The 144,179-nt window shown below is 36.5% G+C and overlaps 1 protein-coding gene across 2 annotated transcripts; it reads left to right on the forward strand.

The window, feature by feature from the left end:
• Positions 1 to 56,242: 56,242 nt before the first annotated feature.
• PPP1R3A (protein phosphatase 1 regulatory subunit 3A) lies at positions 56,243 to 96,507 on the forward strand. 2 transcript variants are annotated; one of them, XM_088834540.1, is made up of 5 exons: positions 56,243 to 57,067; positions 75,415 to 75,513; positions 91,028 to 91,086; positions 91,181 to 91,305; positions 93,223 to 96,507. In XM_088834540.1, exons 1-5 carry the CDS (start codon positions 56,280 to 56,282, stop codon positions 95,599 to 95,601), a joined length of 3,450 nt encoding a protein of 1,149 aa, XP_088690666.1. In that variant the 5' UTR covers positions 56,243 to 56,279; the 3' UTR covers positions 95,602 to 96,507. The 2 variants fall into 2 exon arrangements, with proteins under 2 accessions (XP_088690666.1, XP_055276818.2); XM_055420843.2 differs by lacking the exon at positions 75,415 to 75,513 and having other exon boundaries at positions 56,244 to 57,067.
• The last annotated feature ends 47,672 nt before the right edge of the window (positions 96,508 to 144,179 follow it).

The following is a 144,179-nucleotide window of genomic DNA, read 5'->3' on the forward strand; positions in this document are numbered from 1 at the left end:
CTGAAGCCATCAGGCCCTGGTCTCCAGTGCCAGTCTAGCACTAGGTCTGGGACAAACACAAAGGTTAAAGGGGCACAGTCTTGGGCTGATTCTCAGCAGAACCTTGGATGCCTGCATGGGTTATGCAGAGGTTACCTGTGACCACACAGCCCTCACCTGCTCCAGTGTTCATCTCCTGATGTTCTCCAAAGCACACACTTAAGGGCAACAGAGCCTTATCAAACCCAACCCTCAAGGCTTCTCCTCCAAAACTGGGGAGTAGACCTTCCCCTTGAGAAAAACCATGACAGCCACAGAGCAAAGAGAAGGCCTCACCCAACATCCAGCTTAAAGGCTCTGGTCAACCCCCATACCAATCACACTCCCATCAAGGGGATAACCACCAGCATACTCTGAGGAAAGACACCGCAGGCATCCATACTAAAAATAGTCCTCACACCAAAAATACTAGACTCACACATCTAACCAGGGATGTCCCCACATAAAAACGGCACTTCAGGACCATAGCAGATAACTGAATATAAGTAGAGACAGAAATTTCTCTGTCTCTACTTAATATAGAGAAATTTAAGTAAAATGAAAAAGCAGAGGAAGCACTCCAAATTAAAAGAAGAGAAATTCCCTGAAAGAACAACCAGTAGACTGGACATCTCCAGTCTGCTACAGTCTGAGTTCAAAACAGAAGTAACAAAAATGCTAAAGGAAATAAGAAAGGTTATTGACAGAATTGCAGGTCACTGTAACAAGGAACTGGGATCTATAAAGAGGAACTAGTCGAAATTAGAAAACTCAATTGCTGAGATAAAAACTGATCTGAAAGCAATGAATGGCAGACCAAATAAGGCAGAAGAATGAATAAGAGATACGAAAGACAGAATAATGGAAATCACTCAATCAGAATAACAGACAGAAAGGCAAATAAATATGAAAGCAATATAGCAAAAAGAAAATTATAGACCAAAATCTTTAATGAATAAAGACGTAAAAATTCTCAAGAAAATATTAGCAAACTGAATCCAATAAGATAAAAAGGATTATATATGTGTGCATATATATTATACATATACATTATTTTTTAGACTGAAATATTATTCAGTCTAAAAACTAATGATATATTATTATTTGTAGCAATGTGGATGACCCAGAGAATATCATACTGAGTGAGGTAGGTCAGAAAGAGAAAGATAAATATTATATGATGTCACTTACATATGGATTATAAAAAATAACACAAATTAATATATACACAAAATAGAAACAGATTCACAAACACAGAAAACAAATTTATGGTTACCAAAGGGGAAAGCAGGGTGGGTGGGATAAATTGGGGGTATGGGATTAACAGAGACAAATTACTATACATGATATATATAAACAACAGAGATTTACTGTATAGCATAGGGAACTATATTCAATATCTTGTAATGATCTATAATGGAAAATAATCTGAAAATATATACACATAACTGAATCACTTTGCTGCACATTTGAAACTAACACAACATTGTAATCAATGATAGATCAATAAAAATAAATAAATAAAATTGCATGTGTCCCTTCTATTAAGCTGTGAAATAAAACATAACAAACATACTTATAAGTTCTCTGTATACTCTTCTCTGATCATACACACTGTGCCATCCATTCTCCTTTCTCTCCTTGTTACCAATATACTGAATTTCATGTTTATTTCTGTGCCTGTATTTAAATCACAACTAGATTGCATGAGTCCTCAAATCAAAATATATTATTTAGCTTTATTGATAACTGACATCAGGCTTCCTAGATGGCTCTAGTGGTAAAGAATCCTGACAATGCAGGAGACGCAAGTTCGATCTCTGGTCAGGAAGATCCCCTGGAGAAGTGAATGACAACCCACTCCAGTATTCTTGCCTGTAAAATCCCATGGACAGAGAAGCCTGGTGGGCTACAGTCTATGGGGTTGCAAGGAATCAGACACAACTGAGCTACTGAACACACATAACTGATGTCATACAGTATAAACTTTTTGTAACTTACTTTTTTCCCTTAATAGCTTGCTTGTTAGATTTATTCCTGTTGATACTTACAGCTGTAGTTTACTTCACTATTGTGCAATAGTTAAATATATGACATTTTATTCTTCTTTTCTCCATTGATAGACTTTTAGGGTTTCTAACTTTTTACTTTTACAAATAATACTATTTAAAACACTCTCATACATGTCTCCTTGGGTTCATCTGTATGAGTTTCTCTAAGTGCGTGCCTAGTAGTGGAATTTCTGGGTTCTGGGGATTATGTATCTTTAACTCCACCAGGTATTGTCAAATTTCTCCCCAAAGTTCTCATACCTACTTACATTTCTACTGATAGCTAAGTTCCCATTGTTCCACATCCTTACTGGCTTTTATTACTGTCACATTGTTTGCCAATCTGATGGGTAGGAAATGGTGTCTCATTGAGGTTCAATTTTGCATTTTCTTCAGACTGAGCTTTCTTTCATGTATCTAGTAGCTGTTTGAGTTTCTACTTATGTATGTTTTCTTATTTTTATAATATAACATACTTTGTTAAAATTAACAATAAAAGAATAAATGGAAATATAATAATGTTAACTTTCTCCACCACCCTCAGACTTTCTCCCCATCACCCCCAAATCCATAGCCATATCAAAACAGACCAATCCTGTCTTTGGCCTGGCTTTTATTTCAGCCTCCATGTGTGCATTCCCCTCTGCTTGACTGAGCCTCCACAAACTCTTTCGAAGTATCCTTTCCTGGTCCTTCTGTAGTACTCCTCTACTAATATATAAGGCACTTCGTGTCTGAGTGACTTATTTTTATGATTATTCCATCCCTGCCTTTTCTACTGCCCTGCAACTGGACCTTAAACTCCTGAAGATCAGGGGTCAAATACAACTAGTTTTTGCTTTCCCAGAGCTCATCATGTTGCTAGATATTAGTTAAATTTAACTTCATGGAAAGTTTACTAAGATCCTGGGGAAAAAAAGTGTGCCAACTCCACAGCTGCTCCTTGGTGGCCCAACAGCAAGTCTGCCTAGAGGCTATCTAGTGATGCTGCTGCTGTTGCTACTGAAAACTTAATGTTGAGCGGTTAGGCTATTCATAGAACTAAGATTGCTCTAGAGCAGTGGTTCTCAGTCTTGGATTCTCATGCAAATCACTTGGGGAGATTTAAACAATACTAATGCCTGGCTTCTACCTCCAGGGATTCACATTTAATTGGTCAAGCATACAGCCTTAGAACTGGTATGGTCAAAAGAGACCCAGGTGATTCTAATGTGACCCCAGTTCCTAAAATGCTATTGTTCTAAGGGCTACTAATAGAATTGGCTAAAGAAGGAGCTATTTTTAGCTTTAATAATAAGAAACCCTACACTGCAGGAGGGAAACATCTTAGAGTGGTTGCAGGTGTGAAATACTGCTCTTCTCCTAATGACTACCATTAGCCACTGCTACCCCAGGAAGGGGCTTCCCTTGTGGCTCAGCTGGTAAAGCAGCTGCCTGCAATGTGGGGGACCTGAGTTCGATCCCTGGGTTGGAAAGATCTCCTGGAGACGGAACAACTACCCACTCTAGTATTCTGGCCTGGAGAATTCCATGTACTGTATAGTCCATGGGCACCCGCAAATAGTTAGAACGGACTGAGCAACTTTCACTTTCATCGTAGGAAGGACTAAAGGAAGGTGCTGCCACTAGGTGGTCAGAAGATGCTCTTCACATAGTACCATCTCTTGAGGCTGCTATAAATACAAGACTAGGGAGACTTCAGTGCACCCAGGTTTGTTTTCCTTTCTGTTCTAGTGAACAACAGATAGCAATGAAGGAATACTAGAAATCAAATGATTTTTCTGGTGGCAATTTATTATGAAATTCAGAGACTGAAGGTTATTTGAAACAATAAAAAGACTGAATCATAACTCAACCTTCAACTTTTCAAAGTGGATGAGTTTGAAGAAATTTAAACACAATAAAGTGAAACATGAAATATCCTATCCTGTAATGTCTAGATTATGTTTTATTTACTCATTGACTTTATCTGTTTCTTTACCTAATAGATGCGTCAGGAAAGAGATGTGTTAAAGGATGAGTAAAGTGGTAGTCATACCATGTTCCCGTTGTATATCGCAGCGTAGTAAACTACTCCAAACATTTAATGCCTACAAATAGCAGCTTAGTATTCCCTTTCATGGTTCTGCATGTTGACTGAACTCACCTGGGTGGTTCTCACTGATGTCTCCTGGGTTTCAGTCTGTTGGATGCTGAGCTTAGCTGGAGTCTGAAGGTTGGATTGGGCTGGATATTCAGATGACTCAGGCACATGCTGTAGCTGCTGCTGCAGACCCTGTCAGCTCAGAGCTCAGCGAAGACTCAGTGGGAGTTGTTCACAGAAATGCCACGGATACGTGGCCCCTCCGCATGACTTGGTTTTCAGAACGTGGTGGCTGAGTTCCGAGACGGAATGTCCTTGGCGTGAGCATTCTAAAAGGCTGAGAATGGACGCTGCCAGTACTTTCTAGGTCTGGGCTCAGACTTCCCAGAATGTAACTTTTGCCTCATTATACTGGTCAAAGCAGTCATAGTGTCCACCAAGTTTCAAGAGTATAGAAGATAGCCTTATCTCCTTGATGGTGGAATGTCCAAGTCACATTCGAAGCAAGCAAGGGACCATCTTGGGAAACATAATCTATCACACCATAGCTCTATTTTTAAGTTTTTATTTCCGTTAATAATTTGACCAGTGGAATGTCCCAGAGCTATTGAAGAGTGCACTATAAATGGTGAAATCCTGTATGTCATTAAGACAGTATGTAAATTGTGATGTGATGAGTTGCCTTCATGTTGTTATGAAATCAGAAACAGTAACTTCAGAATTTTATCTTGAGATTAGTTTTGATAAGTGAAACTCAGATGTTTTATTTAATGGATTTAGAAATTATTTTGTCTTTTCAATAACATTATTAATAAAAGTTATGCTTATTATCAGCCTTTAAATGTTCAGGACAATATTTAGCACATTATGATGACTACATTGCTTTTTTTTATATGGGAAGGGAAAAATATGGAATGTTTGATGGAAAATTCAATTTACTACAAATATATTATTTTCAAAGATGAAACAGTGACTGTTAACTAGTTCATTCTTATATCTTTAGAATCATATACAGTGAAGTTATGGAATGGCTTCAAACATACATTTTTTGGATGAAACTTAATATGCATACACATATATTATTGGAGGTATGTCTTCTTGGTATGTAAGAACAAATTTGTTGGATTTATTAGACCAATACTTGCTCCGTGTAGTCAACTGACTAGTGCGCTGGTATTTTATAATTGATGGGAAGCTACAAAATTCCCACATAACTTTATGTTGTGATAAGACTGGAGTATGAAATGTATAATTGTTCAATGGGCATTCATACTTGCTACATTTTTTCTGTCAAAAGAAAAAAAAATAATGTAAATAAACTCAATGCTCTCTTTTCCCACACCATATCTATCTTTTTAATCCCTCTGACAAGCTGAGGACATTTTTGTCAGTATATGAAGAGATGGAAATAGCATCTTTGGCTATAAATGTGTCAAAATGATTGTGGTTTTAAAAATGGCAGTTTATGGGACAAGGGGTTATTCTCTAAAGTAGTATTTAGAGTAATCTGGGAATTGGGAGTAGATAGGTCAAGAAGTCTTTTGATATATTGTAAAAAGATAGTCATTAAAAAAAAAAAAGCAAGTTGATTTGTAAGGTCTAGAAAGTCACTGTGGGAACTGGAGGGCTCAATCATAAAAACAACAAAATGGGAAATACTTTGGCTTTCACATTATCATATTTCATTTCTTCCTCCAGCATAAACAGGTTTCAAACTTTAACGAAGCACTTTTGTTATCATACCTTGCATCGGGTACCCGCTTTTGGAATACCTAAAAGTGAAATGCCATACAGGTGCACAAATTCAAAGGTGTTATTGTTCCATCCTGTTTTCAGAAGAGAAGAGACAGAAACAAACTTACTGGTAACATATGACATCTGAATATCTACTACAAAAATTAATCCTATTAAAATCTTTGATAAAAAATTAATGAACTGGCAGAGATGAGCATACTCTAGTTAATTTATTTTTATTTTTATTTTTTTATAACTTGGATTTTATTAATGCTTTATTTGAAAAATTACTATGATAGAGTCTGAATGTATGTCAGCATTTTTCACTCCAGAGCCAGCTGTCCCTGTCCCTACCCTAAACCACCTCTTAAACTCCATCCCTGACCAACCCCCAGTTTAGCTAGACTGATGTTATAGCATCAGAAAGCACCCTTACAGAGACTGTTTAACCAGCTGCCACAACTGGAAAGCTTGAATCCATTTAACAAATCCTTTTTATTGAATAATACAGTTCTGCTTCTCTGACTTATACACCTCCCAAGCCTTGAGTTTACCTTTTCAATAGCTCAAACGCACTTCCTCCTCTCCATCCTTATTGCATAAACCCAGCACTTCGTGTTTGAGTTACTATCATCATTTGCTGATTTGCTTCTCTGCTCCTAACTACTCCTGGCTCCTCCCTCCAGTCCATCTTTCACCAGGCTGCCTCAGTGAGCTTTCTAAACAGCACACCATGCAGTTCCCTTAATGTCATTCAGTAGCTTCACTATGTCTTTATTTTTGCCAAAGACCCTAATCCTGGGAAAGATTAAGGCCAAGAGGAGAATGGGGCAGCAGAGGACGAGATGATTACATAGCATCACCGACTCCGTGAACATGAGCCTCAGCAAACTCCGGGAGGTAAAGTGAAGGGCAGGGAAGTCTGGCATGCCGCCATCCACGGGGCCGCAAAGAGTAGGGCACGACAGCAACTGAACAACAACGGGTTACAAAGTTCAAACCACGCAGAAACATTTCATGGAATATCAGGTTCACTTCCTCTCAGCTCCCTCAGTTCAGTTCCGTTGCTCAGTAGTGTCCGACTCCCTGCGACCCCAAGAACCGCAGCACGCCAGGGCCTCCCTGTCCATCAGTAACTCCCGGAATTCACCCAAACCCACACGCATCGAGCCGGTGATGCGACCCAGCCATCCCATCCTCCGTCGTCCCCGTCTCCTCCCATCCCCAATCCCTCCCAGCATCAGAGTCTTTTCCAATAAGTCAACTCTTCACATGAGGTGGCCAAAGTATTAGAGTTTCAGTTTTAGCATCAGTCCTTCCAATGAACACCCAGGACTGATCTCCTTTAGGATGGACTGATTGGATCTCCTTGCAGTCCAAGGGACTCTCAAGAGTTTTCTCCAGCACCACAGATAGCTCAGCTCCCTAGAAGCAACCAAATTCTAGAGAATTTTTAAAACACAATAGTGTATTTACTCTTGTATACCTTGATGTTTCTGCATATCTTGGAAATTGTCCATTTTTCTTGTAAATCCAATGCTTGCTCTAAGGAATTTAAAAAGGAAGGAATTCCCTGGTGGTCTGGTGGTTGTTAAGTACCTGCCTGCCAATGCAGAGGGCACAGGGTCTGTCCCCGGTCTAGGAAGATGACACATGCTGAGGGGCAACTAAGCCTGTGCATCAAAACGACTGGGCCCGCGCTCTAGGGCCCCTGCTCTACAACAGGAGAAGCTCACGCACTGCAACTAGAGAAAGACTGCACAGCAGTGAAGACCCAGCACAGCCATAAATATATACAGGAAAAGAAAAGGATATAGAGGGCACACAGAACCTCCAAGAGGTACACTGTCACAAGGTCAGCAGCCACTGACGACATCCTAACCACACCGGGGGTGGGGGGCCGTTGTGATAAAGTCAGCAGGGCTACTAGAACACTGACACTGCAGCCTACCCTGACAGTGGCACCTGGCCCCTCAAAACTCCAGGGCTGCCACTGCCCTCCCCAAAAAGCAAGATGTCACTACGCCTACCCTTACCAGATGGTTACTGGTCAGGACCTAACTGACTGCAAGCCTGATCCTTCACTGCACATGAGGCTGGGAAACGCTTTCATATTTGGAAGACGGAGCTCATAATCAATACGCTTCATTCCCTTTAATGAATGTGGAATGTTATACTATCATTTATGTACAAAACCCTTACTGAAGAATTGCCTCATTACTTTTGCAATTTGTTAAATACGAATTCATCTTTTTCCAAATACTCTATCATCTACCCTATCCAGTCCCCTTTCCTTCTTAAGATCCTTCTACTGCAGACCTGATCCTCATGCCCCAAGTTTTACTGTCTCCATGCTAAGCCTGCTGCACAGCTGGTCTCTTGGGGATTGACTTAGAATCAAAAGAAAGAAGCAAAACTATCTTTATTTTCAGGTAACATACTCCTAGAACTAACATCTACTGGAACTAAAAACAAGCTCAACAAAGTCACAATACCACAAGATTACAAAAACCAATTGCATTCTCTATACTAGCAATGAAAAATCCAAAAATGAAATTAATAAAGTAATTCTGTTCTAAAAATACAGGAAAATAAAGTACTTAGCAACCTGAACAAAAGAAGTGCAAGACATACACCATAAACTATAAAATATTACTGAGGAAATTTTTAAAAATCTAAATTGATGAAAAGACAGTCATAGATTGCAAGTCTCTGTAGTGTTAAGATATTAATTCTCTCCCAAACTGAACCATACATTTAATACAATCAATATTAAAATTTCAGTAGGCTTTTCTGAAAAAATTGACAACCAATCTAAAGTAGATATGGAAATAAAACCAAAATGATTTTTTAAATGACCAAAGCAGGAGGATTTTTCCTATTTTCATAATGTAACATACAACATTATAAAGCAATTATCCTCGTTAAAAAAAAAAAAAAGCTACAGTAATTAAAAGACATCCCTGGTGGTCCAGTAGTTAAGAATCTGCCTTCCAATACAGAGGACACAAGTTTGATGCCTGGTTGAGGAACTAGGATCCCACATGCCATCCTAAGCTCCCATGCAGCAACTTCTGAGAAGCAGCAACTACCCACACACCACAACTAGAGAGAAGCCCATAAGCTGCAACTAACACCTGATGCAGTCAAATAAATTTAAAAAGGTATAGCAATTTAGATGAAGTGGCACTACCATCAGTTCAGTTCAGTCGCTCAGTCGTGTCCAACTCCTTGCTACCCCATGAACCGCAACATGCCAGGCCTCCCTGTCCATCACCAGCTCCCAGAGTTTACCCACTCATGCCCATTGAGCCGGCGATGCCATCCAACCATCCCATCCTCTATTGTCCCCCTCTCCTCAGGCCCTCAATCCTTCCCGGCATCAGGGTCTTTTCCAATGAGTCAGCTCTTTGCATCAGGTGGCCAAAGTATTGGAGTTTCAGCTTCAGCATCAGTCCTTCCAATGAACACCCAGGATTGATCTCTTTTAGAATGGACTGGTTGGATCTCCTTGCAGTCCAAGGGACTCTCAAGAGTCTTCTCCAACACCACACTTCAAAAGCATCAATTCTTCAGTGCTCAGCTTTCTTCATAGTCCAACTCTCACATCCATACATGACCACTGGAAAAACCATAGCCTTGACTAGACAGACCTTTATGACAAAGTTATGTCTCTGCTTCTTAATATGCTGTCTAGGTTGGTCCTAACTTTCCTGCCAAGGAGTAAGTGTCTTTTAATTTCATGGCTGCAATCACCATCTGCAGTGATTCTGGAACCCAAAAAAATAAAGTCTGACACTGTTTCCCCATCTATTTGCCATGAAGTGATGGGACCAGATGCCACGATCTTCGTTTTCTGAATGTTGAGCTTTAAGCCAACTTTTTTACTCTCCTCTTTCACTTTCATCAAGAGGCTCTTTAGTTCTTCTTCACTTTCTGCCATAAGGGTGGTGTCATCTGCATATCTGAGGTTATTGATATTTCTCCCGGCAATCTTGATTTCCAGCTTGTGCTTCCTCCAGCCCAGTGTTTCTCATGATGTACTCTGCATAAAAGTTAAATAAGCAGGGTGACAATATACAGCCTTGATGTACTCCTTTTCCTATTTGGAACCAGTCTTCTGTTCCATGTCCAGTTCTAACTGTTGCTTCCTGACCTGCATACAGGTTTCTCAAGAGGCAGGTCAGGTGGTCTGGTATTTCCATCTCTTTCAAAATTTTCCAGTTTATTGTGATCCACACAGTCAAAGGCACTCACATCAGACATCCAAAATTGATTATAGACCTTCCTCAAGGTCTGAGACTCCCAGCCTCCTCTGGTTCCCTGAGATGTTTCCACACAGGCATTTCCCTGACAAAGCACGTATATGTATACTCCCATCTTGGTTGGTGTTTGCTTCTGGCCTATAATAACATAGATAACAGAGTGAGCGAGTCAGTCCGCAGGGTCAGAAGTCAGGAAGGCTGACTTTTGGACAGAAGGAGAAAACGCATGTGAGGCTTTAAGTAAGCGTCTATTTCCTGTGCTCTGCTCTGTCACGTCCCACTCTGCGACCCTTTGCGCTGTAACCCGCCAGGATCCTAGCTTCACGGGGTTTCCCAGGGGAAAGAATACTGGAGTGGGTTACCATTTCGTCCAGGAGTATATTTTCTGGCAAGGTTTTATTTTTTGCCTGAGGCGCTATTAGCCAGCATTAAGTATCCTCTGAAAGAAGAAACGACAGCTGCAAGAGCCGCAAGAAGTATGTATGAGAATCTTCAGTGAGCCACGCCAGGGAGCCCACACGAGACGCAGAGCACTCCGAATCAAAAACGCTTCAGCATCTCTAGTTAATTTAAAGTGGGCTAAATTGGTTAGAAGTACTTACCTTTCTAAATTTCTAAATTTGTGAGAAAGTATCAAGGTGAATTCTGTACCTCTTTCAAGAGTGTAGAGAGAGATAGTCCATGAAACATGAAGCAAAATTCTGGAACTGAAGTGATTTCTTCTGGCTAAACCTTAGTCACATGCATCAGTAGACAGTTTTTCCTTTTGGGTCTGTGAGAAAAGTATGAGGCTTTTATGTATTTGCATCTATAGGGAAAATGTCAAGGCTCATTTAAAAAGCAACTTCGTGCATTCATTTGTTCATTCATTCATTTATTTATTCATCTGTGTATTTCTGAGCACTTATTAATGGCAAGCTGTTTTCTAGGTGATTGAATACACCACTGAACAAAACAAACATGCAGGCCCTCATGGAGTTTATATCCTAGCAGGAATTGGAGGTAAGTGTTAATAACTCATTCTTTCAAAATGATAGGCTGGAAAAGAAAAACATGGCTTATGCGGATTAAGGTAAAGATATTTGCAGTAAAAACAAGAAAGTAAGCCTCTAACCAAATATTCAGTTATATGCTGAAAACTAAAAGTGCCTCATTCATCTGACATTCTCCTGCTATTCTACTCCATTTCTCAGTGGTGTTTGCTTCTGTAAATTTTATATGGCTTTGTAAATATGAATCATTTTTCATTGACTCTAAGAGGTCACCAGCTGGAAGAGGCTCCTTTCAAATAATAATATTTTAGCAAAAGTATATCAATAAAAAAGACACTACCAATAGTGACCAGATACTACCACTGATTGCAAGACACATTTCAGGGTAAAAACGAGCTTCTTAAGTTTCAATAAATGCTCTGTGTGTAACTTGAGTACCCTCAGGGTCTAACTTTGTTTTGTGTAGTATAGGGAGGTCCCATACCCTTGCTTTGGAGAAACTCCAAACTCTTTCTCCATATCGCATTGTTAAGTACCTCAAGCCATCTTGACCTCCCTGCTGTTAGTAATAATGTACTTAAAGCTTCCTGGCTACTTCCTGCCACAAGTAATGACTTTCCAACTATCTTTATAGGCTGGCAGCTGGGACCTACTAACTTTCTCTAGAAAGCTTTCTTTAATCTCCTTGGTTTTCTGAGTCTCAGTGCCCCAGCTCTTGCTCTGTTGTAATAAAAGCTATGACAAACCTAGGCAGCATGTTAAAAAGCAGAGGCATTACTTTGCCAACAAAGGTCCGTATAGTCAAAGCTATGGTTTTTCTGGTAGTTATGTTTGGATGTGAGACTTGGACAATAAAGAAAGATGAGTACCAAAGAATTGATGCTTTTGAACTGTGGTGTTGGAAAAGACTCTTGAGAGGCCCTTGGACTGCAAGGAGATTCAACCAGGCAATCCTAAAGGAAATCAGTCCTGAATATTCATTGGAAGGACTGATGCTGAAGATGAAACTCCAATACTTTGGCACCTGATATGAAGACCTGACTGATTGGAAAAGACCCTGATGTTGGGAAAGATTGAAGGCAGGAGGAGGAGGGGATGACAGAGGACGAGATGGTTGGATGGTATCACTGATTTGATGGACATGAGCTTGAGCAAGCTCTGGGAGTTGGTGATGGACAGGGAAGCTTGGGTGCTGCAGTCCATGGGGTTGCAAAGAGTTGGACATGACTGAGTGACAGAACTGAACTGAATTGAATATTGTTTAAGACCCTTCATTGACTCAAATTTAACATATCAGGGCCTAGGAGAAGTCCAAAGTTTTCACTACATGAATTTTTCAAATTTCCATATATAAGAGATTGTTTATATTTATTAAAAACAAATGGAATCAGGTTATATATTCTGTTCTAATTCACACACATGTGTAAATGTGTATATATGTGAATGCTTGTATATTTTGTAATTAATATTATAGGCAACTACATTATTCATTTTACTGGATTGTATAGTGTTCTACTATATGAATATATAAAACGCTAATAAATATTTATGTTGCTTCCATTTGTTATTATTACAATATTGCTACAATGAATATCTTTTATACACACTTTTGTAAAGATGTATATGTGTGTGTTCTTTGAACACTGATGTGAGTATTGGGCTTCCCAGATGGCTTGACTGCCAATGCAGGAGACATAAGAAAAACAGTTTTGATCCCTGGGTTGAGAAGATTCCCTGGAGGAAGGCATAGCAACTCACTCCAGTATTCTTGCCTAGAGAATCTGATGGATAGAGGAGCCTGGCAGGCTACAGTCCCTGGGGCCATAAAGAGTCGGACACGACTGAAGCAATTTAACAAGCACACATGTGAGTATCAGTGTTAAATAAATAAACAAATGTATTTGTTAAATAAATTTCTAGAGGAAGATCTCATGAATTAATTAATATTGGTATTTGAAATTTTGATGTGAAGTGAAAGTCAGCTCAGTCATGTCCGACTCTTTGCAATCCCATGGACTATACAGTAGTAGCCGTTCCCTTCTCTAGGGGATCTTCCCAACCCAGGAATCAAACCCAGGTCTCCTGCATTGCAGGCAGATTTTTTTACCAACTGAGCTATCAGGGAAGTCCAGTGATGAAAGTGAAAGTGGAAGTTGCTCAGTCATGTCCAACCATGCGACCCCATGGACTATAAAGTCCATGGAGTTCTCCAGGCTAGAATACTGGAGTGGGTAGCTTTTTCCCTTCTCCAGCAGATCTTCCCAACCCAGGAATCGAACCAGGGTCTCCTGCCTTGCAGGCGGCTTCTTCACCAACTGATCTATCATGGAAGCCCCAATTTACTGATTTTTGCTATATGGCCTGGATTTCCAGCTTCCAGATAAGAAGTTTCCCTGCACATTTAGAGTTGTGTAAAGACCCTCCTAGTGTACAGACACTCTAATATGTACTGAGCAAAGATATCAGTGGAGAGTGCTCTGTGAATGTGGATGGCCAAGCCTGTTTTACTCTGATTAAGTGAACCTGAAATGTACCAACAGATAACTTCCCAGCAAGAAGGGGCAAGCAGCCTGATTCATGTGACATGAAGCTGCTCAGTCATGTGCGACTCTGTGCCATCCCATGGACTGTAGCTTCCAGGCCTAAGTACCGGGGTGGGTTGCCATTTCCTTCTCCAGCTGATCTTCCCGACCCAGAGATCAAACCCAGGTCTCCCGCATTGCAGGCAGATGCTTTACCCTCTGAGCCACCAGGAATAAATTTTGATATTTTGGGCTAAACTGTCTCCCATATAACATTGATAGAAATTATAAAGTCCTAGGATAGAAATCATAGAGGAAACAAAGCCTCTGCTTTGAAATATTTGTCATGGACACTGTATAACATGAAGAAAATATTTAAATGTGCTTTTATTGGAGTAGTAGTATATTTATCAAAAATCATAGTGAATAGAATAATTTTGGTTAAGTGGCTTGGGACATCAAAAATTTTATTGGAATAGTTTCCTCTAAGTCTATGTCTTAAGACAAAAGAGATGTTACTGTCAATGGAAGTATTTGATAGATGCTCATAAAATCTAAATGGTGATTTGAGGCATGCCCATAACAACCATGAATAAAGATTCAGAAGCCATGTTTTAGCCATATTCCTACTAATTGAACCTATTTTTATTGTATTTGCTGTGACTGTATGTACTTATACGAAACTTACTATTAATTCGGTTTTTTTCCCCTATTCTCAAGTAACTCTCTAAACATGCAGATAATGGCAGAAAATCAGCTTGACACGGATCTCTGTGCTTTTGCATTACAGCAGACTCATCAAGTTGACTGCTGAATTATCTCATGATAAGATAATTTTCCTTCAAGTCTTAATACCACAGAGGTCACGTGCTCTGATGATATTCATGAGGGAACTGTCACTTTCAGGCTCCTAATATCAGTCACTCTCCTATCTATATTTGGTTTATGGATTCAGGAAAGTGTGATAGCAGTTATTAGCTGCTCTCAGAAAATCCTCTTGCAAGATAGATTTATTTCCTGATTAATGATGGAAATGATCCAGTATTAATTTCAGTTTTGGATATCAACAATTTTATGTTAACATCATTCTTGCTATGTTCACCTTTCAAATTACTATGATCATTCTAATGATTAAAAAACTATTATTCGATTTAGATTCACTCTGTAATTATCAATCGTAGTATTTCTGACATTTCTTACTAAATTTGGGTTCATGAGGTTGTACTCCAACCAACAAAAGTTTTTCCTCTAGAAGCTTTTTTTTTTTTTAAATATGCATATTCAGTTAAATTTAAAGCATAGAAAAACAGGGAAGTAGTATTAGTCATACATTCTATCCTGAGTATGATTTTTTGATAGTTTGGTGAATTTTTTTTATTGATTTTTATTCTTGAAATTAGGATACCTTCTGCAATCTTTTATTTGTAGTGATAGTTTTCTCAACATTTATCTTATAGGAACACCAAATTGCTTTTTCCATTATTCTATTTTTAAAGTTGTATTCTTAGACTGTTCAGCCTTTATATTCTGTGTTATTTACTATGATTAATGAGAGTTGCTTTTAATTGCAGCATAAGAAAACTACACTCAAAACCCCAAAGAATTTAATAATTACCTTAATACCTCTCCCTTTGGGGCATATTATGAAGTATATCAGTGAAGGCCGCAAACAATTTAAAACCTAGAAAGTATTATACAACACTTTTATATTCCCTTTTGTTTAGTGAATTCTGTAAGTGTGAATGACAAATCTTTGTGAATTTTTTTCAAGTATATACATATCTTCACCCACTGGATTTCATGCAGTTTATATCTATTGCCAGTGCTTTTTTTTTTAATACCACAGTATCTTCTCTAATAAAATATCTCTTATTTATTTGTTATTTTGTGAGGATGGATTCAAATTAAATATATGTGCCTCTTTTATTCCAAAAATCTGAAGACTGCATATAGTAAGATTACTTCTTATTGCTATCCATTGGTCATTTATACTTACCAGTATTTTAATGGGCTTCCCTGATAGCTCAGTTGGTAAAGAATCCACCTGCAATGCAGGACAGCCTGGTTCGATTCCAGGGTCAGGAATATCTGCTGGAGAAGGGATAGGCTACCCACTCTAGTATTCTTGGGCTTTTAATATTGAGTTATTTCTTTTGAATTTTCATATTCTGCTTTTAATTCATGAAGCGTATCATCTACAGTGAATCTTCACTATGGAAACATCTGGGTAAACTTTAATAGTTACTCTTCTTTACATATTGGACAGTCATTGAATTGAGATCTTGACGGTTAATCGACTTCCTTTGACACCAGTCTGAGTCCTGTGATTAGATGTCCTTAAAGAAGCAAGAAATGAGATAAGGAATTGCAATGGTGTTGAAATTTAGAAGCAGAAAATATATATTGGAAAGTTTGTTCCTAATGTTATGCACAACAACAAATGAGTGTGACATTAACAGTTATTCTTCGTTTTACTCAATGGGATCAGAATCACTGGTTCGTAACCCCTGAAATTGTCTCTGAATATTATTACCATGAGAAATCACTTTTTTTTAGCTTATTTATTTTAATTGGAGGCTAATTACTTTACAATATTGTATTGGTTTTGCCATACATTGACATGAATCCACCCCAGGTGTACATGTGTTCCCCATCTTGAACCCCCCTCCCACCTCCCTCCCCATCCCCTCCCCCTCATTCATCCCAGTTACACCAGCCCCGAGCATCCTGTATCATGCATCGAACCGGGACTGGCGATTCGTTTCACATATGATAGTATACATGTTTCAATGCCATTCTCCCAAATCATCCCACCCTCGCCCTCTCCCACAGAGTCCTAAAAACTGTTCTATACATCTGTGTCTAGAAACCTGTATGCAGGTTAGGAAGCAACAGTTAGCACTGGACATGGAACAACAGACTGGTTCCAAATAGGAAAAGGAGTACGTCAAGGCTGTATATTGTCACCCTGCTTATTTAACTTATATGCAGAGTACATCATGAGGAACGCTGGGCTGGAAGAAGCACAAGTTGGAATCAAGATTGCTGGGAGAAATATCAATAACCTCAGATATGCAGATGACACCACCCTTATGGCAGAGAGTGAAGAGGAACTCAAAAGCCTCTTGATGAAAGTGAAAGAGGAGAGTGAAAAGGTTGGCTTGAAGCTCAACACTGAGAAAAGTAAGATCATGACATCTGGTCCCATCACTTCATGGGAAATAGATGGAGAAACAGTGGAAACCATGTCAGACTTTATTCTTTTGGGCTCCAAAATCACTGCAGATGCTGATTGCAGCCATGAAATTAAAAGACGCTTACTCCTTGGAAGGAAAGTTATAACCAACCTAGACAGCATATTAAAAAGCAGAGACATTACTTTGACAACCAAGGTCCATCTAGTCAAGGCTATGGTTTTTTCCAGTGGTCATATATGGATGTGAGAGTTGGACTGTGAAGAAAGCTGATTGCCAAAGAATTGCTTTTGAACTGTGGTGTTGGAGAAGACTCTTGAGAGTGCCTTGGACTGCAAGGAGATCCAACCAGTCCATTCTAAAGGAGATCCGTCCTGGGTGTTCATTGGAAGGACTGATGCTAAAGCTGAAACTCCAATACTTTGGCCACCTCATGCGATGAGTTGACTCACTGGAAAAGACTCTGATGCTGGGAAGGATTGGGGACTGGAGGAGAAGGGGACGACAGAGAATGAGATGGCTGGATGGCATCACCAACTCGATGGACATGAGTTTGAGTGAACTCCGGGAGTTGGTGATGGACAGGGAGGCCTGGCATGCCATCAGCAGAGAAATCATTTTTTAAGATGAAAACTTGTCTTCATGATAGATCAAAATTTTATTAAAAAAAACTGTTATATTAAAAAGAAATTCCCATTCAAGAGACGTAAAGCCCCAACTTACATTCTGCTTTATTTGGATATACTTTTAATTTCTATATAGATTTAGAAAGAAAGTGAAAATAATAATTTAGATCACACTATAGAGGATAATTTAGGAAAAATACTTATTTAGTAAAGACACAATTTAATAGTCAGAGTTCTCTTTAGAGTTGATTGATTTCTAAAGTTCAGATCCAGAAGACATTACCCATCCTCTTACATTATACTCAGTTTATTGACTGAAAAGAATGGAATTGGAAATGATTGCAAAAGGTTCATAAACTTTAATAGATAACAAGCTACTTAGTGTAAGAGGCAACTCTGGGAATCAGTTTCCAGGTTCGCAGTCAAGTATTCTATTGTAAAATGCTACTTTGACTTCTTCTAACCCATCCCTCTCAAAAATCATCTAAGCTTGTTTAACACAGTCCCCAGAATATCGCTTTAATTGTGTTTTTTAGCCATTATCTGTTAGAAAATAAATTAACATTAAATTCCTCATCATGCAACGTATGCTCCATTTGTTCTTTTTAAAAAGCTTTAGAAATACTGACAAGGAGCATAAACCTGAAAGAGTGAAAGTGTTAGTCATTCAGTCATGTCTGACTCTTTGCAACCCAGTAAACTATAGCCCACCAGGCTGTTCATGGGATTCTCCAGGCAAGAATACTGGAATAGGTAGCCATTCCCTTCTCCAGGGGATCTTCCTGACCCAGGGATCGAACCTGGGTACATTGCAGGAAGATTCTTTACTATCTCAGCCACTAGGGAAGCCCAAGCATAAATATAAATATCTTATTTTCTTCCTTTAATCTAAGTGATATTCTAGTTTATGATACTAAACTTGCTTCACATTGCTTTTACTTTGTAAGATCTTGAAATCAATACAGAAATGTTATTTAATGATTTTTAGTGTAATTTATGTCACTCTTTACTTTTTTTGCCTTTGTAAAATATATGTAATATAGGTCATAACAGCCCTGTCTATAATTCTTAATAGTAACAAATGATATGTTATATATAATGTTTTATTTAATCTCTATTCTCTGGTTGACAAATTTCTCTTTTAATTCTGACATCTTTTATTGACAGCAATATGTCATAGATTTTTATCCTTTTCAAATATCATTTCTTCCCACCAAAATTTTCACTTTCTCCTGGCTTCATGCTTTTTTAAGAATGATATTCTATCTAGAAAACATTCCATCTACTTCATATATTCCTGGTACAAAACAGTAGGTTAATAAATTTTTTTTGAGAGAAAAAAAGAGAAAGGGACTGAGCATTTATTTAGTGTTACTGTATCAGACACCACTATGCTTTAATACCACCTTGTTACCAACTAGGCAGATTCCCAGTTAAAATAATTTGTACATGACAACAGTTAAGCAGCAGCAGCAGATCCAAGATTTTAACTCCAGTCTTTCTGACTCTAAAGCTATTTTCTACTTCATCCATTTCTTTGTAGAAGTATATAATCTACAAATCTTTTGCAGTGATTTCTTAATATTAAAATAAGTAAAAGAGATAGATATGGTAGTACTTATGAATGGTGATTCTACTTCTGCACCAAATCTTGCATATAACCTATTTTTATAATACCTCCCACTATTTTTCTATTTCAGGCATTATATCCCATTTAGATTTCCATAATAACCACTTAATTATTTTCCTTTCTCTCTGGTTCCCTTCTACACCTAAGCAAAGTTCCCAAAGCATATAGTTTACCTTGTCATTCTTCTGCTTTAAAACATTTCAAGGATTCTAATTATCTACAAGACAAACTTCAGTTTATGTTCTTAATCCACATGGTTTCACTGTGCTTATTCACACACCTGCACTGAACTATTTACATCTTTTGGTCATAATCATCACCCTTCCAAATTCATATTTAGATTTTTCCTCTCACTCCACCTGGGATAATTCCTTGTTTTGCTATCATTTATAGAAACAGTTTTCAGTTGAAAGTAAAATGCTGCTTATTCAATAATTACTGCTCAGGACCCCACCTGAAAGTAGTCTTTCTTGAGTCTGTTTCCATAGCACTTTGTAGCTCTGTAATAACTGAAGTTATTAAGGATGCTTAGACTCTGCAAGAAAGAGAATTTTATGTGACAACTTTTTTCATATATTTGAAGGCCCTCGAAGTGACTTAGCAGCAGCAGCAACTAGAAGAAGGGTAGGCTCACTCACGGTGGTCCTAAAAGGAAGAACAGGGACCAGTGTGAATATATTATGATGGAATAAATTGCAGCAACTTTCGTATCTACTTCAAGAAATATTGAATTCTTTCTTCAGAGAAAGCATTTCAATAAAATCTGGATGTTCCTTGATTGTGGATATTACAGGATTAATCACCATTATTTATCTTATAGCAGTTTGCGTTCATGATATTTTCCTTACAAGACCTGAGCTCTTTGAGAATAAGGACTTTTGTTTATAGCTGTGTCTCTCATTATGTTTATTGGTTTAGTTTTGTTACACCAAGAAAATATAAACACATGCCTTTAGTACCACATGGTATAAATATGAAATCATTTTATTAGGAGAAAAACCTTAAAGGAAAGAAATAGCAAAGTGTACCATTATCTAAATATCCATAGTCCCAAATAGAAGTGGGCTTAGATTCCCTTGGGTCCAGGCACCATGCAAAGTGCTCAGCTGAAGGGGCATTAGGGGTAGGATACATCCTGTGTGTGTGTTGTGTATGTGTGTGCGCATGTGCACACTCAGTCATGTCCAACTTTTTGCAACCCCTTGGATTGTAGTCCACCAGGCTCCTCTGTTCATGGGATATCCCAGACAAGAATACTGGAGCAGTTGCCATTTCCTCCTCCAGGGGATCTTCCCAACCCAGGGGTTGAAACTGCATCTCTTGCATTTCCTGAATTGGCAAGTGGATTCCTTAGCACTGCACCATCTCAAAAGCCCATATATGCATCTAGCCAAGCACTGTTTTCCTGCTGGAGGAACTGGCCTTCTTAGAAAGGAGGAGTTTCTGGATCTCAGACTCATATTAATCTATTCTTCTCTTGAGCTAAGACATACTGAGCTAATCTCTCACTAAATTATCCAGATTGAGGAATGAGTCACCCAGATCTGTTTCTTCTTATGCTTGCAATGCCTTTGCATGAAAACAAGTACTCCTTAAAAGCAGTACTAAAAGAGAAACAAGGTAAATAGATCTCTATCATGTTATATATTTATTTAGCACAGGAAAAGAGAGTAGAAAATGGAAATAAATCTTTGGACTTTTGTATTCACTTAGAAATTAATAATGTGTCCAGTAAGGAAGCGTGTCAATTCATCAATTGTAAGAAGCAGAAACCAGCAACTCTGGCTGACTGTGGGAAAGGTGAAGTGCTGCAAGAAGGGCACTGAAGGAGGAGCTGGATGACTGAGGGCCTGGGCTTGTGAGGTATAGAAACCAAGGCAGGAGCAGAAGAATAGAAACAGGAGAGCTAGGAAAGCTCTGAGGGCAAGAACTGGTTGATACTGATAATGCTACCACAGGGATGGAACTTGAAAACATGCTGCTAAGCGAATGAATCCATGCACAAAAAGCCACACATTATATAATTTAATTTATATGAAATACCCATCATATTTAAATCCACAAAGGCATAAAGCAGATCAGTGGTTGCCTGGGCCAAGGAGAAGGGAAAATGGGCTATTAAGTGAGTGCTTAATAGGCTTAGGGTTTCCTTTTAGTATGATGAATGTGTCTTGGAACAAGATTAAAGGTGACAGTTGTACAACACTGTGAATGTGCTAAATGCCAATGAGCTGTACACTTGAAAACACTTAATGATTAATTTTAGGTTGATCTTATAAAATTTTATCTCAAATAACAGAAAGAAACAGACTGGTTGGGACTACTGTGGGAGAAATGGAATTACAATTGTTTCTTTTATTTTTCTTCACTTACCCCAAATTACAACTTTTCATTTTGGCCAAATTTAGGCCATATGCCATCCTTCTTATTGAATACAGGTAATGAAAGAAAGTATCCTCCTCTAAAGCTTCTTAGCCAGAGTTATACCCCCAAATTTCATGGACCTGCAAGATTACAGAGACAATGGGGAAGATGTCATTTCCCCAAGTAATAACATGCTGTTAGGAAGTGATGGTGGGTATGGGTCATACACAAACTTGCCTAAAATATTCTTAGTATTGGCAAAAAAGTCAGTAATCAGGGATAGAATCATTTTTGTAAGGAAAACTGGTAAAGATGTTTTTAAAAAGGAAACAAGTGTCCTTACACATATTTATTACTGCTTTAAGAATTTAGCCTTTTCTTAAAATATATATGTAGCTACGTGGAATGCAAATGATTGCTCATAATACAAAAATAGCTAAGGTGGCACAGAGATAAAGAATCCGCCTGCCAATGCAGGAGATGCAAGAGACGCCGGTTTGATCTCTGGGTCGGAAAGATCCCCTGGAATAGGAAATGGCAACCCACTCCAACATTCTTGCCTGGAAAATTCCAAGGACTGAGAAACCTGGCAAGCTACTGTCGATGGGGTATCAAAGAGCTGGACATGATTGAGTGATCGAGCATATACACATGCATTTCCTTTGAATAGTTCCTAGAATGCATATTGTGCAGAATTCAGAGGATAAATAGAGCTGACAAACAGCCCGTTTGATATCCACTGGGATGTAATACATATTTTTCAAACGTTGTGGGAAAAGAGAAATCACAATTCTCCTCTTTTCATTAATCACAGTTCTCATTCTCAGGAGTCATTGTGGGATTATATTTGGTAAAACTTAGCAATTTAGATGAATCTTCTTGAGGTGTTTCAATAGGTCTGAGGTAGGATTACTGAGGAAAAATACACTAATAAACAGACACTTGATTTTTAGAACCCAAAGAGTATAAAGAATTCAGCTGCAGTCCGTGTCTGTTTCTGCTCTTGTATCCAATCTGAGCAGTGTGCAATGGTGCTTGCTCTCTGTAGTGACAGAAAGTTGCGCCAGATGAAGCCCTTAAATGTATACAAAACTGAGTATAATCAGACCAACATAACTGTTTTATGTATCAAGAAAAAAAGCTTGGTTAGTCAAGTGTCTTCTTTGTGATAGTATTTATTGAAATAGAAATTTACCTGAAACACAGACAACTGGCATTGTACCCTTTATACTATAATAATATATCAGACAAGTATTCATCCAAATAGGGACTTTACAATACAATGCTCTCTGGCATACAGATTGGAAAATGCAGACTTGGATATAGTTACAACAAGAGCAGAAAGACCACTGGATGTGGATTCCAAAGACCTGGGTTTGAGAGCTGAATGCTACTATCTTTGCAAACTAGGGCAGGTCACCTGAATTCTCTGTAACTTAGACTCCTGCCTCACAGTGATGTTGTACAGAATATTGTATGTGTCATTTGTTATGATATACTTTCTGTTTTGTTTTTTTTTTAATGGAATTTTCCTCAAGACACAACTCTATTTTCTCAAAACACTGCTCATGATTTTCACGTTGTTTGAGGAAATACAGAAGTCAGTTAGTGCTACAAGTTACCTGTTCTAAGAACAACTTTATTCCATAAATTACTCTCCTTCCACTGGCAAAATCACACATTTGCTTCTGTTGTGGAGGAGGTTAATCCAAGAACTAGTCAGTTTTGACTGTGGCTACTCCTTATTGCCGACCTTCACCTCTTAACTATCTCCTAAACTTAACGCTTCACTCACAATAAGGTTATTTAACACTGGTTCTTAGTTCTAACCTACTTATCTTCAGTAATACAATTCCTGACAATAAAAGGAAAAAGCAAGCTAGCATGAAATCTGGTAGGTAGCAAGGTACAACACTAGGTCAATAGTTTGGAACTTGTAATATTAAATATCAGATGGACAGGGGTTGACCTTCACTTATTCTTTGTCAGTCGGGGAAATGAGTTGGGGATTGACAGGTGAGTGGTACAGAGAGGGGGAGAATAGTAAAGGGGATGAGAGAGACTGGGTCAAACTTGAGGAAGGGGAGGATAAACAGAAGTGGTATCCAAGCAAACTGGATATACTTAGATTCTATTTTAGATTATGTCAGATAACACTTTTACCCCTGTAGCTACTGGAAACTGGCATTTAATTAGAGAATGACAAGCAAGAAATAGCCAGGTGATATGGAACCACTTAAGAATAAAGCCATCATTATTTCTCTTGCAGTTTGTACTTGCAAAAGTTTTACATCTTCCTTTCCTAAACTTTCACAATATTACTGTGATAAAAATGGACAAAAACTAACTATTCATTCTCCACTGTGGACTAAACAAAAGGAAATTTGCTTAAATTGTAGTCAAGTAAAAACATCTTGGCTAAAAAGTCCACATCTGTGCTAAAATATATATTTTTAAATGAATTTACCATTTTATTAAATAGTTATTGAATTTACCAGGCTTCTCTGGTTGTAGAGAATCTTGCTGCAATGCAGGAGACCCAAGTTCAATCCCTGGGTCAGGAAGATATTCTGGAGAAGGGAATGGCTACCCACTCCAGTGTTCTTGCCTGTAAAATCCCACAAACAGAGGAGCCTGGTGGGCTATAGTACATGGGGTCGCAAAAGTCCTGCACAACTGAGAGACTAACACTTTCACTTTTCATTGAATTTAGTAATTTTTATTTTTTTGCAACACATCAGTTTTAAGCCAGGATGATAACATTGGAAGGCCCAAGGATGAACATAGACATAGGAGGCAAAGGTAGCTTTCTACACTGTATGATTAACAATCACTTGCCCTTAACTTTTTTCCCAAAAGACTATCACATTTCCTGAAATTTTCTCATTATTGACTTTTGGAGATGAGCCACTGAGGACTCAACAGTGGAAAACTGTATCTGGAATACACTGCACTTAATTCTAGTCATCTGCACTTAGACATTATTTTTTAAAGAACAATTCTCAATCACCTAGAAAAATTCCAAGAGATTGGAACACAGGTATAGGTAAGTGAATCCAGAATCACTTGTCACAAAAGTCACAAAATTCCCTAGTGGTGGCTTGTGTGCATGAAAATCCCTAGAGAAGGTAGTCAGCCATTTGAGAGCACAAAGAACGTGTCCAGCAATTAAATTATCTACTCAGCAAATATGTACTGAGCCCATATAAATAATGTGGAAGACATTGTCCTTGGTGCTGGGGCTAAGGTAGTTAATAAAACGGATAAAAATCTTTGTCCTCATGGACTTTGAATTTTAATTGGAAAGGCAATCAAAAATGGTAAATGAACCAAATATACAGAGTGTTAATTACTGACATGGGATAAGGTGAAAAGGAAAGCCAAGAAAGGGGCCAAGAAGTCTGCATGTGTGTGCACATGTGCATGTGTGCACGCTTCCCAGAAAGCAACTTACAATTAATTTAGAGAAGGTTGTTTTATGGTGAAGATTAAAGGAAGCCAAAGAATGAGCCATCAGCTATCTGGGGAGAAGATGCTTCAAGTAGAGGAAATAGCAAAAGGCACTGGATAATCTCGTAAGTATAAAAAGAAAGGAATTCCAGAAGGAATGATGAAACACTGTAATCCCTTCCTTAATAATTTGGTTTAATGTCAGTCTTCCCTTGAACCTTCTCTTCACCTGGGGGCACATCACCTGATGAGTCAAGTGATGATGGCCTTGACTCATCATTCCCTTTGCCAGTGGGGCCATTGGTTCTTTGTGCAAAGCACTACTATCTATAGGCGCTCTTCTATACATTTCATCTCTTTGCAACCCACATTCTCATCTCCCTCTATTCATCACTTGACTACTCATTTCTCCATCTCCGGAACTTGATTCCTCTGTCAAGTTTTGTGACTTTACCACTCTATTATCAACTTCACAATGTCCAGGTTTCTTAATTTTCTGTCACAATCTTTCTTTGCCAGCCTTTGATCATCCCCATCACCCTTGCCTTACATTAGGTCTTTAACATATGGCAAGACACTTTCCTGAATAAATCCTACTACCATCGTCTCTCAACAGTGATCCCATCACCTCGGAACATGTACCACCACTGTTGGCTTTGGACACACAGCCAGTTGCTGCCTGACTATGGAGTGGACAGGCTCGGGACACTGGAATTGCTTCTTGTTGTCATTTGCTGCCCCCTCTGACACTTGGCCCTCCGGAGGCTGACCAATGTGCAGTTCTAGTGCAAATACCACTACCAGCTGCCACAGAACTCTGCCCAGCTTCTTAAAGTGAAGGAAATCCCATTTCCTTCCAGGAGGTTTATAGCTTTTTAGTCTCAGCTTTGTCAGCATTTCCAGTATGCCAGCTGATATTGGGAATGCAGAGTTAGGCTGGTTCTAGAATATGATGGGCTTCCAGTGGCTCAATAGTAAAGAATCCACGTGTAATGCAGAAGATGCGGGTTTGATCCCTGGGTCAAGAAGATCCCCTGGAAGAGGGTATGGCAACCCACTCCAGTTGCCTGGAGAATCCCATGGACTGAGGAGCCTGGAGGGCTATAGTCCATAGGGTCACAAAGAGTTAGACATGACTGAAGTGACTGAGCTCATACACTAGAATATGATACCTATCTGGGTACCATTCCACAAAGGAAGGTAATATTTCCTTTTGAAAATTTAAAATAGTTTCTCCTTAGGTAACGAGCTGTTTGCCTGCTTTATCAAGTGAAGTTACCCACAGGTACTCCATGGTGACTTGTCCTCTAAGGAAGGATCTAGATAGGAGGAATTGTTCAAGGATACAAAAGTCACTCTCTGGCAAGAAAGAATTAGCTGAATAAAACACTCTTCAGCTAAGAAAATAAGACAAACATCCTCCTAACCAAACCCTTCTGCCAACATATTGATTTCATCTCTCCCGTATTGAGCCTCACAGTAGTAAAAAGAATTGTCCTAAGTTTTCAAGGAATTAACAATGTAGTTGAGAAGACGAAGATCAATTTACCATAAGAGGAGGAACGCTTTCTTTGGAGTCTCTTCACCCAGAGTTCTCAATTATTTGTTGAGGCTATTGCTGCATAGAGTAAAAAAGAGAAGATAATGTATTAAGTTTCAGATTTGTAAAATGTATAAAAGGCCATTTAAGTTGAGACATCCAAATAAATAATAAAGATAAATAAGGCATAAGTGGGCTTTATGACCTGAAAAGGGGACTAAGGAATCATCAAAATAGTGATGAGGGAAAAAAAGAATAGTAGACTGCTATCCTAAAGGAAGTTGATGTTGCTGTTGTTCAATCACCCAGTTGTGTCCAACTCTTTGCGAACCCAAGGACTGCAGCATGCCTGGCATCTCTGTCCCTTACCATCTCCAGAATTTGCCCAGGTTCATGTTCATTGCATCAGTGATGCCATCCAGCCATCTCATCATCTGACACCTTCTCCTTTTGCCCTCGCTCTTTCCCAGCATCAGGGACTTTTCCAATGAGTCGTCTGTTCCCATCAGTTCAGTTCAGTTCAGTTGCTCAGTCGTGACCGACTCTTTGCAACCCCATGAATTACAGCACGCCAGGCGTCCCTGTCCATCACCAACTCCTGGAGTTCACTCAAACTCATGTCCATCGAGTCGGTGATGCCATCCAGCCCTCTCATTCTCTGTCGTCTTCTTCTCCTCCCACCCCCAATCCCTCCCAGCATCAGAGTCTTTTCCAGTGAGTCAACTCTTTGCATGAGGTGGCCAAAGTATTGCAGTTTCAGCTTTAGCATTGTTCCTTCCAATGAACACCCAGGATCGATCTCCTTTAGAATGGACTGGTTGGATCTCCTTGCAGTCCAAGGGACTCTCAAGAGTCTTCTCCAGCACCACATGACCAAAATACTGAAGCTGAAGCTTCAGCATCAGTCCTTCCAATGAATATTCAGGGTTGATCTCCCTTAAGATTGACTGGTTTAATCTCCTTGCTGTCCAAAGGGCTTTCCGGAGTCTTCTCCAGCACCACAGTTCAAAGTCATCAATTCTTTGGCATTCTGTCTTCTTTACCGTTCAGTTCTCACAACTGTATGGGACCACAGGGAAGACGACAGCCTTGACTATATGGACCTCTGTCGACAGAGTAATGTCTCTGCTTTTCAACACACTGTCTAGGTTTGTCATTACTTTCTTGCCAAGAAGCAATCGTCTTCTGATTTCATGGCTGCAGTCACCATTCCCAGTGATTTTGGAGCCCAAGAAGAGGAAATCTGTCACTACTTCCACCTTTGCCCTTTCTATTTGCCATTAGGTAATGGGGCCAGATGACATAATCTTAAGTTGTTTTCTTTTTTTTAATATATAGTTTTAAGCTGACCCTTCCACTCTCCTCCTTCACTCGCATCAAGAGGCTCTGTAGTTCCTCTTCACTTTCTGCCATTAGAGTTGTATCCTCCACATATCTGAGCTTGTTAATGTTTCTCCCACCTATCTTGATTCTGGCCTATCTTGACCCTTCATGGATCACTGCCTTGTCATGGTGAAGGGGCTTGTGTAACTCAATGAAGCTATGAGCCATGCCATAGGGCCACCCAAGACAGATGTGTCATAGTAGAGAGTTCTGACAAGACATGACCCACTGGAGGAGGCAAACCACCCCAGTAAACTTGCTGTGAGAACCTCATGACCTATGTAAAGGAAGTTAGGTCTCATTAAAGAGTATGCTGCTTGAGATTTCAATCAGGTTGTTTCTGTTCAGCCGCTCAGTCACGTCTGACTCTTTGCAACTCCATGGAGAGCAACACGCCAGGCCTCCCTGTCCATTACCAACTCCCGGAGTTTACTCAAACTCATATCCATTGATTCTGTAATGCCATTCAACCACCTCATCCTCTGTTGTCCCCTTCTCCTCCTGCCTTCAATCTTTCCCAGCATCAGGGTCTTTTCAAATGAGTCAGTTCTTCACATCAGGTGGCCGAAGTACTGGAGTTTCAGCTTCAGCGTCAGTCCTTCCAATGAATATTCAGGACTCATTTCTTTTAGGATGGACTGGTTGGATCTCCTTGCAGTCCAAGGGCCTCTCAAGAGTCTTCTCTAACACCACAGTTCAAAAGCATCAATTCTTTGGCAATCAGCTTTCTTCACAGTCCAACTCTCATACCCATACATGACTACTAGAAAAACCATAGCCTTGACTAGATGGACCTTTGCTAGCAAAGTAATACCCTTGCTTTTTAATATGCTGTCTAGGTTGTCATAACTTTTCTTCAAAGGAGTAAGCATATTTTAATTTCATGGCTGCAATCACCATCTGCAGTGATTTTGGAGCCCCCAAAATATAAAGTCTCTCACTGTTTCCACTGTTTCCCCATCTATTTCCCATGAAGTGATGGGACTGAATGCCATGATCTTATTTTTCTTAATGCTTAATTTAAGCCAACATTTTCACTCTCCTCTTTCATTTTCCTCAAGAGGCTCACTAGTTCTCCTTTGCTTTCTGACATAAGGGTGGTGTCATCTGCATATCTGAGGTTATTGATATTTCTCCCGCAATATTGATTCTGGCTTGTGCTTCATCCAGCCCAACATTTCTCATGATACACCCTGCATATAAGTTAAATAAGCAGGGTGACAATATACAGCCTTGACATACTCCTTTACATATTTGGAACCAGTCTGTTTTTCCATGTCCAATTCTAACTGTTGCTTCCTGACCTGGATACAGAATTCTCAAGAGGCAGGTCAGGTGGTCTAATATTCCCATCACTTTAAGAATTTTCCAGAGTTTGTTGTGGTCCACACAGTCAAAGGTTTTGGCATAGTCAACAAAGCAGAAGTAGATGTTTTTCTGGAACTCTCTTGCTTTTTCGATGATCCAATGAATATTGGCAATTTGATCTCTGGTTCCTCTGCCTTTTCTAAAACCACCTTGAACATGTGGAAGTTCATGGTTCATGTACTGTTGAAGCCTGGCTTGGAGAATTTTGAGTGTTACTTTACTAAAATGTGAGATGAGTACAATTGTGAGGTAATTTGAGCATTCTTTGGCATTGCCTTTCTTTGGGATTGGAATGAAAACTGACCTCTTCCAGTCCTGTGGCCACTGATGAGTTTTCCAAATTTGCTGACATATTGAGTGTGACACTTTCACAGCATCATCTTTTAGGATCTGAAATAGCTCAACTGGAATTCCATCACTTCGACTAGTTTTGTTCATAGTGATGCTTCCTAAGGCCCATTTGACTTCACATTCCAGGATGTCTGGCTCTAGGTTGCTGATCACAACATCGTGATTATCTGGGTCATGAAGATCTTTTTTGTATAGATTTTCTGTGTATTCTTGCCACTTCTTAATATCTTATGCTTCTGTTAGGTGCATACCACTTCTGTCCTTTATTGTGCCCATCTTCACATGAAATATTCCCTTGGTATCTCTAATTTTCTTGAAGAGATCTCTAGACTTTCCCATTCTATTGTTTTCTACTATTTCTCTGCACTGACCACTGAGGAAGGTTTTCTTATCTCTCTCTGCTATTCTTTGGAACTCTGCATTCAAATGGGTATATCTTTCCTTTTCTCCTTTGCCTTTTGTTTCTCTTCTATTCACAACTATTTGTAAGGCCTCCTCAGACAACCATTTTGACTTTTTGCATTTCTTTTTCTTGGGGATAGTCTTGATCACTGCCTCTTATACAATGTCATGAACCTCCATCCATAGTTCTTCAGGCACTCTGTCTATCAGATCTAATCTGATAGGTTTCAATAAGCAACGATTGTAATAAGTAATAATGATTCAATAAGTAACAATTCAATAAGTAATGACCTGAGAGGTTTCAATAAGTAATGATAAAATCTGTTTTTTATTTTCTATCAATGGAGTTATCTCATTTTAACTTCTCAAAAACCTTATGGGGTGGATATTATAATCCCTGTTTTTTTTACAGATGAGGCTCAGACCACATAACATAGGTTACTACCAGTAACGTAGGTTACTTTCCAAGATCATACCTAAGAATCTGGACTTCAGATCTGCACTGAAAAAGACTAATGACTTGATGACTTCTGAGATTTTATATATTGCTACATATTGTGAATTGCTTTGACTTTATGCTTGTGTGTAGGTATGTGCATATATATAGATGGATAGGTGTTTGGTTCTGCCTCTGATCCTTAAACTAATCTTGTCTCTAATCAGAGATGTATAAGATCCTGGACTCATAACCCAGAGCCTTAACCTTGTCTTCTATCTTTGACTCATTCAGATCTTATACCTAATATTAAGGACTGAGTTCTCATCTTGTGATCCTCATCCAGGACTTCTTGTCCCTTTTTATTTCCATCTTGGTTATGTGGGCAGTATTCCAGGTCTGCCTTTTGCATACTCTTCTGCTATGAAATTAAAGTACTCAAGTGTATGAACTTGAATCTTAAATGTGTGAATCTTCCAAGTATTCAAGTTTACACAAAGCTCAGTTTGATGAAGCCCTCTATTGTGTGAGAAAATAAATCTAAGAAACTTTTCTGACGGTAACATACCAGCTTTGGTGATTGATCGCATCAGTGGGGAGAAAGTATTATCTGCACTGTTACTCTCACTCTCTCTCTCGCTAGATAGATGGGATATTGAACACGAGCCTGCTCCATATTTCTGGCCTGAATTGTTGGATGAATGTTGATGCCTCCATTTGAGATACAGAAGGAATTAATAATAGAAGATGGGGCCAAGAAAAGGATTAAGAATGAAGCCAGTCTGATGACTAGCTGGCTGGTGGTGCCATCAACTAAAATAGAAAATCCAAGAGAGAAGAATGGGGAGACTATAGTAAATTATGAATGTAATTTTGGACATAATAAGTTTAATATGCCTTTGAGAATGAAGGTAAATATATAATTCTTGACTTTAGAAGAGGGTTAGTGTTAGAAAGAAAAATATGGGAGTTATCTGTATATAATTTTATGTATCTACAGTGGCTGTATCACTGAATTGCTTGAAAGTGGAGAGAACATATTAATTTCTAATAATACTTTAAACTATGTCTTAAATAAAAATGTGGTGGGTCCTCTGTATCTACAGAGGATGAAGAAATAGTTGATACATAGGGCCAAATATCCCTGGAGAAGAAAATGTCAACCCACTCCAGTACTCTTGCCTGGAAAATCCCATGGATGGAGGAGCCTGGTAGGCTACAGTCTATGAGATTGCAAGGAGTTGGACACAACTGAGAGACTTCACTTTAGGGCCAACTATGGTATGACACTTTATATATGAAATTCCAACATTTTCCGATTTTGGATATCCCCTTGTGAATATTGAGGGATAACTGTAATGGTAATACAGTAAGGGATAACTGTAAAGTGAGGATTTGTGCTTTCTTACACTTACGTAAAAGCCAAATAAAATTTTATAATTTTATAATATATTGATATTTTTATTGACTATAACTTACAGCTTATCTCCTGCATTGTGGCTTAGACGTTAAAGCATCTACCTCCAATGTGGGAGACCTGGGTTTGATCCCTGGGTTGGGAAGATCCCCTGGGGAAGGAAATGGCACCTCACTCCAGCACTCTTGCCTGGAGAATCCCATGGATGGAGGAGCCTGATAGGCTACAGTCCACGGGGTCGAAAAGAGTTGGACACGACTGAACGACTTCACTTACAGCCTAAATAAAAGCAGTGTACTTGATTTGCAAATGTAACATCAACACAAGACCCTTGGCTCGACCAGATTTTTGCCCTAAAGTTCCACTCATGTAAAATTTTGAATCCATCATTGTTTGTGTAACATATAAGTTTTTGGGATTCACTTTTATTAAGATATTCAAGACTTTGCTGGCTATACATTCAGTATGTTTTAAGAGGAATTCTACTTTTATTTACTCTTGAACAGTATATGAGATAATTCATGAGGACAGTAATTTCTCACTAAAATTATAGAGTGAATAGGAATAGAAGTTTAGCATTATATGTTTCTAAAACCCAATCTTGTGCCTACTATTTACAATAATAATTAAATTTATAGAATATCATCTATTTAAAAACACTTATAGATAACAATTTCAAATTTTATTAGTTGGTTTCTCAAAGACAATGTTTGTATTTAGTCATAATACTACATTACTCTATAAGCTAATTTTTCTACTTGCCTCATTTCCATTTATATCATATTACTTTGTATTCAATTAAAATAAATTTACATTAAAATTAGCATTATGGTTGAGAGAAAATTTTTATTCAACAAGTAGAGAATGATTTTTTTATTTACATATATTTTCAAAATTATATTTTGTGAACTTTTCTTACAATATTATGAAATTAAAATAATGATTATAAACTTACAAACTTAAAGGCACCTATTGGACAGATGATTAAAAGTCTCAGAAATTATTGTAAACAGTATTTTGATAATAAACATTTGTGCCAAAATATATCCTGAAGAAAGTGAAAGTATTAGTCACTCAGTTGTACCCAACTCTTTGTGACCCTATGGACTGTAGCCTGCCAAGCTCCTCTGTTCAGTTCTCCATGCAAGAATGCTGGAGGGAGTTGTCATTCCCTTCTCCAAAATATAGCCTATTCTAGCTATATTCTTCAATAAGCTTTCCTATACTTGGTCATAATCTTTTAGCAACTTTCTCATGAAAGGCAAGCATGGTGCCATCTGTGACTGTGAACTGCTAGATAGATGAGACATCAATAAAAGAATTAGTCCTGATTTTCTGTGAAATACTTGACTTTATATCATTTAGAAAATTATTTTTTAACATTATTCAGTGATTGAAACTCATTTCCTTCTAAAATGTGTGTGCTGCATTGCAAGTAAACATTTTTAATAATATGCTTGTATGTTACTTAATAGTAGGAAGTGTGTCTTTTCCATTTTTGGTAACACCAGCCTTCCCAGATGGCACCGTGGTAAAGAATCTGCCTGCCAAAGCAGGTGACAAAAGAGACGTGGGTTCAATCCTTGTGTTAGGAAGATCCCCTGGAGGAGGAAATGGCAACCCCCTCCAGTATTCTTGCCTGGAAGATCCCAGGAACAGGGGAGCCTGGCGGGCTACAGTCCATGGGATCACAAAAAGTCAGACATGACTGAGTGCACAGTGTGTGGCACAATCCTTAACATGTAATAGTTGCTTTATGTGTGTCAACTAATGGAGGAGGCTTCCCCCCACACACATTTATTGAGTAGCATCCGTAATTCTCAAAGTTTCTTGCTGCTGTTGCTGCTTATTCTCTGGTGATATAAAAATGTTCTCAGTTTAGTCAGGAATCAGGGCTATGCATTTTAAACTGAGCCACTCTTAAAAATATTTTAACAAATATTCCTTTCTTCCTTCTAGATTAAGTCAAAAGTTACTCGTTCTGGAAAACATTTTTAAACTGAAATCAATCATTCATATCTAACTACTCAGAGAGAGTATAATAGGGCCTATATGTTGAACATAATTTATGTAACTTATAGCCTTCCTGAGCTGTATTTCATTAAAGACATCCTCCTGCTTTGATTTGGTTAAGGTTTCTTCTAAAAAGAATGGAAAGGAAAAGTCTGAGATAATAATTAGTATTCAAGAGTAGACTCTGCAGCGAGGCCATAGTCTGGATTTCAGTGATTGAGAACTGAACTTTCTATATTTTATTATCTATTAGAATAGACTTAGGAACTTAGTCCATAGATTTTTACATAAGCATTCCAGACATAAAGAGGATGAGAAAAAAAGCCTGTCCCTTTCTAGTCCTGAGGAAATGTGTGAAGAAAAGAGAGATGTGGGAGAATATGATAAACAGATACATCCTTTCTGTGAGTAAAGCTACCAGGGGGAGCAGAATGAAGCCTTGAATGAGGCCATCATCATTTGGGACTCTGGGTGGAGGCAACAAGAGGAAATATTTTCCTGGACCAGGAGGCTAGTAAGACAGTGGTCCAGACACTTTTGCTACTTGCAAGGCGGTCCAATTTTAGCACACTGAGTTGCCCATCACTTCCCTAGACCTGGGAATGAGCCTTCCCAGCACTGCAGGACACAATGGCCATGAAATGGTGTCACATGGTCAGATATGTGGCTATGAAGGGACCCTGCTGACTGGAAGTTGGTACTTGCCAGCTGCCTCTACAAAGATTACATCATGACCATTGCAAGCTGCTGACCTTCAACACCCCCTGAAAGAAGTTCAGGGTGAAAATCAGCAATGAGGCACTCTGTGCTCTGGAAAAAAAAAAAAAAAAACTGGCAGAACAGGCCTTCAGATAGTTAGATCTTTTCAGAAAAAGGTTTTATGAGTTCAAATTCTTGCATCTTCTCATACCTAGAAAAACACTGATGTCATTAATGGTGAAATCTGCTTTGGCTATTTAAAAAAAAATTTTTTTTTTTTTTTTTTTTACAATTAAAAGTCAAAATTGAGTAGCTATGGTTCAGACATCCTGGGAAATAGCTATTTCCCAGCTATCCTGAAAAATGATATTGTGGGTGTGATTTCAGTTTAGACGCTGTGACCTAATGTAGAACTTAATGCTCCTGTAATGCATTTTTGCTTCTGTACTTTGCTTGCTGCTTGTAAAACCAAAGTTACTCCATTTTAAGATAAGGTTGTTCTTAAGTAAAGATTCCTAAAATTGTTTTTGAAAAAAAAAAAAAAAGATACAACCTGAAATTTTATTTTTTCCAGTTCACTCTTGCTCTTTCCTGTACATTATAGGCACCTGAGTAGCTAAACATCTGACTGACAATGTTTCAAGACTTGGCAGTGTGGTGTATTTCTGTGAGTGGATCACCTAGGCTTGTATGGAATGGGGCAGACAGCTTACTGTTTATAGCAGCAATATGAGCAAAAGTGAGGCTGAACCCACTAGGGGAGAAATCTACATATCATTGAGGCCAAAAAAAATGGTTCTCAGTTTTCTTATTCACCTCTCAGCACTGGAGGACCACAAGTCATCCAGAAGCTAGGCACCCAAGGAACACAACCAGAAGGCTGGAAGAGCCAGACTACTTCACCAAAGGAACTTTCTACCCCTGTCACCCTGACCCCATACCCAGATGCCCTGTTGGAGAGGAAACTGGGAGGCAGAACAAGAGTAAGAAATCTGAGAGACAGGATAGTTTCCTGCACTTTCTGAATATTACCCAACATATTATTTCAATTGGACTACTGGATTAAGTTTTACCAGAGGAGGGACCTCATAAAGAAGACCAGATCAGCTGTATAAAAAGTAAAGAAATTGAATGTTCTCTAGGAATTAAATTTTGTAACCCAGCTTCATATTTTTATTAGAAAAAAATGAAATTTATTCTCTCCAAATATTTAATTGTATATCTATTCATATCTTTTATAGCAAAAGACATATATATATATATATATATATATATATATATGTCTTTGTACTAATCTCCAGGGCTGCTCTACAGAGTACCACAAACTGGGTGGCTTCAGGAACAGAAATTTACTTTTGCATAGTTCTAGAGCCTAGAAGTCCAAGATCAACATGTTAGCAGAATTGGTTTCTGGTGAGACCTCTCTGGTTAATTCTCACTGCATTTTCAAATGAATTTTTCTTGGTGTATAGGCTCTTCTGGTGTCTCTTCCTCTACTTATAAGGACGCTAGTCATTTTGGGTGAAGGCCCCACCATTTTGGCCTCCTTTAAACTTAACTAGCTCCTTAAAGATCATATCTCCAATGCCAGGCAACCTGTGGTGTTGCAAAGAGTCAAAAATGACTTAGGGACCAAACAACAACATTGGAGATATGCAAACTCATGTCCATAGACGGTGTTGCTATCCAGCCATCTCATTCTCTGTCATCCCCTTCTCCTCCTGCCCCTAATCCCTCCTAGCATCAGGGTCTTTTAATGAGTCAACTCTTCTCATGAGGTGGCCAACGTATTGGAGTTTCAGCTTTAGCATCAGTCCTTCAAATGAACACCCAGGACGGATCTCCTTCAGGATGGACTGATTGGACCTCTTTGCAGTCAAAGGGACTCTCAAGAGTCTTCTCTAACACCACAGTTCAAAAGCATCAATTCTTTGGCATTCAGCTTTCTTCACAGTCCAACTCTCACATCCATATATGACCACTGGAGAAACCATAGCCTTGACTGGATGGACCTTGGTTGGCAAAGTAATGTCTCTGCTTTTTAATATGTTATCTAGGTTGGTCATAACTTTCCTTCCAAGGAGTAAGCGTCTTTTAATTTCATGGCTGCAGTCACCATCTGCAGTGATTTTGGAGCCCAAAGAAATAAGTCTGACACTGTTTCCACTGTTTCCCCATCTATTTCCCATGAAGTGGTGGGACCAGATGCCATGATCTTAGTTTTCTGAATGTTGAGCTTCAAGCCAACTTTTTCACTCTCTTTCACTTTCATCAAGAGGCTTTTGAGTTCCTCTTCACTTTCTGCCATAAGGGTGGTGTCATCTGCATATCTGAGGTTATTGATATTTCTCCCGGCAATCTTGAATCCAGCTTGTGCTTCTTACAGTCCAGCGTTTCTCATGATGTACTCTGCATATAAGTTAAATAAGCAGGGTGACAATATACAGCCTTGACGTACTCCTTTTCCTATTTGGAACCAGTCTGTTGTTCCATGTCCAGTTCTGACTCTTGCTTCCTGATCTGCATATAGGTTTCTCAAGAGGTCAGGGGCAGCAGCCGAGAGGAGCAACCCCATGTCCAAGAAGCGGTGGTTGCGTGGGCACAGGAGGGCCAAGAGGAGCTACTCCACGTTCAAGGTCAGGAGGGGCGGCCTTGAGGAGATACCCTTATTCAAGGTAAGGAGCAGCTGCTGCACCTTGCTGGAGGAGCCGTGAAGAGATACCCCACGTTCAAGGTAAGAGAAACCCAAGTATGTTTTGTGAGAGGGCATCAGAGGGCAGACACACTGAAACCATAATTACAGAAAACTAGGCAATCTGATCACATGGATCACAGCCCTGTCTAACTCAATGAAACAAAGCCGTGCTGTGTGGGGCCACCAAAGATGGACAGGTCATGGTGGAGAGGTCTGACAGAATGTGGTCCACTGGAGAAGGGAACGGCAAACCACTTCAGTATTCTTGCCTTGAGAACCCCATGAACAGTATGAAAAGGCAAAATGATAGGATACTGCAAGTGGAACTCCCCAGGTCGGTAGGTGCCCAATACGCTACTGGAGATCAGTGGAGAAATAACTCCAGAAAGAATGAAGGGATGGAGCCAAAGCAAAAACAATACCCAGTTGTGGATGTGACTGGTGATAGAAGCAAGGTCTGATGCTGTAAGAGCAATATTGTATAGGAACCTAGAATGTGAGGTCCATGAATCAAGGCAAATTGGAAGTGGTGAAACAGGAGATGGCAAGAGTGAACATCGACATTCTAGGAATCAGCGAACTAAAATACACTGGAATGGGTGAATTTAACTCAGATGACCATTATATCTACTACTATGGGCAGGAATCCCTTAGAAGAAATGGAGTAGCCATCATGGTCAACAAAAGAGTCCGAAATGCAGTACGTGGATGCAATCTCAAAAACGACAGAATGATCTCTGTTCGTTTCCAAGGCAAACCATTCAATATCACGGTGATCCAAGCCTATGCCCCAACCAGTAACACTGAAGAAGCAGAATTTGAACTGTTCTATGAAGACCTACAAGACCTTGTAGAACTATCATTCAAAAAAGATATCCTTTTCATTATAGGGGACAGGAAGGCAAAAGTAGGAAGTCAAGAAACACCTGGAGTAACAGGCAAATTTGGCCTTGGAGCATGGAATGAAGCAGGGCAAAAGCTAATAGAGTTTTGTCAAGAGAACGCACTGATCAGAGCAAATACCCTCTTCCAATAACACAAGAGAAGACTCTACACATGGACATCACCAGATGGTCAACACTGAAATCAGATTGATTATATTCTTTTCAGCCAGAGATGGAGAAGCTCTATACAGTCAGCAAAAACAAGACGGGGAGCTGACTGTGGCTCAGATCATGAACTCCTTATTGCCAAATTCAGACTTAAATGGAAGAAAGTAGGGAAAACCACTAGACCATTCAGATATGACCTAAATCAAATCCCTTATGATTATACAGTGGAAATGAGAAATAGATTTAAGGGACTAGATCTGATAGATAGAGTGCCTGATGAACCCTGGATGGAGGTTCGTGACATTGTACAGGAGACAGGGACCAAGATCATCTCCATGGAAAAGAAATGCAAAAAAGCAAAATGGCTGTCTGAGGAGGCCTTACAAATAGCTGTGAAAAGAAGAGAAGCGAAAAGCAAAGGAGAAAAGGAAAGACATTCCCACTTGAATGCAGAGTTCCAAAGAACAGCAAGGAGCAATAAGAAAGCCTTCCTCAGCAATCAATGCAAAGAAATAGAGGAAAACAACAGAATCGGAAAGACTAGAGTTCTCTTCAAGAAAATTAGAGATACCAAGGGAACATTTCATGCAAAGATGGGCTCCATAAAGGACAGAAATGGTATGGACCTGACAGAAGCAGAAGATATTAAGAAGAGGTGGCAAGAATACACAGAAGAACTGTACAAAAAAGACCTTCAGGACCAAGATAATCACTATGGTGTGATCACTCATCTACAGCCAGACATCCTGGAATGTGAAGTCAATTGGGCCTTAGAAAGCATCACCACAAACAAATATAGTGGAAGTGATAGAATTCCAGTTGAGCTATTTCAAATCCTGAAAGAGGATGCTGTGAAAGTGCTGCACTCAATATGCCACCAAATTTGGAAAATTCAGCAGTGGCTACAGGACTGGAAAAGGGCAGTTTTCATTCCAATCCTAAAGAAAGGCAATGCCAAAGAATGCTCAAACTACCGCACAATTGCACTCATCTCACACACTAGTAAAGTAATGCTCAAAATTCACCAAGCCAGACTTTAGCAATACGTGAACCATGAACTTCCAGATGTTCAAGCTGGTTTTAGAAAAGGCAGAGGAAACAGAGATCAAATTGCCAACATCTGCTGGATCATGGAGAAAGCAAGAGAGTTCCAGAAAAACATCTATTTATGCTTTATTGACTACACCAAAGCCTTTGACTGTGTGGATCACAATAAACTGTGAGCTACAGTTGACAGGATCACAAAGAGTCAGACATGACTGAGCTGACTTAGCACGCACGCTTGGGAGGCACACATTCTATTAATATATTAACTGAAGACAGGAACCTTATCATCATAGCCCTAATCCCTAGCATGGTTACTGACACATTTTAAGACACAAAGAACAGACTTTTGGACGTTGTGGAAGAAGGCGAGGGTGGGATTATTTGAGAAAATAGTATTGAAACATGTATATTACCATATGTGAAACAGACCTCCAGTCCAAGTTCGATGCATGAAAAAGGGCACTCAAAGCCAGTGCACTGGGACAACCCCGAGGCATGGGATGGGGAGGGTGGTGGGAGGAGGGTTCAGGATGGGGGACACATTTACATCCATGGCTGATTCATGTCAATGTATGGCAAAACCCACTATAATATTGTAAAGTAATTAGCCTCCAATTAAAATAAATAAATTTTTAAAAGTACTTAATGAATGAAAAATAAACACAAAAGAAAGTAATACATACAAAATGCAGTATAATATGGTGATTAAGGACACAGACTTTTGAGACTTTTCTTCCAGTTATATCTTTTATTCAAACCTAGTTTTTAAATCTGCAAAATAGGCATAATAATAATAATGCCTGTCTTGAATTGTTACAATATTAAATGAGCATGTCTGGTAAGTTATAAGTGCTCAATAAATGTTAGCTTTGACTGTTATCATTCGTGCTTCATTTGATCAGCCTATTTTTCATTTGAATGTCAGCCCAACTGACTTCATTTTTGTCTGAGAAGCAGGATCAGAGCACCCTAGGTTGTAATCAAGAGCTGCAGACATAGGAGCAGAGGGAGCATGTCATGGAGCCATCATTCTGGGCAGTTGTTCTCCAGGGATGGTTGCTGTCTGCTCTGGGCTATATTTTGGCTCTTGTGATGGGTAATATTCTTAGTGTTTTCAGGCAAAGTTAGGCTGAATTAATTTGAGAACTGACCCACTTACATATTTTTAAACTTTAGACTACAGCAGCTGAACAGCTAAGTTGGACAACTTACAAACTGTATTATGGCTTATATGGAGCAGGCCATTCTCAAAATAGGACCAAGAGGCTCAGAAGTCCAAGTGAGTGGTTCTTGACAGATTCAAGATATCAATTAAATCCTTAACCCTTAGTTGTCTGCTGGAAATCTAACATTTTAGAAGGGGAAGAAAAGAAAACATGCTATAGGCTGTTTGAGGAATAAAAAACAAAAACAAATCAAATCTAGATGTCATAGTGAAAGTCGATCAGTCATGTCTGACTCTTTGTGACCCCACGGACTATACAGTCCATCGAAGTCTCTAGGCCAGAATACTGGAGTGGGTAGCTTTTCCCTTCTCTAGGGGATCTTCCCAACCCAGGGATCAAAGCCAGGTCTCCTGCTTTGCAGGCGGATTCTTTACCAGCTGAGCCACAAAGGAAGCCCAGATTTCATAGAACCGTTATCAAATAAATAGAAGTTTAGGAAAGTTTCAATTACACTGAACTAGCTTGCCAAATTTTGATTTTAAAATTTGAATTAACTCAGTAAATGTGCAGGCTCTTCAAGTGTTCAGGGAATGGTATAAGACTGACAATGTGAAAATATCTCTATGTCTTCAAAGAGCTGAGACTTATACAGAAAGTTTATCCATTTTTCTTATATTACAAAACTCATAAGCATATAAACTTTGCATATATATTATCACAAAGAACTAGTATATAGAGAAGGAAATTTAAAGATATTAGAATTTTGTCTCATCAACCAAATTAAAGAATAAATTTACTTCATATGCTAGGATTTATTTATTGGCAAATGGTTTCTTCTTGTCAAAACTCTGTTAGGATTGATTTTCTAAGCCTATTAAAAATAATAGGAAAATCAATAATAATTTAGTGGACAACTTCTTTCTACTTCAACATCCTTCATATAAAATGAATGAGAACATTCCATTTGACCACTTATTGAAAGAGAAATAAAGTTCTAATCTATTGACATAGAATCAGTGTCTCCTGTTTTGCCTTGGCCTTGCTGTTTTATCTAAAGCAAGTAGATACTACCTTGTGAAAATATTTTGGTTTAAGTACATCCATTTTTAAATTAATCAGTCTTTCTAGTCAACTAAAGAGAGTCACAAAAGGGACACTTTAGTTCTGCCAACATTTTGCTTGTAGTAAATACTCTGGCCAAAAAATCCTGGAGTTTATCAGTAGCACCGGATTAATATCTCAATGTGGATCATATTTTGATAGTATGTTACTAGCAACAGTTGTACATAGTTCTTCTAATACAAGGCATCACCGATTCTAAGGAAATGAGTTTGAGTAAGCTCTGGGAATTGGTGATGGACAGGGAAGCTTGGCGTACTGCTGTCCATGGGGTCACAAAGAGTTGGACATGACTAAGAGATTGAACTGAACTGAATACAAGGAATTAAAACATTGCTTCAAGGATATGTTCATAGTTATTGAATTTATTAATAGTTATTATCTATATTATGTGAGAAATAGTTAAAAAATACTCACCAATAGACTAAAGTCATTAATTACTAATTATTTATGGAGCTGATTGCCTAAAAGCATTTTTCAATGACAAGACAAAAAAATCTATAATTAAAAAATGGAAGCATAAATGCCATTCAAATTTAAAATTACTGAAAAATTAATACAAACACTTCTGCAAGTGGAGGCTGTTTTCATTCTTAAAGGAGAAATCATGGGATAATAATTCACTTCTTTATTAAAATATCAGTATCCCGCATCTTTTATCTCCCTTGCAAAAATAACTTCGAAAACTAAAATCACATCAGTTCTCAACTTTGTGTTTTTAAAACTGTTAAAAAGAAAAGTGCTATATGACTTGTAAGCTTGATGAAAAATTTAATCTATACTAGCTGTAAAGTTGCACAAGATAGTTTTATAATTTTTTTAGGTAAATGAATTAAAGGTCCAAATGGCAGAAAGTTACCTAAGGACTCTAGAACATCAACGTTAAACTGTCCTCTGTCTTGAGCTCTGCCATGTTTTTAGTCCCCAACCTATTTTCAGTCCTGTTTTTGTTCTTAGGACATATTTCAAACTCTATATGAAGACCTTACAGGGAGTCCTGGCATGGAGCATGCCTTCCACATGCTGGGCAAATAGAACCCACTGTAATTATCTCTATTTTATAACAGATGAAACTGAGATGCAGAAAGGTTAAGCCATTTGTGAGAAACCACATATAAGTAAGGAAACCTTTAATCAAGAAGAGGTTAAAATGTCATGATTCCAAATCTGAAATAGATGGTCTGAAATGGCAGATTCTTAAGAGAGAATAATTAAAGGACTTGATGCCTCATTGTCTTTAACGATATTCCTTGCTGTTCCATCAAATTACTGAATAGATAAGAGGTAAGCAATAAGTTTCAAGCTGATCTTTTGTGTAGCCAGATAATTTAGACAAAAGCTCCTAGGGATGGTATGGAAAGTGTATTCACCTGCCTGGCTTCCAAACTCCTCAACTTTCAGTAGAGGGTGAGTGAGTGACACTTAGACACACAGAGTGGATTAAAATGACTCTGTATTTTGATTTCCTTTTTGGAATTTACAGTGTCAGGCCACAGGCCATGTACGCTGATTGTAGTAATTTGAGCCTTGGAAACAGAGATTGCTACGCCACCTCTGAATTTTAGATTGGGCAAATGAACTTTATTTATATGCTATTTTCACTTCACCTATGTTAAGAAGACTTAACCTATAACGCTACAATATAAGATGGTTAGACCTTATTCTTTGCATAGTGATTATAATTTCAGTTGTTTAAGGGTGGAAGAAAATATTACCTTGCAAGCAGGCTAGGACATTTTTATTCACACTTCTCTTCATGTCTGGGAAAGATCTGGATCAAAAACCTTGTAAACTTCCCACCCCCAATTTAAATTTTGATTAGTCTCCTGGGGAAAGGAAATAGGCTAGCCCTAAATTTAAAATTTTTACAACCAGGTGGAAGTAATGGCAGTATGTATTTACCACATCTCTTCTAACAATTCTAACTCTATAATCTCAGTTTTTAATGGATCATTTCCCTTATGCGTTTTTGAAAGGGAAAAGTTAAAGTGAAAGTCGCTCAGTAGTATCCAACTCTTTGCAACCCTACAGATTATACAGCCCATGGAATTCTCTAGGCCAGAATACTGGACTGGGTAGCCTTTCCCTTCTCTAGGGGATCTTCCCAACCCAGGGATAGAACCCAGGTCTCCCACATTGCAGGCGTATTCTTTACCAACTGAGCTATCAGGGAAGCCCCCTCTGCCTTTTTGTATTTAAAATTATACTTGAAAATGATCTAATGTTAGTATACTTGTCCATGGATTCATAACTGTTTTCTTTTGTACTTGACTGTTCTTTAAAGTTTCTTTTTTTTCTTTTGAGATGTCTATACAGTACATGATGCAAATTTATCCCTTAGGGCCTCTTACATAAGTAAGTATGGTAAATAGCTTCATATATATGAGACTGTCTATAATGACAGATTAATACCTTGTGTGCTCAGTCACTCAGTCATGTCTGACTCTTTGAGACCCCATGAACTGTAGCTGGCCAGGCTCCTCTGTCCATGTAATTTTCCAGGCAAGAATACTGGAGTAGGTTGCCATTTCCTTTTCCAGCGGGATTAATACTTTAACATATGTTTATTGTTGACTCTTTTTAAAGGTTTTTTTTAGAAAAACAAAAAGTACTCTCTTTCAGACTCCAGGCAGGCAGTGGAAAAATCACCTCCAAGTGGGGATAAGCAGAAAAATGACATATCACTGTTGTAGAAAACCTTTATCAACTGTGGAATCATCTTTGGATTTTTCTCATTGTCATGGAATATGATAATTATCCCAGTGTGGTTTACTTTGATTAAGAGGATAGATACCACTTCCGCTAAGGGGACTTGATTGATTCTCAGAGTTGCATTTTATAGAACATTCCTGTCTTATGTACAGATACAGTAAAAATGTCTAAAAAAGAAGGGTTCAGCTGTTACTGATCAGGAGGATACCTTCAGGAAGGGCACAGAGACCCATTTCAAGCAATTCTCTTAATTATTAAACAAGATCTACTTAGTAAATTTGAGGGGAAAGAGCACTGATTTGTGAGTCAGCCAACCAAGTGCTGGCTTTGCCTATGCCGCTAGCGTCCTCATAAAAGGAGGGGGGGAAATCCCTCTTTCCTATAGACCTGCTTCTTTTCACAATAAATTGAAGCAGAGGATCGAAATGTCTCTAGAATCCCTTCCAATTTAACTAGGTTCTAGTACACAAACATCTTCTGGGAAGGCTGTGTACTTAGAGCTGTGGGATACGTGATACCATATAAATGCTTTTCTAGCCCTTCAAGAGCTAGCTCTCACTCCATCATATGTGAAAATGATTGAGACAATTAAACTGAAATTTTGAGCCAATCCTATAATACTATGCAAGTAAAGGAAATGAGCTCATAATACTGTCTGATCTGAATCTAGTAACAACTATGATATTATCTTCATGGTCTGTTTCTTGGGCATGCAGATTTCCTGATAAGAGTGAAACACCATTCAACACAGCAATAAGCAATCCAGTGTACTTCAACTTGATGCATATTTCATGTAGGCGACTTACCTAAATAATGTGCTGAAAGCTATGGACTAAGATTTTAACAATTAGAAGGAAGTCACAGGCTGATAAACTTTTAAAGAATTAAAAGGATGAACTCTAATCACTCTAATCGTTTGTCCAAATTCACAATGGAGAAGTTAAGCTACATTTTCTGTAATAAATTTTGGTTCCCCTGAAGGCAAGGGAACATTCTTATTCACGCTTTCATAAGGTTAGACTATTGATGGGCTTCCCTGGTGGCTCAGATGGTAAAAAAAAATCTACCTGCAATGCGGGAGACCTGTGTTTGATCCCTGGGTTTGGAAGATCTCCTAGAGGAGGGCGTGGTAACCCACTCTAGTATTCTTGCCTGGAGAATCCCATGGACAGAGAAGAGTGGCTGGCAACAGTCCATGGAGTCACAAAGAGTCGGACATGACTGAGGGACTAAGCACAGAGTATCGATAAATATTTATTGAAGTGAATCTTATGAAATAGAAATTTTAGGAAGGTCAGTCAATAGTGCCTGTCCCAGCACATGCATGTAAACACACAATGAACAAATAGGCAAATTTCAATATACAAATTTAAGCACACTGCAATAAATTTCATGGGGCATAGAGTCAGAATCAGAAAATTAAAAAGGACCTTGGAGATCAACTAATTGTTTTATGATAGTGAAATTTTGTTTTAATGAGAGAATATAACTAGGAATCATTCTCATTCCATGGATGAGAAATAATTTATGTTTAACCTTTCTGAGGGAATTAATAAATGAAAATAAGTTTAAATTCCAGAAATGTAAAAAGGGTAGTATCAGATCCTTCCCATCCCCACCCCTTAACACTTTAGGGACGTAGGAACTTCTTGTGTTCTATTGGGCTATTTCAGTGTGGTTTGAGAGTATATGTAGGTGTGTGGTTTTCAGATGAACTGATAGCATTTGGGGCTGGGAAATAGGAAGACTGAGAGTTAACATCATTAATGAAACAAGATATGATAATTACAACTCTTCATCTTCTATAGTTTATAAGTACAAACTGAGCCTTATAAGTTACTGTCATTAAAGGAAAGTCACACAAACAGAAATAGAATAAAAGTGATCATATCTAATGAATACTGTACTTTAAAAATGTAATATTTTATACAAATTTAAAGCAACAAATTACCTTATTTTTATTTTCACAAAATTACACATCGAGGAAGAATTGATATATTTAAAAGACAGTAAAATTAACTTCCTTTTTTGTTATGATGCCATATTTATGGCACACTAATTCAAGCTGGAATCAAGATTGCCGGGAGAAATATCAATAACCTCAGATATGCAGATGACACCACCCTTATGGCAGAAAGTGAAGAGGAACTAAAAAACCTCTTGATGAAAGTGAAAGAGGAGAGTGAAAAAGTTGGCTTGAAGCTCAACACTCAGAAAAGTAAGCTCATGGCATCTGGTCCCATCACTTCATGGGAAATAGATGGGGAAACAGTGGAAACAGTGTCAGACTTTATTTTGGGGGGCTCCAAAATCACTGCAGATGCTGACTGCAGCCAGGAAATTAAAAGACGCTTACTCCTTGGAAGGAAAGTTATGACCAACCTAGACAGCATATTAAAAAGCAGAGACATTACTTTTCCAACCAAGGTCCGTCTAGTCAAGGCTATTGTTTTTCCCGTGGTCGTGTATGGATGTGAGAGTTGGACTGTGAAGAAAACTGAATGCCGAAGAATTGATGCTTTTGAACTGTGGTGCTGGAGAAGACTCTTGAGAGTCCCTTGGACTGCAAGGAGATCCAACCAGTCCATTCTAAAGGAGATCAATCCTGGGTGTTCATTGGAAGGACTGATGCTAAAGCTGAAACTCCAATACTTTGGCCACCTCATGTGACGAGTTGACTCACTGGAAAAGACTCTGATGCTGGGAGGGATTGAGGGCGGGAGGAGAAGGGGAAAACAGAGAATGAGATGGCTGGATGGCATCACCGACTCGATGGACGTGAGTTTGAGTGAACTCCGGGAGTTGGTGGTGGACAGGGAGGCCTGGCGTGCTGTGATTCACGGGGTCGCAAAGAGTCGGACACGACTGAGCGACTGAACTGAACTGAACTGAACTGATCTGTCCTTTTACTGAGTTGTGAAGGCTCTTTGTGTATTTTGCATATGAGTTCTTTATACGTTTATGCAAATATTTTCTCTCATTCTGTAGTTAGTCTTTGTATTTTCTTGAAAGTGTCTTTTGGAGCAAAAAAGTTTTTATGATGTCCAATTTATTTTTTGCATTTGTCATTTGTGCTTTTGGTGTCATGTCTAAGAAACTATCGTCTAATCCAAGCTCACTAAGATTTATGCCTATGCTTTTGTGCAAAAGTTTTCCAGTCTAAACTCTTAAAAGTGTAAGTCTTTGCTTAGTTTCTGAATTAATTTTTGTTTTTTGGGAGCCAGGGTCCAGCTTAATTCTTCTGCATATGGATATCCAGTTTGACCAAGATTAAATTTCACTTGATGGTTAAATATTGCAATATTTACCACATAGATAAGGATTAAGAATGCTCGTTACAGCCACTACTACTAAACATTGTATGAGATTTTTTTTTTGCTAGTGCAATAAATCAAGAAAGCAAAAGATAAAAAGATGAGAAACTAAGAAATAAACTCCCACTATTCACAGATAACATGATACTGTACACAAAAAGGACAAAATAACCTAAATAAATTACTACAATTAATAAGTGAATTTAGTAAGGTCACTAGTTACAAGGTCAGCTTATCAAAGTTGATTGCATTTCTATATATTAATAAAAGGAAAACTAGAAAATAAAAATAAAAAAATAGAAAATGAAACATTTAGAATGATAGTATGTACACTAGCACAGAAAATTAAATATAAACAAATGGATCTAGTAAAACATATGAAAAAACTCCTCATTGAAAACTACAAAGTATTATTGAGAGAAACTTTAAAAGAGCTATAACCATAGGCCATACAATGTTTGCAGACTGGAAAGCTCAGTATTGTAAAAATGCATTTCTCTTTAAAATCTATTCAAATAATCTATAGGCTCAATGCATGCCAAATAAAATCCTAGCAGAATTTGTTTTTTGTAGAAATTAACAAACTTATTCTGAAGTTTAAATGGGTTGCAAAGAGTTGGACACCATGGAGCAACTAAGCACATATAGAGAGAAAGAGCAATCTTTCCATCATTTATGCTGTACACATTGGATGTTTTTATGCACCAAAAATAAATCTTGATTATCCTACCTTATATTATATCCATCAATCAATGCCAGATAGATTGTAGATTTAAATGTGAAAGATAAATCATAAAGAATTTACCTGAAGGACTAACAAACGAATTTTATTTCTTAAATTCCATTCATTGAAAGACATCATTAAGAGTAACAGGACAGGTCACATAATGGGAGAAATAATATACATATAGACACGCATTGATAATACCATGGGCCTGCAAGAACTCAAAGTAACTCAGATCCTCATACATTGCTATTTGGAGTGTATATTTGTCCCACCACTTTGATGAACTGCTTGGTAGTAGTTATTAAAGACGAAAGTTTAGAATATACATATACTAGTTTAGAATATGTGTTCCTAAACTGTCTTTAGGGTCCATATATTAACAAACCAAAGGTCTTTCAACAGTAAAATGAATAGTAAGTTATGACCTTTTCATAAAATAGAAGAAGATACATCAAAGAGAATGGATGAATCTCACAAATATTATATTAAGCAAAAGAAACTAGACCAGAAACAAGAAAAACTAATCAGTGGTGATGGAAGTCAAGATAGTGGTTACCTTTAAATACAGCTTTTGAGAGTGGGTATGAGGATTTCTTGCTGGAGTTGGTAATCCATTTGTGAAGTAGTTCGTTAAATGGCTAAGATTACTTTGGGAAAAATTCAGTGAGCTGTACATTAATGATTTGTGAAATTTTAGTATAAATGTGATAGTTTAAAAGCTTTGCTTCAGTGGATACAAAAGACTTTAGTTAAGGCAGTAAGTTCTTATGAGGAATATCAAATGCTGCTTCTGAGACAACAATAAAAATAAAACACAAAAACTAATGTAAATTAAACTATATCACAAAATAATAGAGCTTTTATTAATTTTTTCGAGTGGAATGTATAGTTGAGACAAATACTGGCAGTGTTGTTGGCTTTGTTACAATATTAAACAATAGTAGGCATCCTACTCTGCATGATACATTCAGTTTGAGATTCTTTAAGTTGTTGAAGAAGCATTAGGCCTTTATCATCACCCAAAATTGTGCCAAACATTGCATAAAGTATATACCTGTCTTTGAAACTTTGAGAGAAACCCATCGTTAATGCTGAATTTTTGCTTATAGTAACTCAAATGACATAAGACATAAAAAGTAAGTCACATATATTACAATTGTACTCTGTAAGTAGATTGGAAAAAACTGTAGTACCTGCATGCTTATTTATGTAGGATCTCATGGTAAAATCTCAGAAACTCTTAATTTTCCAAAACTGAATTTTATATCCTTCCATGTCTTATATTGTTTCATTCTGTCTTAATTTATCTAATTCTGTAACAATAAGGAAGGACTAGTATGAAGTGGAGGAGAAGGCAAAAGTCTTCTAGTAGTCTGAACCTATGGTGATTCAATGCAAAGAAAATACATTTATGCCTCTAAAATAATGAAGTAGGAATTGAATCTGAAATGAATACAATTCTTTCTTATGTTTTCCCAACAGCATGCATTGGTCTTTACATTTTTTTTTACTATGGAAAATATTTAGCCTGAACAAAGAATAGAGTATTCTGCTTAACAAATTATTTTGGCAGATGGAGAATTGCCACATATTTCACATATGAATAATAATTTTTTAAAAATAATTTAAAAGTTACTTCAGGATTTTACATTATAAATATTGACTTTACTATATTGCAGAAGTACAGAATTAGCAATAAAAAGGATATTTGAGTTCCAGGAAGATGATGGCTTATGTCGAAGTCCTTCATTCTGGTTACCACTCATCCACACATCCACCCATCTATCCATGCATCTATCCATCCCTGCACACGCCCATTTTGTATAATATGGGATATATGGAAATACAATGGTACACAATAATTCTTCTTATGAAGAATTATTATTTCATGGAGAAAATCGCACAGTGACTATACTAGATGATTGGATTAAAAAAAATAGTGCAATATAATTGACATATAATATTGTCCCAGTTTGGGGCTTCCCAGGTGCCTCCATGGTAAAGAATTCACGTAAAAATGCAGGAGACTCAGGAGATGTGGTTTGATCCCTGGATTCGGAAGATCCCCTGGAGAAGGAAATGGTAAGCCCCTCCAATATTCTTGCCTGAGATATTCTATGTACAGAGGAGCCTGGCGGGCTGCAGTCCATGGGATCACAAATAGTTGAACCCAACGGAGTGACTGCATGCACCCTTAAGATTATTAGATAATTGTTCCAGTTTAAAGTGTACAACATGTTGAGTTCATAAATTTATATTTTGAGATATGATAACCACCAAAGTGTTAGCTAATGCTTCTATCATGTCACATAATTTGGTGGTGGTGAGTTAGTCGCTAAGTCGTGTCCAACTCTTGAGATCCCAAGGACTGTAGCCCACCAGGCTCCTCTGTCCATAGAATTTTCCAGGCAAGAATTCTGGAGTGGGTTGCCATTTCCTTCTCCAAGGGATCTTTCTGACCCAGGGATCAAACCCAGGTCTCCTGCACTGCAGAAGCTACCAACAGCTACCAGGGAAGATCCCGTCACATAATTTAGATGATGAAATTTCAAGTGATTTTTTCCTTGTGAATTTTAAAACCACCATAATTTTATGTTTGTATTTCTTCATAAGGTTTCCATTTATTAATTCATTTGATCCTTGTAACAACCTTGGAGGTAGGAACTATTAGTATTGCTATTGTACAGCTGCAGAAATAAAAGCACAGAAAGTTTAAGTAATTACCTAAAGCCCCTCAGCTAATAAATAGAAGCAGGATATAAGCATATACAGTGTCTCTAGACATTGTTCTCAAATCCCACAGTTGTATTATCTGTCAAATAGAGGTATGTAAATACTGCAATATTATCATCACCAAGAATAACAATATACACAATTTTTATTCTTTATGTAGACTTGTCACTAGGCTTCCCAGGTGGTGCTAGTGGTGAAGAACCCACCTGCCAATGCAGGAGACAAGAGACGCAGATTTGATTCCAGGGTCAGGAAGATCCCCTAGAGGAGGGCATGGATTAATCCTTAAAGTATGTTTGAAGTAGGACCCAACAGTCCTTTAAAATACTAAATATCTATATTAGCTCTAAATAGATTATATAATTCATTTTTATAACTGAGATCAGTAATTCCCAAATAGGAGTATAACAAAGTCTGAGGGAGAGAAATAAAACAGTGTAAGATATTATATTTACCAAAGGAGCATGGGTTAAAAAAGGTTGAGAGACTCTGTCACAAAGAAAAATTATTTGGATATCTTGGGAGATATTTCATCAAATGGAAAAAAGAAAGTTCACAAAAGTTAATTGATTAAAAAAGTAAACTAAATCTAGAACAAATGAATTTTAATGACTATCTTTCAAAGAATGATTAATTTGTTAATTATGCATTATAAAACTAAAAGTTGGTGTATGGATGGTATACTATGGAGAATACTGCACTGAAAGCAGAGACATCTGAGTTTAAGTCCCAGCACTGTTAGCAAATGTTGGGGTCCTTCATTGTTCTTGATTTCAGTTTTCTTATGGGAAAATGAAGGGATAACCCAGAAGACTATTAAGTGCCTTAGCGTTCTGCTTCTCTATAACTCACCTAAACTTTTGTCATTTTTTGTAAAAGTATTTTGTAGCCTCTGCATGAGAAAAAAAAAAGATGTAAAAATTGCAGGATGATAGCTACAACTCTAACTAGAACCTAAGTCCTTGACCCTAAGGCCAACAAACTAGTAGATTATGCATTATAACCATTCTGCAAACAAGAACCACTTGTGGGGCGCCAGCAAACTAGAAGCTATCATTCAGTAGATCTGACAGTGCACCTGAGCCTGCGTAGTTTGAGCCTCTCACTCAGTGATTTTTGCCATGTATCAATTGGCTTCCCTTGTGGCTCAGCTGGTAAAGAATCCGCCTGCAATGTAGGAGACCTGGGTTTGATCCCTGGGTTGGGAAGATCCCCTGGAGAAGGGAAATGCTACCCACTCCAGTATTCTGGCCTTGAGAATTCTATGGACTGTATAGTCCATGGGGTCGCAAAGAGTCAGACACGACTGAGTGACCTTTACTTTCACTCACTTTCACTTGTGAATAATCATTGTTCCAGATTCTATTTTGACAAAATGTTACTTGAGTTTAAGTTGCAGACAAAGACTTACGCTAACAAGGGAAACAAATACATTATAATTAATCTCAAAAAAGACTATTTCTTTTTTAGTCATCTGTGGAAAAGATCAATATTTCTTATGTGACTTGTACTGTATCAGAGCTTACAGATCTTAGATACTTGAACTTATTTTTTTGCTGTGATAATAGAAGATCAAGTAATAGAAACTCAGTTGGCATTGAGATGGAATATTCAGAAAATATATACACACACATATATGCTTAAACTTAGAGCATAAGCTCATAAAGATAAGTAACTACAAAGCTTTTAATCTCCATTGTCTTTTGTTTGCTCTTCCAAATTCATGCACTACTTTTTTCACCCTTTTCCATCCTGCTCTGTGCTCTGGGAGACTGACCTGAATGAACTGTAATAGTACCCATAGCCTTTGGCCAACGGGTAACCAGTAGGATACTGTACGAAAGGATGAGAGTGAATTCAGTGTGTTTTTGCCCATGGATCACTCCTGCTCATCTTCAGCTGACTGTATCCCTTGACTAAAGATCACTGATCCCCTTCAGCCTGGTGAATAGTTTATGACAATCTGTGCTTTAAAGTTTCGATACTTGGCCCCTTTCCTCATTCCTTGAAAAACTGTAGCAGTTCTGATGCAATTGGCCCCAGTGTACTGCACAAACTCCTGTAGATTTTCTGCATTTACACTTTTAAATAGATGCTTGTAAATAAGCCCTTCTGGAATTATCAAATTTTGTTCATGATGTCTATATTTCCTATTTACAGGGATCCTGACTCTGATGCTGGGAAGGATTGGGGGCGGGAGGAGAAGGGGACGACAGAGAATGAGATGGCTGGATGGCATCACCGACTCGATGGACATGAGTTTGAGTGAACTCCGGGAGTTGGTGATGGACAGGGAGGCCTGGCATGCTGTGATTCATGGGGTTGCAAAGAGTCGGACACGACTGAGCAACTGAACTGACTAAACTGAACTGACTGATTGAAACAGTCTTTTATGTTAAAGGTACCTTTGAAAATCTTTGGTTAGGACAAAAGAAGTAAGATGTATGGAAACTTGAACTGCAATTTGATTAAATAAATAAATAGTCATAACTGATAAAAACAATATACTTAAGTAATTGAGGAAAAATATAAAATTCATATTATTAAAATTGAGGTAGCAGTGAATATAAGAAAATGAGATGTTGGCCTGATATGGAAAAAAAGCAAGGAGATGTGAATTTTAATTGATACAAACACCAAGTCACAAGGCTGAAACTGATAAAGCTTTCTCCATGCCCCAGAGACACTTGATCTGTGCTACTACATTCATCTAGGGGCAGCTCATTACCAGAATAATATAGGCAAGCTGGAAGGATTCATAGAAGAGTAACAAAATGATAAAAAGTGCTGAAGGACTGACCTAAAGGAAGAGATTAAAAAGAGGAAATCACTCTGCTTTAGCTAAGCAGTGACTAAGGGGGGACATGTCAACCATCTATAATTATGCAAAGGTAATAAACTCCAAAAGATAGGCAGCGATTACTACACATCTAGGGTGTAGTGTTCTGTGGAAAGATAAATTAAGAAAAGGAGATTTTAACTCAAAAAACAGGACCATTTCCTAATGTAGAGCTATTTTATGTCTTCTAAAGCTAAGTGTTCTATAATGTAGCCTTTGAAAAAGACAAAAATGAAACAAATTACTTATTATTATATATGTAGATTCTTTACAAACTATCCTATCCACCTAACTAGCTGATCTAACTATTGGTGTATCTCAGAAATCAACCTTTCACAAATATATATAGCTATTTATTTAGCAATATATTAAATAAATATTTATTTAGTAAGCATCTCGTTTAATTGTTAACATTACATTTTAGCAATTAGAGAAACTCAGGGTAAGAAAATCTGAGCAATGTTCTAAAGGTTTCCCAGATAGTAAGTATCACAGCCAGAGTACAAACCCAGGGGTCTTTATCTCCATGTCTCTGCTTATCATCCCTGAATAGTTAAACTACTTCAGTACATTTTTATATCATTTCCACAACAATTCTCCATTCTTGAACAACCCATGTGGTCATCATCCATTCTAGCTATGTGATAAAGCCTAGTTTTCATTTCCTTATCCTGCGTGAGTATGAAGTCGCTAATATTTCAAACAGTACAGAGACCGTAAAGTGAAATGAATGAGTCCTTTTCACTTAAAACCTTCAACCTCTGTGGTTAGAGATAACTGCTACTAGTAGTTTCTTTTGTGTATTTCCAGGAATTTTCTATGTATGTATCTGAGCATACTTTCTTTTCTTCACTTAGAAGTTATTTTGGTTGTCTTTCCACATCAACACATAAATTGGTACTTTATCCTTTTTAACGACTGAAAAATATTCTCTTGAATGGGTGTAACATTATTTGTCAATTTCCCTGTTGATGGATATTTAGATAGCTTCTAAAATAATCAGTCCTATTATGAACATATATTTACATTCATCTTTGCAGACTTATCCCTTACTGATAGGGCAAATTTGTAGCTGGAGCATTTTCTAGGTCAAAGCACATGTATGTTTACATTTTTATAGGTATTTCCCAATTGTTATCTACAAAATAGATTTTACATTAGTATAAAAATATGAGGGTCTAAACAGGCTGCTCACACTCTAAAATTCAGCTGGTGTGCGGGGATGACCCAGAGGGAGGATAAGGGGAGGAGAGAGGTGGGAGGGGGGTTCAGGAAGGGGAACTCATGTACACCCGGGACAGATTCATGTCAATGTATGGCAAAACCAACCAATATAATATTGTAAAATAATTAGCCTCCAAAAAAAAGAAAAGAAAATATTATTTAATTGAAAAATAAATAAATAAATAAAATTCACATAGAACCCCAACATGTCATGGTATTAATTTCTGCTTTGTGAGCATACAATGGCATTTTGCCAAACATTTTATTCTACATAAATATTTTATTCCTGGACCAGGTTTATCATTGCCTACTTATATTTCAAGTCATTAACATATTACTTGTTTATATTTTTCTGTGACTTAATTAAAAGAAACTTGCTAATGTTTAAAATAACAGATTTGACTATTTGTCTTATACCTTGACTTACACTATTTCTTCCACCTGGAAAATCTACCTCATTCCAACCCTACATTTCTATGTCCTACCTACCCTTCATGATTTCTTTCAAATGATACCTTCTCCATCTAAATCTTGTTTCTTTCCTCAGAACTCCCAGCACCTTATTTAACCATTTAGAGTTCACATTATATATAAGTCCATGATCAATGGTGACTATCATTATTATTAAACACTGGATCTTTCCAGTTCTATAAATGTTCTTATTCTCTCCTGCCTTCCTTTTCCTTCTTCAGTGGATGGATTGAACTCAAACTACATATTTAGTATTGTGATACTATTTTTATTCTCTTTTAAAATAAATGGTTCAATTTTTAATTTTTAATATCAACAAGTTTAAGTAATATTTTTATTCTAAAGTTTCAGATTCTCAAACAGCAGAAAATGATTTAAGAGGTCTCTTTAGAACTCATAAACACACAATTTTAAAAATTAAGTTAAATCTGAAACATGCTGCTGAGAGTTAATGTGGATGCTATCATATTAAAGGCCTTTGGAGGCAAGCAAGCATAGTTGACACGCCATCAGACCTATTTATAGAGCTGACTCCTTTTTGCAGTGTCAACTGTAACCTTATACTTATTTTAAGCCTCAGTGTCTCAAATATCAGCCTCTACTAGTTGTACAGTTCTCCCTTATTTGATATCAGAGAGCCCAATGGAGCCTTCTGAAGAACCTAGTCAGATTAGCAAAGATAACTTTTTAGAAGTTCCTAGTTTATCTGATTCTCTTTCTGAAGATGAAGAAGTTAAGGCTACCTTCAGACCTGGATTCTCCCCACAACCTAGCAGACGAGGTTCTGATTCATCTGAAGACATTTACCTGGACTCTCCACCATCAGGTGCAAGAAGAGTTTCATTTGCTGACACCTTTGGATTCAATCTTGTGTCTGTTAAAGAATTTGATTCCTGGGAATTACCTAGTGGTTCAACTGATTTTGACTTAAGGAAGGACGTTTTCCACACAGAAGAATATGTTTTATCTCCACAATTTGGCTTGCCTTCTTCAAAAGAAAATCTTATGCAACAGCTTCAAGTACAGAAAGCGATACTGGAATCAACTGAGTATCCTCCTGGATCTACAAGTATGAAGGGCATTATTCGAGTTTTGAATATTTCTTTTGAGAAGTTAGTATATGTGAGAATGTCCTTAGATGACTGGCAGACATATTATGATATATTAGCAGAATATATTCCAAATTCATGTGATGGTGAAACTGACCAGTTCTCCTTTAAGATAACATTGGTTCCTCCTTACCAAAAAGATGGCAGTAAAGTTGAGTTTTGTATACGTTATGAAACTTCTGTTGGTACATTTTGGTCAAATAATAATGGCACAAATTATGTATTGATTTGTCAAAAGAAAGAACAAGAGCTGGAGCCTGAAAAACTACCGGAAGACGTTCCTAATAGACAAATAAAAGGCTGCTTAAAGGTAAAATCAAGGTGAGGATATATCTTACATCATTATTTTTCATAATTTTAATAAAGTGTTTAAAAGTCATTCTTTATGTCACTACTAAGAAATAGCCATGCTGTTTAAAAATATAGTCTTGTTATGTATAAAGCAATGGTGCTAGGCTTTAACAAGGCCAGTGATATTTGAATAATAGCACTGTGTCATCTATCCTCCAGATGTAAGGAAAATATGGGTATAATGTAACAGATAGCACAGGGAGTGTGATATGTATATTTCCTACCTAATGAACTATAAATTGCTTAAATTAAAGCCATGGAATCTAGATTCTTAACATGTAAAACTGTTTACTTTGCCATTTAAAGTATATTTATGTTTAGTATTTTAAGTACTTTTGCTGTACTTAAAGACATTTCTGATGAGCATAAAACTGTGTTTCAATATGCACCTGTTGCTCAGAAATTCATAGACTTCCCCTCAAACTTTTTAATGACATTTAGTTGTATAGGGATGTCTGGAGTGACACATATTTAGTTACATTTTAAGAGCTATGATGACTTTAGTGATAAGCTAAGAGAAGGTACTATATGAGTGGTATATGAATTATCTATAAAAATTTATAATTATAACCAAATGTAACATTATAGAACACAAAGTAGTATAATTTAGTAAAAGTAAATGGAGCAGAATAAAAAAAATGACCCAAGTAGAAATAAGGATATTAGCTTTATAGATTAGAGATTTGGGATATGACCCTTCATTAGTAACCTTGATCTCCTGTTAATTTTAAAAATAAAATAAAAAATAAATGGGTATTCAGTTCTCTCTATTGTATAGTTGGCTTATTTCCATGACAGTAGGCGAGTAGATAAAACATCCAGGAGGAGATGGATGTCTCCAGATCCTCAGAATGTCCCAAAGGAAAATCACATGGCTGTACCAGCCACAGGCAAAAGCTTGATTATTTTCTGGATGGTCCATCCTAACTGTCATTAGACCCAAAGATTCTAGTAACTGCACCAGAAGTAGTGTAATATGAGGAAAAGGGAACTGTATTAGGAATCAAGACATCCAGATTCTAAGTGGAATTAAATAAAAACACAAAGAATTACATTGGAAAATTTTTAATCTCTCATGCTCTAATGCCTTGATCTATCATATGATAATAAATAATAACCACTAAATGTGCTATTCTAATGCATTAATGAACTAAATATAATGTAAGTGAAGCAATTCAATCATATAAAATATTTGTTTTCATTATCCTTTAAAGTAATTTAAAGATTGGTTTACCTGACTTTGTGAGTTATGCTGTCTTTCTTAGTCCAAATAAACTTTCTTAGGTTTTAACTGATGCTATTGAGAAATAATAAAATCATAATCTGTGTGTTAAAATAATTTATGTTTATGAGATTACTCAGCAACATGTTAGCTATGTAGACAAAATATGTTCAACACTATTTAATAAACTAATTTGTATACATAAACATACACATATTAAATACTTTACAAATAAGATCATCATCAGTGAATAATGTACAGGCTGCAACTTGGTCTATATATTAGAGAAAAGCAAAATTAAAAAAAGGCACAGCTGTATTGTCAAAGATCTCATAAAAGAAGGAGTGTATAATTCTGGATTTTTCTGCAAGTTAGAAATGCAGTTTAAAATTATAAGCATTACAAGCTGAACTATGGTAAAGATAGAGGATTCCTTTGATAGACCAAGCTTGACTTGAAAATAAGAACAAAAATGGGTAACTGCTAGGCCTAATCTACCTCAGTCTTGATATTATTGAAACTTCTCCTAGTCTAAGATATGTATAACTGGATATATATCCATACCCACATTTATATTCTGAATAGTAATTGTTAGGTTCATAGCGGACACCATTCAAGTTTTAATATTGCTTTGGGGAAAAACTTGAGAAGAACTAAACCACAAAATGTTCTAAAGGCCTGTAAAGTTTCCTAATGAGTTATAAAAATGGAAAAAATCTCTCTCCTTCAAAACCACAAATACATTTTCTGCACTTCTATAACTTAAAAATGACCAACATAATTCAAACCACATTTTGAAAAAAAAAATGCATTTGCCTCTGGAGAAGGCCTTTTGTGCTAAGTTTCAGTCCAACATGAATTTTTACATCTGATTTATATACCACTCAAAATGGAGTGTATAAAGGAAATCCTGACAGATCCTTAGAACAGCATGTGCCATAATAGAATATTTATACAGCTTTTCCATGATATAATTTATATGCAATGGGGTTTCAAATATTCCTAAAACTCACACAAGAGAGCATTATCAAATTTCTAAATGAATATTGCAGTTGGATTTCACTGTGAAGAATTTGGTTAGGGAAAAATAGCACATCTTATTAGTGTTCCTTTACAAAATGTGTACCCGGCTAAAGCAAAAGTTCACTAACACTTATTTGATCAAAAAAGTTACAGTTTCTAAAATATCTTCCTCCCTTCAAAAGTTACAGAATTTTGTAATTTAATTTAGAGGTCACTTCTTTGAGAAGATAAATGCGGAAGTGAAATATGTGTGAATTTTTACTTCATATATGCAGGTAGATTAATAATAGTATGTAATATAAGTCAGAGTTAGACTGAAAATAAGTCTGTCGTAACATAGAGAGTAGCAACTAACGTGAATTCCTCTTGATTCCAAAGTTAACTTGCTATCAGGGTCTTAGAGCTTGTATCTTCTAAAAGCGTCAAGAATCTCTTCTAATAGGTACAGAATGAACCGTGGGAACACACTTAGTGAGGCAGGATTTCTGTTATGTCAGTCACCCTAGGCATAATGTTTTCTCTATGGAAGATTTTTCATGTCAGAGTTTGAGAACCTCCACATTGATGTGGTTGTCTGATTTTTTTGTTTTTGGTTTTTCTTTATTCTTAATAATCTATCCCCTTTGGATAGAAAGAAATATCTAGTGGGGGAGGAAAAGAGAATTTGTAACTCATAGGCATGTGACCGAGAGTGACCCAGAGGTATTTAATTGCACTGAAAGGCATGCATCATGAGATACTTGATAAGTGTCACCACATATGTAGTACTGGAGTATGTATTAGCAAACAAACCAAGCAGACTGCTGATCTACGTCCCATGTACATTATTTCAAAATAAGTGACCAAAAGAATTAAATAACATTGACATAAGTAATATTAGATATATTAGATAAATAGACTAAAAATAACACACAGAAGCAATATTCCTTCAAAGTTAAAATTTGGGTTTCAGAGATAAACATATCTGGGTTTGAGTCTAAGCTGCACCACATGCTAGCTGTGTGACCTTCTGCAAGTTAAACTCAATACCCCTTCAGTTAATTGTGAATAACAAAGGGACAGTCTTATAGAGATTGTTAGAGATTTCCATAAAATAATACATACAAAGTTTTGGCCTAGTGTATGGTACATAGTAAGTTATCAGAAAATAATAACTCCTGTAAAAAGCTAAGGCTAACTCTAGCTTTAGGTGGATCTGAAAAACCCTAGAGAGGCCCAAACTGTCCAAAAGTTTCTTTTTTCTTTCTTTTCAGAGTTTCTGAAATTTCCATTTTGGAGAGCAATTTTCTTTGTTTTTTTCAGGATTTTAATCAACAAGGGAAACCCACTGAATTGTCAGTTTTCTTGAGATGTGTGTTACCTGATATCTGGAACATCTTAAAGTTGGAAAAGATCTTAATGACTATTAAAATTTTCATGCTTAATAAATAAAAAATTAAGGACTAGATCAAAAGGGTTAAAAAAGGCTTGATTGTGGCATTGAACAGATATTATTTATCCAAGTTAATATTCATATTCATAATATTAATATACATATTTATAATATTCATAATACATATTTTCCCCAGTTAATATTCACTTAATAACTATGTGGCTACAGACATATTATTTTACTTCTCAAAGCCGCTATTTATTCATATGTAAAATAGGGGCAATGGTGCTTGTCTAGTCTTGTGATGATTAAGTTAACATTAAACGAGATTATATTTTTAAAACTTCTAGTAAAGTGTTGGGCACATATATAGCCATCAAAACTCAAATATAATTGCCATGATTATTATAAAATTGTGTTCAACTAATTTCTTGGTTCTTGGACTTGTGTTATTTCTTCTGACATCATAGTCTTCTTGTTAGGGTTTTAAAATTCATTCCATAAGTGTTTATTAAGGGCCTGTGTGTCAGGTACTGTGTTGTTAGGCACAAGGTTGGAAACATGACTCAATGAAGACCAGAGGCCCCAAGGAAACAGTCCTCACAGGGGCTGAGAGCAGAGGGGGTGAGGGGAGAGAACATTAAAGCCAATCTCAGACTCTTCAGGTAAACAAGGGAAGCCACAGATGAAAAATAAGAACCACTTACGTTACATTTTGAGTTTTCTCAAATCTGTGATCAATAACTGATCTTGAGTACTGGCCAGGGGACTGACCTTTTCCGCATATCCTTTCCCCTACCAACAGCTGCTAAATGTTCCCAACTGTTGGGTACACAGACTGACTTCATATGGTCTTGTATTTTATTAAGTGAAACCAATTTATTATTTTAAGTAATGAAATGGCATGATATAGGTGTTGGATGGTATTTATAACTTGGCCAGGTGAATGCAAATAAATTCCTGAAAGATTTCAATGCCAAAGGAAAGAAAAAGATCACTCTTCAGTTTCTGTACCAGAGGAATAATAGAAACAGGCACATTCAAGAATGGGAATGAGAGGTTTTTTAAAGTATGACTTGAAGATTACAGAGAGTTTATCTTTCAGGGTGGTAAATTGTTAAAATGAGGCCAAGGAAAACATTGGAAAATGGTGCCTAATATATGCTCACATTGCATGTTCCAGTCAGAGCTATAGCATTGTGAGACTTCCTTAATTTACACTTAAAGTATAATCTAGAGTCCTGGAAATAGTCCAAAGAAGTGTAAATAGCCCCATGAAATCTTTAGGACTTAATATATTCCATAACTAACCTGTTTTGAGTCCTAACTAATTGTGGAAGCCTGGTCTGTTTAAGGGAGGGACCTCTGGCAAGGCCACATGGAAACATAAAACACAGCTGCACAGGACTCGTCAAGAGGACTGTTTGGAAACTGCCAGCTGGTTGACAACAAGGAGCCAACTAGCTTAGAGTTTCCTTGGAGATCTACCAGGGCTTTGTGGCTTCCTGGTCTTGTGGGAAATCCATACTCCTATAAACCTTGACTTTCCCTAGAGTAGTTTTGAACCTTTTCTGAGAGAAGAAGAGGGTCTCATCACTCAAGAGTTTCTCTCAAGCCCTAGTTGAAGGGAATCACTATAGATGCCAGGCCTCAAATGGATCCTCTGGGATCTCTACGAGCCTAATTTCCCACCTGAAGCCCATCTGCAGCCTGTAAAAATGGAGCGGGGGCCAAGAACACGGGGCCAATAAAGCTCCAGGCGAAAGATGATTGCGAAGTGGGACACAAGTTTTTCACCTTCTTCCAGTTCTGCTGACTGTGACTCCTGTCCTTGTTCCAAGGTTTCACCCCAACAGGCCAACAGGAATAGTGTAAGGGCGAGTTACCTCAAGGGCAGACACCTGAAGTGGGCCTGACTGCCCACTACGTTGTCAGACTTAAAAGATTGTACAGATATAGGTATATGTGTGTTTATATGTGTATGCACACATTTACACAATACACACACACAAAAAACTCCTCTTCTTAAATGCAGACACCTCCAGGATGGAAGGGACTATACCTACCTTATACCAAATTAAAGCCAACTGCACAAATGGGCTTTTAGTTTGGATTGAGACAATGGAAATGGATAATTTTAGAGCAGAGAGCACTATGGGGTACAAGGCAGATTTGAGTACAGAGTTGTGGTAAGAGCTTCACAGAAGCAGGAGGACCCAGGGGGTCGGGAGTATGTGTGTATATTTGGGAGGGAAGGAGGATTCCAAAAACAATAAGGCATATTGGAAACAGTATAAGAGGTAAAGCAAGGCATATTTGGGCTTTCATTCTTACTAATTAGTAGCTGTATGAACTTGGATAAATTACACTTTGTATCCATTTTATTCAGATATAAAATAGGGATATAATTTCTACTTGGCAGAGTTGCTATGAGAAATTCATTAGCTAACATATATAAGCATCTATCCCAGTTGCTGACGCTTTGTAGATAGTCACAATGGCATTGGTGATAAATTCCATATTTTAAAATCTTGTAAATGGCTAGTCCTATGACCAAAATTAATGGAGAAATGTTTTTTCCCCTCAATATCATTCCTGCTACCTAGACCCAGGTTAGTACAAATCCATAGTTTTGTAGCTCAGTTGGTAAAGAATCTGCCTGCAATGCGGGAGACTCAGGTTCAGTCCCTGGGTGGGAAAGTTCCCCTGGAGAAGGAAATAGCTACCCACTCTAGTAATCTTGCCAGGAGAACCTCATCGACAGAAGAGCCTGGTGGGCTACAGTTCATGGGGTCACAAAGAGTCAGGCACGACAGAGTGACTAAGACACACAGTTTTAGAATTATGGATTTTTCAATAAGTTTTGGGGCACTAACTAGGGAAACTAATATTTGATAGCATTGCTACTATGGGGGAAAAATGATTCCCAAATTCCAGAAACTTCTGGGCTCCAAAAATTTTTGGAACATCAACCAGAAACTAGGTATTTTTTAAATGAACTACAACATGTTTTTTCCTTAAGGTAGTTCTTCTTAAGATGGTTCTTTTGGACTAAAAACTGAGTTGGCTATACACAGTTTCATCTTATCAACTCTGTATATATATATGAATAGAGAGTGAAATTTAATTTGATATAATTTTTTCCTCTAAGAAGATATATTATACACCTTTGAATTTTAATCATTCCTCTGCATTTAAAGCGTTTTCTGTATCCCACCACTGTATAAAAAGAAAAGGGTCCTCCTTTTATTCTGCTTCTCTAATAACTTTTCTTGGGTAACTGGCACAGTAGTATTATTATCTATCATATAAATAATACTTCAGTTTCCTGTTAGTATAGTGGTGAGTATCCCCACCTCTCATGCTGGAGACCAGGGTTCGATTCTCCAATGGGAAAGCACTGGAAACCTTTTGGGCTTCCCTGGTGTCTCAGACACTTAAAGACCTGCCTGCAATTGGGAGACTCAGGTTCAGTCCCTGGGTTGGGAAGATCCGGTGGAGAAGGAGATGGCAACCCACTCCAGTATTCTTCCCTGGAGAATTCCATGAATGGAGGGATCTGGAGGGTTATGGTTCATGGGGTCGCAGAGTCGGACACGACTGAGCAACTAACACTTTCACTCACACATAAATAATAACTGGTTTTGAAACCTGAATCAGAACATACTGCTGTTTAAAGATTTTATGACAAATAGAAATAAGTTGCCACGTTGGACTGTTACACAGCACTGTTTAGTAACAGAGACCAACTGTTCATTAGAAAAACCTGTCTTAGGAAATTTCATTGTTCCTTCCCCTTATAGTTACTCTGAAAACAGTCTCTCTGTGTTGCATATCAGTGCTAGCTATTTAAATTACAACTAGAAATGGGATTCAAACATCATAAGACAATGATTTGTCCTGTGTGCAGCTGTGGATTTGAATTTCATTCACCCCTTTTGAAATTTGCGAAGTAAAAAAGATCAAAATATCCCCAAGATTTAAATCTATAAAACATGCCAAACTGTAGATGCTTTTACTAATTATGTGAAACAGATTTTATAGCCCATTTAACACTGATGGTACTCTGCCTATTTTACAGAATTAAAGCATGATACAAAGCTAACCTATTGATGATTAAATTATAAGAAAAACCCCAAACTGGTTTTCACTTTTAAAAATTATTATAGATGTCTTCACACAATTACAAATTACATAGAACTGCTTGGGTAACTTTCAGCTTCATAAGCCATATAGGAAATAAAACAGTATTTTTTTCATTTTAATAATATCTCCTCCTGGTGATTAATCTTAAAATAATATATTGTTGCTACTTAAGTATCTTGAGTATTTTACCAATAGAAAAATCTCACCAAATTTTAAAATTATATTCAGGCACAAGCAGAAAAAAAAATATGATCCTCAGATATAATCTTGAGTATGTATATAAGACTATTGTGTTTTAGTATAAATGAAATTTTAATCATTTTTCCCAATGCACTTGATCTGAACAGTCTTCCTTAAATTGTACTGTAGAAGAGGTCATCTAATTCTATCCTTTGCTTTCAGGCAAAATTATTCTGAAAACTACCCAAACCAAATGCTTATAATATTCTCTTCTTAAACATCTCCTGGAGAGTTTGTATTGTTTAGTAAAGTATTCTATCAGGAAATTCTATATCTTTCATGTAGTCATTCCTGTTGTTCTATGTCTTTAATCTTGTCATTTTTAATGCTGATTCTCAATTGAAATAAATGTTTGAGTTCCTCTTTATACTTAAAGTTAGAATTACACTGTTTATGTGACTGATTTCTATTTGCTATGTCAAATAATCTCAATAAATTTAGATCTCCTCTCGAGTTCCTAATTATTAAACTAATAAGCTAGTTTGTAGCGTTTCAATGCAAAAGTCAGAGAAGAAAAAGATCATCACCAGGCAGTGAATGATAACACTATTATAAAGACTGTGTACTGCCAGAACCACTGTTATCAGGGGAAGCTGAATGGATTAGTAGGCTAGCTAAGAAGCACTCCCAATCCTAACATTTTTACCTTTGAGTCCTGATTATTGAACTCCTGTTGAAGTCAGAGAAGGAAATAGAATTTATTTTACTAAATTACAAAATTAAAAGTATTTCAGAGGATCATTCCATTTATTCCTCATTCCTACATATAAAGTCAGCTGTATTAGATTTGTTGAAGCTCTCTTAGACAAATAATGAATAATTTTGAATAATCGTTACTATTTTATAGAAATCTAATTTTTAATACAATTTTATTCAATAATATAATTTTATGAGTACATTGAAAAGAAAGCTTGAATAGATTTATAAAAGTCAAATGTAATATTAACCAACTGAAATTTAAGCTATTTTAAATTTCAATGATTAAATTTAAGTATCATTTTGTAGAAAGGTTAATACTGTGTCTACAAACAGAAGTCATTTGAATATATGTTAAAATTATTGATTCTGTGTCTATATGTGTTTACAATTTTTTCCCATATATGATTTTTAATTGAAGGATAATTGCTTTACAATGTTGTGTTGGTTTCTGCCATACATCAACATGAATCACCTATAGGTATACATATGTCCCCTCCATCTTGAACTTCCCTCTTACCTCCCGCCACGTTCTATCCCTCTAGGTTGTCACAGAGCTCCAGTTTGAGTTCCCTGAGTTATACAGCAAATTCCCACTGGCTATCTATTTATATATGGTGGTGTATATGTTTCCATGCTACTCTCTCCAAGAGTGTGTTACAATTTTAACTAAAAGATATTGTTTGAAGGAATTAATATGTACCGAGTATTGGCATAGTCAATCTAGTTGATAATGTATTTATTAAATTAAACATGTGTGTGCTAAGTCGTTTCAGACATGTCAGACTCTTTGTGATCCTATGGACTGTAACCCCTCAGGCTCCTCTGTCCATGGGATTCTCCAGGCAAGAATACTGGAGTGGATTGTCATGCCGTCCTCCAGGGGATCTTCCCAACCCAAGGATCGAATCTGCATCTCTTATGTCTCCTGCATTGGCAGGATTCTTTACCACTAGCACCACCTGAGTTTCAAAAATTCAAAACAAGTCAACATATACATAAAATGAATGAATAAAATAATCACTTCAGCATGAAATTCTTGAACTTCCTTCATATTTGTCTATACATTCAATATCTGTGCTGATCTTCTAACATGGGAGAAAGAATAAGCAATTTTGCCCACCTGCATTCAAGTCATCCTTGATGCATTGCTTTTTTGGTGGAAAGTACACATATATGTACATATGAGCTTTTCACTTTTCACAAAGATAGAATTTTCCAGTATTTTATACTGTTTGTATTAGTAATAATGCCTCATTCAAAGCTAACTTTGGCAAATCAAATTAAGTTTGAGACCATGGCAGTTATACAAATATTCAAGGCATTTATTTACAAATATCATAAAACTCATGCAGTTCAGAGCTACTCCTATGGCCGGTTTATTCATGCTAGGCAACTTGCTTTTGCCCTTTCATGGTTTTAACAAGCTTCCTTAAAACTACCCGCATTTCTGGCAGTATTTTCCCATAGAGTAGCTACTCCCATGATGCAAAATAAAACAACTCCTTAAATAAAAGGGTTGATGTTTGCCATGTTTGCATCTGATGCAATTTACAGGCAAAGAAATTAACATTCAGTGCAACTTTACTGTTTATCAGATAATCTTTAAGGAAGAGGACTTTTGTCATATACCCCTTTAAATGTTTAGTCACAGTGTTGTCAATACTACCTTTACAACAGTGGCATTTCCCTGCACTTTCAAAAGTTTCAGAAACCTTTATGTGTGTACCATCTTCCCGATTGGACTGCAAGGTCCTTGAGGTCAGTGATGATATATTAGTTTAAGCATTATTCCCCACTGTGACTAACAAAGGGTTTCATGTGGAAAAGCTCTAAGAAAAATATTGATTAAATATGATAACCATAAAGTCTGATAAAATCCTAAAGTATTCATTCTGAATAATTAAGGAATGAATTATGCTTATTATAACATTAATGATGAGTGGTTTTATTGGTTTCACAATCTTTAAAACTCAGGGGCCTTCTGGTCATCTCCATCTGGATACCCAGGTGGCAAATTAATTCCCTTATGTCCAAAATCAAAGTTACATTTCCCCTTCAATCCTAATCCTTATTCCTTTATTCTACATTTTGTTTAAAATCATAGACATCGTTCCAGTCATGCAAATAAGAATTGTCAACATAAGAAGTGATGAAGTGATTTCTTTTTTGACAACTCCTATTAATTCTGCACTCATATTCTATTCCATTGCCACAGAAGTAATGATTGTGCATTTGATTAAAAATAAACATTATTTTAAAAATAAAGAATAAAGTATACAAAAACCATATTTACATATTATAAAAACAACAGATAAGAGGGAAATCTATCTCGGAATATTTGCATATTTGTTGCCTAAATTGACTCAAAATTGAATTTAGAATTGAACATATCACCCATATTAACATCTTGTAGTCAGTCTAAATTTACTTTCAGGTACCAGGAAATCAAAGAAAGATCAAATTGAAAAATAAGTTAATATAGTCTACTACAGGATACTAAAGGATCATTCAGTCTTCCCTTCTTTCCTGTCTTCTAAAGAGCTGACTCATTTTCTTTGGGACACTTTGGACTGTAGTCTGCCTGAACTCTCAGTCCATGGGATTCTCCAGGCAAGAACGCTGGAGTGGGTTGCCATGCCCTCCTCTAAGGGATCTTCCCGACCCAGGGATCAAACCTGTCTCCTGTGCCTCCTGCAATGCAGGCAGATTCTTTACCCACCGAGTCATCAGGGAAGCCCACTGAGTCACTGCTGCTGCTGCTGCTAAGTCACTTCAGTCGTGTCCGACTCTGTGTGACCCCATAGACGGAAGCCCACCAGGCCCCCCCGTCCCTGGGATTCTCCAGGCAAGAACACTGGAGTGGGTTGCCATTTCCTTCTCCAATGCATGAAAGTGAAAAGGGAAAGTGAAGTCGCTCAGTCGTGTCCGACCCTTAGCGACCCCATGGACTGCAGCCTACCAGGCTCCTCCATCCATGGGATTTTCTAGGCAAGAGTACTGGAGTGGCGTGCCATTGCCTTTTCCGACTGAGTCACTACAATGTTACTATTCTGTAATGTCGCGTAATCTTAATATCCCAAATAAATATCCATCGGTCAACTTTTGGCTTCCTTCATACCATAGGGTTGCAAAAACTCAGACATGACTGAAGCAACTTAAAACACACACACACATGCCACAATCCAGACCAGTGGGAAAATAGAAAAATCCAACAGGTTGAGTAACAAAAGACCAAAAACAGATACTGTATGTCCACTGATCAGAACTGAGTCATTCATTCTTTCTTTTTGCCAGGACCATGGCCAATACTGATTATTCATGTTAGTTCTACTGCTGCTGCTTGCTGCACTCACTGATTCTGACACCTGTGGATTCCGATCTGGCTGTTGTTCTGTCTCCTTTTCTTTACCTGAATGACTTCCTTTGACTGGGCCTTTTGCCTCTACCAGATTCCTCCTGTGTACCTAAACCTAAACACCTAAACCATGTCCTCCCCGCCCTGAGACTGCAGATTCTTCGTGTTTGTTCATATGAAACCATAAAAACAAAAGCAATTAAAAAGAAATAATGCAGTGTATGTAAATGGTTAACTTTAAAACCTACATACAGGTAGAATAATGAATCTGCTACATTCTGTTGAGTACTTTAAAAAATTACCTTATATATTTTACACTTAAAGAAAAGTTATAGGAGTAATATGAAGATGTCCCATATTCTTGTAAACTATATAATAGTCCAGTTGCATTGATTCTTGTAGGTAAAAGCATTTATCATTGAAAACCAAAAGCAATGGTAACTTTCTGATGTGTATCTAATTACTGATTTTTGCACAATATAAAGTACATTAAAATTTTTTTATGAAAATAATAAGCTCGGATAGCATAGTAGTTATCACTGTATTATAATGCTTTCAATTTTTAATTATAGTATTTTTCTCTTTATGATATAAGAATTAGGAAACATATTTTTAGGAATTTAGCATAAATAATTACATATTTTATATGGAAAAATAATAATAAACCCCATGTATAATGATATATTAATGATCTCTGACATCACTATCCTCAACTGTCATCTCATAGTTTTCCTAAGAGTTTTACTATAATTTTCCTAATATTCTAAAGAGCTTTACTGTATTAAACCTGAAGTTTCCATCCAAAGTATAAATGTATTATTGAAGAAGGTAATGCATGGTATTTGTAAGTAGTTATATTTCATTTTCTCATAGGAAGTGTTTTACTGAAATGCTGAAAATTAAAGTTTTATTATTTACTTTGGTTGTCCAATTAACTTTCAGTATGCAAGTGTGGATGGGTTCCTACTGAAAATGACATTTGTGAGACTGAATTGAACAATTCTGGGGGATAGCTTAGTTATTGATTGAGCAGTCTGGAGGGGTATTCTTTCTTAGTACAACAGAATACACTTGTCTGTGACTAATTGTAACCTCTGAGGAAATTAATTTTTCAAAAACCCTCAAAATTATGTTGGTATGATTATAAGAGTCTTTTTTTCTCTGTTATTCTTCAATTTCTGGAAAATTTATTGACCACTTATGGTAATTTTGGACCAATTTACTTTCATTCTTTCACTTTTTATCTGAGCATCTATAACATTCATTAGAACTTGTCTACAAAACCAAGTGGGACTCTCATCTTATCCATGGACTGTAGCCCATCAACAGCTTTAAATTTATGATATTTTACTACTTTAACATGTTAGCTTATTCTTTTATTCAGAAATATCTAATTATATAAACTTAAGGAATGCATGTTTTAAATGTCTCTCTTATTATGTCTTAAGTGATATAAAATTATCTCCCACTAGATCAGTTTTATACATTGTAATCAATAAAGCCCGCTCCATTTACATAAGAAGAAATTTAGGCAACAAGGGATTTGTTTGATCAAGTTCAGGAAATACATAAGATGAAAAGTTGTTTGTGATTTAAATTTTGTGATTTAAGTTGTTTTGTGATTAAGGTCTCTAATCCCCTGTGCTCTGATAAGCCAATTAATCATAAAGAAATTATGGAGCCCTTGTTTTCTTCTAGTTAGCTTCTATTTTCAAGCATTAATTTGGTTCATAAACAGATAATATTTATGAACATGAGAAGTTAGCTATCAACACCGTATGTGTCAAATGGAATGACACAGACAGAGGAGATCATAGGAGATATGAACATAGGCATTAGAGAAATAATATACTGCAGGTTTCCCTGATTAGAAACAGTATCACAGAGGAATTGAACTTGATCTTGAAATGGGAAGACATGGGTAGGTAGAGAAGAGTTAGGAGACTGTTTATACAGATTAAAAAATACTTGTGGACACAGCAGCAAACAGATAACTAGGTGGTTTTGTTAGTCAATTTGATTGCCTGGAATGGAAAGAATTCTGAGTGTCAAACTTGAAGAACAAGGTTGAGAAAGAATTGCACAGTCTTGTTAGACCAAAGATTTTGAATTTAGTTCCTATGCTCAGGGACAAAGTATTGTTTTAGCTATATCAATTCAGAAAGTTCATGCAGAATAAATCAGAGAAAAGTGGAGAGAAAAGCATGAACTAGGTCACTGTCCATAAGAAGGGACATAGATTTTCTACATTCGTAACTGTTTATTACTGTTTTATATGTATGGAATGTTTAAAACATAGGTTTTATCCTTTCTGATTTTTAATATCAATAATTGAATTCTGCTATCAGTCATCTTTAATGTAAATAAACATATACATATTATGCTACTAATTATTAGATATTTCTACACTATTTCATGGCTGATTTATTTTACTATTCTGGTGATACTTAGGGGAAATTTACTGCTATAGTTGTTTTTTCACCCAACTTCTTCCTTCAAAATCTAACGTGTATGTTTTAATTTCGTGAAAAAGGTTAGTCCAGGTATTTCAGTCTTCATCCTCACGTGGAAATTACACCAGTATGGTTTTTCTATAATACCAAGATTGAGAGGGTATTGATCCTGGTTCAGATGAAAGAAAATGATCAAAGTATTACTAGCAAAGTTCTAACTTTGCTTTTCAACTTGTATATTAAAAGGGAGTAAAAAAAGATTAGTAACTAGAATAAATGATCTTTATACATTTGACAAATATTTATTGAACACCTACTATGTGCCAGGTACTTTTCTGAGTACTAGAGATACATCAATGAAAAAAAAAAAAGACAATCCCTGTCCTCAGGTGGCTTACATTCTAATGGAAGGAAAACTAATAGGTAATAAGCATAAATATTAAGTAAATTACCTTGAAAGATGATATATGCAGTTGAGAATATAAAGAGCAGAGCAGAACAAGAAGAATAAGAAATAAAGACTACTTCATTGAGAAGATAACAAGTGATCAGAGACTTGAAGAGAGTCAGTCATGAAGAAATCTTGGGGGAGAGAGTTCCATGCTGAACAAAGCAACCATTGCAAATATTCTAAGGAAATTCAAGATCTCCCCTTCTGTTTGCATTAGGTTTTCATGCTCTTCAGGTCTCCAATACATTTTTGGGCTTACTTCCCACAGGATCCATCACTACTCACAAGGTCTCTGAGAGAAGGAGGTAGTACAGCATAGGTACAGATGAAAACACATCATTGGCAGTTTATCTTTGGCATCAACTCTTTTAGGGTCCCTTTCTGCATTCTCTGGCTGTCCAAATCTCTGTATCCTATCTTTTAGATCCATCTTTGCTACTGAAGGACTGAGTTGCAATCTTGTCTTGGTGAAGGTGCAGTTGTGTTATTGTATCTATCATGATTTTATTTTCAAAATGTTCCAATTATCCTAACAATTGACTGTGCTGTACTGTGCTTAATCACTCAGTCATGTCCAACTCTTTGCAACCCCAGTGACTGTAGCCCGCCAGGCTTCTCCAGGCAAGAATACTGGAGTGGGTTGCCATGCTCTCCTCCAGGGGATCTTCCCAACCTTGGGATCGAACCCAGGTCTCCCACATTGCAGGCAGATTTTTTTACCTCCTGAGCCACCAGGGAAGCCCAAGAATACTGGAGTGGGTAGGCTATCCCTTCTCCAGGGAAACTTCCTGACCCAGGAATTGAACCAGGGTCTCCTGCATTGCAGGCAGATTCTTTACCAGCTGAGTTACCAGGGAAGCCCCAACAATAGATTATGAGTATTGTAATATTGAATAAGTTTATGTAAATTGATACTTGTGAGAAGAAAATATTCTTCATAAAATCAATGCCATATACATATAAATTAAGCAATCCATTTTACATTGATTATTTGGAAAGATAGTAAATGTAATCTTGCAGGTTACTTTACTTTTGTAGCAAATAAGGAAAAAAGAAGACCTGAATGTATGCAGTTTTGATCTTTTTGTATGAAACATTATTTTACATATGATAAACGCCAAACACATTAAACTATCAGTAATATCCAAAGATATATTTAAGTCATTACATTGCATATCCTGTTTTTTTTTATAACCGTCACTTCATCACTACCATTTTCATCTCAAGATTAATTGTCTCTTTTATGGGATCTAACCAACTAGTGTCCTTGGCAATGCAGTTTATTGTCCTTGCATTTTGGGGCAATTTGCCACATAGTTCAATTGGAAAACATTTTACCATCCCAGGTTTAAGTCTTAATAAACACCATCAATTTTATAATCAACAATACAGTTGTTAGGGTAGAGAAGATTAATGTCTCTTACCCTAAAGAGCATCTAGATTTCCTTTCAGTTATAAAAAAAAAAATCAATAAATTTAAATTCATTGATGTATGAATTGGTAATCCCCGTGATGAATACAAATTAATAGTTTTATAGACCTAACAGGAGCAGAAGTAAAATGTTTATAAAATTTACATTAATGCTAACCTGCTTGATTATGTATACCCTCTCCTCCTCCCACCCCACAGAAAATCTTCAGTTCAGTTCAGTTGCTCAGTCATGTCCGACTCTTTGCAACCCCATGGACTGCCACATGCCAGGCCTCCCTGTCCATCTTAATACTCTTACTAGCAGAGTATTGTTACTGAAGGATATATTTTCTCACTATCCATACTTTGATATAATAAAAACCAGTGTAGAACAGTAGTGTAAAGCAGTGTTTCTTAAGCCTGGGTGCACATTGGGAGGGGAAAACTAAGGCTCTCCTGCCCAGATCCGCCTATAGGACCACAATTTCATTGGTCGGGGTTGGGTTGCAGGCACAGATTTTTAAAAAGCTCCTCAGCTGATTCTAATATGCAATGAGTTGTGAACAGTATAAACAAAAGATGAAACACAGGTATTTTGCGTTGTAACTTTTAACATTTTTTTGAAAATCACTTAGTCTCAATATCCACCAAAAGAATAACACTATTAAACAAAGAAAAAATTAGCAAATAAAATAATTCTGTTGCAAATATGGCATGAGGGATTTTTAAGCACTAACAGCAATAATAAGGACTGTGGGAATTAAGACACCAAAGGTAAGCTTTATAAACAGGACATTTATTAAAGAAATGTCCTATCATTCGTGATGACTTGGGAAAGAGAAAAAAGACTTATTAAATAGCATGGTAAACTTAATTTCCATTTAGAATGAAATAAGCTTTCAGAAAGTATTTACTTTTGGAAGAGTGTATATTTTACAATTCGGAAAACTCAAACTTTTAAATATGGTGGTAATCTTATTAAAGGATATGATCTTCTCTCAGTCTGATCTCTTTGCAAGCCCATGCACATGCGCAGTTGCTATTGTCTTCCCTGAGTTTGAGTTATGGATCTTATTACAGTTGACCCTGTATGGATCCTGCATGGACCCTGTTATGGATCTTAATACAATGAGGATATCAGGGGTGCTGACCCTCTTTGTAGTTGAAAATCTGAGTATAACTTATAGTTGGCCTTACATACACTCAGTTCCTCTGTATCCATAGTTCTGCATCATCAGAGTTAACCAACTGCAGTTCAGGCAGTACTATAGTATTTACTATTGAAAAAAAATTGGCGTATAAATGGACTCATGTAGTTCAAGCCTGTGTTGTTCAATGGTTAACTGTATTTTCTTCTATAGGATTCCATACTTCCCCAATCCTGAAAGGTACAGCTGTGATTTTAATAGCCAGTTTTCATTTATCATTCTTCAGACAGTAAGCTCTATGAAGGCAGAGTTGATTCAATCGCAGCTTGTGCTAGTGGTTTAATTTCTAGCATGAAGGCTAGCACAAGTTAACTATTTGTTGAATGAATAAACATTAAATTTTGTCCAACATTATTCTAACTTAGCCTGATTTCCAATCTAAGTTATAATAATGTAGAAGGACAGAATCCTTTGAAAGCCACTCGATAGCTGTATTCTTCAGAACGTTAAGTGTAAAGTCTTGTGCCATCATGTTAAAAGTGTGTCAGAGATCCCCATCTTTGGCAGCATAACTGCATCTCTGCAGGATTTAGCTCTTGTGTCTGACACCTTCAGCAATCCCAGCCTGTGTCCCAACTTCTTCAGTCATCTGTTCCTTGTCTTTTAGTTCATATTGGCTCTTATCTTGTCCTTCCCAAACATCATACTGCTCTTCTAATCATAGTCTATCTTAGTGAGTCCTTGACACTTCATCTTCTCAGGATTCCCTGGTAATGTATATCACTTTACTTAATCAGAGATCCAAAAGCTTTCAAGTGGGAGAGTCATCTTGACACAGATGAGCTCCTCCTGCCTACCCCATCTCCTCCAGTGAAAGGCACCAGAGGAATAATACGGTGTTTGTACTCTAAGCTTCTTAAATCAGTTGGATTTCTTTTCTTGAATCTGTAGGTTTGTTTGCATCATCTCTGAATCTGCTTACATCTACTCCAGTCTAGAAATTAGCTAGGACCAATAACTGGTGTATGTTTTCTAGCATCACAGTATTGAATTAACATGAACAAGAGTATTAGATGTAGATAATTGCATGTGATAACCACATTTATAGGAATAATTTATTTTAAAAATAATATTGCTTCTTATTTAAAGAATTTTAATCAAGTAGATTCTATGTAGTGTATTGGCAAGTTAGCAAAGATCTTAGAGCTAATTTAAAAATTCTACTGCTTGGACATTATCCAAGTTAAGCACTCTGCACTCCAAAAGACACATCAGGACAGTTAAAATGGGAGAAAACACTTACAAATCATGTATCTGATAAGTGTCTTACCCAAAAGAACTCTTACAGATCAATAATAAAAAGACAGCCTAATCTGAAAATGAGCAAAGGATTTAAATAGACATTTCTCTGGAGAAGATATATTAATGATCAATAAGCTGCAGTCTATGGGGTAGCAAAGGGTTGAACACAATTTAGCAATTAAACAGCAACAGAGCATGAAAAAAAACTCAACGTCATTAGCTACTATAAGTAAGTGAAGTGAAGGTCTCTCAGTCGTATCCAATTCTTTGCGACCCTATGGACTGTACTCCATGGAATTCTCCAGGCCAGAATACTGCAGTGGGTAACCTTTCCCTTCTCCAGGGAATCTTCCCAACCCAGGGATCAAACCCAGGTCTCCCACGCTGTAGGTGGATTCTTTACCAGCTGAGCCACAGGGGAAACCCAGTTACTATGAAAATGCAAATCAAAACCACAATGAGATGACACTTTTCGCCCACTATAATGACAACAGTCAATAAGAGAGAGAATAATAAGTGTTGGTGAGACTGTGGAGAAACTGATTAGTATTGTCATAAACCCAGCCATTTCACTTCTAGGTATCTAACCAGGGGAAATGAAGACACGTGTCCATCCAAACACTACGTAAATGTTCACAGAAGCACTGTCCATAAGAGCCAAAAGGTGGAAACAACTCAAATACCCATCAACTGGTGAATGCATAAATAATGTCAGTGTATCTATACAGTGGAATACTATTCACCAATAAAAATGAAGTATTGATACATCCTACAACACTGATGAACCTCAAAAACATTTTCCTCCATAAAACAGGGAAGATGCAAAAAACACATATTGCATGATTCTTTTTAGTATGAAAAGTGCAGAACAGGCAAATAGATTAAGACAGAAATAAGATTAGTGGTTTGCCAAGGACTGGGGAGAGGAGTAAAGAGTGATTCTAACAGTCACATCCTTTTGGGGGGTTCTGGAAATGTTCTAAAATTAGATTTGGGTGGTAACTGCACAATTCTGTAAATTGAACAAATATGAATTAAACATTTAAAATAGGTGGATTTTGTGGTATATACATTTTATTTCAATAAAGCTGTTACCTTAAAAATATATTACTAGTTTTGTGGAGAGATACAAATATTTTCTGAGCTGCACTGCAGAGTTTAGGGCTTATAAGTTTAGAAATAAGGATCTGTTTCTCCTAAAATTTAGTAGAGAAATAGTAGCAAAAGCTTGTTTTGCTTTTTAGATAAGGCTAGAATAAAATGCGGAGAAGGCAATGGCAAGCCACTCCAGTACTCTTGCCTAGAAAATCCCATGGATGGAGGAGCCTGGTGGGCTGCAGTCCGTGGCGTCGCTGGGGGTTGGACACGACTGAGTGAGTTCACTTTCACTTTTCACTTTCACACATTGGAGAAGGAAATGGCAACCCACTCCAGTGTTCTTGCCTGGAGAATCCCAGGGAAGGGGGAGCCTGGTGGGCTTCTGTCTATGGGGTCACACAGAGTCGGACACGACTGAAGTGACTTAGCAGCAGCAGCAGCAGAATAAAATGAGAAGAAAATGAATATAGGTTAGCATATAAAGTTCCAGAAGAAAAACTGCATTTCCCATACATGGTATGTGTATAAGCTTTAAAAGATACTTGAATACCTTTCCATGACTTCTGTAGCTAATTCTGTTGTGGGAATAAGGAATTTGATTATTCCTTAATAAGTTTGATTCCCTTCTTCATAGTATATTAATTCAAGAACTGAACAGCTTTCACTCTATAACATTTTTCTTATTGTTTCAACAGGGAATGCAGATATTAATTTCATCTTTTTGCAAAGTGTAAAGTGTTGATGTAATAATAATAGCTAATACTTATTGATTGCTTGCTGTATGCCAGACACTGAGCAGTTCAAATCCATTTCCTCACTGATGTGTTATAATGGCACAAACGCTTACTCGGCTTATTTAATTGCACTCTTCTTTCTTGTGTCCTATTTCATGACCTTTCTCTGCTGTTTCTTTTTTCTACTCCACTACTCTTTCCCCACCCACCTTTAGAGCAAATTATTCAACTGTTGGCTATACTATTTGTTTCAGAGTTTCACTTTTTAAAAGCAAGTGTTTTGTTCACATTGTTCTGCCTTTGGCCAAAGACCAATTTGATATTACAGAAAAATATAAAATCAGATTTTGTGCTGAATTTTGATTGCTTTAGTCAAAATGTTCAACTGGTTTGTTTATATAAACCTGTCTTAAATCAAAGAAAGGTGGGCTGAAGGGGAGGAGGTCTTTGAAAGTTAAGTGGTAGATTCCACAGGAGAGTAGAATCTTTTGTGAAAAAATCTGCAACAGAGGACAAAAGAAAGAAAATACTAGTTCACAAAAGGTGTGGGTAAAGGACTGGCTAAGCAAACCTATAACAGAAGATGTGGACATTTGTGAGTATGCCTCAGTGCATTGCATTAATAATTTGCATATTAAGAAGTCACGAGTCTTCATGTTAATGAATCTCTAACTAGTCTCTGACACAATAGACTGAGCGTCCCTGGAGGAGTCATTATGGCCCATCATGTCAATGATCTGCATATTAATGACTCCCTTACAGGCTCATCAACAGGTAGCCTCATAGGCTTCCATTGGGTTCTTTTTCATTTGCTTTTTAAATGTACCTTCTCCTCCCTTCCTTTTGTAATACTATTGTGAAGAATTGACAAAAAGGTGCATTAAGATGATTTTAATGTGATGTAAGTTCACAAAAGCATTAAATTTAGAAATAATACATTAAGACTTTCTGAGTCTGCCTACAAAACTTTTCAAAAGCAGTTACATACAAATCCAGTTTGATAATAGCATTATTATTTGGATTTTAACACAAACCATCCAATCTAATTTATCATATTTCTCTTTTCACTGATATATCAATTTGTGCTATGATTAGCATAAGTAGAATAGCTAGTTTAAAAGTGTTTGTGAAACTGAGTTTCTTGAAAATGGAAATGGATTTCATATAATAAAGATTACTAAACACTTACTAAAACTATAAAACTAAAAAGCAGAAACTGCTAAGATATAGAATTTTTAAATATAAATGAATTTTAAATTAAGAGAAAAAACAAGACAATAAATAAATGGTCCTAGGATCTAAAAAAATGATTTCATTACTTATAAATTTAACATTTAGTTAAAAACAATCATAGGAAGGCAGTATTTTAATATTTTTAACTTGATTTGGCTTGCCCTGACTTTTGTTGGTCCTAATTATTATATCATTATATGTGAAATGCTGGGCTGGATGAAGCACAAGCTGGAATCAAGACTGCCAGGAGAAATATCAATAACCTCATATACGCAGATGACACCACTCTTACGGCAGAAAGCGAAGAGGAACTAAGGGACCCTTGATGAAAGTGAAAGAGGAGAGTGAAAAAGCTGGCTTACAAGTCAACATTCAAAAAACTAAGATCATGACAACTGGTCCCATCACTTCATGACAAACAGATGGAGAAACAAGGAAACAGTGACAGAATTTACTTTCTTGGGCTCCAAAATCACTGCAGATGGTGACTGCAGCCATGAAATTAAAGACACTTGCTCCTTGGAAGAAAAGCTATGACCAACCTAGACAGTATATTAGAAAACAGAGACATTACTTTGCTGACAAAAGTCTGTCTAGTGAAAGCTATGGTTTTCCGGTGGTCATGTATGGATGTGAGAGTTGGACCATAAATAAAGCTGAGTGCTGAAGAATTGATGATTTTGAACTGTGGTGTTAGAGAAGACTCTTGAGAGTCCCTTGGACTGCAAGGAGATCAAACCAGTCAATCCTAAAGGAAATCAGTCCTGAATATTAATTGGAAGGATTGATACTGAAGTTGAAACTTCAATACTTTGGCCTGATGTGAAGAACTGAATCATTGGAAAAGACCCTGATGCTGGGAAAGATTGAAGGCAGGAGGAGAAGGGGATGAAAGAGGATGAGATGGTTGGATGGCATTACCAACTCTATGGACATGAGTTTCAGCATGCTCTGGGAGTTGGTGATGGACGGGGAAACCTGGCGTGCTGCAGTCTATGAAGTCGCAGAGAGTCACACATGACTGAGTGACTGAACTGAACTGAATTATTATATTTAAGATATCTGGTGATTTTTTTACAAACATAAAAGGTATAATCTCCTATATGAAATACTGTAGAACTGCTCTACTAGTACTTATATTGAATTACACATCATTTCACCTGATTTACTCTACAGATAAAGGGAAACGTATTGATATATGCTTGAAACTCTCAAGAGACAGGAATGGGACAAAGGCTGGGGGAAGAGTTGTAGAAGCTTGACACTTTGCCCCCCATTAAAAAGAAAAGAGCAATCATATGGAAACTATACTGTCTTGGGAAACAATACAGGGCACAGATGCTCAGGGGAGTGGCTGCCACCCTAAGTTGGGCAACAGATCCTTTGGGGAGGGGAGGTGTCACTTCCGAAAGTTTTGATTTCACAGTCTGGAAGTCTCATGCTCCTTTGATTTCCTTCCTGCTTTCAGCCCTTCCAAATACAACCTTTCCACATACACCCTGGGAATATCAATTTACATTTTAAATTGCCTTTTTCTTAAAACAGTTTTCAAAACAATATGTAACACAAGTTCTGCAGTGCTTGGATGTCAAAGCTCAGTATTGAACATACCAAGTATCTTAGTGATACTTACATGTAGATTTCACAGAGAAAACAGGTTTAATCAGGATTTCCTTAATTTCAATTAGTTGACTCACAGTCATGACTCTGTGATAATGACATTTTACACAACCACAAACAAATCAGTAATAAATAAATCCTGAGAATTAGTATCCTTAGGAAAAAACAGATGTTAATAATTATCTGATAATATTTGAAAGATGGATGAAGTATAAAGTTCTTAGAAATCACTTTGTAGAGGAACATGGAGAATCCAAATGTCAGAATTCTAAAGTAGTAAGAGTCTCATCTGGACAATCACTAATTTTTTGTCATCCATGGATGACAATTACTTCCATTAAGAGTCGAGGTAAAATAAGGACTTTAGACCCAATAAAGTTAAGAATTTTTTCTGATATCTCTCTGATATACATTCTTTAGTTTTTCCTCCATCACTTAAAAACATTTACATTTCTCTGTTGCTAGAATATAATTGGCAGATTGTGGTAGAATAGTCCCTTGGGCCAGGTTTACCTATGTTTTTTTATCCATTTAAAATTCATGGATTCTGGTTGTAATTGCATTGCTCCCAAAGCAACTTACAATATTTTTGTTGCTCACATGTGAACGTCCAAGATTTGACTTACTTACAGTTTAGATTCTCACATTTTGGTATTCCTTTAGGAGACACTCTAAGGAGATCTTATCTCTACAAAATTGCAGATGATGCCCAGATTTGATCACGGAATTAAATCCACATAATTTTTTCTAATTCCTGTGGGATGGGGTGAGCAAGAAAAAAAATAGCACCCACCACTTTGACACGACAAAGCAGATTTTAAAGTAGCAATCCTTGGCAGAAGACAGAATTAGGAAATGAAGCAACTTTGGAAATCAAACTTACCAAAGAATTCTTCAACAGGTTATGTTTTTCGGTTTCTTCTTTCTCTGCTATTGAAATTTCTTGCATCAAGAAGGCATGGCACCATCGTTGTCAGTATGTTTTCAAGATCAAGGACTGAGGCAATAGGCAATGTGCTAAATTTAGTAAAAGAAATACAGAAGATTTTTGGGAACATAGCAATTCAGCTTTATGGAAAACAGGACAGTGACTCAATAAAACCATCTGGTCACTAATGTGGTGGTATATACTTAGTTAAGCAATTCACTAGAGTTTACTCAAGGGTCTTATGGTTTGCCATGGTTTATGCTTACACTTTAAAAGTAATAAATTAACTTATATCATATGTGTTATCCAATATATTTGCTCATCCCAATCACTTGTAGATATTGGTAGTTTTTTTTTCATTATTTGAGAAGTTTTATCTGGACATAGTAAAATAATGGGGGGACAAATTATTGTATAATCTACATTATAAATAATACAAGACTAGTTGACAAATTGTAGTGGTAGGATTTCTGTAGGTATTAAATTTGAAATGCTAACTATAAGAGTTAATTGAGAATTTATCTTTACATTACAATGTTAATAGTTATTTCTATTGATCCTTCTAGCATTTATATGTCTTTTGACAATAAATTAAAAAAATTTCCAAATCATATTTCAAAATTATATTTATAGGATATTATTAGCTATATAAATATGGAATCTTAAGTCAGAAGGCATGCTATTTAATATCAAAACTGAGAAAGGCAAATTTTTTCTATTTTGAACAATAAAGGAGTTGATAGGTAGTGGCTGCCAGGCTGCATAGAGAACGGTCACCAGGCTCAATCTGGACTCAGCAATGAAACCCCTTGATCTGTTATCAGTGTTTGCCATGGATGCTAGAGAGGGAGGCCAGCATGAGAGTATTGTATTTAATATCCCTAATCTAATCCGGAGCTTTCACTTTGAAGATAAGGAATGTGATGCCCACAAAAACCATGTTCTTCAGCATATTAATTATTAGTCCCCAGATTCAGCATCTTAAGGAAATACAAAGTCATTTAAAAATGTTTATGTTTTCTCTTTGAGATTATTTTTGCTTCATTCAATCCTTTATTGATGCAGAACTGTCTTCATTTTGTTTTCCTTTCCAGCATTATCATCAAGGAATTGAATTTTAATGCATGTTTTCATCCTGAACTCCTTTTGGCATTGTGCCTTTAAACTTTTTTTCCTTAGACACTTTTGTTCACAATTAGACATTTATTGCTCTAATTGTCTTTCTTTTGATCAAATACTTCTTTTCTGTTTTCAGTTTTATTCCTGATCAAAAGAAGACTACTGGTGTTGTAACACCAAAGGATTAGATACTGAGCCCTTGTAGTTGGTTAATGTATTATGAACTTCATCTCTCATTATGTACGAGTTTCTGCTCTCCTCCCTCCTCCAAATCATAAATGGCTGTAAAATGTCAGAACACAAGGAAGTCCATTTTTAGAGAAATATCACAATAAGATTATGAAAATAAACAACATATAATGCATAATTACTTATTTCAGGAAAACCTTTTCAGTATAAGTATCCACTTAGCAATGCCAATTCTAATACTAAAATATTCTTCTTAAGTGTCTTTTAAAAACTCTTAAATGAGGCACATATTATTTGTAACTTAAAAGCTCTCCTTTCATTTATTTTCCTTTCTTTCTTTAGGGAAGGAAGGTAAAGGAAATCAAATGAGAGAACCAGCTTTGAACAAAGAGGGCAGACTTAACATACTTTTTGAGGAGTTCAATATTGACTTTTTAGCTGCTTATCAGAACAAGAGGTGATGGCTAAGAATTCCAAGTTGGTTATCTTTAGTCAGTGCTGAGTACTTTCAAGCAGAGTTGTCAAGAGACACAAATGCAACATTCATGACCCATTTTGGAAATGATCCTTTTTTTATGCCAACTTTTTGATTCCTCTTGGAACAGAGTTACACTTCTACTAACTATAACCTAATCCTGACATTTACCCTGACTGGCTGGGTAATTCCATCACATTAGACAGATTGTGTGGAACAGGTTTCACTCATATTTTAAGAGATATATGAGCTTTTAGCACAATAGCATTACAGAAACTCAGGAAAAATGATATTACTACTTACACTAAAACTACTACATTTTGGCAGTGTTAAAATTAACCATAACTTTAAAAGCCTAAGTGCCACATACCTAAAAACTGCAGGAATATTAACAGGGTGCGTAGATTCTGACACTGAATAAATCAATTGGGTAATAACAGAAAGTGTGAATTAGCATTCCCATGCAAACTGTATTTAGTGAAGACATTTTTAAATAGAAAGGTACTTTCACTGATGATCTAGTGATCTTTCTTTGGAGGGTGGCCCTCTGACAGTAAGGTATATTTTAAAAAAAACTAAGCGAGTATGTTATCATGGGCGGCCAGTTTTACACTTGAAGGTAACTTGTGGGAAAAAAGGTAGCTTGTGGATTAAATTCATCAGAGAATGGAGTTGAGTTGAGTTGAGTTCAGTTCAGTTCAGTCGCTCAGTCGTGTCCGACTCTCCGCAACCCCATGAATCACAGCACGCCAGGCCTCCCTGTCCATCACCAACTCCCGGAGTTCACTCAAACTCATGTCCACAGAGTCGGTGATGCCATCCAGCCATCTCATTCTCTGTCGTCCCCTTCTCCTCCCGCCCCCAAACCGTAACAAATATATAGATAATTGCAAGTAAAAGGAGAAACATGGGAATTGGTTACTGCAGCAGTGGAGAACTAATGATCAGCTTGGTATTTACTACATGTCACTAATAATGATAATAACAATAGTGATAATAATAATAAAACATTTATTAAACATTTCCACATATTGAGAATTATGTTAGATAATTGCCCTGTGTATAAGGACTAGGCAATGATTGGAGAAAAAGGAGACACAGGGAGGTTAAGTGTTGTGTTGAGGTTAAGGTTTGTTGGAGGTTGCATGGCTAGTAAGTGACTTAGTAATGGGTAAGTGACAGGAAAGATAGATTTGAATCCAGATCTTTCTGCTCTTTTTCACTATGAACTGACTAAAATAAAAGCCAGGAAACTAGGCATAACCTACTGAGGCACTGTTCAGACACACATTCCCGAGAGTAGAAAGGAAGGCTGAAAAGTGTCTACATGAGCGCCCGAGAAGCAGATTACCCAGCCTGGAAGACATCAGAAATCAGCCAGCAGACTAATTCAAGACTGCTGATTTACAGAACAGGAGCCACAGATGACCACTGACTTAATTCTCCCTTTTTTAGGTATTGGAAAGGGCAATACTTGATTTCTAACTCTCATGAACGCAACCAAGTTTAGGCAGAAAGAAGGCATCTTTAAAATCTACATCCAGGCAAGTGGCCAACTCTGCAATGCTATGAACTGTACCCTGTCAGGCTCCTCTATTGGAGGCAGATTTTTCACCCCCTGTGATACCAGGGAAACCCCACCTCCAAGGAATCGATCAACAAATCACACTGATGCTACAAATTTGATTCCTCTTCACCCTCCTAATTGCCATCACCTTTATCATCATTTGTGCCTGAAATATTGCAGGAGTCTCATGACTTACCTTCCTGCTTCACTATGGCTTATCCCATTCAGGCTCTCCTAAAGAGAAATCCTTAAGTGTACTTCCAGAGATTGGTCCCTAAATGTAAAACCTACCCTGTCCTCTCCCTTTTAACTCCTCCACTGCCCCCCTTGTCACAGCCAGCCCTCCTCAAGCATTGGTTTAAAAAGTACATAAAGAAATCAGACATTCAGTCCCACTTTTCCTGGCACACTAAGTCCTTTAAACCTGACTTTAACCCCAGTTCCATTCCTTTGCATTAAAGAACAAACAGCCCAAACCCTCTGAACATCTCTTTGTTTCTGGATGGTTCTTGTCTTTTTGTGCTTTCTTACCTTTAATTCTTTGACCACTTCTTATTTATTCTGCCTGGAATGACCTTATCTTTTATCTCTAGTTGAGGAAGTCCTACTTCCCATAAACATAAATTTTCCTTTGTGAAAAATTCTCTGATTCCTCCAACTGAGTGCTCTCCTCATTTCTGTTCTTTTTTCTCTGGAAAATATCATATCCCATTATTTATTATAAAATTCATCACATTATAATAATTGCCTGCTGATGTATCTATTTCCATCATTACATTAGAGCTTCCTTGAGGTAATTATATATATATACATATATAATTCATCTTGGATTTCTCAGTGTTTATTAGAATGTATGGCATATAGATTTCCCAATGTTTATTAGAACTTAGAGCATAGAGTGGGTGCTCAACAATGACCTATCTAATGATTAAATAATACTAATGACTGACTATAGTATATATTTAAGGTACACTAGTAATGAATTATCCCTCCACAAATGACATATCTTTTTGACTTTTTAATTTCTAAATTTATACTAGATTAAAATTTTTTTTGTTTAATTATTTAAGCCCATAGTTAAAAACTTTGCCTTTTAACTTTGGAGGGGGAGGTACTTAAAACATTATAAGACACAAAAATACGCATGCTTTATTAGAATTTTTATGACACTAACTTTTAATGAGGAGAGAAAAGAAGAACAATGTTATGATAATGCTGATAAAAGGTAGACAGAAAGGAAGAGTAGGAATGACACTGTGCATTTATTCAACACAATGTCAGACACTGTTAACCACTAGGAAGACCAGTAAGAAACTCCCCTGCTCAAAAAGGACTCAAGGAAAAGACAATCTCTTTAACAAGTGTTGCTGGGAAAACTGGCCAACCATGTGTAAAAGATTGAAACTAGAACTCTTCTAGAACCATACACAAAAATAAACTCAAAATGGATTAAAGATCTAGATGTAAGACCAGAAACTATAAAACTCTTATGGGAAAACATAGGCAGAACACTCTCTGACATAAATCACAGCAAGATCCTCTATGACCCATTTCCCAGAGAAATGAAAATAAAAACAACAATAAACAAATGGGACCTAATTAAATTTAAAATCTCTTGCACAATGAAGGAAACTATAAGCAAGGTGAAAAGGCAGCCTTCAGAACAGAGGAAAAATAATAGCAAATGAAACTACTGACGACGAATTAATCTCCAAAATATACAAGCAGCTCATGCTGTTCAATACCAGAAAAATGAACAATCCAATCAAAAGTGCATCAAAGAACTAAAAGACATTTCTCCCAAGAAGACATACAGATGGCTAATAAACACATGAAAAGATGCTCAACATCTCTCATTATTAGAGAAGTGCAAATCAAAACCACAATGAGGTATCATCTCACGCTGTTCAGAATGGCTGCCATCAAAACGTCTACAAACAATAAATGCCTGAGAAGGTGTGGAGAAAAGGGAACCCTCTTACACTGTTTGTTGGAATGCAAACTGGTACAGTCACTTGGAGAACAGTGCAGAGATTCCTTAAAAAATAAAATAGAACTGCCATATGATTCAGCAATCCCACTGCTGTGCATACACACCAAGGAAACTAGAATTGAAAGAGACACATGTACCCCAGTGTTCACTGCACCACTGTTTACAATAGCTAGGACATGGAAGCAATCTAGATGTCCACTGGCAGACAAATGGATAAGGAAGTTGTGGTACATATACATAAAGGAATATTAGTCAGCTATAAAAAAGAACACTTTTGAGTCCTTTCTAATGAGGGGGATGAAACTGGAGTCTATTAAACAGAGTGAAATAAGTCAGAAAGAGAAACAGCAATACAGTACATTAATGCATATATATGGAATTTAGAAAGATGGTAATGACGATCCTATATGCAAGGCAGCAAAAGAGACACAGATGCAAAGAACAGACTTTTGTACTATGTGGGAGAAGGTGAGGGTGAGATGATTTGAGAGAATAGCATTAAAACATGTATGTTACCATATGTAAAATAGATAACCAGTGTAAGTTCAATGCATGAAGTAGGGCACTCAAAGCTGGTGCTCTGGGACAACCCAGAGGGATGGGGTGGGGAGGGAAGTAGAAGGGGTGTCCAGGATAGGGAGACACATGTGTACCCATGGCTGATTCAAGGTGATGTATGGCAAAAAGCACCACAGTATTGTAAAGTAATTATCCTCTAATTAAAATAAATAAATTACTTTTTAAAAAAAGGACTCAGAATATAAAGGGGAGACTAGAAATTTTCTCTAACATATTTCATTTCTACCATGACTGTGTATAGTTCCGGGGCCTATCATCATCAACCATAAAGTTCTTTGCCTTTATTTTCAAATTTTCTAAAGTTGTCTTAGTTAAACCCTTTAAATGTAATTAGTCATAGAACAGATACTTTGGGTTTTGGAGTGGGATTTTATCTATACACAGCCTGTAATTTAGACCAGAAAGCAATCCATTTGTCTGAATATATTACCAGAAACTAGAATTTAACAATTTAGATATTTTAAATGATACAATAAACACCAGTAAAACAAAACAACTTACCATTTCCTGATTCCTTTCCTCTGACTCACCCCACTTTTATGTAATCATAATCTTGAAAATCAAGCTTTCTTGTTTACATGAATTATATCCTATGTATTCCTTAATAAATATATTTAGATTATTTCAATAGCTTTTAGCACAATAAAAAAGAACCTATTTTGATGCAATGTTTTAGCACTGTTCATTTAATATTATATGTTGCTAAGATTTATCCATATTTTTGTATGTCTCTGTGTATTTTAAATCAATTTTGAGTGCTATATATATTTCTCTTGTGGTATACCAAGTTTTGCATCTACTCTTCCATTGATAAACATTTGGATTGGTTCAATTTTATGTAGTTGATCATGATCAACTATCAACTGATAAAATTGATAGTCAATTTTGTCAATTGAATAAGTATAAAATTAAATAAGTATAAAATAGCATTTCCTTGTGGTCTTGATTTGCATTGCTCTGTTTTTTAATAATGCTGACCATCCTTTATATGCTTATTCACTATGTGCATTTTCTCTCCTGTGAAATGTCTGCCCCCTCCCCTGATTCTATTGAAATGTTTGTGCTTTCTTATTGAATTGTAGAAGTTCTTTATATTTCTTGACATTTATTTTGTGTTGATGCTGTATAATATAAACATCTTCTCCCAGTTTAGTTATATTTTTCTGTTATATAGAGGTCTTTCGATGAACAGAAGTTTTAAATTTTAATAGAGCTAGACTGATAATCTTTTTTGTATAGTGTTTTATTTTCCCTTCTTTAAGAAAACATTTTCTACTCTGAGGTCTGAAAAATATTCATATATTCTACTAAGAATTTCAAGGTTTTTGACATGTAAAATCTTAATCCATCTGGAATTGATTATTGAATATTTGTTGTGCTAATTTCACTTTTTTCCCATGAGGCTAGGTAGTCATTTTCCCTTTCTCCATTTACTGAGAAGTCCCTTATTTCACTGATGTCTGACATGCTACTTTTATCAAATACCAAAGTTCTAGATATGTGTGGATCTGTTTCTAAACTCTCAATATTTTCTTGTCTCAGTGCCAACATAATTGTCTTAATAACTATGTCCTCATAAGAAGTATTGAAACTACATAGAGGTGCTTCCTCTACTATTTCTCAGAAGTAGACCAGCTATTTTTAGTCCTTTGTTCTTCTCTTTAGAATCATATCTTCAAATTTTGTGAAAACATGTTTTGAAATGTTGATTAGAAGTGAATTTGTAGATCAAATTTGGAGATACTGTCTTCATAATTTTCCTATCTATGAACATGGTATATCTCTCAATATTTTCTAGGTCTTTAATACTTATTGATGCAATTCTATTCTTTTTCCCTGTAGGAGTTTTACACATTTTCTATTAGTTTTTTAACCAAATATTTGATATAATACTTAAATTTCATCTATTTTTGATTCTTTTCCTTGTATTTACCTCTAAATCTAAGATTTCCCTCCTATATTTCTGTCTTTATATGTTTTTGTAAGATATCAAAATGGTAATACCCAGTTTGATACCTATTTGTCCTCACAGTGAGTTAAAAGCAAGTTCCTTTCCTTTTGATGAAATTATTTTAAAAATTTAAGCATTCTAAAGAATTTAATAAGAAAAATGATTAATAACATTTTGTTTAGGCAAAAACATAAAGCTTTAATGATATTTTCCTCTACAAAGGAGATTTTAAATATTGTTATCAGATGAAAGGTAAAGAAAGAATACTTAAATGCTGTTTAATGGTTTATATATTTTTAAGAATACATAGATTTTTCTGGACATGGAGAAAGAAAAATGTGTCAACTTGCAGTTGGATTTCACAAAAATAAATCTTTGTATAATTATAGGCCTGATTAAACAATATAGATTAAAACAGTATCACTTATGGTAATATAGTATTTTCTAATGAAATTGTCTCTGTAAAAACATGATTTTTATTTCTGAGTCCACTGTAAGGTACCAAATAGCTTTGGCAAAGCAAAAATTGAGCATCATAAATGTATACAAAGCTGAATTACTTCTTACATGATCAAGATGGAAGAACTTGTAATTTTCTTGTGATTTGTCAAAACAAGATTAGCTCTCTGGGGATTTGGATCAACCCTGTCCATGCAATGAAAACTAGGTTCTATTATACAAATTCATCAGTCATTGTAAACTCTCTGGATTTCTTTTACTGCAGAAAAATCATTGAGAAATGCCAGTAGGAGAAAATTCAGCTGAGATAGTACAAGAAAATGTGAATATTGGTCCAATCATTTCTGACAGACTGACTTGTGATATAACTATACACAAAATGAGCTTTTCACTATTTTCTTGCTATTGTCGTGGACAACTCTACATTCTTATAATTCCATAAATACACCTATAAACAGAACACATTTGAAAGACAAAAGTATCTTTCTCAATAAGTATGCAGAATATGAGAGAAAAGCAAGCATAATCTGAATTATTTTAAAGAAAAAAAATATATGCTTCTATATGAATGACCAAAGTCTTGGCTGTAAAACTGGCCTTTGGCAATACACACATGAAGACTTTAAACTGTGTATAAATTTAGTTGCTTTTTAGTTTCTATTAAGTTTGTTTGTTTTCTCCTTTTCTGGAGAGAGAGAGTTAATATTATGTCAATTCAACTGGAAGAATTTTGAGTAAAATGGAACACAAAAAAATTAATAATTGGAACATTAGAAAGTAATTTCAATGACCACAATGGACTGTCAGTTCATAAAACTTCATCATTTAAAACAAGAGAGAAATATTTGAACTTTCAAAGTGAGAATTGTGGGATAATCTATTTTATATATATTTTTCCTTTGCTGTATGTTTTAATGAGAGTAAAATAATTTTGTTTATAATTATGGTATTGTGTAAATAATTTTTACATTTTTCTACAACTAATATACATTATTGCATCATTCTAAGAGATTGTTTTAATGAAAAAACATACAAAGTAATGCAAGAAAATGTGAAAAGTTAAATATTTGTTTAGCTTGTAACTGGTTTGAATTTCCAATAATAAAAATGCTATACATTTATAGTCCCTGAAAAAGCATAACATTTTGTTGTAAATTTAACAGTAAAGAAGAATCATCGGTAACATCAGATGAGAATAACTTTGAGAATTCAAAGGTTACAGGTAATATTTATTTAATTTTTAAACAATATATTTATTTTGTTAAAGCCTACAACTAGAACAATCTTACATAGGTACAATTATCTTAACTTTTCAGATACCTATATCCCAACAATTGTTTGTTCTCATGAGGACAAGGAAGGCTTGGAAACCAGTAATCAAAATGTAAAAGATGTAAGCAGGGAACAGGATGAACGTAATGAAAAAGAATTAGAGCCCACGGTAAGTATTCTGGTTGCCAAGGTATTAGAGAAGATGAATCCATTTATGCTTCAAAGATGCTGCAATGTCTGCTTTTCAACAGCTTCAACTAATATAATTTGCAAATGTGAAAGCATAGCCTATTCTGTCCTTGCATCTCTGGCTTCATCAACAAGGCTAGTGATTTGATTTCAGTATGTTACTTCAGGTCTCTGCAGTGGCAAATTAATGACATTCATTTCTTATCTCTTTACCAGCGGCTCTGAGTAACAGTTTGTAGGAATTACAGAAGAGGTAGCACTATCCTGATGTGCATTTCTAATCTTTGTGACAAGTGTACACTTATCATAAACTCGTCTGTAAAATGAGGGGGCTGGACTGGATGATTGTTAGGGTTCTGTCCAGCTCTACAAGTCTGCTTCTTGCATTTAGCAGCTTTTTTTTTTTTTTACTTGCTTCCATCTTTGTGAGAATTTCTAAGTTCTATATCATTGGAAAGTATTAAATTACCAAATGAGGATAAAATAGCTTGTGCCATAATTTTCAGACAAGAAACAAATTCAGAACTGTACAATTTAGTATTAAATTTTTTATCATAAATTTCACACTTCGTGAACATTCAATCTATTTGGGATTTTTAGGGGGATGGTTTAGATAGCATTTTTATCACAAAGGAAGAAATAGGAGTAAATGAGTCACATAATGCAATTTATCCTTTACTGTATTTGGTTGGAGCTCATATCATTAGGATACATGGATTCATAATCATCGAAGATTAAAATGACATTTGCCTCTTCAAGTGTCAGTGCTGAAACAGAAAAGAAATAGAGCTCATCTCTTTCCCCACACATTCCACCCTTTCTATAGTGATATGGAAGCTGCATCACTAAAGTATGCAATTTACTTTGCTCCAACTTTAAGAAACTACAAAGTTGTCACCCACTGTGAGAATTCTCACCAGCTGAAAGTTAACACAGCCATTTTTTCAAACCACAGAATATAATGAAAGGACTCTGAAAAATCACATACTTCACCAATACACCTCATTACAATGAGCAAGCACAAATATAAAGTTTGTTTAGAAGTTACTGAGATTGTACGTCCAATAAATGAACAGGGAGCTGTAATTTAGATGCTAATTTGCTCCATGCTGACGTTAATGCATAAAACAATGAAGCTCTATAATAGATGGAAATACAACCAAATCTGTGGAACCCACAGGCATTGGCTTACAAGACAGCTGTGCAGTTGACAAGTAACATGAGCCTTATGTGAGAAGAAGGGGAAAACGTAAGATTTGCATATAATTATTGAGATCATGCAAATGTCAGTTATGAGGAGAAAAAAAAACACAGGCATCTCACTGTTAAATCCTGACAGTTGGCATCACTGAAGAGCTCAAATACATTTGAGTACCAGTTGGCAGAGGGTCATTAAAACAGAATTTGCAGAGACATTAACTCCCTCACTTTTCTTTGAGTGACGTTTTGCTATTAATAGTTTGCAGAGGCTTTGCAGAAAACATATTAATAAGAGAAACTATAATAGGGGCACCTACAGCAAGTGTAAATGCAGCAAGGGGCATCCAGGAAGCTGCTCTCTAATTGATTAGCATGGAGCTATCAATGTGTATATCCTAAGTGAGGAGAAAGTGCAATGACAAGCAAGGATAGTTGAATAATACAATGTGATATTTGGAAGCTGGGAAGGAGAGTTATTAATTTTGGCCCCTTTTCTTATTAATCTCATTCCTAAGTCATAGCCTACAAGAATCTCCCCCAAACATTCATCTTTCAGAATTTGTGCAAAATCTACAAATGAAATGAATCAAGGAAATCTGCCAGATAATCACTAGCCAAGTTAATGAAACCTATCTAACTTGCTTTGTATATTTAAAAACAATAAAAATCATTGTTTTTGTTGTTTTTATCCCTTAAGATAAACCAACACTTGCTAAGAAGTACTGCTTCTGGAGATGAAAAGAATACAGTCAATTTTCCAAATAAAGCTAAGAGGTTAGAGAAGAAGCAAATCCATGATGATGTATACACTGACTTGTTTAAAAGGCCTTTGTCTTCCAGTTCATCAGCAGAAAGATCCTTAAAGGGAGATTTTTACCACAAGGAAAAATATTTCTCAGGAAATGAGCATACTTATCAACCTTCAGAGGAATTTACTTCAGATACAGGAGAAATCAAGCCATCATTGGGAAATACTAGTAGTGATGAAGTAGTACAATTACATATTGGCAGCAAAGAAATACTCGATGATAATGCTAATCCAGCCAAAGAGAGAGGCAGAGTGCAAATGTCTTGTCCCTCTGCAGACCAACTAATGGCAGACAACCTCAACAAAAAACTTGAAGGAGAAGTGAAAGAAATTGAAGTAAAAGATTGGGAATGTTTAAGAGGTGACATTCACTTGGATTTCCATTCAGAAAAATCAATAGAAAAAGGATCTTCCAAGAAAGATTATGGTAATGGTAAGAATGAGGAGGAGCAAAGAATATATTTAGGTGTTAATGAAAAACAAAGCAAAAGTTTTCAATCAGTCTCACATGACCAAGAAAGAAAGATGAACCACTCTGAAATAAGTCTGGAAGGGATGGGAGCCAGTAACAGAGACCTAACTGCTCTGCCGAGTAAAGACACCACAATTCACGACCAGTCAATCAGAGCAGATCCATTTCATTCACCAAGGACAAATCTAAGCCTGGAGAAAACTGTGTCAGCGACCTCAGACTGTGATCTCTCAGCTAGCAAAGGCACTGCTCTAGGAGGGATGTCTGGTCAAACTGGTTCACCAAGAAATGGAAATGTTTTGAGGAATAAGTACCTTTTCCAAGCTGAAGAAGAAAAGTCAGTTTGGATTAATCCTGAAGATCAAAATAAGAACACACAGCATAAACAAAGTTGGAATGTTCTGGAAAGTCAGGAAAGAGCAAGAGGGAGTAAGACAGCTATAACAGAGCAGTCCAAAGAACAAGCAGATTGTGAAGACATGTGGGGAAAAAGAGATGATACAAGGAGCTTGAAAGCTAATCCTACAGAAGAATTGTTTACCTGCCAAGAAACAGCAAGCTGTGAACTGTCTTCTCTAGCTGATCATGGTATTACTGAGAAAGCAGAAGCAGGTACAGCTTATATAATTAAGACAACATCGGAAAGTACTCGAGAATGCATGTCTGCTGGAGAAAAAGCAATAATTGCTAAGCTACCTCAAGAGACAGCACGAAGTGACAGGCCCATCGAGGTAAAGGAAACAGCGTTTGATCCACATGAAGGGAGAAATGATGATTCACATGATACCCTTTGTCAACGAGATACAGTAGGTGTAATCTATGACAATGATTTTGAAAAGGAGTCATGTTCAGGTATTTGTAATGTACATGTAGATGAAAAGGAGAAGGAAGAAACCATAGCTATATACAACCCTGGGAAGACACATGACAGGAAGAAATGTGTCATTGGGAATACAACATCTGTAGAAGAATCCTCACAGGTCATTACAGACAATCAAAAAGCAGCCTCAAAACTAAATTTACATTTGGGAATGTTACCAACAGACAAAAAAATATTTCCAGAAAATAGAGATCATGAGCAGGTCCAAGAATTATCAAAGAAAACAAATATAGATGTCATTATTCATTCTTCTTTAAACTCAGACACTAATAGAACTTCTCAGAATGGCTCTCAGGTTTCCAATCACCATGCTAAAAGTTCAGTGTCATCTCACGAACAGGCCACTACTATAGAGCATGCAATTACTACCATGACTCTCCAATCTATTTCTTCTAAATCAGAATATAATTGTAATCCAACAAATGAAATCCAGGGTACTGAAAAGCACTCTCATCCTGCATCTCCACTGGAAGAAGTTTCCAAAAGTTCAGGAATAGTGACATCAGATAGTACAAAGGAAAGATGTATAGGCCAGATTGTCAAACAAGGAGAATACAGCGTGGAGAAACCTCTAGGGACAATGATTTTAATCAGTGAAGCTTCTGAGAACATAGAAGGGGTAAGGCATGAAAATGAAGGATTAATAAACTCTGGACCATCACTGTACTCTTCAGGCGACAAGGAATCTGACAGCCCTGCTTCTGTTAGTCTCCCTGCCCAGGAAAGTCAATCTCAAAGTGAATCTCTGCTTTCAAAATACATCAACTCTAAAGTACCTTACTTCCTTTTGTTTCTGATATTTCTTGTAACCATCTATCAGTATGACTTAATGATTGGCTTGGCATTCTACCTTTTTTCATTGTACTGGCTATCCTGGGAAGGGGGAAGACAAAAAGAGTCTGTCAAAAAGAAGTAACCTCAGCACTATTATTACTCTCTCTTAAAAGATAAGCTATTTAGCCCCAAACATTTGGATTGGTGAAAGAGACTATTCATTGTTCAAAGAGCCAGTGCAGTTTTTCTCTTGAAGGATCATTTAAAAAGGAATGCGTATGAAGTTTGCTCCTTCATATAAGTAATTATTCTATATAGGACCATTATATTTGGATCATTAAATACCTATATGAATATGAGATCTGAAGCACGTCAAGTTGAAATTAGGTACAGCTGTTGCTCCTTAGCAGGCTATGAAGTTTCAATGCTTCATGTCTCTTCACTACTTAAAGTGCCATTTCTTGCATTCATTTCTTTTGCAGTAAAGCTTCATTTTTTTCCCTGAGCGTATTTTTCCCTCTGTGGTTTTTAAAAATAGATAAAACATGGACAATGACAGAGGACTTTTTCGGTCTTTGAATATTGACCATGAAATTTGCATTTACCACTGTATCATTTATCAGCACATTTTGATAAATCAAATCTTTCAACTTTAAGTTCATATTTTTGAGAACAACATCCAAGCGTAGATTTAAGTTGAAGAAACACATTGTGTACCTGAATAACAATACACATATATACGTTTTATCTCCTGCATACCTACAAAGTCAGGGATTTGTAAGCCAAATTTGACAAAGACCGAAACAATTAAGAGATGATCTGATGATCTTTCAGTTTTACAAAATTTGGGGGATGGCATTTCTTTAAGCAATATTTTTTCTCTTTTAAAGGAAGATTGTATAACACAGTTGAACAACTTTGACGTCAACTATTATTCAGAGTTGGAAATTTAAATTAAAAGTTCCACAAGCATTGCTTCAGAATGAATTTGTACCTATAAAGCATAAAGCATTAAATGATAATAATTAAAAAAAGATTTACAAATGAACTACTTGGTATTTTTTTTGTCTTCAAGCAAATTTTTAACTTTCCTCACTATAAAACAATAAATTATTCCCTAAGGTGCTTTAAGAGAATAAACAGCTAATCATTGGTGATAGTCATTATATAGTTACCAAATTGTTAAATGATAACTCAAATTTTAAAAAGTCAAATAGGCAGACAAGGAGATCTTCGGATAGAGAAATGAATATCCAGTATACCACTGACTTTGGTTGCTGCTATTAGCTACGGCTAAGATGTGAAATAATGGAACTAATCATTTTAGTCACATAGGTATAATGAAAATATTACTATACAATCAATTTCAACAACTATTTATTAAATGACTAAAATATGCAAAATCTTGTGCTTTGTTCTACAGTTGAGCACTTCCTTTGATACGCCAAACAGCTAATCCTCAGGGAGGAGGCATCAATAAGTAATTTGATGCTTTTGACTTGGTCAGAAATATGGGACAGAGTCACACTGAGGGAGCCCATTTTGGTGATTTCTTTTTAACAGGAACTTTTTTCATGGAGAATGTAACATTGATCTTCAGAGAGAAAAGGTAATCTGTTTATTAACCTATAAAGGTAAATTCAATGACTAACACTTGTATATACCATCCCACACCTAAGAAACATGCATGTATGGGAAGATAACATGAGAATGAAGCATTTAAACTGACTTTCATGTGGTAGTAGATAATTTCCTTAATTTTCTTAGGTTTAAGATAATTTTCTTAATTAGGTACACAACTATTTCCAAATCCCCTAATTGCAGGCTTGACTCAAGTCCCATTGAAATTGAATGCTTGACTTTAACTTTTTAGCTGAACAAATATAAACATCCTGAAGTAGAACTGAGGGCAAATATTTGATTGTTTGAGAAAGCATATTTTCACTAAATACAAGTGGGATACTGTAGGCTGTACTGAGAATATTATCTCTAAAATTGCTATCTTGATAATTTTGTTGACAGGTCTATATTACAACAAAGTTAAGGTTAGCATTTCTTCTGTTCTGAATGACTTGGTTTTTGCATTTTACCTTTAAGAGTTTCAGTCAATATGCAATATCTTATTAATGCAAAGAACACTATATTACTTTATGAACACAGGTGTCTGAACTGTAATTATTTTCTTATACATAAAAGAATGTAATGTCTTTAATCTCTTTTATTTGACTTTAACTTACTAAACTTTCTCATGCATACTTGCAATACTACAAAGAAGTTTCAAAGGACTTAAAATATGTCATGTGTACTTCTCTGCAGGCAAAAAGAAATAATCGGTGGTTTAACTGATTTTCCAATGACCACTTGTGAAGAATTGGAAATAAATTCATAAGAACAAACTATTGCTAGGTGGAAGGGAGGTAGATTTTTGCAACCCATTTTGGTCACATCACTATGTTGAACAAGAAAAGTGGATCTCAGGAAGAACTGTCAGCCCCTGGTTAATAAAGATCTGACTCTGAGCCATCATAACAAGGGTCACCTTTATAAGCTTAGCTACCTTCATCATGTCCCCTCAAGTATTGGTTAAAAGCCAAAGAGGATGTGGCATGAGAATAAACAAAAAGAAGTGTATTATTGCACATCTGTTTCTATAGTGGGTAAGAAATGTGATGTAATAACCATCATCTTTTATCTTGCTGGGCTTCTGACTATTGGAAGCAAAGTTCTAAAAGTTAATTGATGAGTCAAGCAGGTGTAGGTAGCACAATCAAAAATCTTTTAAAAATCACATATACATAAGCCACCAACATCTCAACAAACTTTTCAGTGTAAGAATAAATAAGCCAATGAGATGACATTCATCTCTCAACCTTCAAGAATATTGACTTAATGCTATATATATATATATACTATCATTATTTTGTAAGAGAGATAGGATCATCTTTTATATGTCATCATAAACCAATCTTCTGGTTAAATGGAAAACTTTAAAATATCCAGAGTAGATACAGGGAAATAAGTAAATTTTTTCCAGATAGCATTCATGATACTTTCTTAGTAATTTTTTAGTCATGGAATATTATTGTATATTTCCAGGCCTGCTGTCTTCTTTATTAGGCTCAATTTTTGCATATAAATTTTGGCAAAAAAGCAAACAAAGCAAAACAAAAAAACTAGCAGGAGAACTAGTGAGGATGCAGGCAGGAGAGCAGTCACCCCCAGTCAGTGCATCTACTGAACTCTGAAACCTTTAAAATTTTCCGAGTGAATACAGAAATTGAACTAGGCAATAAAGATTGTGGTTTGCTAATTAAGTTCTGTCTTAGCCGATTTCGTGGAACTGAGGAATAGTATCTACTGTGATTCTGCAGCAAGGTAAGAAAAGAATAGGGCAGGACACGCTCTTCCAACATCTGCGCATTGTTCTCCTACATGAAGAGAACAGCTTAAAAAGTTACTTTTATTTAATTAATTTGCTTAATTTTTTTCTACTTCAGAAATAATTCATAATAAAACTCACAGAAATGTAAGTTATTTTTCATCTTTTAAAAATGGATTCAGTCACTAATAAAAAATATTTCCATAATTTTACCCAAACCTCTTTAAAGAGCTAATCAAATTTTTACTAGCTATGAACATGTTTTATAAGGAATATCATTACTATACTGTGGCAAAACCTTATTAAGCAAACAACTGTTTAAAAAGTTCAGTATTTTTGTGTCAATTCTATATTTGTTAGATACCTACATACAAGATAATAAAGAGTAGCATGGGTAAATCCAAAGTGGATTACAGAAAAATCATTTTTGTTTGGCTGAGATGACGCCAAGACCCGATTTTGCAGCATACTTCAATGTCTAATTAAGTTACTGGTCTTGGTTGGAATCAGTGCATTGTCCTTATTACCTCATCTGAACCATGCAGCCCTAATTTCCATCACTCTTTGCTTCAAGTCTTCTGTCAGTCAAGCAACTCACACTGTCCCAAGAACATGCCATGTTCATCTGTTCCTCTGTGTCTGCTCATGTACACCTCTTTGTTTAGAAGATTTCAGTCATCTTTCCTCCTCTCCTCCTTCCCAACTCTGTACATTTTTCTGTGTACTGCTTTAATCCTTTTGAAGTCTTCTACTATTTCAGTTGGTGGTATCTCTCCATTTTCAGGTCTCTTATGACACTAACTGTTGTACATGCACTAGGAATTTGACTAATCATCCTAACTGGACTGCCTGTTTATTTAGGACAGGAACATGACTTCTTCTATCCTATCACTTCACAAGGTCTAGTTTGTAGGAATCCATGGTCACTACTTGTGGATAGAATAGAATTGTAGCAATGTCTTTTTCCTATCCTATTCCTGAAATGTGGACCGGATACTCTGAGATCTGATTAGCAAAGCTAAAATGTTTTTGTATTAATAAGCTACCAAACACAATGTAGAAAAAGGCAAAGAAAATGTATCTACAAGACAGAGTAGTTCAGTGGATTTGGGATGTGGGAAAGAGAAAAAAAAATTTTCTCTCGTACCTCTTAGCAATTAAATTGCTTTTTATATTAATTCTTCCTGGCACAAGAAACATTCCTTCATTCTATTTCATGGGAAATATTATATAGATTATTTGTTAAAAGAATAATAATGAATACCTTAATTCACTGGCTAATGTGAAAACTAATAGAACAGACATGTCTTCAAATAAAGAAGCTTAGTAGATTAAAAACCAACAGACATCACAAGGTATAAAGTGTAAGAAACTCAATCGTCCCAACTGCTGCCATGCCCTTCAAAAATGGCTGATCTCTCAATTTCACACCTGTTCTGCATGTCAACTTTTAGGATACACAAACAGAACAACTAGCAAAGATAGTAAGTGGATTTTTTAAATGGAAACATTTGCCTGATTGGCACATGAGAATATCTATATATAACTCAAACACGCACACATATGCATGCACACATACACACAGATCAATACACATATTCTAAGATCTAATAAATGACAGTAATGATAGTAAACAGGTAAACAGTCTACTAATATCATATGGAGTGATATAGTAGTGAATATAATATAATATGTAAAAGGCTTATCTTTTCTTTGAACAGACTCATTCTACTATATTTGGATATGTAATTAATTTTATTTATTGATTGATTTTTGGCCATAGTACACAGTATATAGAATCTTAGTTTCCAAACCAGGGATTGAACCTGTACCCCTTGTATTGAAGTGTGGAGTATCTTAACACTAGACCACCAGGGAAGTTCCTAAATATGAAATTAAAATAACACAAAACTATGCCTGTTTAGCAGGTAGAGTCTAAAGGAAAGCAGTATATGGTCTAGAAATGTAGTAGCAAGGCATTTAGCAGCTTAAGACCATTAGTCCATTTTTTAAATTCAAGATTTAAAAAAAAAAACAGATACATGTCTAGTCTATTGTAGAATTCATCAATATCATGTATCAGTTGACTTGGTTCTGAGTGGAAGCAGATTTAAAATTCCCTAAAGATACACTCTATAAAACATAATATCAAACAACAGAACAGCGGGTTTAAAAAAATCACTATACAATGTTAGAAATTCTCTTTGTAAACACTTAACCCATAACCCACTTTTAATAATTCTATGTAGGTGGCTTTTATGTACAGTTAATAAAAATTTTTGGCATAGGGTATTTATGAATATATCATATATCTAAACCATTTTTACACATACAGTCTACAAATGATATTTGCTACTACATATTAAGTAATTCTTCACAGTTTATCCATAAATCTTTGAGAAAATTCAGTTGTCATTTTTCATTATGCACCTGAACTTTCTGTGTTTAATGAAACAATTCTAAGCCCTACCTAAGAAAGAGAATAAAAGCTAAAGAAAAGATAATTTATTTCCTATCTTCACGGATATGAGCAGGTATATTTTAAATACATCTTTACTCTTTGAAAATTGGAAAGAAAAATAAGAGATTATAAATGTCATTCATATTTATTTCATAGTCTTTAGTATTTGAGATCAGGCATATTTTAAGCATTTTTTTCCTCCCATTTGAATTATTTGGCCTACATGATCTTACTCCCATGTTTAAATTAGTATTTAAGTGTAGCATGTTAATGTTTTATTACATGAATAAGTAAAGAAATCAGTTGTAGCCTGAATCTTTGAGTATAACATCTATATCTGTATCTATTGATCTATGCATGTGAGGTTGAACTTTTAATGATAATAGGTAGTAATAGTTATAATGACTATTATTATTACACTATAATGGCAAACTCTTGAGTGTTAAACATAATTGGGCACTGATTTAAGTTCTTTATGTGAAAAACTCATTCATGTTTTACAACTTCATGAGAGAAGTGCTATTACTTTTCCATTTTATAGATAGAAATAGATGCACAAAGGCTAGTTTTCCCAAGGTCATATGCTGGCATAGATTAAGACTCCAACAGTCTTTCCCCAGAGTTGATCCTCTTGAACATTGTACCATGGTGTTCCTTCAATTTAGATATACCAAGTTATCTTAAAAACTGTAGTTATATGTTACCATGCTGCATGGTGCCATACTAGTATATATTACATACTGCGAGATATGAGTATACCATATCTCTCCCACAGATGAACATATCTTTGTAATGCTCTTATAAAGAAAGTTCCTAAAAATATTATGTTCTCATCAATTTATTCAAATGACCTAAAAATATACACATTGACGTCCTTCCAAGCCACAAGCTTTGTGGTGGTCCCAAATCTTGCCTAGTTTGAGTACAGTGAAGATGCTGCTGGTGCTGCTGCTGCTAAGTCGCTTCAGTCATGTCCAACTCTGTGCGACCCCATAGACGACAGCCCACCAGGCTCCGCCATCCCTGAGATTCTCCAGGCAAGAACACTGGAGTGGGTTGCCATTTCCTTCTCCAATGTGTGAAAGTAAAAACTGAAAGTGAAGTCGCTCAGTCTTGTCCGACTAGTAGCGACCTCATGGATTGTAGCCCACCAGGCTCCTCTGTCCATGGGATTTTCTAGGCAAGAGTACTGGAGTGGCTTGCCATTGCCTTCTCCGACAGTGAAGATAGAGTTCAATAATTGCAATATCTTGCTGTCAGTTCAACAGTAGAGGTAAGATCTAGGAACAGAAGTGGAACAAAGGAAGGACTATTTGGTCCTGTGAGGACTCTGCTTCTTATATTCAATATTTCATAAATGTGTTATCTTTTCACCACTATAATTTTTGGTATCAAGGAAATCACAATAAAACCTTCTAAATGTCCCACTGTAACTGGTGTATTACATAACAACTACAATGAAGATACCTATTGATGTGACTGGTATAGTGCTTATTTATGATTGATGTCTCAGTGTAATTATTACCAGCATTCCTTTCACTTTCAAAAGCAATGTGAATTGGATGAAAAATTAGAAATTTAGCTTAAAAGTCCAAGAAAATATCCTACTAATAGGTGTATTTCACTCTGTGTCACAAGAATAAAGGGGGAACTTCCCATGTGAATGTTATCTATAACCTACTGGCAGAATTCCTGTCCTTAGGTTTATATAATATAATTCAGATATACTATTCCCTGGTCAGCCTAGGCAAAGAAGAACAACATTTCTGCAGATTCAGTATTGCAGAGGGCAATTAAAAAAAAAAAGTAGGGACGTTTTGTAAAGAATATGCTGGTCAAAATCCATTAGAAAGAAGTCATTTACATTACTGACACTGGATAATCATAACACTTTGGAATCTGATACTATAGCCTAAATCCTCCTGAGATAGCTCAGGATATGATAATTACATCACTCAGTATAGTAAAAGTAGAACAAGATGGAAGAGACTTTTGCCAAAGTTGTGGAAGCCATTGCATGTTTCTCAAAATTATAATGGCATATGTTGCTGGAAACCATATTATTAGTATATGTGTTGTTCATAATTTGTAAGAGGAACAAAATTTTTGTACATAAACTACATATTACTGACATTTAATAATCATGAGGCAAGACAGTACTATTTCAACAGCAAAATAATTAAAATATAAATGAATAATCACTGATATCCAATAAGAGACAAAGACATTTTAAGGCAGAATGAGTGTCACTCCATCTAGTTTTGGCCTTCACAATAACCTTCACTTTGGCCTCACTTCACACAGGTGTGCTGTGCTAACATTGTGAATGATATTAGATCAGCATTTCTTTCACTTCTGCTTAAAGGGTGTGCATTGGAACCTTATCCAAAGACCAACTATCATAATTTAAGACTGCAAAATATATTCATAATGAATGAATGGCAAAAAGCTAGCATAGCTGTCCTTGTTGTTGTTATTTTGTCACTGAGTTGTGTCCAACTCTTTGCAACCCCATGGACTGGAGCCCACCAGGTTCTCTGCTCATGAGATTTCCCAGGCAAGACTACTGAAATGGGTTGTCATTTCCTCCTCCAGGGGATCTTCCTGACCCAGGGATTGAACCCACATCTCCTGTGTCCCCTGCATTGGCAGGTGAATTCCTTATCACCAAGACAGCTAGCAAGATGCATGGTTCCTAAAATAAAATTCTCCAAAGGCAGTCTTGCATCCTGAATATATGTATCCAAAAGCTAACTGTTACAGTTCCCTGGATCTCAGTGCTTAACTCCTAGAAGAGAGACATTTATTCAGATGTTCGTTCTAGATGCAATCCATTGTTTCCCAGTAACTGGAGGCAGAGAGTGATAGAGGGACTCACTGTAAAGGAAATGTTTGTAGGTTCTTGAAGGGTAGGTGGGAATATGGAATTTGTAATGTGTGTTTCTAAAGTGACAATTTTTATATTTTATAGATATATTTCTGCCTCTTTTTCATTTTGTAGATTTACATGGCCCAAATTTCTATTGATTTATAGTAGATATTGATACCAGGTAAGGCAAGTTCCTATACATTGTTCTTTATAACTCTTGCCCTTTGCTGTTCTTCCACATAAATTGTAGGATCAGCTTATCAAAGTTTCATGAAAAACTTAATTTTTAATGGCATTTTACTGAATGTACATATTAATTTGGGCTTCCCTGGTGACTCAGATAGTAAAGAATCTGCCTGCCATGTGGGAGACCTGGGTTCAATCCCTGGGTTGGGAAGATCCGCTGGAGGAGGGCATGGCAGCTCACTCCAGTATTCTTGCCTGAAGAATCCCCAGAGACAGAGGAGCCTGGTGGACTACAGTCCATGGGGTCACAAAGAGCTGGACATGACTGAGCGACTAAGCACAGCACGTTGATTAATTTGAGGAGAATTGACATTTAAAAATATTTTTTTAATGAAAATATTGTTTTTCCCTCCAAAAGAATAATATATTTCTTATTCATTTCTATTCCTTCAATTATGATTTAAAAATATTCTCCATAAATACATTGCACATTTACTATTAGATATACTACTAAATCTTGGAGGAAGAAATGGCAACCCATTCCAGTATTCTTGTCCAGAAAATCCCATGGAGAGAGAAGTCTGGAGGGCTACAGTCCATAGGGTCACAAAGAGTTAGACCACGACTGAGTGACTGACCACCACACTCCATGAATACCTTATGGATTTTTTTTTTTTTCTCTATTTTGAATGAACCATTTTTCCTATTATATCTTCCTTGGGGAAATTATTGATATTTTGTAACACTTGATTTTATTTGTCACTTATTCAACTACTTTGCAAAGTTTCTCACTAGTTCTACTAGTTATTAGTTTAATATTTTGGTCATTATGGCAATAATGCATAAAATACTACTGAGTTTTATATGTCCTTTTATGTTATGCATCTTGCCAAATTCTATCATTAGTACAACTCATCTGTGTTATTTTTAATTCACTTCTATTTTCTTTTTCTTATCTTCTTGAGATAAATGTATATCCTATTTATTTTTAATCCTTTATTTTAAAAAATGTTCATATAAACCAAATATTTTTAACCATGTTCAGTTGATTTTGAGATAATTACCTATATCTTAAAAACATATATGTGTGTGTATATACATATATACAATATCTGAACATTTTAATTCCCTTTAATTTCCTGTTTCCCATAATTTCCATTGTAATTTAACACCTGAGTAATTTAACAAGACTTTTAATTTTTTATGATCTTTTGTAATTGGTACAAATTACATTACACTACTGTCATGAAACTGTAATACTTTGGCCACCTCATGTGACGAGTTGACTCACTGGAAAAGACTCTGATCCAGGGAAAGGTTGGGGGCGGGAGAAGAAGGGGACGACCGAGAATGAGATGGCTGGATGGCATCACCGACTCTGTGGACATGGGTTTGAGTGAGCTCCGGGAGTTGGTGATGGACCGGGAGGCCTGGCGTGCTGTGATTCATGGGGTCGCGGAGAGTCGGACACGACTGAGCGACTGAACTGAACTGAACTGAACTGTCATGAAATGTGGTTGGCAGTCATTGTTTGAAGTGATACTTCCTTTGTGATCTACTGCATTGTCAGTGTAATTAGTCTATGTACACATTCTTTTTTGCGTAGAGTTCTCTATGTATTTATTAGGTTGTGTTTCACAAATCTGTTGTTCAAAATATATTCAAAGTCCAGAAAATATCTCATGCACCTATGGTCAACTAATTTATGACAGAGGAGGCAAGAATATACAATAGAAAAATGACAGTCTCTTCAATAAGTGGTACTGGGTGAATTGGACAGATACATGCAAAAGAATAAAATCAGAACATTCTCTGACACTATACAGAAAAATAAACTCAAAATGGATTAAAGACCTAAATGCAAGATGGGATACTATAAAACTCTTACAGGAAAGCAGAACACTGACATACATGTCAGCAAGATCTTTTTTGACCCATCTCCTAGAGTAATGAAAATAAAAACAAAAATAAACAAATGGGATTTAATTAAAATTAAAACTTTTGCACAACAAAGAAAGCCATAAACAAAATGAAAAGACAACCCACAGAAAGAAAGTGCACTGCAAAAAAGTGACTGACAAGGGATTAATCTCCAATATATACAAACAGCTCATCCAGCTCAACATCAGAAATGCAAACAACCCAATCAAAAAAAAAAAAGGGTGGAAGATCTAAACAGATATCTATATGTAGGTGACAGGTTAAAGCAAATCAAACCAAAAAAAAAAAAAAACACAACAAACCTGTGAACTTACTTTAATTTAAAACTGTATATGGTATTCTCTATTTTCTAGGAATTTGATATTTGGAAAGAAGAAAATACAGTCAGTCCTTTGTATCTGCATATCCATGGATTCAACCGAAGGATAGAAAATAATTGAAAAAAATTCCATGAAATTTCAAAAATCAAAACTTGAATTTAACACCCATCTTCAACTATTTACATAGCACTTAGCATTTACATAGCACTTATATTTGAGCTTTCCTGGTGGCTCAGACAGTAAAGAATCTGCCTGCAGTGGAGGAAGCCTGGGTTCGATCCCTGGGTCAAGAAGATCCCCTGGAGAAGGAAATGGCAATCCAGTTCAGTATTCTCGCCTGGAGAATTCCATGGACAGAGGAGCCTTGCGGGCAACAGTCCATGGGGTCACAAAGAGTTGGACATGACTGAGTGACTAACACTACACTATGTATGTATAGACATCTTCCAAAAAAGACATACAGATGGCTGAGAGCGTTGAAAGATGCTCAACATCACTAATTATTAGAGAAATGCGAATCAGAAAAACAATGAGATATTACCTCATACCAGTCAGGAAACATCATCAAAATATCTACAAACAATAAATACTGGAGAGGGAGTGCAGAAAAGGGAACCCTCCTACATTGTTGGTGGAAATATAAATCGGTACAGTCAGTATGGAGAACAGTATGGAGGTTCCTTAAAAAACTAAAAGCAGAGCTACCATATGATCCAGCAATTCCACTCCTGGACATATATCTGAAGAAAGCCATAATTCGAAAAGATACATGCTCATTGCAACTCTATTTACCACAGCTAGGACATGGAACCTATCTAAATGTCTATCAACAGAGGAATGAATGAAGATGTGAGGGCCTAGTGGCTCAGCAGTAAAGAATCCACCTGCCAATGCCGGAGACACAGGATTGAACCCTCTGGGAAGATCCCACGTGCTGCAGAGCAACTAAGCTCATGTGCCACATCTGTTGAGCCTGTGCTCTAGAGTCCAGGAGCCACAACTACTGAGCCCACATGCTGCAACTACTGAAGCCCACGTGCCCTAGAGCTCATGGTCTGCAACAAGAGAAGCCATCACAATGAGAAGCCCAAGCACCACAAGTAGAGAGTAGCCCCTGCTTGCTGCAACTAGAGAAAAGCCTATACAACAACAAAGACCCAGCACAGCCCAAAATAAACAAATAAATAAAAATTATTTAAAAAAAAGAATGTGTGGTACATACACATATTGGAATATAGCCATTAAAGAACAAAATGATGTCATTTGCAATGATATGGGTGCACCTACAGATTGTCATACCGAGTAAAGTCAGACAGAGAAAAATAAATATCACACAATACAGCTTATATGTGGAATCTAGAAAAATGGTACAAATAACCCTATTTACAAAACAAAAATAGAGTCACACATGTATAAAACAAACCTACAGTTACCAAGGGGTAAGGCAGGAGGAATACATTGGGAAATTGGGATTGAGGTATACACACCTATATATAAAATAGGTAAGTGATAAGAACCTGTACCCTATTCAAGACTCTATAATGACCCATATAGTAATAGAATCTAAAAACAATGGTCACATGTTTATGTCTGTTTCATTGTGTTGTACAGCAGAATCTAACACAACACTGTGAATCAACTATACTTCAATAAAAGTATAGTTTAATTCTAATATTTAGCCTGCTTTGGAAATCATTACTTAAAATTTTCTAATACTAAGAAATTATCTATTTCTTCTTGTAATTGTGCTAGTTTTGCTTTAAATATTTAACACTCTTAGCTTTCAGTTGCAAATAAAATGCAAATTTTACCATTTCTTAGTGACTTTTTCCTGTATTATTGTACATGACATTCTTATTAATAATTGCCTTAAATTATATGCCATCAGATATTAATATTGATGTACTGGGTTTCTTATGATTAGTGCAGTTTTCCTCATCAATTTATATCTCTTGCAGTTATACTTTAAAAATACAACCTTTAATCTGTCTTTTAACACAGGAGTTTGAGTCATTCATGGTATTTTGATTAGGTAATACATTTGTACTTATCTTTACCATGTTATTTTGAGTTTCTATTTTAAATTTTTCTTTTCCCTCTGTCCTGTATTCTTAATGAATTTCTTGAATTACCCTTCTAATTCAGTAGTTGTGTCTTCTACTTTGTCTAATAGGAGTTATTTCTCATTTTAATAACCATGATTTTTATTTAAATATATAGAATTTGTTCTTTTTCATACTTAGCCATTTTCATTTATTCTTCTTCAAAAAATAATTCTTTACACCTGAAACTAACTCAATATTGTAAATTAGAAAATACTGTAAAAGAATGTTCAAACTACCACACAACTGCACTCATCTCACACACTAGCAAAGTAATGCTCAAAATTCTCCAAGCCAGGCTTCAACAGTACGTGAACCGTGAACTTCCAGATGTTCAAGCTGGATTTAGAAAAGGCAGAGAAACCAGAGATTGAATTGCCAACGTCCACTGGATCATCAAAAAGGCAACAGAGTTTCAGAAAAATGTCTGTTTTATTGATTACACCAAAGCCATTAACTGTGTAGATCACAACAAACTATGGAAAATTCTTTAAGAGATGGGAATATTAGACCATCTTACCTGCCTCCTGAGAAGTCCGTATGCAGGTCAAGAAGCAACAGTTAGAACTGGATATGGAACAACAGACTGGTTCAAATTGGGAAAGGAATATGTCAAGGCTGTATATTGTCACCCTTTTTATTTAACTTATATGGAGAAATGCCAGGCAGGATGAAGCACAAGCTAGAATCAAGATTGCTGGGAGAAATATCAATAACCTCAGATACTCAGATGACACCACTCTTATGGCAGAAAGTGAAGAGAAACTGAAGAATCCCTTGATGGAAGTGAAAGAGGAGAGTGAAAAAGCTGGCTTAAAACTCAACATTCAAAGAACTATGCTCATGGCATCCGGTCCTATCATTTCATGGCAAATAGATTGGGAAACAATGGAAACAGTGAGAAACTTAATATTTTGGGACTTCAAAATCACTGCAGATGGTGACTGCAGCAATGAAATTAAAAGACACTTACTCCTTGGAAGAAAAACTGTGACTAACCTAGACAGCAGATTAAAAAAAATGCCTCTTTAGTCAAAACCATGGTTTTTCCAGTAGTCATGTATGGATGTGAGAGTTGGACTATGAGGAAAACTGAGCAACGAAGAATTGATGCTTTTGAACTGTGGTGTTGGAGAAGACTCTTGAGAGTCCCTTAGGCTGCAAGGAGATCAAACCAGTCAAGCCTAAAGGAAATCAATCCTGAATATCCATTTGGAAGGAGTAATACTGAAGCTGAAATTCCAGTATTTTGGCCACCTGATGGGAAGAACTGACTCATTGGTAAAGTCCCTGATGCTGGGAAAGATTGAAGGCAGGAGGAGAATGGGATGACAGAGGATGAGATGGTTGGATGGCATCACCAATTTAATGGACATGATTGAGCAAGCCCCGGGAGTTGGTGATGGACAGGGAAGCCTTGCGTGCTGCAGTCCATGTGGTCTCAAATAGTCTGACATGACTGAGTGACTGAACTGAACAGAACAGATTGTAAATCAAGTATACTTTAATAAAAATATAATTCCTTGCTATTTGAAAATAAAAGTTATTCCTTTTATCACTTTGATTATCTTAAATGGTGATATTTAAAATCTTCAGTGGAATACTCCATTTGTTCGAAGTGATTTAACAGGTGTTGACTTGCTGCTGCTCTGCTGTACTCACTCATGTCCAATTCTTGGTGGCCTCATGGACTACAGTCTGCCAGGTTCCTTTGCCCATGAATTTTCCAGGCAAGAATACTGGAGTGGGATGCCATTGCTTACTCCAAGTGGGGTATCGTCCCAACCCAAGGATTGAATTCATTTCTCTTGCATCTTCTGCACTGGCAGGTGGATTTTTTACAACTAGCACCACCTGGGAAGCCCATTGTTGATTTGCTTTTAGCTATATTTGGTATTTGATTCCTTCATGTGTTTTAGAATTTTGGTTTAATAAATTCATTGTCTCTCTCCTTCTCAGAGTTCATTTCTCCCTATCTCAACACTGTTTGCCATTGTCTTCACCTGGCTTCTTGATCCTCACATATGGAGCATAATAATACCACCAGAACGGGGAATTTCCATACTGTGGAGAAAATAGAAATATTGCAGATTCTGTCAACTTCAAAGTCCCTTGGTTGCTCTGTGCTGTTCTTAGTAGGGAGAATACATCTGGAACTTGTTAAAGTTACATTTTAGGTATAGTCTGTGTTTTCATGAAAAGGAGAGACCACTTCAATTTGTGGTTTCTAATTGAACATGTCTTTAGGCATCATTATCAAATGTTGTTTTCAATTATTCCAATTGTGTATGTGTCATATCCAGGGATATTGCAAGAGTGGGAGTTAGGAAGGAGAAAAATTCAGCCCTGCATATTAGCCAAAAATTGATGTTAAAGGGAGAGGGAAGATATTATGTATATTGGCTGTATCTGTTTCAATACTGTATATTTAGGATTACCATATAGCCCAGTTTAACCAAGGAAATAATTTGTTTAGAAGGCTTAATTGATCAATGCCAATTTTAACATTAGTAAGAGAGAGTTATTGAGTGTATTGTCTTTTATTCTCTTTGATGTGTACTAAAGTATCCTAAAATTAATAAGAATTTAGACTTAGATAGACATGATATATGAAATTTACCTTGATTCATGAACATAATATTCCAGGTTCCTATACAAAATTGTTCTTTACAGCATCGGACTTTACCTCCATTATCAGACACATCCACAACTGGGAGCTGTTTTTACTTTGATTCCATCTCTTCATTCTTTCTGGAGTTATTTCTCCACTCTTCTCCAGTAGCATGTTGGGCACTTACTGATCTTGGGAGTTCATCTTTCAGTGTCATATCTTTTTGCCTTTTCATACTGTTCATGGGGTTTTCAAGGCAAGAATACTGAAGTGGTTTGCCATTCCCTTCTCCAAACCACATTTTGTCAGAACTCTCTACCATGACCTGTCCATCTTGGGTGGCCCTACATGGCATGGCTCCTAGTTTTATTGAGTTAGACAGAGAGCCTATTGATGTGAAAAAGGAGAATGAAAAGTGAAAAAGGAGAGTGAAAAAGCTGGCTTAAAACTCAACATTCAGAAAACTAAGATCATGGCATCTGGTCCCATCACTTCATGGCCAACAGATGGGAAACGATGGAAATTGTGAGAAACTTTACTTTTGGGGACTCGAAAATCACTGCAGATGGTGACTGCAGCCATGAAATTAAAAGATGCTTGCTCCTGGGAAGAAAAGCTATGACCGACCTAGAGAGCATATTTAAAAGCAGAGATATTACTTTGCTGACAAAGGTCCATCTACTTGAAGCTATGGTTTTGCCAGTAGTCATGTATGGATGTGAGAGTTGGACTATAAGGAAAACTGAGTGCCGAAGAATTGATGCTTTTGAACTGTGGTGTTGGAGAAGATTCTCGAGTCCCTTGTGCTGCAAGGAGATCAAACCAGTCAGTCCTTAAGGAAATCAGTCCTGAATATTCACTGGAAGTACTGATGCTGAAGCTGAAATTCCAATACTTTGGCCACCTGATGCAAAGAACCGACTCAGTGGAAAAGACCCTGATGCTGGGGAAGATTGAAGGCAGGAGGAGAAGGGGCAACAGAGGATGAGATGGTTGGATGGCATCACCAATTCGATGGCCATGAGTTTGAGCTAGCTCCAGGAGTTGGTGATAGACAGGGAAACCTGGTGTGCTGCAGTCCATAGCGTCGTATAGAGTCAGATATGACTGAATGACTGAACTGAACTGAACTGTTATGTGAAGTTAATTTCTCGAATATTTATGATGGATCCATAAAATCACACCATTATATATATTTTTGTGAACTTCAAAATGTGTAGAGCTTATATTTAAAAATGATCATGGTTGAAAGGGAAGGAAATGATCTATTACTAAAGGGTCTTAGACATTTGATAAAATACTGGTTTCACTATGACCTAAGTATTCTCTAGGGTTTGAAAGGTACATGGCCAAATTACTGGTGCAATCACACACTGTTTGTCCTGAAATCAAGTTCATGCATTTGAATTAGTTGATACTATTTTTTCTCATATTCCTCCTTCTTGTAGCAGGGAAACTGAACATGGGTTGTGCAAGAGAATACAATTTCATTGAGAAACCTGAGAGAAAATTCAACTTTTGGATGTTTAGGCTTTATCTTTGCCACTTTCATACTACATCCCACTGTCCTCTTTTTTGTTTCTATCTTTGCCCCTTTGAGTATATTACATATCAAGATGACCTCAGACATGAAAATATATATACATATAAATTTAAGGACTAGGTCAAGGCAGATTAGTGTTTGCTATGGTTCCACTAAAGTATAATCTCACTGAAATATGAAATATCACCTAATATTATATAGATTATTCTCATTAAATGACTAGAGAAAAGAGATGAAAAAATTATTTCAGTGGCTAAAACCACATTAGCCAAAGACTGATTTAGACTACTGTCATGTTTTAGTTTCAAAAGACATGACCAAATTGAACAACATCAAAATACTTCATTGCAGTCTCACTGTTGGATATTTATGCCACTCTACTGAACCACATCATGGAGTATGGCAGAACTAACAAGTTACCCAGTCCTGACAATTATAAAATTGCTTTCATCTTATTCAGAGAATGCCTAGGAAATGGCAACCCACTCCAGTGTTCTTGCCTGGAGAATCCCAGGGACGGGGGAGCCTGGTGGGCTTCCATCTATGGGGTCGCACAGAGTCGGACACGACTGAAGTGACTTAGCAGTAGCAGCAGTATATATTTATTTTTCATTACAGGAAAGTACATTTTTATTGATTACCTCATCAAAAACATGCCGTAATATTACCTAGAAAATTGAGTATGGTTCCTCAGATAACAAAACAATTCCTGTATGGGAAAAGATTGAATTAAGTTGGTATTTTACTAGAATATTGAGTAAATACTTCATCTTTGATATGTCAGTGCTACCTGGGGACCTTCAGGGAATTTTTTCCTTCCAACTTATAAATTAAAATTCTGGTGTAGAAGTGACCAAGTAGATTCCCTGAGAATATTCCTGAGTATATTCCCACTCAGGTCTTTCAATATTTCACTGAGGTCTTCTTACCACAAGGATAGTTTTTAGAATAATTTAGGTAAAGTCAGCAAAAAGATTGAGTTCAAAACACAAAAGTTTAGACAACCATATGTTTTATTATGAGAAAATGTTAGTAATTCTATAGCTATTTCTCACATTATTGCAGCTATAACTGACCATAACTATTTCCTAAAGTAATAGATGTTATTTAATTGCTGTGTAAGGTTACAAGTACACAACTCTGTGAAAATGTTAATCCGGGTGGTATTGGGAATGATTTCCGAGAATCTCGCTCATTAGCAAGTTCTTAAAGCTAGAATAGGATTTTGATAGGAGGTGAGAAAGTAAGATGTGTTTTACCTAAGAGGGTTGAATTAAGTTAACTCAACAAATAAATAGAACAAACTATAATAAATAGGGTTAACTTCTAATCAGCACTGCTATGTGCTTGGCACTACTCTAAATATTTAACGTGAATTATCTAGTTTAATCTATTAAAAAATACATGTTAGGCGCTATTAATATTTTCATTTTATAGATAAAGCCCTTAGGCACAGAGAGATCACTCAGCTATTAAGTGGCACTATCAGGATTCAATTCAAAGCAGCCAACTCCAGAGCCCCACACTGTTGAAAACGAGGATCCTGGAGTCAACAGCCTGGCTTCAAATTCTGGTTTCATCTACAACACTGAGGTTAGTTCCTGGCCCCCCTGGGTAAGTGTCTGGATTGTTGTTGTTTAGTCGCTCAGTCATGTTAGACTCTTTGTAACCCAAAGAGTCTAACATGGGCTATGTACTACTGTAGCCCACCAGGCTCCACTGTTCATGGGATATTAAAGGTAAGAATATTGAAGTGGGTTGCCATTTCCTACTCCAGGGGACCTCCCTGACTCAGGGATTGAACCTGCTTGGCAGGCAGATTCTTTACCACTGAACCACCTGGGAAGCCTGGATAAATGTTAACTATTTTAATCATGTTTATTATTATTAATAATGAACCTCTCTGTCATTGCTACTTCTCTGTGGCTATATGAAAGTTATTCAATGTACTGTAGGTGATGCAAACCTGACAGATCGAAGGTCTTAGTCTTCAATGAACTTTCCTTTTTATAGGAGCAACAGATATAAACCCAGCGGTATAACAGGCTAAGTATAGGGGAGATTAATTTCAACTGGAAGAGATTAAGGAAGACCCCAGAGGTGATTTCTGATCAGAACATAGGATGGTTATGCTTACAGTTGAAGACACAAGAGAGAAGGCTTACAGGATGAGTGGACCCTGTGCACAAAGGCACAGTGTTTTAGAAATGTTAAGAATGTGTTTGGAGAATAGCTTACCTCATATTTACTTTAAGGGAGGGGAGAGCAGTGAGTGCAAAGGCAGGAAAACAAGCCTTAAGTTCATGTCTCCTGGAGGCCTGAAGAGGTCTTTAAACAAAGCAGTGGCAGTTCAAAGGCATTTTAGTAACAAGACACAGAGTAGAGAAAGAGAGGGCAGGGTTACTAACAGAGACATGAAAACTATTTCAGGCTTGCTGCCACCATTTTATTCTACCTTCATAATTCTAACTAAAATTTGATTAATTTTGTGTGTGTGCTGGACAAGTTGCTTACTATTTTGATCCTCAGTTTCTCACCTACAGAATTAGGGAGTAAAACTTTGATAAATATATGATCATCAGCTTCTAGAAGTCATGGACTCCCTATGCTTAACACTTTCATATGTAATTTTTGTTCATGATGTGTGCTGTGCTTAGTCACTCAGTTAGGTCCAACTCGTTGTAACCCCATGAACTGGAGCCCACCAGGCTCCTCTGTCCATGGGGATTCTCCAGGCAAAAATACTGAAGTGGATTGCCATGTCCTCCTCCAGGGGGTCTTCCCAACCCAGGGATCGAACCCAGGTCTTCCACATTGAAGGTGGGTTCTTTACTATCTGAACCACCAGGGAAGCCCAAGAATACTGGAGTGGATAGCCTATCCCTTCTCCAGGAGATCTTCCTGACTCATGAGTTGAACCAGGGTCTCCTGAATTACAGGTGGATTCTTTTATCTGCTAAGCTATCAAGGTTCATGATAGTGGTCACAAATATGAATATCTTCCCTCTCTAAGTAAATACTGATTTTATTTAATATTTCTATCCATTTAGCACATAACCCTATAGTATTATTATTTTTACTTTATTTTCATTTCTTCTCAACTAAAGTTCATTAAAGACCATACTTTATACTTCTATATATGAACACATTAGCATATGATATAAGCTCAAATAAGTTTTGCTTACTTAGTTGATTAAGGGCAATATGATATTCTATGTTTTGATTATATTCCTTTACAGTGAGTCAAAAATTTTACCAAATTAAGCTTTTAAAGCAAATTTTGTGTGTGAAATTAAAAGGTTAATTTGTTTTACTATCACTGCTTATGTAAACTAAAAATTTGCCATTATTTCTGTTGTGTGTATTTTTATATCTCATCTTCAAAACTGGGACAGGTACCACAAAAAAGAGTGAAAGAGGATTTTTTTTCCCTCAAAATAAATATAGAAATCCACAGAGTAAGAAACAATTACACAAAGGTTACTTTTAAGATTCTGAAAAGTCTAAATATTTTATCTATTCCAAGTAAGGAGAACTGACCTCAAGTTAAATGGCATCTATTTGGGAACTTTTGTTGTGATTTTTACATTGACCATATAGTCGTATTGCTCTTTGGACTAGAGTAAAACATAGTATTCCATGATATTTGAAGTCTGAATGTCCCCTAGATACTTTAAGATGCTACAGCAAACAAAGTCCTGTTGGTCTGAAAAGCCACAAGAAGCAAATCTTAAAACTAATTATGGTTCTTCTGCTGAGAGTTTCTTCGAGTCACTTTCCAATTTCTGTCAAACATTTGCAGTTCTAGTACAAACACATTTATACTTTTTCACAATTAACGCATATCAACCTCAAGATAGTGTTTGCCTTTCACTGTGAAACAGAGAAAGGTTGTGAAGAAATTTCCAAGGAATTAAAATATTAACTCAATATCCTATTTTAATTTTACAAAAACCTAATGGACCCACTCTTAACCATCATACAGTTACACAATTATCTGAAAGATTTAGAATGATCTCATTGCCAATTTGGGCTTTGAAGAAAACAAAATCAGGTTCATTAAAATGTTTCATAAAAATCCTCTGAACTGATTGTATTGCCAATCTAAACTTTAGTGGATAATCACTAACCAGTCTTTATTCTGGTTACTTTGATTACTTTTCCAAACAGAAAGAGCAGCAATATGTTCCCTGTACTATTTTCTGACCATCACAGCTGAGGCAGAAGTGACTGTAAATGATACATCTCCCTAGTCAGGAGTTGAATGGACTTTCAACATTTAAGGTGTCTCTACTGACATCATTTTTTTGTTGTTGTTGTTCTAGAAAAGGAAGAAAATTGAATTCAGTCCAGTTTGTCTCTAATGTTCATGTCTTAATATTTGTTCAAAGAGAAACAAAATCAATAAAACGTCTAATTGAGCCATTTTCACCAATTATCAATAGAAACTTATTATTTAAAAATCAACATTTGGTACTCAGGCAAATGCCATATAAGAATTATATAAATAAAAAAATTGAATTTGTGTTAGATTGTGAAATGCAAAGGTTTATTGTCACCATCTCAACTAAATCATTCATAGAAGACATCTTTTGTGGCCTCTAATATATTAACCACCTTAATGAAATGAAGGCTACTATTTAGAATTCATTAACATATCCAATAAAATGTGTAAAGTAAGTTCTATTAACTATGTTGACATAATGCATTTCTCTTTTGACAATCATACCTCTCATGATATTCGAGGATATATCTGCTTTATACCATGTAAATGAATGATTCACATATTTTTTCTTGCTTCATTATCATTTGACTGAGCCCCACAGTTATATCCAATAAGAAGTAAGTTAAAAATGAAGTTTCTGTCAACTATTTTCCACTAGCAAACATAGTGACTCACCTTCCAAATAAAAGCATATCAACATGAAAGTTTCCCAAGGGTATATTCTAGGTCATAATCTTTATGTTAATGAATTCCTTACTGAATAGTAAATGGTAAGAATATATTAACTTATTCCTCTAACACATTACCTGTCAGCAGGTAATTATCCATCAAAAACTAAACAGAGAGAGAGATTGCCCTGTGACACCAGTGACCCCTGCAGGTAAAATTAAGGTAAAAACGTACACTGTAATTGGACAAAAGATACCACTGTGTATCTCAATGTAGCTAGATAATGCCGAAGCATAGCATTTATCAGTAATTCCCCATAAAACTTGCTATTATTATTTTCTAATTGCCACTGGAGATTTTTAAATCTGTGGAATAAACCAAGCATACATTTTTGTGTTTTATTAGCTATTATTTAACTCATTTACATTTTTCATATCATGACAGTTTCTAGAGAACCTTGTCCAAATACAGAAAAGCTATTTAGAGTTACTTGATTAAGGATTTGAAAGAGATAACAAACAGTCATCTGGTTTATCCGCAAGCATGATAATTAATTTCAATAACCAGCACATGTATTCTGAAGAATTCCCAATGAGATAAATAATATTCACATATTATAGAAAAAGATGGCTAAGTGGCATTTATGTTGCAAAGCTGGAAAACATTCCCAAAGTATCTGTTCCTTGGCATTATACTGTCGGACAGGGTGAAGTCAGGTACAGGAAAGGTCACATAACCACTGTGTACACTTTAAGCCTCAACTTAATAGCGTACTTTCAATGACCACTCAGTTATTTAACATGTAGGAAATGCTTACATATGTCATGGGCTGCGTCCTGAAGAGATATGAAAAATAGCCCACAGTAAGCATAGCGGATTTTTTTAAAAGAATGATCCATCACATTCATAGTTTAAATAAATGGCATTTGATACTCTGATTGTAATAGAGTGGACACCAATCCAAACATTTCATATATATAATTGAGTCATTATTTGCAGTACTTATATCAACATTAAAATTCCCCAACAACCTATGAAAGGTATGAACAATTTTTATAGCTACACTTTTTTTTCACCTGAAGAGTTATCTTTTTAAAAAATATGCTTTGGAATTTACTATTAAGTGTAGTTTTGTTTTTTATATTCTTCATTACCTCATGTAAAATGCAGAAGAATGATGATTTTTGTTACTCTTAGAATATAATGAAGGAGGGGTACAGTCAAATATTGTTTTTAAAAGAGCTATCAATCAACTATAGAACTCCTAAAATCTTAATGTTATTCCTTAGCCACATAACAAAAAACAAAAGCAGAACATTCAATATCTTGCTAGTTCCTTGATTTCTGTCACGTTAGTAAGCAGACTGACAACAACATAAGTATTATCAAAAATGCACCAGGAGTTCACAAGGAAACCAAGTATTAAGTGCTTATTAATTTTTCCCACAAATAGTTAATAAACATCTTATATATACGGCAATGAGATGGAACTTGGGTGTATTGTGGTCAACAAAACAGATATATTCTCTGTATTCACAGGGCTTACAGTCTAAAAGGGGAACTGATAATAACAGGTAAATGAATAAGTAATAAAAGGTGTTAAGTCTTCTTAAGGAAATAGTGCAGAAGGTTAGAGAGTGACATGGATGGAATCTATATTAAAAGAGTAAGTAAGGAAGGCATCCCTCCAAATTTGAGCCGAGGCCAGTAAACAGAAGGAATAGCCCTGGAAGAGCAGAGGGAATAACATGAGTGGAGGACCCAGGAAGGGAAAGAACTTGCTCTTGTTGAGGGACTATTGATAACTACAAGGTAGCTGGTGTGGCAGTAAGGCATGTGCTGGACAGCAGGACAAAAGAACTGAATCAAGACGAGGCAGCTTCTTATGAACCATGATGAGGAGTCTGAATCTCATTTAATGTGTAATGGACATCAGGTAGAGATCAACAGAACCTCCCCTTGCTGCTGTGTAATGATAATTCATGGATGGAAATAATAGGAACAAGGAGAGAACAAAGAGGATAGTACAGTAGATAAAAGTTAAATCTTCCCATTAGAACAAATTATTTCCTTGGGTTCCTGTAAGTGGATCAGGCATAGGGATATTATCTTAAAAATACCAGGTTGTCATATTAATTCTAAAATTCAAGGTTTGTATAGCTTGAATTCAGTTTTGGTTATAACAGATAAACACATGCATTGTCATTATTATAATGGTTTATTGTATATGGTTCCAAATGCTGAGTGTGGGCTCTAAAACTAAGTAAAATAAAATAATATCCCTTTTAATTAAAAAAGCAGAAAAATAATGTATTAATCTTCCAAAGACTAGGAGAGAAATAATCTTCCAAAATACAAATTAAGGATAAATTTTTCCCTTTATAATAGCACAGCCCAAGCATAGAACAGTAATTAGTCAGTCTGTACATAATGCCAAACAGCCAGTCTAGTCACTGAGGAAAAATTAAGAAAGCCAGTTATTTAGCTTCAAGGAGAATTCAAAAGGGTGGGTTTTCTGTATTTAACATGTCATAAGAAGCAATTGGCCTCATGTAACTACAATTACTTCATTCACTTATATGTAAGATGGATAGAAAATGCCAATATAATGGGACTTCCGGAAAAGTTGTATGAAAGCTTCTTGCTCAGAGCCTGGCACGTAGTAGGCATTTCATTTATAACCAGAGATACAGGCCAATCTAAAGAGAATCTAAATGACAGATAGAATTAGAGATTATGAGGCCTATGCTAATTCACTAGTACCCTGATATAAATAAACATTTAAAATAAATTTTAAAAATCTACTTTGTATGACATTTATATAACTACTAGCTTACTTTTGGCTAATGTTATATCTATTTGCAGCCTTTTATATTCAATATTTGTGTCTTTATCTCATTTATGCAACATAGAATCAAGTCTGTATGCTTATTTGGTTTTGTTTTTTCACTGAAGTATCACTGACAGATAGATGGGCTTCCCTGATGGCTCAGTGCATCAAGAATCTGTCTGCAATGCAGGAGACACAGGAAACATGGGTTTGAATCCTGGGTTGAGAAGATTCCCTGGAGTAAGAAATGGCAACCCGCTCTGGTATTCTTGTCTGGAAAATTCCATGGACAGAGGAGCCTCGTGGTCTACAGTCCAAAGGTTCACAAAGAGTCAGACATAACTGAGCGACTAAGCATGAATGTATAATTAATATATAATGTTAAAAAATTTCAGGTTATTTAAAAAATTTCATCAAACAAATCATAAACTAGGAAACTCTGTTCTTCAAATATGCTACAATTTTTAAACTATAGCAAAGTGAGAAGAATGCTATAATTAGATTGAGAAGATAAGAAAGGTGGTAAAATTCAAACAAGCTTCAAGTATTCTTATAGTTTTTTTTTCCTTACTGAAATGTGCTTTTCATCTATATGTATGATCCAAAGATATGCAGAAATCCTGAAGTGAAAGTCAAAGTGTTAGTTGCTTAATTGTGTCTGCTCTTTGGGACCCCATGGACTGTAGCCTACCCAGCTCCTCTGTCCGTGTAATTCTCTAGGCAAGAACACAGGAGTTGGCAGCCATTCCCTTCTCCAAGGGATCTTCCTGACCCAGGGATTGAACCTGGGTCCCCTGCATTGCAGGCAGATTCTTTGCCACCTGAGACACTAAGGAAGCCTGTAAAAGTTCAAACCCCTTAGGAAATTAGAAAGTGAACTGACTTGGAAAGTAGTCTTTGCAGAAAAGTGGCCATGTGACAACAGAGGCAGAGGTGGGAGTGATGTGTCTAAGAAGCCAAGGAATTTCATGGCCCACTGGCGAATATCAATAGTCGGAAGAGGCAAGGATGGATTCTCCCCTACAGATTTCAGGGGAACGATGGCCCTGATGGCACTTTGATTTCAGACTTCTAGCTTCCAGAACTATGGGACAATAACTTTCAGTTATTTTAAGCCTCCTCCTTTGTGGTACTTTGTTACCACTGCCCTAGGAAACTAACATGAGACGAGAGCTACAGAGACTGAGCTGACTGTAAACTTCAATGGCAGGTTTTTACTCTGTCAAACAAGGGAAGCTAAAGACCACAAAGAGTGAGAGGGGACACATTCTTAACTTTGATTTTCATCTGGTCCACAGCATGCCTTAGCAAAAACAAAATGAATCCCACCAAAAAAGCAAGCAAGCAAACAAACACACACCCCTCTACATGCAGATTAATTACTGTATCTTCCCTATTGAGTCATTTATGCCTCATTTTAAGTGATAAATATTTATCACTGCTGGATTTCCAGAGCCTTACCTGCTGTAGAGAAATAAGGTCTATTCTACTGACTTTATGCATCTTTAACAAAGGTGCCATTGCATTCGAACCCCAGAAATCTCTTTTATTGGTGATGATATATGCAACTAAAAGAACACAATCTGATTTTTTTTTCAGACCTAGATACATGAAATTGAGCATACAGTGCTGCAAGTTAGGAGGATCTTGTTTTCAAGGCAGTAAACTGCATATAACTTTGTGAATGTATTCATATGCATGATATTAAAATAACTTATCTGTGTCTAAAATTCTAGATTATAAAAATAGCACCCAGCTAAGAACTGGATTTTTTTTTAGCTAATACTCTGTCTTTCTGTGACCATTATAGTTTTCTGTGCCCTGTCTTCCCTGCACAGTTTTATTTGCCATCAGTCTTAATTCATTTTCACAAACAAATTAAGGCAGAGAGCCAGATGAGGTATGCAACTCTACTCTCTATCATCCACTTGCCTACGCCTCTGTCAGAATCAATAAATACTCATTCAAAGGAAGGGGGCCAAACAACTCATTAATCCTCCTGCTCACTGCTTCCAAAATATGGGTGGCTTGTTAGGTGCCCTCTGAAATCCTCAGTGCAAAGTGCAGCTCTTGAGTCCCGTTAAAGAGCCAGCAATACAGACATAGAGCATGAGGAAAGGGACTTAGCAGTGACAACTAGATGGGTGTATGTGTGTTCTGTCATTTATCCACTCACAGCATTTTCCAAATAATACATTTTTTCCTTCATATAAGATATAGATTGTCTTTGTTTTCAAAGACTCTTCCAAGTCTGATGTCTCCTCATTGTTTAAATCTGTCCTTGAACATAAACAACACCCTGGAAATTTCCAGTTTCATATAATACTTTTCAAAGCACATAAAAAGAAAATTCTTCAAGCTCAAAGAGTGAATAGTGATTGCTGACTTGTTTGGAGTGAATACTGAAGGAGAGATGCTGTGTAGAAACTCCTTCAGCAATTCATGTGAGGAATATGGATATCAACATCATAGAAAGTTACGTGTAATATCAGGGGGTTAAAGGAAAGCAGACGACTTTGACTGGATCTACATGCATAGGTTTCTCTCTCTCCTTGACTTTAAAGTTAGAAGTGTGATGTCTTGAGTTTACTCTTCTAATTCTTTTGTGTCTCCAGTTTGGGGGATTTTATTGTTATTCCTCAAGAATTTTCTAACTCTAAGAGAAGTAATGTGAATAATAACATCATCCTGAACTCAGGAACCTCTACTTTATTTCTTTGGCTTGACTTGGCTTAAAGCCATTGTAGCTGCTGTTTATTATCTCAAAACACCATTAATATTTACTATGTGATTCACTCCCATGTAAATTTTTCTTTTAGAGAGCTTTGATTTAAAGCAACGTATGCATTAGCTGGAAAATATCATGTAATTATTTACTCAGAAAACAAGAAAGAAGAAGGTTGAAGAAAGCATATCTCAGGAGATTTAAGACTGACAGATTAGCAGCAGAAAATCTTTTGTCTGAAAAGTAAGAAAATGAGTGTAAGAACTAAGCACAAATACCTCTCATCTTGTCAAAACCACAGAAGGTACTTTATATGTGCAAAATGTCCAGTTCTCTATTCTCAATACACAACTAACCTGGAAAATAACCAACTTCAAAATAAAACCTGAAATCATAAAAAAAATTATAGATTATAAACCACTGGATTTTTTCAGAAGTAGGATTTTGTTGCTCCACACATTTGAATATTTATTCTAGTATATTAAATAATTATAACAAGGTTATAATTATATTAAATAATTATAACAAAGTATAACACGGTGATAGTTTACAATCAGAGAATATGAAGCACCAAAATTTTAAGGACAGTGAAAATAATCATTTCCACCTTCTAATCATTTATAAAACTCCAAGCTTAATGCTAAATCTTCATTTAAAAATTTCCCTCTAATCCCCACAGTACACACAGAGTAACGTACAAAGTGGTGGAGACAGAGGACTTGAGTAAATATGTTCAGGAGAATTGTAAAGGTTCCACAGGAAAGTGAGCATCTCAAGGGGCCATAAAGAATAGGAAGAGACTTTCCAGGAGACAAGAAACAGGTCTTCCTAGAAAAGGATGAGTGAAGGCTTAACCAGCTATGCAGCTAAAACATGTGGTTATTGCCAGGGAAGTGGTAAGATGCAAGATAAGATACAAAATTGGAACTTTCATGAATTAGACAGCAACTTGAATGTTTACTAGGCTTTGTATAACTTAAAAATATACAATTTGAAACAACCTCTTACCAAAAAACACAAGTATAGAACAAAAAGCCTCTTTTTCCCCTTGAACCCACTCGAGAGTACACGGCTGATCCGCTACACCTTTTTCATGAATTATTCACAGTGTGTCTTCTAAAACAAGGATGTTCTCCTAAATAGCCATAATACAATTTTGAAATCATAAAATCAACATTGATGCATTACTGCCATGTAATTTTTAGACTCTATTTGAGTTTTCTGGTGGTCTTGATGATGCTTTTTACAGCAAACATATCCAGTTTCATTTAGCCCTTTCAGTCATTTCCGGTCTGGAATAGTTCTTCAGTCTTTTACTTCAATGAGTTGGCATTATTAAAGATGACAGGCCAGATATTTTATCACTCAAATTTGTTCTTAACTTTTGTGTCTGATGCTTCCTCATGACTTGTTTCAAGTCATGCATCTTCTGCAGGACATCACAGAAGAAGGCTGTGCTTTTCTCACTGCATTCTGTCAGGTGATGTGCAATTTTAATTTGTCCCATCAATGATGATGTTCACTTTGATCACTTGACTAAGATAGTGTCATCCAGGATTCCTGACTGTGAAGTTCCTTTTCTACTTTTGTAAATAATAAATATTTGCATGGGGAGGTAATTTGAAAGTGTTTATATATCCCCTACCTCACTAATGGTTTTATTTGTTTACTTAATTCAATGGATTATAAGCAGTTACCTTCCTTATTTTGATGCTCAGATAGTTCCTGAGTTGGCCGATAGAGCCTCTTTAAGCTTTCCACTGTATCCTTTTGGCATCTCTCATTGTTCTTCATTTTCTGTCACAAGTGGTTCTCAAATCATCTTGCTTTTTCCCTAGTTCTTGAATCAGCCATCTTGCAAAGAAGCCCCGGTTCTTTATAATGAAGAGTGGCATGTGTAAATCAAGAACTGGGCACCAGTTTGCTCACTGCTGTTGGAGTTGAGTGCAGTTGCTGCTCTTGTGCCTTCTCACTGGACATAGTTAGGGAATGTGCACACAAACACACACGTGTATAAAGTGTTCTGCTTTGCTGTGCTTAGTTGCTCAGTTGTATCTGACTCTTTGTGACCCCATGGACTGTAGCCTGCCAGGCCCCTCTATCCATGGGGATTCTCCAAGCAAGAATAATGGAGTGGGTTGCCATGCCCTCCTCCAGGGGATCTTCCCAACCCAGGGATCAAACCCAGATCTCCTGCATTGCAGGCAAATTATTTACCATCTAAGCCACAAGGGAAGCCCAAAAATCCTGGAGTGGGTAGCCTATCCCTTATCCAGGAGATCTTCTCACCCCAGGAATTGAACCAGGGTCTCCTGCATTGAAGGTGGATTATTTACTAGTTGAGCTACCAGGGAAGCCCATTAAGTGTGTATACAATCATATATAATGTGGCAAATTGTATTTTCCAAGCTAGCTATAACAAGATCTCCCATCCCATATGATCCATATAATCTTTTTTACAGTATAACATTAATGCTTCTCCCTTCCAGAAGTGAGAGCCATGCTTGTCTGCTTCCTTGAACTGCTGGTTGCTATGGACTGAAGTGTGTTCCCACAAAATCATATGCTGAAGCCCTAACCCACCATGTTGTAGCATTTAAAATGGGGCTTTTAGGAGTTAGGTTTAAATGAGGTCATGAGGGTGAGGCCTCATGATGGGGTTTGTGATCTTATCTGGGGAGCTACCAGAGAGGGTACTTTGTCTTGCTCACTCTTCCGTATAGTAAGAAGGCAGGTCCCAACCATGCTGGCACCTTGATCTTGGTCTTCCAGCCTCCAAAGCTGTGAGAAAATAAATCTCTGTCATTTAAGCCACGCCATCTTTGGCATTGTGTTATAGCATCCCAAGCTGATTAATACTTAAGACTATAACAAAATGAGGTTTTGAGACTTAAAAGATTATACAACTTCTCTCTGGTCCTGTTAGGATACTTGCTCTTGGAATCCAGTCAGCATCCGGTGAAAAACCATACAGATACAAGGAAAGGACAGATGTGCATGCTGTAGCCTGTAGCCCCAGTGGAGACCCGAGCTAACAGCAAGCATCAAACTCTAGCCTCTGGATAATTCTAGCTCCCAGCTGCCAAGTTGTCCACAGCTTTCAAGACTTTGCACCTGAGCTCCAGGATATAAATTGTCCACATGTGCTCTTTTCAAGTTCTTGATGCACAAAAATCATGAGAAATAACATGACTGTAATGTTTTTACATCACTGCATTTGGGGGTAATTTGTGATGCCTTAATAGATAACCGGAACACATACTTCCATTATAATGCAACGCCACAGGATTCATTGTAGTTATCTCCCTTTCCAAATTTGTAGACCCCTTTCAAAAACTCGGAAACCTACTCTCATTTTCCTTAATATTTTCAGTTGTTTGATCAGTCCTCCTGCATGTAACCGATCTTTTATAGTTTATATTGCCCATTCTCTTATGTGGATGCTCTCCTGATTCTATGCGGACATTGCTATCCTGAGATGGATCTTCTTTCCTCCTCATGGGACTCAGACACTTGATGCCAGAATGCCCTCACCTTTGTGTAAATAGATGCCTTACTCACCCTTCTTGGGCTCTGACTCTTCACTTATGCAAAAATGACTGCCTTACTCTGTCTCATTCCATGGCATTATCATTGACTAGTTTAGGAAAGAGAAGGAAATGAAAAAAAGAGAAGGGAAAGAGAGGAAAAAGAAGAGAAATGAGAAAAAGGGAAAGAGATAGAAGAGGAACGATATGAAAGTTTTGGAAATTTAAAATAGATGACTGACAAGATACAAAATGCATTTTAGAAATATCAGCAAAGCTGTTTTCCAACAGTTTTCTGTTAATAGTTTTTTCTTATGAAATATTTATCAATTATTGAATAGAGTAACTGATGGAAACAGGTAAAGATTATCATAGAACCAATAACTAAAACTGTGGTCCCTAGGTCAGAAATTTTCTTCATAGAAAAGAAGAAAGAAATATATTTTATTCATTTGTCTCAATTTATTTTGGCTTTCTTACTTTGTTCAAAGATATACACATGGGATCAAGTTCAAAATCAAAAGAAAATCTCTAAACCCCAACATACCACATTTCTAGCTGCTTTTTCTGCATTTATCTACATGTAAGGCTAAAATTAACTAAAGAAATACAATCAATTTCTCAGTATTGAGTTTACTGCTTCATAGTTTTAATACCCGCCACAGGACCGAGCATAGGTGTGCACACTAAGTCATTTCAGCCGTGTCTAACTTTAGCAACCCTGTGGACCATGGCCCACCAGGCTCCTCTGTCCATGGGATTCTCCAGCCAAGAATACTGGAGTGGGTTGCCATGCCCTCCTCTGGGGAGTCTTCCCAACTTAGGGATCGAACCAGCATCTTCTTAGATCTGCTGCATTTGCAGGTGGGTTCTTTACCATTACTGTCACCTGGGAAGTCCACCTAGCATATAGTAAACATTAAATATATTTCTTGAATGAATGAAACAACATGGTAATAAAGCTGTAGCTCAACCATTTAAAGTTCCACAAACGGGACTGATGTCAGAAATTCCATATGGATACATTCCAGTACATATTAAAGTCATGCACATCAGAAGAAATAGTGGGAGACAGTCTAGTGATAATAACCAAAGCTGGGATCACTTTTTAATGCTCTTAACTATTTCTAACATCTCTATTAATATGCAAATCATTTCTTGATTTAACTATTTGAAACATGTATTCAATTCCTGAGACGATAGATAAGTGAGTGATATAGCTATTATATGACCTCAATACCTTGCCTTATCCATTCTCGTACATAATTATAAAGTTATTTTAGTTAAATCAAAGAAGAACATTTTCATAATTTGGCCTGCATATAGTATATACTATGGAGCCAAGCTTTTCAGTTTTATTTATTTTCATTTATCATTTTCGTTTTCATGGTTTTAATTCCTGCATTTCTTTTTTCTTACATTATATTCCATTGTCATATCTTTATCAAACTGTCATATCAGAAATTCTATCAAATAACCTTTTCCCCAAATACATCTTTCCATTTTTCCTGCTTCAGTTGCGACTCTGATTTCCAGGTCATTTGCCCGAGATTCTCCTGGGTTGTATTCAGTTCTCCTGTCTTCCATTCTCTCTTTCTTGATTTCTGATGTCACTAAAGCTACTTCTTAATGTCAGATTTAAGAGAATTAAAATTTCTGAGCTCTTTCATGAATGAAAATTTGTAAAGTATAATCTTTACATAAAGTCTAAAGAAATTGCTAGGCCACTACATTCAAATACATGCATAATAAAATAACTGTCTTTCCTAGCTCCTTTTCCTTAACCAGTTTGACTGAATTATAGGCAGAGTACTAGTGAAATGATTATAACTACTTTTCAAGACTATAAAAATGACTTGGAATCTCTTTTATTAATAACCTTAGGATTCAAATTTTATTAATATTGAAGCCTCTTATTATATATTAGAATTCATTCTCTTTGGAAATTGCTTTTGTACCTACTATTCCTGTATATATACTTACAGCTAATTTACAAATAGTTACCTCTGACTCATTCTCTTCTTCCCATTGGTTCCCTCCTCCCCAATACCACTATTGAGAGAATGAGTGTAGGAAAAATTTTGGAACTTTTAAAGAACTATTTAGAAAGTATGAACTTGAAAAGCAAAATTAATTTAGAAGGTCTAGTCCTGAGGACATCTGTATGTGTGGTGATTCCCAATTCACCTTATTATATTTCAAGTCACACTTTATTAAACTTTTGACGTGCTACAGATTAAAAATTCATTTGGGTAACAAGAATTCTCCTTTAAAGATGTGAATATTTCTTTTATAGTTTAGTAAGTGGTGTCAGTTTTCCACACTTTCAAAAGAATTACCTCCCACCTTCAAGCCCCCACTGCCACCCCAATGTTTCTCTGATATCTAGCTGAAGTTAGTGGCACTGGGGCAGAGAAAGTCCAGATAATATTAGTAAATGGTAGCAGACTCAGAACAATGACAAGTCACCTAAAATATGTGTCAAGTGAATGTGACCCTGGCATCACTATCAGGAGGTAATATTTGTCAGGTAAACCCACAAGAAATAGAAGTGGTTCTAAAAAGGTAAGTGATGTTTGAGGCAGCTGCCCCATCACAGTATGAACTAAATTATCTGTGATAAGACTGGGACTTTTCCATGAATTCCCAGTGGCCTTCTATGACACATAAAATAAAACCATACTCTTTACCAAGACCTATTAGGCTCTACAGAATCACACTTTTATTTCTTCAGCCCCACCTCCCACGACTGCCTTCTCAGCTCACAAAACTTCAGCCACACTGGCATCCCAGCTATTCCTTGAACATGCTAAACTTGTTCCTGCATTAGGCCTTTGCACTTGTGTTATCTCTGCTGGGAATGCCCAACCCGAGACCACCTGGTATCTTTTTCATGTCATTCATGGTCCAGCTCAGATGCCATCTTCTTAGAAAGGCCTTCCAATTGAAAATGGACACTTCATTTCCATCAGCTCCTCCCACTGCATTCTCTATCTCTTCAGTCTGTTTGTCTTCCGAGGATTATCTCTTTCTGAAATTATCTTGTTTGTCTTGTTGTCTGACTCTGCCCTGAGTCTATACATTTTAAGAGCAGGGACTTTGTCTTGTTAACTTTTTGTCTCCAGTTCCTAAAACCATGCCTAGCTTGTAGAAGGTATTTGAAAAACATATGCCAAATGAATAACTAAATAAATGAGCTACAAAGAAGATGGAGCACAAGTGAAGATGGAACCGCAGCAGGCTAGTCTGAGAGGGTGGGAAAAGGCAGAGTAGGTTAAAACCATGATGCAGTGTTGGAACGAAAGCTCAAATATGCCACTCTGTGACAAGGAAAGAGTTAATCTTGCTAAATGTCAGTTTCCTCTGCTCTGAAATGATAATAACTATTATGTAGGTCCAATTTAAAGATTTGGTTAGGTGAGGTGGTGAATATATAAATGTGCACATAAGGAGAAAAGGCACAGAAGGTTCTCAGTAAATAGTAGCAATTATTACTACCAATATTGGTACAAATGGATTTTTTCATGCTCATTGTGTTAACACTGAAGATAGGGAAACGTATGTGTCCCCTATTCAATTTCTTTATTTTTCTAAAATGTGTCTTTTATAGGATTTATTATATGTTTATAAAAATAACAATAACTTTAGTGTATTTTGCATATAAAATAAAATATTCGTATAGTCTTGGTTTTCAGATGTAGCCAAATAATAAATTGGACCATAAAGTATGAATACTATACCTAGCGATGAAATAGCAGTATACATGAATGAAGAGACATAATGGTTGGCCATAAAATATGATTAACCTAGTTGAAACAAAAGGCCTTAGTACCTCACAAGTAGTGATCTCATTAGTGGGTTATAGGAGTTCCGCATGAGTGAAGAAATCATGTATAATGATTGCCCATTACATACCCTATTTATTCTTAGGGTGCCTTTTTTGAAGCTTGTTTTTTCTATTAAGTTTAAGCAAGAAGAGAGAAAAGTATGATATAAGAATATGCCAATTATATTTTAAAAGAGCATTATTATTAGAAGTTGGTCTCTATTAATCAAAAGAAACTTAACCCTTAATAATAAAGTGAGTTTGGTGTGTATTCCTTATATGGCCAAGCCATTTAACATTGCTTTCAAATCAAGATTTTTATGAAGCAGAACCTTTTGATGGGCTATTTCTGTGCCCTCTCTCTGTTTTATTATTACCATTATTGCTCTGTAGCCCCAGTTTCACCACCATTTCTGTGACTGTGCATAGTATAATTAACCATATTGGGCCTCAGTTTCCACACTTGTAAAATGAAAGGAAGGACACCAATGTGGCCCACCTCATAACTAAAAATTGTGACAATACTTGTGAATGCTGGAAGCACTTGAAATCACAATGTGCTATTACACACAATGTGCTATTACAGAGAACTTAGTACTTTTGTATAATGGGTGTTTAGTAAATATTAACTGAATGGGCAGAACCACTGTGAAAAATAGGATCAGCCTTGTTATACAGAAATTCGTGATATAGGACTCTGACTTATCGTTCTTACATGTATTTTCTATCTGTAAGTGCCAAATGATAAAAATAGGAAAACCTATGAATACTTACCTCATATTTTCCTCCACTAAAATATTTTGAGGATTAATATTTAGCTATATTTCACCAATGCTAAGATTTTTGTTGCTGCTGTCATTGCTTAGTTGCCAAATTGTGTCGAACTCTTTGAAACCCCATGGACCAGGTTCCTCTGTCCGTGGGATTCTCCAGGCAAGAATACTGGAGTGGGTTGCCAATTCCTTCTCCAGGGGATCTTTCCAATCCAGGGATCGAACCCACGTCTCCTGCTTGGCAGGTGGATTCTTTACCACTGAGTACACAGTAGGAAATACTTTAAATTTTTATTTAATTGAAAATTCTGTACCTTTTAAACTGGTTGCTAATAGTAATTAGTAACTTAGTAGTTTTAAAATGTAATATTTTAACATCCTACAATATCTGCTGAAAATGCTCATATTTGAATAAAATTTTGTATTTCACTGTTTAAAAACATTGTGGTATTATCAGAATGCTGTGTACTCAAAACTTTGAGTTAAATTTTTGGACCTCTTAAAATAATCACAAGGATAATCTACGGCAGTTTATGACTCAAGGGTACAAGTAAAATACTAAGATAAATAAATTAGTGGTCAATTTTCTTTTAATCCAATGAAGTAAATTAATATAATTTATCCATCTGATTAACTCCAGACAGAATATTTTATTTTCTCAAAACCAAAATTTCAATCTGAATCATCCAGTTACCCCAAACCATTACTCTAATTTGCCAGTGTGCTGTGTTGGTCACCTCTTCAACAGATTTTAGAGTGTGCAACAGGCAATACATTAGGATCAGGAGAGTAGAAATAGTTGAGCAGTCCTTATGCTGAAAGAGGTCACAGCCTCATAGGCAGTGCTAATGGAGAATAAAAAATTGCATCTATTTAATATAAGCAAAAAGAAATTAAAGATTAATTTTTAAAATAATTATCCAAAATCAAAATATCTTCTTTGGGTTAGGCTGTTAGCTTAACTCTCCACACTGACGTTTCAAGTGGGTTCATTTAACTGAGCTGCTTAGTAAAGGCATTTTAAGGTAAGATTCCAGAGCACAGACCCTAGAGCCAGACATGGGAGTTTGAATCTCAGGTTTAATACTCTTGTACTGTGTGACCTTATGTTATTACTTGACCTTATTGTGTATGAGTTTCCTCACCTGCAAAATGTGGATAATAAGACTACTCACCTCACAGGTTGCAAGTTTTAACAGCAGAGCACTTAGAAGAGTGTCTGACAGAGTGTAAGTTATAGAAGTATAAGCTATTACCAGAAGAAATAAAATATGTATTTAAATAAACCAAGATATGTATAATTATGATATAACATGATAACTGCATATATCATACAGATGTCTATATACCTATACATACAAATAGATGACAAAGTAATTTGTAATGCTAGTAAACTGAAAGCTATGTCTTAGATGAGAAACATGCTGCTTATGTTGAGATGGAATAATAAGGAATAAATGACTTCCTTTTTGTTTATCCACTAACATTTAAAATTTACCTTTTTATAATGGATATGGGTCAAAGTGAAGTTGTGTTGACACGGACTGGCATATATAAGTAACCATTGTTGAACTTCTCAAATATTGATGATAAGGAAAGATGTGAATCAAATAGGATATTTCTCAGCCATAGACATGAATGTTTTAATAATTTAACACAATTTATTATCTTGCACTCCAACACTTAGATCTATTTATAGAGATAAAAAAAAGTTCTACAGCTCTGGATCTAATTTAAGGCATATGAAAATTCTTAATGTTTAAAAAATCTTCAGAGAAATAAAGCAGCCTCCTTTATTGAAATAAAATACCAAATCTCTGAAAATTTGAATCAGGTAATGTTTTAATTTTAATGAAATTGGCCTTTGTCTCTGAAAGGGACAAAATAAACAGATTGGCTAGTTCCTGAACCCTGCTACATCCAGAAATATTTCTCAATCCATGCAGAATCTTAGGAAAGGAAAGCACCCGTGGCAGCTAGTGCTGTAATAAGTGAGCAGCTCTAAGTACGAGAACATAAAGGCAAAAGGAGCAGTTGAAAAGGAAGCATCAGAATTGCTCTCAATGAAGAATCTCCTTCCTGGTTCATAATTGCTAAATTCTTAGTAAGCATTATTTTAATAGAAAGACTGTCCTTAGTAAACTTTTCATTTTATTTTTAGCTATATAGAATTCATAAAAATATTACTTATTATACTTATGTTTTCATATTATATTTTAAAATATTACTATATATTTATACCTTGCAGTTTTTCAAAGTAGGTAGTAATTCATATTCTCTATTGCTATATTGCTGTGATTCATGGGGTCGCAAAGAGTCGGACACGACTGAGCGACTGAACTGAACTGATTGCTATATTCAGCAGTGGTTTTCCTGCTGTATTGTATTCCTTTTGGAGACTATGCTGCTGCTGCTGCTGAGTAGCTTCAGTCGTGTCCAACTCTGTGCAACCCCAGAGACGGCAGCCACCAGGCTCCGCCGTCCCTGGGTTTCTCCAGGCAAGAACACTGGAGTGGGATGCCATTTCCTTCTCCAGGAGAAGAAAATATATAACAATTGGAGACTATATACAACAATTTAGTTATCATTTATGGATAGACATTTGTGTTGTTTCTAGTTTTATTTTGTATTTTAAAGTTTTTGCTTTTATACACAATTCTATAATCATAATGAAAACATAATATTGAATAAATAAAAGCAATGTGCATAAGACTAGATGGTATCAGTTAAATAAAGCCCGAAAGCAAGAAAAACTTGGTTATATCTTGTTTGAGGATATACACATATATAATTAAAACTTTTTTTTAGTAGGAAAAGGTTAAATATAAAATTTATGATAGTGATTATTGCTGAGGATGAGATGGAGAAAAGCACACTGATTCAATAGTATTTGTAACATCCTTCAAGAATATTTAAGATAGGTTCAAGAAGGCCCACATAAAAATCATTTTTAACATGCAATTATTTAGTGTGTATAAAATGTCAAATATTTTCAAAATTAGAAAATATATTACATTTGTTCTTCAAACCAACTCTGTGAGGCAGGCTGAGTAGAAACAACTTCCCTTGTTTAACAGATAAGGGAAATAAGATGTAAGTGATTTAAACATGACCTAATTGATGGTGAATTTTGGAGAGGGATTAGAAACTTTTCACTAATTAATCAAGTAATCAATTCAATAAACGTTTCCTCCATTACTCCTCTTCTCTGTGAGACAGTACCATCCATCTAGTGACTCAACTACAAACCAGAGTCATTCATAAGGCTACCTCTAACTACTTCTATAACTAGTCACCAATTCTTACTAATATTATCTCCTTAATAGACTTAAGTTCTTTCCTCGTTATTCCCATGGCCTGTCCTTTATATCAATTCTTCTTCATTTTACCCTCAGGTTGGGACAACTACCTTCTTACCTTGTATCCAATTAATAACTGCGTGCTAAGTTGCTTCAGTCATGTCCAACTGTTTGTGACCCTATGGACTGTGGCCCACCAGGCTCTTCTGTCCAAGGAATTCTCCAGGCAAGAATACTGGAGTCGGTTGCCATTTCCTTCTCTAATAATAACTGCAGTTTTATCTAAAACAAATACACTGTCAAGACAAAATCCAAAGTGCCCCTCTTAACATGTGACTCTGACCCCATTTCTAACATTTTTTAATGTCTCCATATTCTCTCCAGGATGAACTTGATGCTTCTCACTATAGCACTGGGCTTCCCAGGTTTCTCAGTAGTAAAGAATCCACCTCCAGTGCAGAAGACATGGGTTCAGTCCCTGGGTTGGGAAGATTCCCTGGAGAAGGAAATGGTAACCCACTCCAGTATTCGTGCCTGGGAAATCCCATGAACAGAGGAGTCTGGCGGGCTACAGTTCATGCAGTTGTGAAAGAGTTGGATATGACTTAGCAACTAAACAATAACAACAAAAACATCATAGCATTACAAAGCCCTCCATAACTTGTCTTCTGCAGATCCACTGATGAATAGCCCACCCACTCAATGCCATAACCTTTTCCTGCTGACATATAGGACACAAACTCTTTTAAAGACTCTCACAGGCCCTGGGAATAATTTCTTTTGGGGATTTACATCTTATCAGACATATTATAGTAAATCATCATTCCATGTGAAAAGGAGTTACAAGTGACTATAAAAAATGTGAACCATGCTGTAGTTGACTGATTGAAACAATGCCCTGCTCTATAGAAATGAATTAAATCATTAATTCATTCAATATTGGTTACATGGCTTCTACAGGTCAGTCTTTATTTTAGGTACTATAACACTTCAGTGAACAAAACAGGTATGTTTCTACTTTTGCGGAGTCTAGAAAAGTTAAGGAGACTGTGATTAGAATGAAAACACAAATTTGAAACATTACTGTGGAAAATTTGACCCTGAAATTGTGTGTCTTGTTCCATTCCAAGTTTTCCAGAGATCCTGGGAAACCATTTTGAGAAACTATACTAGATCACTGACCAATTCTCTTCCTGGTAAAAGAACTACTTTTATACAAAATGTGCAGTAATAGCTTACCTTGAATTTTATTTTAACTTTCTATTTTAAAGGAGCAATACTTTTAAGGACCAAATAAGTAGAGCCACATAGGGACTTTGCTACACTATTAAAGAATCCACTATGGAGAACAGTCTGGAGATTCCTCAAAAAACTGGAAATAGAACTGCCATATGATCCAGCAATCGCACTTCTGGGCATACACACCGAGGAAACCAGAACTGAAAGAGACACATGTACTCCAATGTTCATTGCAGCACTGTTTATAATAGCCAGGACATGGAAGCAACCTAGGTGTCCATCTGCAGATGAATGGATAAGAAAGCTTTGGTACATATACACAATGGAGTATTACTCAGCCATTAAAAAGAATGCATTTGAACCAGTTCTAATGAGGTGGATGAAACTAGAGCCTATTATACATAGTGAAGTAAGCCAGAAAGAAAAACACCAATACAATATACTAACGCATATATATGGAATTTAGAAAGATGCAAATGATAACCCTGTATACGAGACAGCAAAAGAGACACAGATGTATAAAACAGTCTTTGGGACTCTGTGGGAGAGGGTGAGGGTGGGATGGTTTGGGAGAATGGCATTGAAACATGTATATTATCATATGTGAAACGAATCGCCAGTTCAGGGTTGATGCATGTTACAGGATGCTCGGGGCTGGTATGCGGGGATGACCCAGAGGGAGGATAAGGGGAGGAGGGAGGTGGGAGGGGGGTTCAGGAGGGGGAACCCAGGGTGGATTCATGTCAATGTATGGCAAAACCAACCAATATAACATTGTAAAATAATTAGCCTCCAATAAAAATAAAAAAAAATAAAGAAAAAAAAATAAAGAATCCTGACACGTAAAATTATAATTCAGAATTTCTTTTATTAATTTTATCTACTTTTTGATGTACATAGTTAAAGACTTACAATTTTGCCCTCTAAGTGTGTTGTGGACTCAGCCATTGATGCAAACTGTCAGTCAGCCTCTCTGCTCCTCTTTTAGAAGGACTGTCTATATCAAATGGCCATGATGTGTTAACAACTGGTAGATAACACTCTGGGATTACTGCATACTGTTCAAACGAATGACTTGTCCATATTGCACCCAGAGGCTTCCAGTTTTAAGGTGGGAACATTTACTTAAAACCTGAACTGAACTGAGGGGAAAGTTACTAATAAGTTGATTTTGCTTATGATGAAATTTTTAAAAACTTGCTTTTTCAAAAAGAAGTGCCATCTCTGTCTAAATTAGTGTTAACTTTTGTCAATACTCAGCAGGGCTGCTTTTCTTTGCTTATCTCTTTATAATTTATAGATAATATATTTGAAATTTTGCTAGGGTGAATCATATATAATAAGAATGCACAAAACAAATGATCAAAGTCAAATTTCTAATAGACCTTTTCTTCCTCAGATTGATGTTCATTCCTTTACAAAGGAAGTTACTCAGAATGGCCCTGAACAAACCAACAGGGGAAGCTATTAAATATTTGCCAGCTGGTGTTAATAATTTATAATGTAAAAGAACTAAAGTATAATGTATACACTATTTACAGAAATCTGGACATATGGGGGTAAATATGCAGAAACGTACCTGGCACCTGGGACTTTGTTAGAGAAGTAACGGAAGCTGCGAGAGGCATGCAGGTGGGGTAGAAGGAGAATGTGACCACAGAAAAGCCAAAGCAACTAAAATATACATTCTGTTCGGGGTTGTAAATGTCAGGAATGCACAGCTGAAGAAATTCCTGAGATACCAACTCTTGAAAGATTTGTGGATTTCAGATTGTTGATATTAAATCTAAATATGCTGGAATGAAATCCTTGGTGGATTTTTTTTTCCTTTCGTGCAGTTTGGTTACACTTTCCTGATCCATGTATATGGTATGTGATCCATAAATGTAGATTTATTAAAATACAAGAATCTTCTGTCTCTGAGTCTACTGGTTAGTACACACGTATTAGTTTTTCTACTTTGAAGAGAAAGGTAAAATCAGTGTTGTTTAAGGCAGCAATGACTTTAATGAGGGTGAGTCATAGCACTCAGGGAGGCAAACCTATTTATTTTTATTACACAACACTTTTAACTGGGACTATTTAAAAAAGGCCAAATGACAGACAGGCGCCAAGATTAGATGCATCCTCAGTAGACAGCTGGCATGCCCTGCCAGAAGGAGGATTTAGAGGAGTGTGGCTGGTAAGAAATAGCCAACAATTGGGGGAAGGGGAAGGCAGAGAAAAATAAACTCCCTGAAGAAACTAAAAAAACAGGTCACAGTAATTTCCCTCAGGACTAAAATGTGTGACATGAGCTTTTGCATTAAGTCAGAAATTCCAAGAGCAAGAGGAACTAGGAAAGAACCAGAACCACGGGGAATAATGTTGCTATTGTATTTGGGAGGGCTCAAATAAAAAGTTACTGAGTCCTTTCCAATCTAACTTGCTAAATGGTGTGCTATTTCTCAAAAAGAATTTGCTTCCAGGAAAAGGAAATTAAGCTTGCTTTCCTATTTCAGATTTAATTATAGTAGTGAATTTATTAACTAATCAACCAAATGCACATGGTAAAACAAACAACAAAAAACCACTTTCTTGCTCTGCAGCAAAAAGTGTATTCCATGACTTATCAGGTGACAATACCTTGTATTGGACACATGATATCACTGAAGCAAAGTCACCATTGACCATTTCCGGAAAGTTATAATACTGTTTCTAGCTTCTTCTAAAATTGACTGTCCTGTCTATAGTTAGCCTTTCTAAGAATGTCATTCTCCTGCATTTGAACTAAACAGTTTAGTGTGTAAGTTTGCATTTGGGTTTGGGGATCTTTACTTGAACACACTTTGTTTTCCAGAAGCAATATAAAAATGGTTGTCTAAGAAGTTTAAAATAAGCAATCAGCTCCCTGGGAGTAAATGGTGTACTTCTCTGAGACATGTGCATTCCAAAAGAGGCAAGGGTTTCATGCACAAAATAAACAAAGGAATCAACAGCATCTTCTTGATCGGAACTACAGAAGCTGCAGGGGAAGCTGCAGTTGCGTTTTTATAGCCGTTCGCCCTTGGAAAGAGATGAAGCTCTGCCAGAAGATCCTCAGGGATGTGGTGGGGGTGTGGGGGTGGGGAGTGATGCTTTGGTATTGTCAGGAATGGATAAATTGTCTGGAACTCAATAAATGTTGAAATAATAAAGAATGACTTTTGATATATCAGTTATGAATAATTCTGCACAGTACAAAAAATTGCTACAAATAAAGTTAATTATAGAGTCATACAAAAGTTTTCTAGTATGTTGAAATTTGTGTAACTGTATTTTCTCAATTAGGATTTAGGGAAAGATTGAGGAAATAAAATGGTGAAAATAAAATAAAGTGATCTTTTAAAAAATTAAAGCATAAGAGATGTTTATTATGTCACGTGATGATTTTCTGATTCAGAACTACTTAGAGAATAATTTCTTTGATATGTATTTTTCTTATATATGTTGTATATGTCTTATATGCTTTTAACAGCAACCAAAATTAATCTTTATAAGTTAAAAATTATATAAAAACAATAGAATAATTCTTAAACTGATTTTTTGATACATGAATGGTATGTCAATGATTTTAGCAAAAGACTAAGACTTTGCGACTATACATTTATTTAATACGTAAAACAACAGATTTGTAGCACAGAAGCACGTTGATTTAAATTTACAGGAACATTTTCTGAAAAGAAACAAGTTCATGGTCAAATTGTATGTGGAAATTTGGCTCTTTAGACAGTCTCTCAAGAGAAAAAAACACAGAACTTAATTATTGTGTATTAAAACCCTTTAGTTTCCTGACAGAAGTGTTGGTGGGGCCTGAAGTAAAGTGAAGAGAGAAGAAAGAGTGAAGAGGAGAACGAGAATAGAGGACTTAAAGAGAGCATCGTATAAGTGATGGGAAATGGCTAAGGAATGTGAAAGAATAGTGTCTGATCCTGAGCTAGAAATCATTTATTTTGCAATCCTGAAAAGAATAAACCTTGTCTCTGACTCCAGAGTTTGGTACAGACATTGCCTTTTATATCATAATTTAAAATATTTTATATACAGTATAGTAAAATGAGCATCAGACTGATAAATATTTTTGACAAGTACTTGAAGATCTTTTGGAAACTTTATTATGAAAAATTTCAGTAACATTAAAAGGCGAGATTAATGAAGTTATCACCTAACTGAAACAATGATCAACTCAGTCAGTTTTGTTTTATGTATACCACCTCATCTTTTGCTGCCCAGTTGGTCCTGGATTATTTTGAACCAAATGCCAAATGTCCTATCATTTTATCCATAAATATTTCGGTCCCACAGAGAATTTCCATATCTATAATAACGCTGAAATTTCTTATATAGGAAGGGGGATAACCACATTTACTGAAGGTCACAGCAAAGAGTATTTCCAGAATGCTTGAGGCCTGAGGCTTGAGCACACCCAAGGAGTGGACAAGTTGGTTACAATCAGTCTTGTGCAATATAATTATTCATAGTACTTTTCCATGGCACAACCATATCACTTCAGTTGAAAAGTGACATGTGAACTATTAATTTAACCTATATTTAAATATCAACATATTGAAAAGAAAAAAGTGTTTGATAAGTGAAAAGCCTTGCTTTTAAAGCATTCACTTTGTAACTTGTTATGTAGAACAGATTATTTTAAAATTAGTATTAAGCAAGGTAACTAGGTGGTGTTAATACCAAGACTACTAACTTGAATTTCTTTTGGTTCCAGTCTAATTTAGTGCTATCTGTGGTTATGTAACTATGCTGCCTGAGTGGCCTTAATTGTATTCATTAATAATAGAAGGCAAAATGTTTTTCAGAGTTTTCTCTAGACTGACGGATGAACAGGCACACATACTCTGTAGTTATAATCAGGCATATCTATAATCATAGTGTTTATGGTGCAGAGAATACAAAATAATCTGAGCTTCAAATTTTCATTTTAAAGTAGTATGTCTTTTCACTGATACACATGAAATACATCACATCTCATCTACCAAATTATGGTGATTCAAAAAAGCACTACTAGAAAACTTACCTCAAAAAATATGTGAAAGGATAGTTATTATGTCAACTAACTGGAAAATCCCATGTACGGAGGAGCCTGGTAGGCTGCAGTCCATGGGGTCGCTAAGAGTCGGACACGACTGAGCCACTTCACTTTCACTTTTCACTTTCATGCACTGGAGAAGGAAATGGCAACCCACTCCAGTGTTCTTGCCTGGAGAATCCCAGGGACGGCGGAGCCTCGTAGGCTGCCATCTATGAGGTCGCACAGAGTCGGACACGACTGAATCGACTTAGCAGCAGCAGCAGCAGCAGCAACCCAATGTAGGAAGCGGGTGTATGCTAAGACCACTGTGTTCTCTTGGCAAAACTCTGTGAACTTTTGCCTGCTTCACTGTGTACTCCATTCTGTAAAGCCAAACTTGCCTGTTACTCCAGGCATCCCTTGACTTCCTACTTTTGCGTTTCAATCCCCTATGATGAAAAGGATATCTTTTTTTGGTGTTAGTTCTAAAGGTCTTGTAGGTCTTCATAGAATCGTTCGACTTCAGCTTCTTCAGCATTAGTGGTTGGGGCATAGACTTGAACTACTGTGATGCTGAATGGTTTGTTTTGGAAATGAACTGAGATCGTTCTGTCATTTTTGAGATTGCACTCAAGTACTGCATTTCAGACTCTTTTGTTGACTATGAGGACTACTCCATTCCTTCTGAGGTATTCTTGCCCACAGTGGTAGGTATACCGGTCATCTGAATTAAATTTTCCCATTCCCGTCTTTTTAATTCATTGATTCCTGTAACGTTAATGTTCACTCTTGCCATCTCCTGTTTGACCACATCCAATTTACCTTGATTCATGGACCTAACATTCTACATCCCTATGAAATATTATTCTCTATAGTATCAGACTTTATTTCACCACCAGATACATCCTCAAATGAGCATCATTTCCAACTTAGCCCAGCCTTTTCATTCTTTCTGGAGCTATTTTTCCACTCTTCCTCAGTAGTATATTGGACACCTACTGACCTGGGGGGCCAATATTCCAGTGTCATCTTTTGGCCTTTTAATACTGTTCTGTTAAGCCAAAGATGGAGAAGCTGTATACAGTCATCAAAAATAAGACCTCGAGCTGATTATTGCTCAGATCTTGAGTTCCTTATCGCAAAATTCAGGCTTAAGTTGAAGAACATAGGAAAAACCACTAGGCTATGCAGTTCAGTTCAGTTCAGTTACTCAGTTGTGTCCAACTCTTGTGACCCCAAGGACTGCAGCATTCCAGGTTTCCCTGGAGGCTAATCAACTTCTGGAGGCTACTCAAACTCATATCCATCGTGTCAGTGATGCCATCCAACCATCTCATCCTCTGTTGTCCCTTTCTCCTCCCACCTTCAATCTTTCCCAGCATCAGGGTCTTTTCCAATGAGTTGATTCTTCACATTTGATGGCCAAAATATTGGACTTTCAGCTTCAGCATCAGTCCTTCCAATGAATATTCAGGACTGATTTCCTTTAAGATTGACTGGTTGGAACTCCTTTCAGTCCAAGGGACTCTCAAGCGTCTTCAACACCACAGCTCAAAAGCATCAATTCTTTGGTGCTCAGCTTTCTTTACAGTCCAACTCTCACATCCATACATGACTACCGGAAAAACTATACCTTTGACTATATGGACATTTGCTGGTAAAGTAACGTCTCTGTTTTTTTAATATGATGTCTAGGTTGGTCATAGCTTTTCTTCTAAGGAGAAGCCTTTTTTAATTTCATGGCTGCAGTCACCACCTGCAGTGATTTTGGAGCCAAAAAAAAAAAAAAGTCTGTCACTGTTTCATTGTTTCTCTATCTATTTCCCATGAAGTGATGGGACCAGATGCCATGATCTTAGTTTTATGAATGTTGAGCTTCAAGCCAACTTTTTCACTCTCCTCTTTCACTTTCATCAAGAGGCTGTTTAGTTTTTCGTCACTTTCTGCCATAAGGGTGGTGTCATCTGTGTATCTGAGGTTATTGATAATTTTCCCAGCAATCTTGATTTCAGTTGTCCTTCATCCAGCCTGGCATTTTGCAGGATGTACTCTGCATATAAGTTAAATAAGCAGGGTGACAATATACAGCCTTGACATACTCTTTTCCTGATTTGGAACCAGCCTGCTCCATGTCCAGGTCTAACTGTTGTTTCTTGACCTGCATACAGATTTCATAGGAGGCAGGTCAGGTGGTCTGGTATCCCATCTCTAGAAGAATTTTCAACAGTTTGTTGTGATCCAGTCAAAGGCTTTGGCATAGTTAATATAGCAGAAGTAGATGTTTTTCCGGAACTCTCTTGCTTTTTCAATGATCCAGTAGATGTTGGCAATTTGATCTCTGATGCCTCTGCCTTTTCTAAATCCAACTTGAACATCTGGAAGTTCACATTTCACGTACTGTTGAAGCCTAGTTTGGAGAATTTTGAGCATTACTTTGCTAGCATGTGAGATGAGTGCAACTGTGCTATGCAAGTATGATCTAAATCAAATCTCTTATGATTATACAGCAGAGGTGATGAATAAATTCAAGGGATTAGATCTGGTATACAGAGTACCTGAAGAACTATGGACAGAGGTTCGTAACACTGTACAGGAGGCAGTAACCAAAGTCATTCCCAAGAAAAAGAAATCCAAGAAGGAAAAGTGATTGGATTGCAGCCATGAAATTAAAAGACGCTTACTTCTTAGAAGGAAAGCTATGACCAACCTAGATAGCATATTAAAAAGCAGAGACATTACTTTGCCAATGAAGGTCCATCTAGTTAAGCCTATGGTTTTTCCCATGGTCATGTATGGATGTGAGAGTTGGACTCTGAAGAAAGCTGATTGCCGAAGAATTGATGCTTTAGAACTGTGATGTTGGAGAAGAATCTTGAGAGTCCCTTGGAGTACAAGGAGATCCAACCAGTCCATTCTAAAGGAGATCAATCCTGGGTGTTCATTGGAAGCACTGATGCTAAAGCTGAAACTCCAATACTTTGGCCACATCATGCGACGAGTTGACTCACTGGAAAAGACTCTGATGCTAGGAGGGATTGGGGGTAGGAGGAGACAGGGACGATAGAGGATGAGATGGCTGGATGGCATCACCGACTCGATGGACATGAGTTTGAGTGAACTCCAGGAGTTGGTGATGGACAGGGAGGCC

This window comes from Moschus berezovskii, chromosome 3 (genome assembly GCF_049115385.1).
Source record: "Moschus berezovskii isolate FMDL1 chromosome 3, NW_MosBer_1.0, whole genome shotgun sequence".
Taxonomy (NCBI): Eukaryota; Metazoa; Chordata; class Mammalia; order Artiodactyla; family Moschidae; genus Moschus; species Moschus berezovskii.

Excerpts from the sequence above, each read along its gene's own strand:
- PPP1R3A (XM_088834540.1), top strand. The coding sequence starts at position 56,280 with ATGGAGCCTTCTGAAGAACCTAGTCAGATTAGCAAAGATAACTTTTTA. Across the intron at positions 57,068-75,414 it reads TGCTTAAAGGTAAAATCAAG|AGATCCAAAAGCTTTCAAGT; the intron begins GTGAGGATATAT and ends TTACTTAATCAG. Across the intron at positions 91,087-91,180 it reads TGAGAATTCAAAGGTTACAG|ATACCTATATCCCAACAATT; the intron begins GTAATATTTATT and ends TTAACTTTTCAG.